This window comes from Phoxinus phoxinus, assembly GCF_949152265.1.
Source record: "Phoxinus phoxinus genome assembly, chromosome: 3".
NCBI lineage: Eukaryota > Metazoa > Chordata > Actinopteri > Cypriniformes > Leuciscidae > Phoxinus > Phoxinus phoxinus.
Window position 1 is genome coordinate 26,188,000 of NC_136878.1, and position 144,179 is coordinate 26,332,178.

Here is a 144,179-nt window from a genome sequence, read left to right on the forward strand (position 1 = left end):
AACATATTATTGCTAATATGTTAGCAAATTAGTATGTTACACCGTAAATGCAAACATGGTATTTAATTTTAAATTTATATCAAGCAATCCATACTAAATGAAAAAAATAAGTTAACACTAAGCTTGGTTATTAAGTTACATGAACATAAAAAAACGTGTTATTGGTACTATTTGATTTTTACTATTTGATTTAGTACTACACACTTAAAATAAACAAGCTTTTATAACTCACTAATCTTAAGATTACTAAGCTTAATTTTTTTGAGGCAACGAGTTTGCATACTTTTTTTAAGTAAGGTCAACTAATTACATTTTACAGTGTTCAAATGAACAGGCATTTTTTCTTTCAAGGCATTCAAAAATATTTTGTTGCATTCATATATTGACCCTTTTGTTCAAGCTTCATCAGTGGTATTTCTCAAAGGACTGATGAGATTTCACAAGAGAAAGCAATACATTTTAAGGAATGAATTTTTTTTTTTGTTCTGGCCATGGACTGGGTGTGGGATATTAAACAACAGTATGATAACTTCAGATCATAAACTATTATAACAGCCACTTACAAGTATGTCAGGTTTAACATACTAAAATTAATAATATATGATTTTTATGCCATATTTAACAAAGGTCAAGTCTTCGGATGTCAAAAAGAATGTTATATTTCTCACATGGGTCAAGGTTTGGCTGGTTAGCACAGTCCAGTTAGCCCCTGCTGGCAGATGCTGTAACTACTCCATCTGTCTGCAAAAGGGATCTTTCTCCTTCATTGAAAAGTAGACATGTTTTGTGATAAAAATATTTTATCATAAGTATACTAGTCACTAATTTTGTTGCTCAAGTGATTGGATTTAAAAAAATCCCGTATCCTTTACTAGACGAGCAGCCGCGCTATGTGATAAAGAATGTTTATGTTAACGGACAGCTTTTATCTCCCTGAATTTTACAAGATTATTTCACAAATCACTACAAATGGTCATTCACTTTCCTGCACAGACACACACTGTACTGATATCTAAGAATCACTCCAGCAACTACAACATGTGTTATGGCAGAGGCACTGAATAATGGATTCCTCTTGAAAACACTTGAACACCATGATTACAGGAAACCTTTGCATTTCTGAAGAAAAAAAAGAAAAAAGCATTCCATCAAAGTGTGCTGAAAATAGATCTGCTTCGCCTGTGTTAAGACTAGGACAATGTAACAAGATGTGAGAAAGGAAAATGTCAGGGTTCTGCCCTGGCAGCTTTGTCTGCCTTGTCTTCGTTTCATGTCTCTATGTTTGTGGTGTGCTTGAACGTATGGCCAGAGCCCATCTACGGAGAGCCTAGCCACTCCCTATTAAGTCCTATTGTACCGAATTTTGGTTGTAGTTCCACCAGAGTTCCACTGGGGGCGATCACCCGAGTGAAAAATGAGTCTATGGAGCTAGACGGCTAAATTTGTCTCTTTCACCCGATTGCCGTTGAGAAATCTCAGAATTTATTGTAGGTTTTGCAAGTTCAACATGGGTTATAGGTCGAAAGTTGAATGAACGAGTACTTATGTCCTTTCGATTTCTTACAGGTTGAGTTGTTGTTGCTCATAACACGCTAGCATTCTGCTAATGAACACTGATTGGTCAGTGAAGGACTGGTTACGACCAGAGATACCGCTTGATGGCATCATGGCATCCGAAGCGGGACCAGAATGTCTTAGCAGAAACTCTTCTAGCACGTGTATTTACCTGTGTCAGCTGTGTTGTCGATGCCTCGAGAGAAAAGAAAGTGCAGAGCGTGAAAGCACCAAAGTGACTGAAGGATTGCCGTAAAGCAGTATCTCTGGTCGTACGATGTGTATGACGTCATTGACATTTTAAAAGACTTTTTAAAGCAAATAAGTGACTCTAAACACCCAGCAATGTGTAATTTCTTTGCATCTCCTTTCAAATACAACATTCAAATTACTAGACAAAAAATTATATCATGAGAAAAGTGGATTTTGAGGGGTATAGCTCCATAGACCTCCATTCATTCTGCACTCGTCCTGTGAGCGCCCTCATATGGAACCAGAGTGGAACTGCAACCAGTTCAGAAGCCGGAAGTTTACTGAGAGTGGCAGTTCTCCCCATATTAGACATTCTCTGGTATGGCTTTGTCTTTGTTTATGTTGGCCATGTGCTCCTCTTTTCCTGCCTCCTTGTTTCCCTGTACCACGCCCTGGTTGAGTCCTCGTTTGTCTGAGTGTTGTCACCTGTTCCTCGTGTTCTCTGCTCCCTTTATATGTGTTCTCTTGCCCTCACGGTTTGCCAGTTTGTTGTCATTGAGTGTGTGGTTCTACCTGTTATTTATTGCTCATGGTTCCAGTTGTGGATACTGCTCTGTCTTGTGTTTGTTGTGTTCCAGCCCTGCAAGCTGGCTGCTTTCTCTCTCTACCAATCAGCGAGACCGGTGCAGTGACTGATCGTGCCCTGTGAGTCCATCTACGTGTGCGGTGTTATCCTGTCTGGCTCTTGCTGTATCCATTGGCCTTGTGCTGCACATCTACCTCAGAACACCAGTGTGTTCACCTTGGGCTGGTCTTAACTGCCACCCTCAGCTTGCCTGTCATTGTGCTTTGTTCCCTGCCTACTGTTTGGACTGTTATCACCTACTCACCCACAATCTCTCGTCTTGTCAACTGTCTTTCAATAAACCCCTTATCACTCATTTCTGCATTTTGAGTCCTCCCTCATAGATCCGAAACAGAAAAGCATTACAATAGCAGTTTAAGATTTTGAGCTGTAGTGTGTTTGTATACAGACAGGTGCATTATCTTCTCTGTTTAAGGGTATTTGCTTAGTCAGCAGGTTCAGCCTCGTAGTCTGTAGTCTGATTAAGAAGCATTCAAGGAATTTTTCCATTGCCAGATGTGAGGTCAAAGAATGACTTTGTATCAGCTGGGATTTCATGGTTCTTTGAGGTGTGTTTGAACTCATACTGTACTCCAATAGACATTAAGTCATGACTTCTGGTTCATATTGATGGTAATTGAAGGGTGTCTGGTGAGAAACATTTAGAAGAATCTTAAAGGAACAGTTCAGCCAAAAAAGAAATCCATCAGTTGTTTCACTCATGAAAGAAATCCATACAGGTTTGTAATGAAATGAGAGTGAGTAAATTAAAACAGATTTGTCATTTTTGAGGGAACAATCCCTTAGCATTCAAATTTCTGGAGGAGTTGTTTAGATGGACTAGCACTGGAAAAATGTTGTGTGTGTGAGACACCTGTTGTGATGAGCAGCAAAGGAAGTGAGTTGTGTTTGCTTTGGCTACATGACCTGTGTTCACATAGTGTCTCTGCAGTCTGGGATCATTTGCACACACTCTCTTGGAGATCTATGAGGAATTTCAGACCACAGCTATGATAGTCGATTGGTCCACTGAATGGACACAAGCTCACGGAAAACAGATCCACACTGTTGATTATGAATTTTAGATACTAAATTACAAGAGCAAAATATGTCCTGCGATTAAAGTCGGTCTACCCAGAATGGACCACTTGCAAGTTGTATGAGAGGCACTATAGTGGTAAACACAGAGACTATTTCATTTAATAAATTTTCTTTTTAATTGGTCAATATGTATCAATCTAAATAAGTTACAATTATTCTGAGTGTTTGCAAAGCCTTGTAAATATACTTATCAGATAAAACAAGATGACAAGGCAGATATACTGTTTACAAAAATGATTCTGTATATTTCACACAAGACACAATGTTAAAATCAACACTAAGAAAAATGAAACCTCTACAAAAATATCAATAAATAACATCACATCTTATGTTGATACATTTACTTACATCAGTAAACAATTGCCATCATACCAAGCCTGAATAAAACCCTATATTTTTTGACGAGCACACCATAGAGGTGGTTTTAAATGTGACATTTCACATTTACATCTCATCCTCATTACTGAATAATCACAAAAGTTAAAAAATATTATTTATAATATGCTATTAAACTGATAGATTATTGATAACCACCTCCTGATAAAGACAATCTAAAGACAAAGTAAAAAAATGTACATGTGCAATATAAACTGAACATAGCTTTTCAAAATCTTTCTTTGATAGGTAGACCGGCTTCTGTTGTGTATGCAACAAAATCATGTTGTGACATATCTATATATCTATTACATAACTTTCTCACAACCTCCTTTTTTATCTTTTTTAAACCAAACGAATTGCTTGCCTCTGCAGTTCACCTTAACAGATGAAGAATCAGGCATGATTTGAGCAGAATCATCTCTTCTTTGAAACTATTTCCAGCATTCTAAAAGTGTTTTGTTTAACAATAAAAAGTGGGCTGTACAAAACGACTGACACAAAAATGGAATGGTGGAGGAGGTCTATTGTAGACTTTTTTGCTGTTATTAAAGCATTAAAGCATGACAAGTTTCAAAAGCAGACGTTAGCCCTATTTTAAACATCTTGACATGAATGGACATAGTTTAGATTGGTTAAGTTTTACAACAGTCGGTTTTATCAATTGAATCTTGAAGCCAAAACCGTGAACACCCATCAGACAACATTTGGTTATGAAGCACTCAGCAGCATGTATGATACTGTACATGGCAGTGTAAATCAAGATATGAGTTGAAATTATATTTGATTATTATAATTAGTGGGACTAAAACCTATTGTAGAAAATCAGAATTTATAATCATAAATAAACAGTTCAGTGTTTCAGTTTCAGCATGCAGCCAAATTTGATATATTGAGCTTGTTGAGATACGTGTTGACAGAGAGGCACATCATTTTAAAGTTCACATCAGTTTTTTATTCATCAGTGCCTCCTAACCAAGTCTACAAAAAAGAAAGAATGGATGTTTATCAGTGTGTTCTACGGGACATTCTCTAATCGAAGAAGAGGAAGGTAAAGTGATGCAGAGATCACTGGGGAGAGTGTTAGGTTTTAAGTAAGCTTAAGTTCTGAGTTTCACTCTAACAGTCCTCAATATCTCATAACCGTTTCTCCCCACCGACCCAGCAGCTGACAGGACTTAAGTCAGCCCACTCTTTTCTACAAAACTGACAGGCTTCTACAGGGAAAAACGGGAAAAAGTTTTTTCAGGGAAAAAAGGTCTGTAGCTAAATTAAAAAAAAATACCCTTTTTCTTTCAGAGTCAAGAAGCCTTGCGAGCACTTCTCCTACAAAAATTCTACTTTCCTGAGTTTACGAATTGAAGAGCAAGAAAAAATTACAAGGAAAAAACACTACAGCATATCTATAAATATTTCTGGGTTCCAAGGATGGTGTTTGATGAGCCAACAGACCCATTTGAGATGCACTTTCCCCGAATTCGAACACCCCAGCAGTCGACTTACGACTGCAGACTACGCTGCAGAGAAGTTAGATCTGATGGAGTCTTCCCGCAACTGACGGTGTTTTCCAATGTCACACTCTTCTCGAGGTGTTCTCCGTTCAATGGTTATCCTGTAATTCTTCCTGAGGAGCGATAAAGAACAATATCATGAATGTAGATGTCAAGTATTAGCAGTACTACTATTATCTTAATAAACATTTGTGCACTTATAGTTCCCTATTGATACAGTTCACTCGTATTGCATTGCTAGACGCTTTGGGAAAACTCCTTTTTCTCTGAATACTGAAGCCTTATTGAATCACGCAGGGAAACTGCGTGAACCTATGGCTCTGCATCCCAGGCGGGGCTACCCGTCTATAAGCGGGAAATCTGACATAGGGTCTCATAATAATTCTCCTTTAGCGACAAAGATTTTCTCCTCGCTGGACGCAGAGACAAAAGAAGAAGCCTTCTCACCGTCGAACGAGCCTAATTCGCCTTTGGCTAAGCCACGCCCTAGAATGTAGATTGACCAATCACAGCGCAGCCAAGAACGAGCTCCGACAGAGGCTCCGACACTTTTTCACGGCGCTCCATTGACTTCAACGCAGGCGTCTCATATTTTTGGTCTCGGCAGGCTATTACGTCGTCGTTTTATAAAAAATATGGTTAAACGTTGTGCCTGGGGCATTTGTAACACAGATACGCGTTTCCCAGAGAGGTTGGAAGGGGGTGTCCGTTTTTTCCCCTTCCCAAAACCGAAGTTAAATACTGACAAGTGTCGTCTTTGGATTAAACTGTGTGGACGTCCTCTCAGTCAGCGAAACCCCTCAAGGATCAACAAGCTCACTTTTGTGCTCTAAGATACATTTAGCTTTTAACCTTACTGTGAAGTTATACTAGTTAGACAGTTTTATGCTGGTTTAGGTCATGATTTCGGTTCTCTGCCCTAATTGTTGATACGCGAGCACACGCTGCTAATAAATACATCTTTATAAGTTACTCGCGTAGTCCGTTTGCTTTGTAAATAATAACGATTATAGAAGTGAATAGAGACCTACCCAGCTTTGCATGACAGTGTTTCTCCTGATATTGTTAGTCACAGCCTCCGTCTCGATTAGGATATGCTGTGGTTCATTGTTTGACTGTGACCTTTAAGTTATGCTTTTGCCTCTATTTGGATGCCTTGTTGTTGCTTGCGTTTCACCGTTTGTCTTGAATAAAGCCTTCAAACGCACACTGCAGACACTTTTGCCTACTTCTATCGGACACTTTATTTGCTGCTTTATAAAAGTTTGATAAAATTTCAGCAGGAAGAGCTGTCACAGCATAAGCCATGTTGATACCAAACCAGAGCCCAGATGAAGTTGTCGGAGGTAGCAACAGTAACTAAGGGGGGCGGGGCTTAGCCAAAGGTGAATTGACTGTTTGGCTGACTGATTTAGCGTTCTCCCCTGTGGCTATCTGGCGATTACTATAAGAGTAAATTTCCTTGCAATGTTGCTGCAAATGCCACGCCATAAGCCATAAATGCTTCTGACGAGCAAAGGGAGTGTGTTGCCTGTCTGGGGTACCTAGCTTTTTTTTTTTTTTTTTTCAGAGAGTGGCTCCGCCTCTTGCACTCTCCTGTTCTCTTCCTCCCAGCAACCTCGGAGAAAGAAACAGTCGGCCACGAGTGAGCTCACGTCAGCGCAGATCCCGCATGCCTCACTTTCTGCATCCACTGCCTCTTCTGGCGCGAGTGACCTGGTCTCGTTTGGGGAATCTGAAGTGGATCTCCCAGATGACAGCATGTCACTGGCGGCTTCTATCACGGAGGATTGTTCTGGCTCAGAGGATGACTCCCCCCCCCTGCCGTCTAGAGATCCGAACGGGGCTCTGCTCTCCACACCATGGTGGTCCTCCAGTTCTTTCAGGCTAAACTCTTCAGATCCATTGACGAGTCTGGCCTCGACCGTGCTGCATTTCGAGAGCTGCAAGACGACCGCCCAGGCTATTGGCAGCGCCATGGCCAGCTTAGTGGTGTTGGAACGCCACTTATGGTTGAACTTAACAGAGATTAAGGATGCAGACAAGGCTGCTTTTCTCGTCTCTTCGGCCCTGCGGTGGATTGTTTCACAAAGTACTTCACCGCAGCACAGAAGTCGTCGCAGGCAATGCACCACTTCCTGCCCAAGCACTCCAGCTCTGCAGCTGCTTCAATTCGCCAGAGAAGCGTGCTGACTAAGCAGCCTGCGAAGCCTGTGCCTTCGACCACTCAGCTCAAGCCCGAGCCTGAGCCTCGACAGCGTTCCCGCTCCTCCAAGCGCTACCCCTAAGCACGAGGGGCCCTGTCAAACAATAACGCTGAATTCTGAGCCCCAGAAGCCGCCCTGATTCTCCAGGAAGGAAGAGGAGAGCCTAGAGTTAGTGTCTAGAGCCTAGAGGAGAGCCTAGAGAGCCTCCCTCCAAAAAAAAGTTCACACTTACATACAATTAGAGGGAGTAAAGTTTTGAGGGTGTTTGAGGCGATGTGTTCGTTGCAAGTATTGGGACCATTCATGTTTACGCACCCACACAACTGACCGCTGTTATAGCGAACAAAATAAAAAACAAACATTCAAAAAGAGAGCCCTTTTCCCAATACCACGGGCGTCAGTCCCCGTCCCAGTACAGCGGCCTGTCACCTGAACTACTTCAGTCCCTAGCTACCCGGGCAAGGCTTGGGAAGCCATCCCCGGAGTGTCAGGATAGGTTCTGAACATAATCAAACGTGGTTAATCACTCAATTTGCTCACAAATTCTCACAGACGCCACAGGTCACCATGTCTTAGTCCACTCGAACAACATGGCTGTGGTCTCCTACATAAACCATCAAGGTAGACTCAGATCGAACTTAGTTGTTCGTTTTCTGAGGGGGGCCAAAAGGCTGAACCCGCTTCATCCCCTTACTTTTCCAACATGTGACCTGTCTATGGTCCTTAGGGACCTCAGGGGCCATCCCTTCAAGCCACTCCAGTTGGCTGAGCTGCGGCCCCTTTCACTAAAGACCGCCCTCTTGCTATCCTTAGCATCGGTCAAGAGTGGGTGACTTGCAAGCGCCATATGTTCTTGCAGTTTCACTGCACAGCCATTGGTGTGTGCAGTTTTACTGCATGATTCAATTAGACTTCAGTATTAGAGAAAAATTCGTTTTCTCAAAGTGTCTTGTGACGCAATACTCGTTCCCGTTATCTCAGGGAACCGAGGTTATGTTAGTATCAGAGTACGTTTTGGGCAGATGGTTCTAAAACATAATAATAATAACATGATAATAAAACTGAGATTTAAAGACAATTTTCAGATAATTATTTCATTATAATTGAAATGAAAATCAAGTTTTTAACGTTGTTTATATGTCTATGTGGTATTTTTTTATATGATTTAAGACAAACTATGCGCAAAATCATAAGTCAACACCATTGCTGAGTATTTTCTCCTTAAAACTGCAGTGAATTAAAGACAGTCTCAAAAACGCAGCTTTTATAATCGCCGGTGTTCCTTACGACACAAACTACCTTGTAACCAATCACGTCAACGTGCTTTAACATATCATTAACTATGCTCTGAACCAGGGGAGTCTCAAGAGAAGCCAGGTTATCCCGGTATATTTTTCTGTTGATATAAAAAATACTGTACATTTAGCAATATAGCAGGTGAATTATGTATATGATGTATTTTACAGTGTTATGATGAACTATATGCCTTTCTCCACTGACGTTCTAAGTTGTTCAAAGTATTTGTAAGGATTTTTAGAAGGCAGACTGAGACGGCGAACGGGAACATGGATTGTGCAACACATTTTTAGCCGTTTAATAACGTAGTCAAGCAAAAGTACCGTTATGGTTTCGACATTGTAGAGAGCGATACATAAAACGCATTACCATTCTGATAGACCAACTTTGTAGACGACCGTGTATAGTTCACTCTTCCACTTCTTCTAAATCAGTTTCTGGTTCAAAGATATATGGCTGAATTAAACCAGTATTTCCACTTGCCATTGTGTAGCGTTTACTACAGTAAAGTTGACCAAATGGATCTCTGAGCTGGTGTGGATTACCTGGAGGTGGGGACTAATTTGCATATTCATGGGTGTAGAGTTAGATTTATTTTTTTCAGAGGATTTTTTTCATTTTTTATGTGTCATTTTGGTGAACAAAGATGAGTTTTAAGGCATACAATGACTACAGGGGGACTTTAATACATTGACCTATTTTATGAAAATATATATATATATATTTTTGGTGTTTACCTAAAAAAGTAGAATGCCATGAGGAGAGCTGTTCCCAGAATTCCCCCTACTATTAGCCCAGTCACTGCCGATACACCTAGTCCACCTGCTTAGAAAAGAAAATGAAACCATTTATAAGGAAAGCTGCATATACATTATAATAATAAATATATGACATATGTGCATATCATGCTGTTACAAAAAAGTGTCAGTCTTTAAGAAGTAGAGGTATTTACATGATGATTCAATGTGTTTTGGGGGTGGAGGCTCTGGTGCTGTTCGCAAGGAGAACCATTCCCTCTTAAAGCCTGGCATGGGTTTGAAAGTTCCATTGGTGCCAAAGTTCATTATAGTCTAAAGGCATAAAAAGACATATCTTTCCTTACTTCAGACATAATTCTGGCACAAACATGCAAATTAGTTTGAAATTATTGAATTTTACTTGCTGTCCTGACTTTTTTGGTCAAATAAAGCAGAAATGATTACATGCGCATACCTCGTGCGTTCCTGCATCTGGGTCTGTCATCCTGACGATAGAGAAATCCCCATTTCGGTCACCATTGGCATCTAGAGACACCTGGCCAGCAATGCCTGTATAATGGAATGCAAGGAATGAGAAAATTAATTAGTTTAAAAAGTCCAACATTCCAAGGAAAACACCAGCAAGAATCGGCAAATTCCGGGTGGGCAATACAACAGGAAATCTCATCCGCCTCCTGCCATTTTTGTTGGCTTTAACTGCAGAAATGGTAATTTCATCTGTACATCTGTGTTCCTGAATTCTTGAGATGTTTAAAATATTATTTAATTTAACAGGAAAACATGACCCTGTTCCTGATGATTCTGGCAGAGCAAAACATTGTTATTTCACGTTTAGTTGTCTTGCTGTGGTCATTGAGACAGGTCTGGGGCGCAGACATGTCTGAGCACATATTTTGTAAAGGAAGTTTAATGAATTACAGTGGCAAGAATACTGGCGAACCCTCTGTTCGCAACTACAATAATGGGAATCAAATGTGGTGAATAATAATAATGGGAATAAAATGGGTCAGTGTTCAGATTCCACTGTTCTTTTTGCACAAAATATGCATTACTATTTTCTTAATAATAAGCTTAGAGTGTAAAATATAATTTAATAGGATGTTGATTTGTTAAAGGACAAAAGTGTTTCCAACCCACTAACCAATGTATTTGTTTTCTTGAAAATTGCTATACACTATCGTTAAAAAAATAGGGTTTGATACGATTTTTTTATGTTTTTGAAAGAAGTCTCTTATGCTCACCAAGACTGCATGAATTTGAAATACAGTGAAAAGCAGTAATATTGTGAAATATTATAACAATTTAAAATAACTCTTTTCTTTTTTAATACATTTTAAAATGTAATTCAATTTTTAGCACCCATTAAGGCCCGTTAACACTATGGATGATAACTAAAACGATACAATAACAATAAAGTAATAACAATAATAATAAAAATCATTATAAATGTAAAAGAATAGAAGAGTCCATGCCACAACTATAATGATAATGGCAAAGATGAACAATATCATTAGAATCACTTTCAGAACAGGTTTTTTTTCACCTAATGAACAATAAATGCCCGATTGGTTGTCAATGTTTTTAAAGTGGAAGACGACAAAACTGCATTGCTTAGAATAAACAGAACAATATCATGCGTTGGTGTGGACGCCAATATAGTTATTGTTATATTTATAGTTATCGCTCTTTGTGTGAACGGCCCTTTACTCCAGTCTTCAGTGTCACATGATCCTTCAGAAATTATTTTTAATATGCTGATTTGGTGCTCAAGAAACATTTCTTTGTGGAAACCGTAAAAAAAAAACAATTAGGATTATTTGATGAACAGAAAGTTTAAAAGAAAAGCATTTACTACTGTCAATACTGACCAAATTAATGCATCCTTTCTGAATAAAAGCATTAATTTCTTTAAAACATAAAAACTTACTGACTCCAAACTTTTAAATTAAAGTGTGTACAGTGTATTGGTCCATTGATAGTAAATAGGTTAAAGTGGTCAAAAGATGTCATTACTTATGCCATTAACATAATTTGTATAATTTAAATAAACAGGTAATTGATCATACTACAAACTGAGTGTGCATATTGTTATCATGTTATATTGCTTCAAATCCCTTCCTTGCAAGTAATGTTTATTTTCTCATGTAAACATCCTTTTCTGACACCGTCTGGCTAGTGCAAGGTTTCACTTGATTGAGTTTGCTGCCACTGTTTACCTTTCTGTCGCTGAACTTTAACACAAAATTGAACCAGTCAATTCTCACACTTCTGAGTATATATTTGCATTTCAGAACTACAGCTGCCGATTAATTTTGGTTATAAAATGCAAATGTCTGCCACAGTCCAGTATCCATAGTACTTTTGCTGCAAAAAGCACAGCATTTTATCCCCCTAATTACCTTCAAATGTTCTGTTCCACATGCTGTGTGTGATTTGCCGTCCATCCTTTTTCGTCAGACCGTTACTCATCACATCACGCAAGGCAAATGCATACAGAAGCAAAGCATCATGGAACCCCTCCATAAACATATTGACCTGCAATGCAATAAAAGAGCAAGGTCTGAGGAACACTAGACGAAGACAGCAATTTTTTTTATCAAAATGATGTTTGCTTCTGAGAGACACCTCTATTCATCAACGAAAAAGGTCAATATCCAGGTTAACCCTTCATTAGCATATTAGAGTAAGAAATAGAGAAGTGATAAAAATGTTTATATCTATCCCCAAACCCCTAAATCCTCTGCAGGGTTGCGGGGATGCAGGGTGCCTATCCCAGCGTTTCAGGCCACAGGCGGGGGACACCCTGGACGAATGGCCAGTCCATCACAGGGCTCACACATTTACACTCTCTTTTATATGAATTGTATTTTGCATTTTAATATCTAGTTATTAATAAGATGTATTTTTAACGTCTTTGTCTTTATTAAAATAGAGTAAACAGAGTGGGGGACGCGATCAGGAAAGGACAACTCGAACTTGGGTGTTAGAGTGCTGCCCACGAGGCTATTGGCTACAACAATATTTTATTATTCAAATAGAACATAGTATTTTTCATAAAAAAAAATAATAAATCTAAATACATAATGAAATGTTTTTTTAATGGTTTTAAGTAAATTAAGATAATAAATTTCATGATTAAATTGCTAAAAAAAATTAATACATTGGCTTTGTGGATTATTACAGTACACATGCATTTATTTTTCACATTTCGTCAGTCTTTTATTTAATATTCGGCCCTCTATATTGTATTTACATAGAATTATAAGACATTAGTAGACAAATATGATAAAGCAAAGGTTATCATGAGAGAATCCAAGAGCAGCTCATTTATCAATTTCATATTTTAGTTAACCTGCACATGAATGAACAACTGCATGCAGTCTTCTAACATCAAGAGTGAAAAAGATGGAAAGTATCCATAACAGCACTGTCTTGTTCAATGAAATGTTAACCAATTAAAAAATAATTAGGGCTACCCAGCCGCCATGAATACTGAAAAGCACGTACTAGTAGATGCTCATGTTTTGATATGGATTAATGGTCCGTTCCTGCCACAGAGCCGCATGCTGCATGTGCGCAGCCCAAGGCAAACAATAGTAAAACCTGGGGCTTAGTCAGTCTGCAGCCCGGGGGAGATTCGATATCCGGCTGCCAAGATTACTGTATATTTACATTCACCCTCAACTGCCTAATAAGAGTGAAACAGCAGGAAAAGCTGATATAGTCATATCAATGTTTATATACATATTCATTTTTGGAAGCGTGAACAGAGGTGAAATCTCCAAGCATTCAGAGCATAACAAACCCTGCCGTGTTTTCATACAGAGCACAGCTTGTGATTTAGCAACAAAATGTATCGGACAAAACATTCCTCATGCAAAAAATGTCATGCTTTCTCATTGCGAAACAAACCCTGCTGATATTTAAGATCAGGCACTATTGCTAACAGTTTGTGTAAAACTGATGCCATCTCAGTTCAAGAATGTGATATGAAAGAGATATAGAAGAGATTTTGATTAAATTTCTATTATTCTAACTAAGATGTTAAAGGAGAGGTCTCAAGGCCTGTCACCCGGAGGCCTGTTGAGATTTGTGGTTTTCTATCTCAGTTTGCAGCATCTTTAAATGATAAAGTGATTTCTTACAAAAAAAAATATTTTTGATTTATTCAAAAATAAATAAATCCACTGTAAGGTTTTTCCCCTTTTTTATTGGCCCAACTGCAGTGATTAAACCCAAACAAGATCTGCATCATTAGAGTGAATGTAACTCATCCTCAGGGCTCACTGGACTCACTGTTTTACCCATAAGCCTGTTTCTGTTTATTTGGGCTGATTAACTTCAGGCTCTGGCATGAAAAGGTGCAACCGCATGTCAGTTTCCTCACCCTGGTGAAAACATTACCCAGTGGAGTCTCACTGTCACTACCAGGTATGCTGCAATGACAGAAAGGCCAGAACAGAACTTCTAAGACACCATATATGGAGAAACAAATATGAAAAATGAAAGAAAAAATATAGATAAATGACCCAATGGGAAATTATGTTAATTTATTTTTAGTTTACTTTATTTAATAATTTCCGCAATAATCTGTTAAACATATTAATTCTTTCATTTATTTATATCTGTATGTAATATTTGATTTAACTTATTTTCATATTTTTAATTCTTCATAATGGAATGCAGTGAGAAAATGAAAGACAATCAACTGTTCAGACATCATCTATTTTGTATGTTAAGAACTTGTAGTCATTTAGAATTCAGTCGCTGCAGAATGACTTTTTCTCGTTGATTGAAGACCACTCGAAACCTTACATGATGAAGCCTTTCATATGATTATATGTTCTGTGATGACCTGTTGTGAAAACCTTCACAGAAATATAAAGATCTTATTCTTTATCCATGTACCACAATTAAATTGTAATGCACTGCTTAAAGCAACAGGTGAGGCAGCAAAAGTTGTTTAGTTCTCTTATTATACTGGAGGAAGAAAATCCAGAAACAATATAAATTAAATAAATACATGCAGAAATTAATTATTCAATTAGTAAATTAATGAAAATGCGATAAGTATATTCAATTCAAAAATACATTTCATCTCATTGATCTCATGTATTCTTTTTTTTCCCATTTCATGTATGTATTTTTTAACATGTCTTAATTTATATATTTTAATAATTAGTCCTCCATAGCTCCCCTTTCTTTCAGATCAAACATTCCTTGAGCATTATTTTGCATGAATTAGATAAAGTAAAGGCTGTCATGAGAGAATTATATTGGTCGTTATCGCAGGTCTGTTCTGTAAACAGTAGGCATGTTTCCATTACAGATTTGCGCAAATCTTTTGTGATTTTTTTCTAAATGTCGTCAAAAAACGATTGTGAAATGACGGCGTTCCCATTAACCGACGTTATGCGACTAAAACTTAATTTTTTCCTCTCGCGATAAGTCATTCCAAAAATCATGGCAACGGACGTTGGTAGGTTTATGTATATCCCAGCCACTACACTGGCCATTTTTATTGCACTGGCCATTATTATTAATCGAAGGAGACGTACAGTATGTGTGTTATCCAAGCAGCGGCTGGTGTTTCTAGGTGTTTCTTCCTCATATCTGCTTCAAGGTCTTGATTTTGGCATTTCTATGAGGTTTAGAATCCAGTATTCCAGTAATCCTTTACGAATTTCATAAAGATTTCTGTCTCGTATTATGTCCAAACATACCGCGTCATCTACGTCAGCCAGGTGACCTGTAAATGCGCAAAAACTGTTTCCATTGCAGTTTTGCTAAATATTTATTTTTCAAATTGCCTGAAAAACTACCACATGTGAGCGTGAAAACTTGTTTGCGATAAATGGTTGCGATAAAGAGTTTTTGCAAAATTGACATGTTTCCATCGGGCGCATTTTCAATTTCAATTTGCACAATTTGAAGGGTAATGGAAACGTGGCTAGTGGCAGCCTCCGCTGTTGATCAAATGGAAAAGATTAAAGCGGAATGAACTGCCTATAATAACTTCCTTTGTTTGTCTCAGTTTAACCAATCGGCCACAGTGTGTTCAGATCCTGTGAGATGAATTTAGGGACCCTTAATGGTCAGCAAAGCGGTTGACTGCATATCTTGTTCTAGATAAGAGTTGTTAAGAAGGAAAGGAAAGAAGCAATCATGGGTGGCCTTCAATTCATATGCAGTCTAGTGTATTGAGTTTGATCATCTCTAATGAATGCGCCTAGTTGCTTCACTGATCCTGTTTTGAAGCAGTTTGACTCAAGTACAGACATTAATATATCTTAGAGTCAGTCGCCAAGCATTAAAACATCATTACTGGAATTTGACCTTAAATTGCTTGACTACAAATCACCTGATTTAAAAAGCTGTGGATGGATTATACACACCTGAGAGGATAGGTATTTTATAAATGCTAAATCTGTGCAAAAAGAATTTCTAGAGATTTTTTGAGCCTCAATGGTTTTGTCATGCTGGAACTTGATAATCTACAGTGACGCACGAAATTAGATGAAAATAAGTAACCTGAGGGCCAACAGATGAAAACTATTACTAAGTAAGATAAAATACATGTCAGTCTGACCAAATTCATGATGTTTCTCAACTAGAAACAGTTAATGATGCTGAAGAATGTTGCCTGTTTTTAAGATCATTTTAAAACCTTTTCTTCTGAGAGTATTTAGCAAGTGGAAAACATGGAAGAAACTTTGGAGAAATCCAATCAAGCACATAAAATACATTATACGGAATACATAAAACATGTTCCTATTGACTGTGGTAATCCAACACACCCACCTACTGGTCATCAGTGCATAAAAATACTTTGCATTTTTCACAGACTCAGTCATTTTAGTCACTAAGGACATATGGTTGACAGCACCTTTGGATCAAAAACAGCACTTTTTAAATATCCATATTTCACGAATATTTTAAAGGTCTTACTTTGTAGCTGGATTATACAGCCGAGCTTCTAGAATGTTAACAGTGGAAACTGTCATTTATCCAGCAGATTTATGTTATGCATATGGGGGGCTCTTTGCAAATGAGTATGGCTGCATTTCCTGGCAGCTAGTATGAATTGCTTAAATCTGTGCAGATGCTCATAAGAACACCACTCACTGTAAGCCAATTCCAAAAAAATGTATCACCTTCCTTAATGAATAAAGTGAGCATTCTTCATCCAGCTCATTAATTCAGCATGAACACCGCCGTCAGAAAAAACTGAGCAGATACAAGCGGTAGCTACAAGCAAAGGGCCAAGTTTGTGAAACATCACATAAGCCTGTGCTTCTGTCAGGTAAGGCTTCTCTGGGAAGTGTATTCATACAGTGAAATAATTGTGCTTGGCACACTGAAGTCTTGACATTCATTTTTGGAACGAGAATGGGCTTTGTCTGAATACATTTCTATATGGTAGTGGTCCTCCACAAAGGTCCAGCTCAAATCTTGTATGGCTCCAATTGATACAGCAATTGAGCCAGTCAGAAGTGTCAGGGCCCCCACTGAGGTTATTAACCTTGGCACTTCGATTCGTCCACAGTTATTTATTTCAGAAAGACAGTTTCCACTGTCTTTCTTAGAAAACTCTGATGGCTTTTCAAAGGAAGCTGACATGATGGGGACAAAGAGCCAGAACAAAATATGGGGCCTTTATGGAACGCCAAGTCACTCCATTCAAAAGCACCTTTAGTGTGAATGCACTGTATTCTGACTTTAAACTGTGTGAATAAAAGAATCAGCAGCTCTCTGAATATTGCAGGCCACAAAATGGATGGAATTGCAGAAAAGAGAAAAATTTGATTGATTGACTGACAGGCTGACTGAATGACTGGCTGATTTGCTTGTATATTGTTAACAGTGGACAAAAGGATGGTGTGTTTTAAAATAGCCAAGAAGATTATATACACACATATACATATATCTATATATATACACAAATTAAATATATAACTTTTTTTAAAATAATTAACTTTATGTAAAAATAGAAAGTTAAAATAAAAGGTGACACGTGAATAAAATATCCAATATGAACAGATAAAAAAGAAGCAAAGAACTTTCGATCTTATATTTGGCTTTTGAATACGAAAGTATTCAATATATATTTTAAACATTATCGTTTCAAAGACTCACGTACAGCACTGCAGTCTTCACAAACAGGGATGCCCGACTCCTGTTGTGACTTTTTCATTTCCATGGAGAAGACTTCAAACTCTGGCTTAGTGGACCTAAGCAATGTTACAGTGTTGAGAAAGCTATAGGCAGCCTTGGCCTCATTGTCAAATTTGTCTCCTCTCCTCCAGGATCCATCCCCTGTGAAATAATGTTGTGTTTTTATTGTAATAAATTCATGTTCACATGAACATATTGCAAGATTTGCAATAGAAAAGTATGTCTTTCAGGATAAGGGCATTATACAAGCGTGTTTTGCCTGTGTCTGCTGATAAAACCTCAATGACAATGGGTAAAATATCTACCCTGTTACTTTTTCTGAAACAAAGGGGCTTTTAGATATGCACAGGAACATCAGTGGAACATCCTGGACCTGCACACCAGACAATATCCAGGCACTATTGTGTTGAGCCAAATATCTCTTGAATGTAATCTCTGTGAAGCAGAAGACCTGCAGATAGCTTTATTGTGCTACAGGGTCATAGCACTATCTTGTCTGACTATGGTTCATCGTGGGAATAGAGATAAGCTCTGAACAACCATGAATACAGCTTTACCATAGGAAGAGGAGTTAAAGAGCTCGATGTTGAAGAAGATGTGGCTGTCGCTGGTTAATTTTCGTCGATGAAATCCCAGCATGAGCTCTCGTATTTTGTCCGCCTTGGCACACATAATCACCACTGCAAAACAACAAGGAACAGAGTGTTATTTGCCATTCAAAACAACATTCTAGATGGTGGCTACCATCGCCACCTGGGTTATGTGTATACAGTAATGTCAAAAGGCATTTATGTCTAGGTTGGGGAGCCAAGAAAATAATAAACCAAATATAATAACGCGACTGAATGATTTCATTGCGTTCGGTTCTCGCACGTGTCTAATGATAACGTCGGTACACAGACCTAAAACACTCTGAAAGTGTTCCCTGCCTAACTATTCAGCACGAAACATACAGAACGAACAACTCTTCTGAGCAGGTTCTTTTTGGTGATTATAAAACAGAGCACGACCTGTGAAGTCGATTCCAGAGCAAAAGACTGGTTCTTTTTAATGAATCTGACTCACATACTCACATTTACAACTGATACAATGTTAAGGCTTGTGAGACCTAAATCAATTACTGACTGGTTGTTAAAAATGATAAACGTAAGGAAAATGATGATTCCAGTTTTGGTGCATATAGTATTATATTATTTATGGCAGAGAAAATAAAGCACTGTGTCCTCATAAGAGTTTTACAGACCATGAATCCGACATGCACATTAAGGCACTGTATTATCGTCTTGATCCTGAGAACACGTTCAGTGTCGTTCATTTAAGATTAATTATGACCTTCTTGCTACTAGCCAGCTTTACAAGAACATGTGGCATTGATTCAATTATGTAAGCACAAGCCTTTAAGTATCATAGAATAGCTTATTTTTGACCTGGTCTTACAGAAAACAGTCTCAGGTATGAAATATATTCCCATGGAGCAAGGAGGTCAAAAATAAATAAACAAACAAGCAAGCAAACAGAGTTTAAAATAATAATAATAATAATAATCGCAAAGTGTCCCATAAATAGGAAGATTCAGAGGATTGGAACTTTCCCCACAGCTCAGTCAGTGTAATGCGCTGCTTGAAATATCCTCAGCCGAGTGGGACAAACTTCACCTCAGTATTCCTGCACTATAGCACCCTTTAATTACAGAGCGCACAGCACACTACAGGCCCTGTGTTGGCTTTCCAGCGATTCCATGGGGTACAGCTCCAGCCAGCAATATTTCAAAAATCTGGATTTTTCCCACTGACACTAGTTACAAATGAGCTGAGGAATGCAACGGGGCAACACATGGCACACTTACCGTTGGTTGTGCCACATTTAATGCACCTGGGGGTCTATATAGACGCATAGTGTGAACGTGCACATGGAAATAATATCGCTTTGCAAACTTGTGCTATATCGCTACATAGTATAAGGGTTTACTGTCTTGCCCCTCTGTCCAACTTTGGCAGCAAGGCACATAATGCAAAATAAGCAGGGCTATAATGACATATGTCTGGCTTAGTAAATTCACTCCCGGAGGACCACTCAGGCAAATTGTGCTTCTGTGCTCACGTCATTCACTGTCAAAACATTGCAACACCGTATTCCATCCTCAATGAAATGTTATCTTCTGACATTTAGAATCGGTGAGGGGGTCTCACAAAATAGAGATTCATATACGTTTAGCTTAGACATCCCTGGTGAAAAAAATATATATGCTAAGTATACTAATTTAGTATACTTTAAGTGTGTTAATGATTAGCTAACTAGAAGTGTGCTATTTTGAAACAACTAATTTTGTACTAAGTATATTTTAGTTGAAATTAAATTGTATAGTAAAGCATAACTAAGTGTATAGTGTACTTTTGTGTGCTAAATTTACAGTATTTAAATAAAGTACTGTAAATTTAAATTTAAATTTACAGTACTTTAAGTACTGTATATGCCTGTGTAGGGACTAATTACATTCTTGATTAGTGATATTAAAGTGTACTTTATTTGTGTTACAAGTACATTACAAATTCATTATGAGTGTCTTCAAAAAATACAAGCACTATACCATAAGTGGCTTTATATATATATTGTTTTAATTTTGGTGTTTTTGCCTCTTATTAGGATAGGACAGTAGCTAGACAGGAAGTGTGGTGGGAGGGAGAGGGGGGGTTGGATATGGAAAGGACCACAAGCTGAGACCTGGAACACGGGTCGCCCGAAGCACAACAGCGCTACATTTCGGCGCACATGTCGGCGCATTTGAGTAAAAAGTATATGCTCAGTAATACCTTTGGCTTATTCCAAATACTTAAAATTGCTCACTTTGTCTTCAATAACAAATGTACACTAATAAACAAATAATACTTAGCTATACTTTGTAAAAAAAAAAAATACTATTGTATACTATAATATATTTTGAAAGTATACTTTCAATGCATTGACCACTTATAATGACCATTTCCAGCACACAGTTAAAATATACCTAAAATATATATATTTTTTAATAAAGTGCACATAAATATGCTTTTAAAAAATGAACAGAATTTTCACTTCAAGTATATTTTTAGAAAATACTAAAGTATTCTAAAGTGTGTTAAAAGTTGTATTGTGAAAATAGGTAAAAGCATGATGTTAATATACTTTTAATACATTTAAAGATAGTACCATTTTTTGTTAGTATATTTGCAATGTATTGAAAACTATTGAAAAGGGGAATATATTTCAAATACAATAAAGTATTATTTTTCACTAGGGGATATGTTAAAAAAGTAGTATTTATAATAGGGATTACATCTACTACATCTTTTATATGTTAGAAATTCAACAGCTAGGTGTCGTTTCCGTGTCCAAACACTCAATCAGATGCCAAAAGCAAACAGCAAATGGTGCTAATATAAACTCATGGTGTGCTGTGATACCACTGAAAAAATCATAATCCTAACCTTTATCTCCATATGGAAATCTCAGATGGCCATGATTCATCTTTTATGAATCGTTAAAATATTGGTGTTTGGGACACTGTGAGCCCATAGACTGTATTGTACACCTTGTGTTTTTAAAACTAGTAGAGGCTTGGACCCGAAAACTGTATATCTTATGACATGACTTAACAAGTGGATTGTTACCAATGTTGACACTCATCTTTCAATTATACCCGATTTGTACCTGATATTGAGCACAAAACACTCCCACTCCACAGTTTAAAAAAAAAAACAGGTGCTATTTTTTTCTTTTTTTTATCAGCACTCATGTGCAGGCTGGGCCATATGTCATTAAAGTTCTGTATTTTATAACATTTGCCTCAACTGTGCAAACCGACAGACCACAGCATCGTGCAACAGGTTCAAAACTGCATAGCGAAGACTGACAACAAAAACAAGGGCATTGCAATGGCCAATGAATCAAATCAGGCGTCACGGGCGCTGGAGAATTTCCCAATGACGTCCTTTAAAGATGACTGCAGGCAAGCAAAAAAAAAAATTGGCAACCTGTACTGGATTGTTATTATGAGAAACTGTGTGAAAGAGTAGATACTGATGAATGCTGTTATTATAAGGAGCCACATAAATCAACTTGCTTACATGCTTGTGTCACTGACTACTGAACACAGTTGCAGTCTGCATTTTGAAGTTAAAATGATATTTAACAAAAAGGAAAAAAAACAAGCAAACTCATGATGTAATTTATTATTTTGACACCCAGATACATTTAAGCATATTTGCCATCTGCACTGTATCAGTACTCACTACTACAGTACTTACACCACTGCAGCCTTTTATGAGCAAACAATGAAGCATCTACCATGCCTGGAATACTAATTTCAATGCCAGCAATCTACCTCATGGAACAGGCTGCATCATTTAGCATTCAAATATATGCTAATTTATACAGTGGCTATGTCAGAAATTGATGGTAATGTAAACACAAACTTTTATGCTGGTTATAGCCAACTATCTGGTCACTTGCCACAAAACTTTCAAAAATATATCTTTTTTTTAACGTGATGTTCCCTTCTTGAAACAGACCAATTCTGGTAGATTTTATTTTGGAAAAATGGCTGCTTTAGTACTATCAAAAGCTCCTTAAAAAAGCATATTGAACTGGTACTCTATGGCTGTGTTCTCAACTGGTGGGTCACAGGTCTGTTTTGGTAGCAATGCTAAATCCGAATAATACAATGCAACTAATCAGATAATCATGCATAATTACGATAGATAGCCAAATAAATAGGCTTACCAGTTTTTTAAAAGGGAGAAGAAAAGATTCCTATATCTTTTGATGTATTTGGGCCCAATAACAACTGTCACTTGGCAGAGGGCAGACGCTGACATTAACAGGCAGTGCTGTCACTTAAAGTCGTAATGTTACGGAAGTAGCGACAGATCTTTTCTTCAGTATTCTGATGGACATCTGAGAGAAAAAGATTACGGTAAAGGAAAAACAATATAACGGGGACTTGGATCTATCCATCAGCTGTTGATTGGATTGAGGCTAATCTGAATACGATTTTACAGTCGAGTGTAAGAAAAGGAGCGGAGATTAAGAAGACTAAATGATTGACCTTCGTCACAATAGTGATGATTCCTGTGGACAGGTTGCTTGAAATACCCACATCCTCATCAAAAAAAAAAAAAAAAAAAAAACTGTGCATACTGTAGTTGAAAAACTTTTGGCCATACTGCTTGCTTAATGTAAACAATATACAAATGGTAGAATTTCTCATAAAATACTCTTACTTTTGCAGAGAAATTACACCTTGGAGTGTATTCTGTGATATAATTGTGCAGTTCAATGTTATCCTTCAGAAGACACTTGAAACAGATGTCAAATTTTGACTTGAGTGTTTGGGTGGTGGCCTAAAAAATGCATCCCATCACTGAGATTCCACATTCAAATCTGCATGGCCCGTGATGGACAGATCAAAGGAAGTATATGTCATTATACGAGGAGCATTCCATTCTTGTACATTTATAGCTGCTGTGAGGGATCGCAACATGTTGAGGACCTCTAGCTGCTGTGAACTGGTAGAAAAAGGAAAGAATTATAAAAGGCCTCAAGAGCTGTTACCCTGTCATTGTTAGTGTCAAAACAGCCCCAAGACAGCATTAACCTCTTACCCCGTTTCAGTCATTCCAAACTGACATTTTCAGAATTGGTGGAACATTCCTTTAATTACCATGGTGTTCACGCAATATGCAATATTAGCTTAAGAAACGTAAGATGTTCATTTCAACGCACAGACAACGAAAGAAAAGGAAAGAAAGTGATACAGGGCCCTTGTATTGAGGTATATGTGTATATTTTCTAAAATCGACAACATCCTTGCTAGGAATGTGAGAAATGCACTGTTTATGAAACAGGATCAGTAAGGAGGTGCACAGTCAGACTTTCTGTGAAACGCCACAGATTTGGAGCAGACGGATATGATGTTTGAAAGAAGGATAACAGAAGGATAACTGCAGACAGTTCATAGTTTTCACAGCAGGCATTTCTTTTAGCGCCACAATGTATCCAACACCAATAGTAGCAGAGTGAGCTCCAGGGAGAGTGTATCCTCACTAGTTATTGAGAATCAGCCAGGCAGACAGCGCATGACTTTACCCGCCATGAGAAAAGCTGTTAAAAAGTGCTTGAGGATGTCTAGGCGAGTGCTAAAGCCTACAATTGCTCACCAAAATTCCTACAGCTCTTGCTCAGTGTTGACCACCTGTCAAAATTCTGATCATTTTTTCCACAGGCTTTCTTATGGACTGCAACTGACCTCTTACCTATCTTTATAGACGGGGAGCTTGAGGAGATCAGGAAAGGATCAAAACAGCCCTAGTTAGGAAAATATCTGCATTTGACACGTTTGTGTGTTCTATATTGCTCTGTTCTATATTGGTCTGTTGCGACATGCTCCAGTTTGGGATTGCTGTTAGGATTACTAATGCATTATCATTTGGTATTATACAACACTTCCGGAAAAACTATGTTCCAGTTTAAACTAAAAGAGACTTAATAGCATAAGTAAATGTGTTGACCGAGGGCAATACTTTGCAAATCCACCCTTTTGACCTGCGAAAAGAAGTGAGTCACAAATAACTGCTGAGAACAGCCACTGGTGAAGAAAAAAATCTAACTGCACAGAATTTTCAGCATTTTTTTTTTCAAGCTAATATTAGCTTCGTTTTCTAAACATTTTGTATGTTACGTTACAAACCCCTACAGTACAAACCACTTAAGTACCCCCTTTTTCATCACCAAATCTGAAATGTCTCCCTTTTACATCATGTTATACTGAAATTACTTCATTTGCAGTCTTATAGGCTATTTAGTATGTGGATAACTACCACTTGTGGTGTAGTCTAATAGTTAAGATCTAGTATAGTAATTGAAAGGTGTCTCTCCTGCAAGTCTCTTCGGAGACCTTCGCTTGTTTAGAGTAATTCAAAAGTATCAGGCTCAAACCCAGCAAGTTGCCATCCATTCCACTTGTGCAAATTATCCCCTTCTGGCAAGAAACTTCTCCAGGGGATTGTGCTTTTAACAAATGTGTAAGACACTTTTGGCATCTATGGCAAGCCGTTTTATTCCTTAAAACTATTTATCAGTAGGCTAGTACTTGTAAAGGCGGAGTACATAGGCTACTATGGTATAGAAGAAAACAAAACTAGCAGCTAATGAATAGTTAAAAGTAAAATAGAAATAGGCAGCAGCGACAATTGGAATAGCTATAGGCAACATACTAGTCTGAAGTGAATAGCCTAGCCTACTACTTAATTTCGGAACCCCATGCAATTCAACATACTAGTATCTATAAGTATTAAAATCAGAAATGTACTTGTAGCTAATGAAAAAGTGTACAGAAACAAAATAGATATGAATTCGTCTTGAGGATGTTAAAACGGCTTGCGTAAAGCATTTAGTAATTGACGGACAAGTGAACGAATACCTTCGCTCCCGTAGGTGGACGAGATGATCCCGTCGGTGTCTACTCTCTCCTCGTGCGAGTTCAACACAGCGAGATCTGTGACGATGTGGTATTCTGAAAGCACTGTAAAAACACCCTCCATCGTAAAGAAACAGTTTCTCTCTTCTTTATCATCTTCGTAAATCAAATATGCCGTTCTCCAAGTGAAATCTTTGAATATCGCCAGAAACGTCTCAGCCATTTTCAGGTAAGTTGGTGCGATTCGTGTGAGATGCGAGAACTCGCTGTTCTTCTCCCTGAAGCCGGTGGCCAGAGCACCTGCTGAGATCACCGGGATGTTCCAGTGGGATGCAACTCTCATCACCGGTGCGGCCGCGTACTCGCACACCGGACCGAGGACCAGGTCGGGACGCTCTTCTTTCTGCTTGTCCACGAGCGCGAAGAGCGCGTCCCCCCCGCACCCGGAGTTCTCATAGCGCACATTGAATTTCAAGCCTCCAAACAGTTCTGATCCGTTGAGGGTTTTTCTCGCGAACTCAATAGCCGGAAAAACTCTCTGGTAAGAGAACAAGTATGTGTTGTTGTCAGGCAACAGGACCATCACGTCGATGTTGTCATTCAGTGCACTTGTCCTGCCAGGCATCATGAGTACTACCCAAATGGACAGACATAGTGATATGAAACATGACATCTTTGACACCAATGCACGAACTTTTTTTTCTTTTTGCAAAGAGACTACGCTTTTTAAAGTTTTTTTTCCTACCAAGTAGATTGCTATTTAAATTAAGACGTATCCTTAATTTAACTTAAGTATGGCAAAGTCCCACTCTTTCTGTTTATAAGTGAGTTATGTCTCTTCTGCAAGTCTCTCCAGAGCCCCTCTCTCTTCCCCTGTTTGGAGTCTTCTTTGAGTCTCTGTCTAACTCTCCGCTTGCCTGTGTAATTACTCTTGTTAGGATGTGTGAAGTGTGCGGCTCGGCTGGTCACCACACACGCTGCAGTCTAGGAGGAATTTTCAAGCATCCTTTCATTATTATTCCTGCGTCATCGCTGTGCAGTCCGCCCCCTCCTTAAAGCTACAGTGTCGCAATTCATGACAGCCCACAACCTCAGTCTGGATTTAATGATCAAGGTACAGTGTGCTGTAAAAGTTAAGCCATACCAAAAAAAAAAAAAAGTCATTAACCTAACAATAAAATCGGATGCTTAATCAGTAGGCTAATAAAAGGCACAGAATAGCCCGGTTTCACAGACAGGGCTTAGATTAAGCCCGGATTAGGCCTTAGTTTAATTAGGACATTTAAGCAGTTTTTATAAACCTGCCTTAGAAAAAAAAACATTACTGGTGTGCATCTTGAGACAAAACAATGGCACTGATATATTTTAATATAGTGCAAGTTGTTTTCAGTTAAAACATCTCAATACGCCATTTTAGTTTAGCACTACGGTTAAGCCTGGTCTGTGAAAAAGGGGGAATAAGTTTTAGTAATAATTGATGGGCTCCCCTTTTTTAGTCCCAGTTAGAAATCTAGCCGGAACAGTTTGCACAGTTGTAATCAATCAAGTGCTGATTGTTGTAGCCGGCATACAGTAATCTAGTAATTAATGTTGCATTATAGTGAAAAGACATAAATTCAAAATCATATACTTCATGGCATCAATAACATAGGCTATACTTGCTACTGCATTTGGGTTAAAGAAGGAACACAATGTTCCATATTATCTGTATGTGGACTGTGACATTCACTGGGAATAGTGAATGAGTTAACGATTTTGAGACCAAATGGTTCCCCCAAGATATTTTTTCTTGGTTAATCTATAATTTTATGGTGAAATAAAACTTGTTTGTTTATTAGCTAACACTTTACCAACTTTTTACGGTATGTTTGAGCTGAAGCTGACCTGCTTATCATGTCAAATGTTCTTAATAAAAACTTCTGACTAGTGTTAGCAGATAGCTCATCAAAGTTGTGATGTAAAACTTTTTTTTAGAATTTACTCCAAATGATGGTATTTGTCCATGTAAGATATTTACAAACTAATTGAAATAATTTAAATCGTGAAGTCATTAAATAAACATTAAATCCTCAATCAATAATCTTCTCATCTCATGTTTTATATGGCATGTCAGATTTTTGATAGCCGACTGTTCTCTATGCAAACGTTTAAGCTTTATTCAACTGTTTAAGCACTATAATAGTGACATCTAGTGGTAGAATTAGAGCATCACATCACAGATTTGACAATAATTTGCAGGTTTTTGAAAATGGATGTAATGTAGTTTGAAATATTATTATATGTATAGCATATAATGTATATGTATATTATACTACTATTGCTCCAATATCTGTATAATACTTAGAATGATGTATAATAATGCAACAAATGTAAATTTAACGGTAAGACTCAGAAAAAGAGCAAGCACATTTCAGAATAAGAAGGCCTTATAGCAGGACAGATTTAGCAGCAGATTAAAAATGACTCAGCCAAACTCTCTAGATGAAATCTGAAATTTCTTATTCACGTCACTGCTAAATGGTGCGCTGAGTCTGTGGCTTCAGTCAATGACTGTTCTGAATCCCAGCTCCTTGTCCCCATAGGTATTACACATTCTGGCTGAATAAACCAAATGGATATAAAGATACCAGCAACTAAAAGATCCATTCAGAGAACTGCAGTGAAGTACGTCCCTGTAATTAGCTAATGGCCAAAGTACAACGACAGTCCTGGCAGACCTAGCTAGCACTCCCACATAAATATCAGACTCCCTGTTTCCTGAGATGCAATATGCTGAGAGTGTCTTTTATTCTGTGGTCCAGGGTGTAGTTCCCCCATGGGATTGCTATGGTTACTGAATCACAAAATTGTTCCAAAAATGTTCCATAGCCATTAAAACTTGGATAATTATGTTTATGTTCTATATTTTTGCAATTCCACATGCTACTTGTGTAAGTCATCCTAAAGTCTTACATTTTCAGATTTGTATCTCTTTTTTCCCCCTAAGAAAATGTATTATTTTTCTGTAATTCCTGGAATAGACCCATGCTTGTTTTGAGTTTTGCTAATCTAATCGATGAGTTTATGACTCTCTTAAATGTATTAAAGTGCTCACGTAATTGAAGCCATCTGTCAGTGCGAGTAAAAGGGCTGTGTTCTGCATTAATCCTGATCATGCTAGATTAATGTCTCCAGCTCAAGGCCGGCAAAGTCACGGTTTCCAATAGCCAACGGATGTCATGCATGAAGTGCCACCTCATTCCTCGCTTTCTAGAGGTAACTTTAAACTTTGAGTGGATGGGTTGTGGTTTTTCCTCACACTTCCTTTTAATTTGTTAATGTTTTTTGAACCATGTGCAAACTGCATTTGCGTAATTTACCGTGGTGTAAAAACATGTTTGCCACTTGCTTCCTGTATAAAGCCTCTTGAAACATTGAAAGTCTTCAACTGCTACTTAATTTTAGACAAAAAGAACCTGAATAAATAAAACATTATTGAAAAGTATTCAATTCTTTAAATGTAAGGTTATCTCTAAAGTTAACAGACACTGTACGTAAGTGTACTTGCTCTGTTGTTAAATTAGTTCAGTATAAAAATCATTTACTTTGACTAACCATCAGTTAATTTGCGAGCAGAAACCATCAGAAAGTGCATTATGACACTTTCAAAGAAAAAAAACTTTAAGAAAATCTAAGGTCATAACTACAAATCCATAATCAGGATGATAACTAGTCTCCAAATTAATAATAGTGGCTCTTTGTCCAGCTAGGTGTCCAGTCTCATGAAAAAGTGATCTAAACCAACTCTTGTCTTAGCTATTGATTATTATAAATTCATCTCATCTCATTTTAATACACATAAGTGTGTGTGTGTCTTTCTAATCAGTTCTGCGGACTTGTTGCTGAACTAGATGTGTTTTTGAGAGACACCTACTGGCTGTTTCACTCAAAGGCATCCAAGGAAACAGCATTTTTCAAGGTGCGCTCAGTAGTTTTTTTCTCATTAAACATTTGCACATAAATAAATCAAGTCAAGTTTATTTATTTACAGTGCTGGGTAGTAACTGATTACATGTAATCTGGATTATATAATCACATTTCAAAAATGAAGTACTAATTATTATTTTGTTTTAAAATACTCGTAATCAGACTAGTTACTTTTTATTAATTGCATTACATATTATTCACACAATGGCAGCAAATCATTCATAATTTATTGATTATATATATATGAATTATATATTGTCAAGTTGATATAACAACTTATATTATTATAAGTTGTTATATCAACTATTATTACATGGCCACAAAGCATTTGACCACTGGATTAACAGAAATCATTTCACTTTTTGTTTTCTCAGCATTGGATATAAAATCAACTCCTGATGAACACATTAATATACACAGAGGAGCTGAGCAAAATAAACTAATTTGGCCTATACACAAGGGATGTATGCAAACCTACACACACACACGCACCTTAAGGACAGGTTTAATTACTAACATTTGATTTATTTTAATATAGCCTTGACTGCATTTCCCAACACACCATAGTGCAATAATGCTGTCTTTCAAAGCATTACCTCACTGTGTTAAGACACTGATAAATACATAAACAGTTTTAAATAAGATTCTACAGTGGTCATTAGTCACAAGGGGGAGAATACCGTTATTAATCAAATGCACCCACAGAGAGGGCAGGAGATGTAATAATGGCTAGCCTTCCTTTTCAACCCAGACATTTCAACACAATGACATCAATACTGTTTAATTAAAAGTTTGTTCCAGACATTTGCAGATGTACCCACATACATAGGTATGTATGATAGTTGTGTTATTGGCACATATTATTGGACGTAGCATTAAAGCAATATGTAAAAATGTTTGCCGCTAAGGGGCGCTAACCTCTTACAATAACAAAGGCGTAGGTTTATGACGCAGTGACGAGCTGAATGATGGGACTTGCTGTCAAGCTGATGGATCTAATAATATTAATGGTTGAGTGAAAACATTCATGTTTTTTTAACATTACAGTGAAATGAATCAGGTCGCTATTGCTAATAATAGACACATATCACACGCGAGTCCCGCGGATATAAAGGAAAAAGAAAAACTACACGCAAGTGCTGAATTACTCACACAGGTCAGTTTATTAGATGAATTAAACTTGTGAGGTAACGCAGCGCTGTTTCACTTGGTCTAATGTTACATATCATACTAAACAGCATTTGAGTGTGTTGAAAGTTATGTTTCTATGTGTTAGTTCGTTTGCTATATGAAACTAGCAGCTTACTAGTAACAATTAAGCTAGATCAACATTAGAATAACATACAGATCATATTCTAACATTCCATCATGTTGAACTATATAACATTGATTTGTTTTATGTACATTTGCTCACCTGTCTAATAAAGTATGTGAAAGAGCAGCGTTCCTGTCAAGTCGTGACTCGTGAAGCTCTGTCAAGTCCAAGTTTGTCACAAACGTGGAGCTCTCGGCATCTCGAAAACGCCACGCCGTTATTGAGCCTCGTTTTAGTTCTCCTTTTTTGTTCCAAAGTCTGCTTGCCATGGTCCATAATGTTTGAACGAAATAAGAGCAGCATGCCGCTAAACGTTACGCACTACGCAGTTGTCCACGTCTGTCACCATGGTTACGTCATGGCCATGGCAGTACGAGTATAGACAGTATATAAGATGGACACAGCGACCCCATAGGTTTCAACAGAGAAAAGTGAAGCCAATTAGAAGCACTCACTTCCTGATGACTGCGTACTGTGACGTGAGCAACCTGTCTGACAGTTGTAAGTCTTCTAGTAGCTGTGCCGAGAGAAATCTGAATCATTCTCTTACGAATCTCTCAGAAACGGAGAGCGTGAGTATTAGCTGTCCATGAGCTAGCAGCAGGATCAACTTTATGACTCTCTATGGGCTTCTCCCTTGACTTTATGCCTCCACGTCCCTCCGATTGCTTGCGAGCTTCTCCGATTGTCTATATGGTAATTTCTCGACTGTGCGACAGAGAGTCGAGCCTATTTTTTACAAAAACTGCTTCTACGGGGCCATAACGTAAGATACAAGGTAATGGAGCCTTTTATAAATTGTCGTGTTTCTTTAGAAATAAATAATGGACAAATGGAGTCTTTAAACGCCTCAGATGTAAAGTTATTCGCTGTCAAAGTGACGCCAAAATGAATGGGAGTCAGTGGAATGCAGGAGATGGTCTGCTAATCAATGGCGGCCCCTGGGGAAGCTTCGGTTTCCGGCTGATGGATTACCCCCTTGAGTACGAGCGGAAACCGAGGATAGCACGGATATTGCGTCATTGACAGGCGACATTTTTTTTCCGGGACGGACCATTATTTAAAATTGGAGACTTTTGGGATATTGTAAGTAGGCCTACACAACTGCAGGAAATACATCACACTATGCAAGTGATTTTTGGATATTTTATTACACAATTCTTACATATTGTACCTTAAATATTGTAAGGAGGAAAACACTGAAACTGATTTGATCAACAATATTTCAAAAACTTATGAATAAAATAATTAATGAATGTGTTCATTATCATATAGGTAAATCATGTAGTCTGATAAGATTAATTTTTTTTTATGTGATTCATCGATACTCATTGCATTCAATGCAAAATAATAATTGGAATGGTTTAGAAAAAGTAAGACCCACAATAATTCTCATAATCATCTGCTGTTCCATTTGTTTACTTATGCAGGTCTTGGTCAACATGTTGACTTCCTCTCATGTTTATGTATATCATTAAACAGCTGTTGCTTATAATCTCTAAACAGGTAGATGTATCTATTGTAATATTTCAGGAACAGTCTTTCATTTGTATGGTGGTTTAATGCAAATTGGTTACACTTCATACTTGTTACAGCATAATACATTTAAGCATTGTAATATTAATGAACAACATGTACTATAGGATTAGAGTAAGTACACTGTAAAAAAAATCCTCTAGAAATTAAACTTACAGTAAAAAATACTGTATTAATGTACATTACCATTTAACTTGCTGTAAATGTATTTATATTTTTTTTCTGTAAAACATACAATAATTGTATGGTCTTTTCTCCAGTAATATATTTTAATACAATAAAAAAATATATAAATTTATACTGTAAAATTCCCTGTAATTCGTTGTCCACTTTTTCTATTTACTGTGAAACTGTACAAATGATAAATTACTGTATTTCAACAGGTCTCAGTACATAACAATAAAAAGAAGCAATGACAACTGTGTAACTTTTCTTCATTTTTTATTTATTTATTTTTATTAGGTACACCTGTTCAACTGCTCATTAATGCAAATATATAATTAGCCAATCACATGTCAGCAACTCAGTGCATTTAGGCATGTTTACATGGTCAAGATGATCTGCTGAAGTTCAAACTGAGCCTCAGAATGGGGAAGAAAGGTGATTTAAGTGAGCGTGGCATGGTTGTTGGTGCCAGATGGGCTGGTCTGTATTTCAGAAACTACTGATCTACTGGGATTTTCACGCACAACCATCTCTAGGGTTTACAGAGAATGGCCTGAAAAAGAGAAAATATCCAGTGAGTGGCAGTTCTCTGTGAAAAAGTGCCTTGTAATAATGCCAGAGGTCAGAGAATGGCTAGGCTGGTTTGAGCTGATAGAAAGGCAAAAGTAGTTCAAATAACGCACAACACGTCAAACCTTGAAGGAGATGGGATACAGCAGCAGAAGACCACACCGGGTGCCACTCCTGTCAGCTATGAACTGTGAACTGAGGCTACAATCAGCACGGACTTACCAAAATTTGACGACTGTTGTTACCTGGGAAAAGTTGCCTGGTCTGATGAGTCTCAATTTCTGCTGTGACCTTCAGATAGCAGTGGTAGCGCTAGGCCAGGACTTGCTGGTGCTATATCCCCACCAGAAACAGCCCCCCAAAGGATTTCCAAATGATTTTCTTGTTTGTTTTTTCATTGCAGCGAATTAAGTCTAGTTTCATGTTAGTGTCACGTGAACCGCCACAGCGTACACATAGTCTGCTCCGGTCCAGAGGCATGATAGCCCAGAGCAGATCGTACGCTTGAGTCTGCACAGAGCAGAAAATGTGTCGGACCCATTTGAATTTGCTATTTTAAAGCAATATTGAGGAGATTAGGATAAACGGTTAGAGGTTAGGAGGAAAATGCGGCTTTACGGTCAATGGCTCTGGCCGAGCTGTGATAAAAATGAAACACTATTGGCTATGTTTAAAAAAGGGAGGAGCTGTTCGATATGTCCCGCACTGTCTTCCTGTTTCAGTGGAAATTACGTAAACGCATTGAAAAATGGTGCGTGTTTCAAGACACTTCAGTGGGCCTTTAATCACATAAATGTCAACTTTAAAAAAAAAATCTGAAGTTGTTCAACCCCTTCTAGCTAGATCGCCTAGATGTGCCTAATAAACTGACTGGTGAGTGTATTTAGCAGGTTTTTAGCTGCAAAGATTAGTTTTCATACATGTTGAAATGTTCTTTTAAAAACGTTTTAGTTTTGTAGAGTTTTAACGTTTCAACTAGGCCTAATGCCACATCCACATCACCCCTGTTATCTCTGCCACAATGTATGTGCCTAAACTTATACTTTTAAAATACCTAAACTAGTTGTCTGTCAAGTACATGGCTTGCTGTGTTTCTAAAGCTTGCTGGATTCTACATTAATCCAGATAGATTTGAAAGCGGAGTTTATTTCAAAACGCTCTCCGTCCACACTATAGTGTTTTCCAAAAGCTTATCATCCACACTGAAAAGTCTGAAAACGCTAAATTCACCTTACAGTGCATGCGCAATCCCTCATTAAAGATCACTGAGATGATACAGACAGAACAAGACATAATCAAGTTATCATAGAATGTAAAAACGCAATTCTTCTAGTAAAATAGTTTTATTTAGCAAAATATCTCACCATTCACTGATGCGTCCAGGTAGCACTCACTCACCATTATCCTAATTTTTAAATCTTATTGCGGACACTCATTTTAGGTGACGTTTGATCAACTCATTGACCACAGTACATTGAAATTAAACATAACCAGAAATAAGTGAGACGTACCGTTTCCAAACGGAAGTGTGTAATGAAGCTCAGGGCAAGTGGTCCATTGCTTATTTCCCCCTTCCATAAGTGGAGCGTGTGTAAGCCTGGAGAAGGCCTTCCCCTGGCCACGGGTCAAAAACATGGACAACACCCCTTCGCTCAATGGCTCTCTTCCATTGGTGAGAAGTGAAGCTGCCAGTGTACCGATATGGCGCTGACATCTTGGGACCTGAGTCTGCGCAGTAGCGATCTCGGGATCTGAGTCTGCGCAGTAGTGAGCAGGAAGTAAAGCGGCAAAATCAAGGCCACGTCCTCACTCTAGCAGAATCAATCGCAAGCACACACTCCTGCACTTTTTAAAATTAATTATAAAAATGTATATTAAATTTAAAGCTCCAATCTCCTCAGTCCTCCGAAGATCCCGAAAAAAAAGTCTGTTGGTGCTTCAGTGACTACTTCGCTCAGAGAGAACCTGTCAATCACAGCTGTCAATCATGATGACGTCACACCACTGCATCAAATAACTAGTCTACTAAGTTGTTTTAAAAACAAACACTTGAATTTACAATAAATGACAAAAAAAACATCTTTGGAAATAAAGATATTTGAAGTGTAATTTAATTGTTTAGTTGGTCTCACGCATAGGTCTCACGTGCCAACATGATCGAGACGCTTTGTCACTTTTCAGGTCTTGTGCGGAACAAAAATGCACCAGCACATTTAAACTAAATCTAGTAATAAAGTGAAAATTAAAATGAGTGTCGATTGCGGGCTTGCGGCATTAAATTTACATCTGCTTGTTGCATCCTACTTTTTGCGTGTTTTACACGGTTTACAGCGTTGCGCACTATAACCATTCACAGACGATATGTTGAGATGCAATGGCCAATCAGAGGCATTAAGATAATCGCTGAAACACCGGAGTTTTGTTCAGTGCGCGAGCTGAACTCTAAATTCTGACTGAATTCTGCACTCTTGCGAATACTCCCATCATAAAAAGATTGTGCTCTTGAGAGCATCGAAACTAATATAAATAGGTTTTTCTATTTACAACGTATTTTTTGCAGCGTTTAGCGATATAGCCAATCACAAACATATCTGATGATTTCTATAACGTAGGCTAATGGCCAATCAGACGTGTTTAAAGGGTTAGTTCACCCAAAAATGAAAATAATGTCATTAATGACTCACCCTCATGTCGTTCTAAGCCCGTAAGACCTCCGTTCATCTTCGGAACACAGTTTAAGATATTTTAGATTTAGTCCGAGAGATTTCTGTCCCTCCATTGAAGCTGTATATACAGTATACTGTCCATGTCCATAAAGGTAATATAAACATCATCAAAGTAGTCCATGTGACATCAGTGGGTTAGTTAGAAGTTTTTGAAGCATCGAAAATACTTTTTGGTCCAAAAATAACACAAAATAAGACTTTATTCAGCATTGTATTCTCTCCCGGGTCTGTTGTGAATCTGCGTTCAGGACTCCGCAGTGACGCTGCTGACGTAAGACGCTGATGACGTGTTATCTGGTGCGCCCGAGCTTCGTTTACAGTCTGAGGGAGACGCACGCTATATTCAAGCTATTCTACATTGTTTGCGTGGATATCATTTTTTAATGGTGCGTAAATGTGCATGTCGCGGATGAGACACTTTTACAGCGTGCGTCTCCCTCAGTCTATAAATGAAGCTCGGGCGCACCAGATAACACGTCATCAGCGTCTTACGTCAGCAGCGTAACTGTGAAGGATTGACAACAGACCCGGGAGAGAATACAATGCTGAATAAAGTCTTATTTTGTGTTATTTTTGGACCAAAAAGTATTTTTGATGCTTCAAAAACTTCTAACTAACCCACTGATGTCACATGGACTACTTTGATGATGTTTATATTACCTTTATGGACATGGACAGTATACTGTATACAGCTTCAATGGAGGGACAGAAATCTCTCGGACTAAATCTAAAATATCTTAAACTGTGTTCCGAAGATGAACGGAGGTCTTACGGGCTTAGAACGACATGAGGGTGAGTAATGACATTATTTTCATTTTTGGGTGAACTAACCCTTTAAGTTAGAATCCCCTCAGCACTCAAAACGCCAGAGTTTTTGTACAATGCTGAGATCTGCACACTCAAATCCTCTCGTTATAGTTCAACTTGTTACAAAACGTGTATAGGGCCTACATTATGTAGGCTACATACGATATTCATTTTATTGTCAGCTTAATCGAGTTCGTGATGAATTAAGGTGACAGCTTAGTGATGGAGCGCTTATATGTTTTATTATGACTTTTTCACGATACCTCGAGTACCTTTTATAATTAATAATACATTTTATAAAACGGTTATCACAACTACAAATATTAAAGCCAAAATACAAAGGCCACTTTCATTATGTAAAATCACTAAAAGCGCTCCTTCCGCAGGAAAAAAAATAGTCCCTGATCGTGAACAGCAACAGAAGTTACATTATTTCGACGCTAGATGGCGGCAAAGACTGTCTTTATGAGTGAGTCAGCAAGACTTTTGGCTTCACGCAGAGCCCGTCTACGGAGAGCCGGTTGTAGTTCCACCAGAGTTCCACTGGGGGCGATCACCCCCGAGTGCAAAATGAATGGGAGTCTATGGGGCTAGACGGCTAAATTTGTCCCTTTCAGCCGATTGCCGTTGAGAAATCTCAGATTTGATTGTAGGTTTGGCAAGTTCAACATGGGTTATAGGTCGAAAATTGAATGAACGAGTACTTATGTCCTTTCGATTTCTTACAGGTTGAGTTGTTGTTGCCCATAACACGCTAGCATTCTGCTAATGAACGCTGATTGGTCAGTGAAGGACTGGTTACGACCAGAGATACCGCTTGATGGCATCATGGCATCCGAAGCGGGAACAGAATGTATTCTAGCAGAAACTCTTCTAGCACGTGTGTTTACCTGTGTCCGCTGTGCTGGCGATGCCTCGAGAGAAAATAAAGTGCAGAGCGCGAAAGCACCACAGTGACTGAAGGATTGCCGTAAAGCAGTATCTCTGGTCGTACGATGTGTATGACGTCATTGACATTTTGAAAGACTTTTTAAAGCAAATAAGTGACTCTAAAAAATCTAACACCCAGCAATGTGCAATTTCTTTGCATCTCCTTTCGAATACAACATTCAAATTACTAGACAAAAAATTATATCTTGAGAAAAGTGGATTTTGAGGGGTATAGCTCCATAGACCTCCATTCATTCTGCACTCGTCCTGTGAGCGCCCTCATATGGAATCAGAGTGGAACTGCAACCAGTCAGAAGCCGGAAGTGTAGCGAGAGTGAACCTTATCCCCTTATTAGACATTCTCTGCTTCACGTCTAATTCTCTGGTCTAATATGGGGAGAACCATAGACATGTATAAAGGCTAGATGGCGACACAGCTGACTCCGCCTTGAGCCATCTAGCCTTTATACATGTCTATGGGGAGAACCATAGACAGTATGGGAGAACAGGGAAAACAGTACCGCCACTCTCAGTAAACTTCCGGCTTCTGAACTGGTTGCAGTTCCACTCTGATTCCATATGAGGGCGCTCACAGGACGAGTGCAGAACGAATGGACGTCTATGGAGCTATTGGCTAGTTGCACGTGGCCGCCATGTTGGATTTCCGAACAGCGAGTGTGCGGTTAGACACTTCCGGTTTTGCATTACGCCCGGTGCAGGGAGCCGGAGAAAGCCGAAAATTATCTCTTATAGTTGTTGATAGAATCAATTTTATCACTTAAAATACTACTAAGATCCAAATTACTATAACACGAGCCAATGGCAATTAAATGCATGGACGCATAGTCAGATTAATGAATGAAATATAACTGTTCACGAACAGAAGAGTATTGGACTCATGCTGCATACACAATGACAATTATGCCATCTGTAAATATAGTTAAAACTACGATTAGAGTTGTTAAATAAAATACCACGTGAACATTCACACGTTGCCTTGTGATAGGCTACAATTTATCTCCATAAATACTATTTTCTCAATTCTGCGCATATATTTTCACTTACTTACATCAATTGCTCGATCAATATTATCATCACATATTAAAAATTTTTAACTGTAGGTACCACAAACAATTTAATATAAGTTTGTGTAAATTTTACACGTAGTAAACTACTGTATGTGCTGCTTACCAGACAGACAACTTAATGATTTATGAAACCGTACGCTCTTTACTCATCTGACTTCCACAAAATAAATGCAGTAATAGAAAGCATAGAAACGCACAGGTGAAATACACTGAAAATTATATGCATTTAAAAATGTGGTCGGGTTGAAGTCATCCCTCCGGATCTTCTGCATCCACTCAGCCCGTACCGCAGCGTCAGCGGGGAATGCATGAAAGCTGACTTTGTTGTAACGTGACGAAACGGTACATATATAAGAACACACAACAATGAAGTGCTGAGGCTGTCACCCTCTTGAATCCTAAAAACACTCATTGTGAAAAATCATCTCTCTGGTAAAGGAACTCGGTCGCTGTTGTCTCTCGCTCTCGCTGTCAGATCACCGGAAGTTTTCACCGGAAGTACTGGCCCGCACACTCAGGGTTCGAACGTCAACGGTCGCCATATTGTGCACGGAGCGAATACCCCTCAAAATCCACTTTTCTCAGGATATAATTTTTTGTCTGGTAATTTGTTGTATTCTAAAGGAGATGCAAAGAAATTACACATTGCTGGGTGTTAGATTTTTTAGAGTCACTTATTTGCTTAAAAAAGTATTTTAAAATGTCAATGACGTCATACTGCTTTACGGCAATCCTTCAGTCACTGTGGTGCTTTCGCGCTCTGCACTTTCTTTTCTCTCGAGGCATCGACAACACAGCTGACACAGGTAAACACACGTGCTAGAAGAGTTTCTGCTAGAAGACATTCTGGTCCCGCTTCGGATGCCACGATGCCATCAAGCGGTATCTCTGGTCGTAACCAGTCCTTCACTGACCAATCAGCGTTCATTAGCAGAATGCTAGCGTGTTATGGGCAACAACAACTCAACCTGTAAGAAATCGAAAGGACATAAGTACTCGTTCATTCAACTTTCGACCTATAACCCATGTTGAACTTGCAAAACCTACAATCAAATCTGAGATTTCTCAAGGGCAATCGGGTGAAAGAGACAAATTTATTCATTTTGCATTCGGGTGATCGCCCCCAGTGAAACTCTGGTGGAACTACAACCAAAATTCGGTACAATAGGACTTAATAGGGAGTGGCTAGGCTCGCCGTAGACGGGCTCTGCTTTTATATTGAAAGGACTGAAACTTGTGGACACTGAAGCGAGACGCAACTGACAAATGTCAGGGCACGGGAAAACCCCTTAACGTTAACTGGTAAAAGGACAAGATATCGCAGGGGCATTCAAACGATTTGTTTATTACGAATAGGACTGAACTTAAGGAAAATGCTATATCTACTGTGTAATGCAGGTAACGTTAACGTTACACTCAGATTTTCAAATCTGATTTTCACTGAAGTCAAACCAAGGTCAGATAGGGTAGAATTTGTTCAGATGAAAATGTGATGTAGCCTATTCTGTACGTCTTTTGAGAATTTCTGAACTTGCTTTACAGTTTTTTTTTTTTTTGCATATTTTTGAGCCGAAGACTAATGCATGGAAATTATTACTTTGCATATGGCACATTCATGACTTAAATTCTGAATATAGTCATGATTTTGTTGTAGAAGTGAATAAGCTACACTGATGTAATTTTGTTATTGCTGCTATTTTTTGCTCTCAATCACACCATTGTGCTTTATCTGTTGAGCCAGCCAATGTATTAGTGTTATTGAATTCACTCAGTTGCTATCTTGGAGCTGATGCAAAGCACAAACACTTTCATGTTTTCATTAGCTAAGTGTTTCTGAGGATGAGTGCCATGAAAAATAATCTGACAGCTAGTTTTATGCAAGTCATTTTACAGCTGAAACTGGATCATGACAAATGTCATTATAATAAATAGTATTAGCATTGTGGTACACTACATTCATCCTGTTTTAAAATTTGGCATTCATTTCTTACTAAAGTATAAGGAACATAGCTCAGTAATGGCTCTTAAATTATAGTATTGTTTTGATGTATTTACAGATCATGAACAGCAGGTGGCGATGTTAATCAAATTTTTCACACCATTAACAGGCAACATTTATGGTCATTTTGTTCATTTTAATCCACTTAGACGTTTATCTCACATTGTTGGAACAGAGCTTATGTTTACATAACCTTGACAAAGGTAACCTCAGTTTGATAGTCTAGGTTTTGCATTAGATAAAGTTCATTAAAGTGAATTGCATTAGATATTTGGCATGTGTCCCAAATACTGTATCTTTTTTTTATTAGTTATAATAGAAAAGTCTCACTTTTGTTCTAAGATATGCACACATTATAATTTATTGATTGTGTAAAGTGTGTGATTTCAATCCTGTCATTGAGAAATTTCTCTGAGCACAGTTCACTGTGTCAAACATATTAACCATCTTTCTAGCCTAATCAGTGTCAGTTCAAGACCTTAGCCTTGCATTAACTTGAATGGATTGTAACCGTGGAATGATTATCAATTTTGCTCAACAGTTCGAGGGCATAAAGCAACACAGGATTCTTGCAGGAGTTATTGGGGTCAAAAGATAATGGGATATTTCATCATAATCAGAGAGCAGTGGGGTCATGGGAGAAATTACCTGCTGTTCAGTGCTATCTGGACTTATTCAGACATCAAATGTATGACAGTCAAACATTGTTTATCCATCTCTCTCTCTCTCTCTCTCTCTCTCTCTCTCTCTCTCTCTCTCTCTCTCTCTCTCTCTCTATCTATATCTCTTACAGCCATGATTAGATGATACTGCAAAGGCTTTGGTTTCATTACCACAAAATTGTTTAAAACCCTAAAAACTGCGGTAATGACTAATGTAGGCCTACTTTTCTGAAATTATATGGAATTCAATTGTAAGTCTGTTTATCGGTTCATATAATTACAAATCTTGGATAATTGCAGGGCGAATGGCAATTATATGTTCTGCAGTCAGAGGGTGTATTTACAGAAGACTAACACTCGATATTTATCAGCAAGTCTGTCTAGATGCTGGTGTAATGCAACCGATTGACTTTTATTCTGTATGATGAATGAACATTGGCTGCATTTTACATTAATGATAAAATAGTTGCATTTAATTCACTGCCTAAATTGCACATCTTAAAATCAAATCTGGGATTTTAGTATTTTCAGTGATCTCTTATTTCATTGCCTTATTTAAAATAAAATACGTTTAATATTATACAAATACACATTTTCAACAAACGTAAAGTATTTGACCAGTTTCCAAAAGTCTTTCGCTACTCTTGTTCAGAAACGCATAAATATGTAGAAATGTATGCGCGCATATGTTTTGAAGAACATCTTGTGAGTGAGATCATACTATAATTATTGCTATACTTCATCATTTACGTTTCAAAGCGCAAACCATCTTCGACCTTTGAATAGCTCTTTCTACGGTATTCTACACTTTCAGCTCTCAAAGTCGGAGTATTCGTGTTAAACTGTTAAAGCGTTCAATTAGTTTCAAGTGAAGTTGAAAGTGTAGTATTTGAAGAGAAGCGCGCGCAGGAAGCTGCTCAGCTGTATTTCTGTTGGCTGAGTGCAGACCCTGCCCTGATTGCCTTATATCCATGTCTATTGACGTGTAGTGAGCAGATGGAGGCAGAGGGACTGATCTGATCTCTAGTCCTCAGAGGTCATTCTCGCTACAGTTACAGCCACTTGTTGCCAAATCGCTCAGAGACCGCGAGCGCGTCGCGAAACCGCTTTCAGAAAGAGCTATTTCTTTGCTTTCACGACACAGATCTAGATGTTGAGACGGGAATACAACCACTTCTGACTTTGTTTGGGGGAAAAAGGTCACTTTTTAGCATATTCGTCGCATTTGACGGGAGAAGCATGGTTGACAACACAAGCATAGCAACTAAATCTGCACTGGTAAGCACGCGCTTTTGCTCCTCGGGTAGAGTTGTTTACTCGGTACATTAATTTAAATATTGTATTTCGATCTTCAGTGCACTTATAAACTGTTTATAGACTACCGCATGTTCTGTTACTTTACACAGCCCTTCGACCTATAGCTACTGTACCATTAATAGCAATAGGCTATGCATTGTCATATTTCTGTCATTGAATAGTCCGAGGTCGTTTTTTGCACATCGCATCAGAAATGTGACATTGCTTCATTGATGCTGACCGTCATGTTTGTGTAGTTGATCTTGTTAGTGGAATAATTTCCATAGGAAACCACGATTCTTGCCTAACCCAGTACATGCAAAGTTATTTTATCCTGAACTGCTGCACTGATTTGATCGGTAATGTCATCTGAACATAAAAATGAGCCCACTAAATTGAAAAGTTGAATTTCTGCATTAAATTAAGTTAAGCGGTGGCGAAGTTACCTGCAGTGATGAGTTCAGTTTTTCCAACTAGCCTACTTTAATTGCTAATGATGAAAAACTAGTAAAAAAAAATAAAAAATTACGGGGACAAGTTATGGATGGAAACAAAGTTCGGACATTGATAAGAATATTTTTACAATGTGCATCAGTCATTTTTTTATATAAAAAAATAGGCCTACAGTGTTTTGCTTTTTTATGCTAGCCTACTACCGGTAGGCTAGTAGACAGCTGTTTAGTAAAATATGCATGACTTTCAACTAAAGTTTCGACATGCCTTTAAATACATTTGGACATATTTAAAGAACATCTTCTAAACCTATACAATGTAAATGTAATTTCCGTGATCAACCTGTCTGGGCACATAATTTGGCGCCACTAGCTTAACAGCTAAACAACCTAAAATACTTTAGGTAAATAAAGTAAAAACTAGTTTTTGTGGATTATAGTTTTTGTAACTATAGTTCTGATATGGAAAAACTACAATAAAATTATACATCATGTTTTTACGTTATTGTACCGCCTGAAACTGATTGACAGTGTGTGAACTAGCCAGTTGTAGGCTATCTGTTCGTTACAGCCTTTTTTTTTTTTTTTGATGATAGGTGAAAATACGTGCTCCAACTAACTTAAAATGTAACTTTTATACCGGTACTTACTAAAAACGCCAACTAGCCTACGTGTATGAAAAATGTGTAGCCAACTTTACTCCCCCTCCCCCCACCCCCAACATAATATTTTGCCATTTTTTGCTGGGGCCTCAAGTCTTAATTAATGGGGGTCTGACTCCACTAAACCCCCATAATTCGCACCATGCTTCCAGCAAAATTTTAACTTTTGCATTGTATTGCCCACAGCAAGCCGCTTTCTCGTCGGCGAGCACTCTTCCTCTGCTGGTCAGCTCCTCCAGCGCCCACAGTCAGTCGAGCGGCGGCGGCGGGATGAAGCTGGAGGCGGTCATGGAGAACCTGCAGCGACAGCAAGCGGCTCGACTCGCCCTGGAGGAGAAGATCCGCCAAGCCGAAAAAGAGAAAGACATCAGGTCTATGGTGGAGTCGCAGATTCATCAACAAGCTCTGGCTTTCCGCCACTATCAAGCAGCTGTCAGGGGAGCGTTCGCTGCGGGAGCTCCGAACTCGAGCTCCGGCCACCCAAACGAGCGCACAGCCGACTCCGACATCGATGATGATGAAGATGATGATGCTGACCTAGACTTGGACCGCGGGATGGATGATGAAGAGCGCGACTTGGATGAAGATGACAGTATGAACGAGGGTGGAGGGGATGAAGATTTGGAAGGACCCCTAGCTCACTACCCACCGCGCCATGCTGTTTATCCCGGTGCGGGGCAGTCTCCAAAAAGTACCCCGATACATCTATCCAGAATCCAACCTCCCTATCCATGTCCAGGACAGGCTGAATCACCGAGTGGTTTGGCACCACAAGCACAATCGCAGCACCACGAATGGACTTATGAGGAACAGTTCAAACAGGTATGTCCATGAGTGAGATTATAGAAATGCACTTTAATAACCATTGAATGTGCACTCTGGTGAACTGTGTGGTGATTACTAATGTGGAAAGTTTAAAAGCATGAAGTGAGATTGGGTTCAGTCCTGTGTGAAACTACTTGCTGAAGTCCCAGTATCTTTCATAACTAAACAGCTAGTCGTCATCATAAACAAAAAAACTGAATTTTCCAGGGGAAATGACATGGCAGTGCTAGAATTTAATGCTTGATCTTAATGTAAACTATACGGTTCGGACTCTTGATTCATGCATTGACATTATATATTGAGAATATCAGGTTTAATTCATCATCACCATAGGCAAACAGCCTGCACTATACATTTTCCTCACTTTTAAATTTAATCACTGCATTACATTTTTTAAGTAAAATCAAACTTACTGCAGTAATAGGTTTATAGTACATTACACTTTGGACTACTTTGGATTTAGAAAGATGAATTGCCTAAATACTTGCTTAAAATATTTAAATAATCACCATTTCATAATTTAGGTCTAAAAGTGTTTTTGCAGAGTAGGCTACATAAAGAACAAATGTGTTGTTGTTAGATTTGCTGTTGATGTGTATGAGTACTAGTGTGGCTTCAATTGGTTTTGATTGTTTTAAAACAGATTTTTGTATTGCGACTGGATGTTTAATTATTCTAAGTCAGCTAGAACAACTGTAAATTGAGGATTATGTGCGAGTGAGAATGTTTCTGAGTTATGCTGCATCAGTTTAGTTCCACTGTATTCTCAGGGGATAATTTAGAGTGATACACTGAGAGTGAGGCTCTTAAGCAAACACAGATCTATACGGAACGAGCCTGGATGGACTTGTCATTCCTTATTTATGATAGATCATTCAGAGACCTGGCCAAATGAGACATGCACATTAGCGGCTGCATTAGTGTAAGCACTGGCTTAACGTAAGGGATACAATGCAGTTTGAATAAATACATCTGCTTTGATTGACATTGATGAAATTGAGGAAAATTGTGCATCAAAAGTATCTCAAACAAATTCAACAGAAGACATTTAAACTGCAGTTGTCATTTTAATGTAAATAGATAGCTTGGTTTTAATTTATATTAATTTATATTATATTAATTTAATTGATCATGTAAGGTTAATACCAACCAACCACAATCTTTCCTTAAAATAAAATAAAAATCTACTGAGGACAGTGTTACAACAATTAATGTTGTTTTGCAGAAGTCTAGGGCATGCATTTTGTAATCGCTATTTGCACAATTATCAAGTGAAATGCAGAAACAATGAAAGGATGCCGATGGCATTTGGCAGACTGACTGGAGCCAACGTACTGCCTGTTTTCAACACTTAAAAAAAAAACATCTAAATGCTATAAAGGTCTTCTTGAAATAAGAATGGCTGTTTTGGGGAATGTAAAAATAGACTGAAGCATTAAACTTGTGTTACCAAATTCCTGGTGTCTGTGTTTACGAAAGTATTGAAATTGTTCTGTACAATATATATTTCTTAATTAAAACTAAACCCAAAGATCTAATTAACTCAATTATGAAAACTAAATATAAGGTCTTGAAAAAAGCTATATGCGTAACATTGTTTGCATTATGTCATAACTTAATTTCTCTTTTAGTTCAGCGTAAGATGGATATGTGTAGCAATTCTATTTGCACTGGTATTACAAATCCACAGTCATCCAACAAAGGAAAACAGAATAGATAGGAAAGAGAGCCAGACAGGGAAGGATCGGAAGAGACCAAGTTAGACCGGTTGCCATATGGCCGTTTATTGTCAAAAAAACAGTGAGGGAAGAGGGGGGAAAAAAGCAAGTAGTTGCGTAGAGTTTTGGCAGGAATGCAGGAAACTAGACCTGGTGGCATTCCAACCTGGCTCCCTCCCAATAATGCTGGGATATCCCTCTCAGGCTGCGTATGGGTCGGCTCAAAGCCAAGCCATTACGAAATAGGAACAAACTGCATACTTCATCACAGTCTAGCCAGACAAACATTTGTGTGTGTGTGTCCACAGAGAATCACATTCTGTTGTGCACTTAAATATGTATTGCTTTTACTTGAACTTATTTAGTGTTTGTTAGATGCATGCACATGCATTAAAACACACAAGTTTCCTTTGCTTTGCACAAATGTCATTACTTTCTGCAGCACTGTTTTCTGAAACTGATTTTTTTTTACTTAAAACATTCCAAAAATCTTTACTGTCACTTTTTATCAATTTAATGCTTCTCGCTGAATAAAAGTATTAATTTCTTTGAAAAACCACACTGACATCAGACTTCCGAATGATAGTGTATGTTTTATCAAACTGGTTCCACTTTATCAGCAGGCTCTATATCTCAACCTATTTGAAGCACATATCAAATGCTCACTAAAGGTACAGAGTGTACTTTTCCCCTCAGCAAATATCACTCTTTTGATTACTCAGTCCGACCTCCACTTTGGTTTCGGGGCGTATGTTTGATCCCCCCTCACCCTACCCCCCATCCCTCTCTGCCATGTTTTGCAAACATGAAAAAAACTCACATAATGGCTTTTTCCCATAACAAGGATTTTACAGGACCATAGAGGGGGCTGGGCAGGGCTGAACGGGGTGGAGGAAACCCAGCACTGGTGTTTGGTTTCACTATAAGCTTGTGGAAAAGGAGGTTTCTCTTTCCTTCTTCAGTCTGCTTTAGTGAAATTAGTCTAATGGAATTTTTTTTATATATATATATATATAATTATATTTTTTTAGCCTCAGAGGATATTAGCACTCTGAACTCTGTTTGTTCTAAGGCTCAGAAGAGACATATCAACTGTTTCAGTCTCTAGAAGTAATGGTTTGAAACCTGTGTAAATTCAAAATTATCTGTTTGCATTTTATAATTGCTGTTCCAAGCAGATTATCGAGTATCGAGGCAGCCAGCTGTGACCTAATTTACTCAAACACTCACGATTAAGCAAAACATCTCTTGGAGAAAATAGGAAATGAGGCAATTGTGAAATCATTGAAAGGAAGACAACGTCTCTTTCCCTAAACCCCCCCAGCCAGGAAGGCGAAGTAGTCTTTGTGGTTAAACAAACTTTGTCAGTGGGCAGGGGTTTAAAGATATGCACCTCTTTGTTTCGCTGGATACTTTTGTGAAGAGGGAAAAAAAGACTTGGAAGTGAGAGACAGAGGCTATATGCGCCCAAAACAACCTTAACCCATGAGCCTCTGCGGATAGTCTGCTGATATATTTAAATGGCCAGTCCTAAAGTCTTCTCAAGTAACACTTCAATTCAAGCCCATTAATACCATCATAAAAATGTTTGGAGGCCTTCTTTGAAATCGACACACACACACACACACACACACACACACACACACACACACACACACACACACACACAGTAACTCCGGTGTCAACACAAGACATTCCTTGACTTTACAGGCCTGCTCCACCCCTACGGTATCCCCTTCTGTTTGATTGCTCTGCTCTGCTTTGCTCATATGTTTTGGGGTCCTGAGAGCCATTAAGTGCCCCAGCATGAAGTCTCAAGCTAAAACACATGCACGGAGCTAATTCTCCATATGGCACAGAGGTTGTGATTTTTACCTAGCAGCACTATCGTTAGCCTTCTGTGGTATGAGCTAGCCCAGGCCTTCCGACAGCTGTGGCAGGTTCATTTTGGACGTGTGCTGTCAGTGGAAATATCGAATAGAATTCCAGTCGTTTCAGTTTTAAATCGCCTTATAAATAAGAGCCTCCTTTAGCTGTGTCCAATTGGTGGGTTGTTATAAAATCCCTGTTGGCATGTCATCAGCTGCCAGAATTGAAGAGAGCTGATAAGCCTGCTCTGAACATGAACCATTCTGAACATTGAGAACTGGTCACAGGCCCACAGCTAGAGCTATATCATCTTGCTCACTGACTATAATAACAAAAACAGTGTCACGTCAAAGTGAGAGCGTTCCACTTTAATCCTGTGTTTGCTACTGTTGCGGTCATCAAACCCTGTTAGTGAATGTACTACATGCATCTTTTTGAGTATATCTTGAGCAAGAGGCTGATAAATAAATATGCAAATGGGTCTTTTTTAATTTAATGCTTTTTTTATAATTAAAAAGGTTATATTTTCATTGGTGTAACCTATTGTATTCAGTAGAAATGCACAATATATTAGTATCATACCAGTTTTAATATTACATTTTTAGCTTGGATATAGATTCATTTACTCAATCCAAGCCATTGTAGACCACATGGTATCATTTAGACATGAATTGTGTATGTTTTCTTTATTTTTACATTTAGATTACCCTATGTAATCTTTACCCTATGTAAATGTAATCTTCAGCAAATCTCAAAATAAATACTGTATAATTTACTTATAGCACTTATAGCCTATTGTTTTTATGCCTAAATTCGCTTGTAAAACTATTCATTGTATTACTAGTATGTTTTATTGTTATTTTTATATAATATATTATATCATTTTGTATTGAATATTGGCCATAACAGTGTTTCCCACAGGAATTTGTGAGACTGGTGGGTGTACCTCAGTCCCTCTAGGGGGGTCCAGGGCCAAGGAAGAAAACGTTGTACATTTTAAAGTTAAATTCATCAATCTGGTGCACTTTGGGAGTTCAAAATTAGGAGCTTCAACCCATGTTCAGTGTGCAAATTGAACAAAGGAAAAAGACGGTGAATTGACTTGTACCTGAAATTTAAAGGGGACTCAGCCCTCTTTTTAGTTGTGATAGAGTCTACATTAATTTAACACTGGTGTTTTAGAAAGCTAAACAATTAGAATATAATAATGATAATAATAATAATAATTTTTAGATTATTATTATTCCCATGACAGCCATATATTTTAAAACAAATGCACTGTAAAATAAATGGATATTTCATAAGTATATTATTAATTTACTTTACACTACATTAGAATAATTACACTACATTTGTCCTAATTTCTACACTTGCAACTGCAAGAGATAACCATAGGGCTTTTATTTTGAAGGAAACTGCAGTTGAGCTTTTATGTTGGTGGAAAACTGCAGTTTCTGTGAAAATAGGTTAACAAACACTTCTCATTACAAATTTAGTGAAATGCTGTAATCATCTGCCCATAAAAATGTTAGAAATTATGTGAAAGCGTAACTGATGCCTGTTGCGTTCCCAATTTCACGCTAAACTCACAGCACACTCAGAGATGGAGTTCACTGCATTTATCCATTGTAAACTGAGCCGTTCGGTGAGTGGTGGTCGAACGAGATTGTTTTTTTGATGGCCGATCAATATATATATATATATATACACACACACACTTTATATAAATTTGAACATTTTAATTAGGGCTGCACGATTAATCACAATTTCCATGTAATCGCACTTAAATCGAGATGGCTTATCGCGATTTTGAAATCGCAAAGGCTGCGATTATTTTGAATGCGCAGCTTGTCATTGATGTACGGCTCTGTAAACGCTGCTCCATCTGAAAGCACTGTGAGTTTGAATCACGTATAACGTGCATTTAAAAAAGCAACTTCTACTCTCTACTTCTGTGGCGGGGACGGGGTATATTTGTCATGTCTGCACGAGAGCGGCACTGACAAGCTGCGCATAAAATAATCGCAGCCTTTTCCAAATCGCGTGCTGTTTCAGTGCGATTAGTTGTGCAGCCATAATTTTAATTAATATTTAATAAAGTAGAAATAAATCATTTGAAAATTTATAAAAAAAATATTCATTTCTAAATTAAACAAAACAATTCACTTCACACGGACTGTGGCTGTGCATATTTGCTGAATGCTGACGGTAAATGAGAAAGTGTAATAGTGTTTGCCTTTCTGTTACTAATAATAAAAAAGCATATGCTTTAATACTTTTTCGTATACAGTTTACTTTCTTTGTTCATCAGTTCCTCTATCTAGTAACGTATTAGACAAAACTGTTAAACGTAGATCATATAGACTAATAAAGATGGGGTGCTGCCATTCTCAGAAGTCCCGTTTCCAATACATCGGCCAATCAGGAAAAACGTATCGACCAATGCTGAAATTTAAAAAATGCCAAATATCGGCAGATAATTCGGCCTTGGCAATATATCGGTTGACCACTAGTTCTGAGATGTGGAAAACACTTGATCGCGAGCTGATCGCATAAACAAAGTGAGCGCATTGCTTTGAAACATGCAGCTCAAACAGACTTGGTTAAGTTGTAGCTTTTTACAATTTGATAAGGTTATTAGCCATATTGTGCTTCCGATTTTAGTTAGTTTGACATATACTTTGCCAAAGCTATGGTGCAAACCACAACGTTAAAGAACTTTTATTTTATAAAGAGAAGTTTAAATATATTTTTGGTTCATTATAAAACTGGCGGGACAGATTAGACTGGCGGACCGCCACACTCTAGTTAATGAATGGTAAACACTGCATAACATAATAATGATCAGCTTATCTGTATTTGTATCTGTACAGGGAGATGGATTTGTTTAACTTGCCTTTTTAATGTAGATGTCACTTTTTAATTACAGGAAACTTGGCCTTTCTTGTGTAGCTTGCAAAAGTCATAGGGCAATGAACAAACTCAGCGAATACTAATATGGTGTGGTTATAAGAAGTGACACCTTCTCCGAGCAAGAGTATACTCTGTTTTGCGCAAAAGTGTGTTATACACTTGTGTTACAAGTGTGTTACATTACCCTATTAATGGTCTCCATAGCTTTTTTAACACTAGCTTTTGCCCTTAATCTGAAGAATGAAGTGTGATTTCAAGCAGTTGTAGAACACGTGGCATCATTTGGACACACAATTTACAGTGCATGTGCCCTGCGTGGTTTCCTGTATGCTCGAGTCAAGCGATCAGAGGTAGCCCATGTGAATTGTGAAATATTCTAGTAATAATATGTTTTTGTTATCCTTTTTATCAGTTCTAGATCAGGGAAATACTGATAAGTACACCTAGCTTCATTAAGTCTGAGAAACCTTCAATCACTGTTGTCTAAAACATGGGAATATCATTGCTCATTTATACGTAGTACTTGTGAGTCATTGTGGATTGATTTTGCAATACACTTTGCGATCATGGTTGCCAGGCATAGTCTATGCAAACATTATGTCCAGGATATAAACAAAACGTTCTGTTCACTTCGAATACATAATCTATATACAGTACCTGAGCCAGTAGAAACATTCACAGATTGTCCAGTAGATAACTTTTGACATGCTTGAATATGGTGCAGTAATTGAGCGGAGGTTTTTTATTTTATTTCATGTTGAGTGCAGCAATGTCATATGATCATTAGACATACATGTGATATATTGTTTTAAGGTCATTTACTGCACACTCTGTGCAAGGTTCATCATACATTTTTCTTGGTACTTGAAGTAAATGAGCTATTAATGGACATACAGAGCTGTTTTACCTTCAGTTCAAGAGTAATGGTCAGTAAAGGAATGCCTAATCTTTTGCAGTGTGTTTAGGCTAAGCTGGAGCTCAGCAGTAAAACACTTTTAGGTCATATTGCTTTTGGCTTTGCATTTTGGTTTTTGGTGCAAAAGTGTTTTCATTTCTCCTTGTGTCAGTATCAGTAAGACACATGCAGTGCAGTGAGTATTAGATGGCAGCAGGCAGCAGCTGAGGTCTCATGTCATCAGTCTCGGCCCATATGGCCTCACGTGTCAGCGTTCATTAAGGTGAAGAGTTGTAATGAAAGATAGGAAGGAATCAAGCATTGAGTGTCTTAGGCTTATGGTCAGAATCAGATACTCTCTTTACAGGATTAGCTTCTTCAGCACATCCCCCCATCCTAATGATCCCTCACAAAACACACACACACACACACACTCACATTTTTGTGTGTGTGTGTGTTTATATGAGTTTATTAATGTCTGATTGGTTTGGTCGAGCATTTACACATGTCCATACAGTACACATTGTGTTCTAATGAGGTGTGATGCAACAAGTGTCCAGTGACAAGCAATTTGTCTGACCACACTGTGCACAAAACGGCTGCATGATGTAACAGTCACATCCAGAAGATGCGTTTAATGCTAGGGATGTGCAAAACTGACTAGTTGGTGGCTTGCCTGAAGGACTATTTGTGTAATCTGTCTTAAGGGAATGCTGTATAATTTTGCCATCTTCCCGATACTTGCAATGAGAAGCGGTTATCCACCTTTTTCCTGACGAGCCTATTGCGTTTTGAATTATGGGTGCCGGAGGCACTTCCCGTTTTGAAAACTTCTACTCAAAAAGACTGAAACAAATAATTTCAAATAATAAGGTTGCGCTACAAATAAACTTTATTAGCCAGTTTGACTGAATGAGGTGTACAATTTCCGTTTTATTTTCAGACATCAGAAGAATAACGTAACGCTTGGTATTTTTTTAATGTGATGTGGTATCACAAGAATATCTGTGGCAAGAGCTCTTTTCAGTCGCCGCATTCTTTTCCTCCTGATTATTTTCTTTTTTTCCCTTTGTATTCCTGTTTAATAGTATGACAAAAGACAACATATACTGCACATTTGTGGTCTGCTCTCCCGATTTAATTTACGATATATCACACATGAATGATTAACTGTAATTTACTAAGAATCCCTCAAATCTCCCAAAATCCTCACGTCTCATTCCAGGTTAGTTTTTACACGGATGCTTTAAAATTTAATTGTTTCTCCCCTTTTCATTTCTAATCCCTATTAGCAGTGTTTACTGGAAAGTTTCTACACAGCAGGTAAATAGAATATTGTTCATGTTTGATTATTATTACTCAAGTCAATTCTAAAGTTAATAAACATTTTTGATCAAGACAACGCATGTTACATAATGTAGACAAATATTACTACAGTGAAATTTAACCCATCCGTAATATTCTTGCGGAACGAATCAAGCTTTTGGGGTTATTTATGGTCTGTATTAGTTATGTTAATGCTTTTACACTTTTAAGTTTCCTTTTAATGTTCAATGGTTGAAGGGTGAGTGAGTAGAAAAATGTCACTTCATTGCACCCAGTTGTTATAAAAAAGCTTATTATTGCATTCATAGATTGTTTACAGTTACTCCCATAATTTGCACAAAGCGTCATGGGGTGTATGAAAAAATTGGATAAACCGTTTGTAGTCAACAAAAGCTTTAAGGGTTCCTGCTGAATAAAAGTTTGATAGTTTAATGTTTGGAAATTAAGAAATTAAGACTGTCATAAATATTAGTATATAGTATTTTTTTATTGTACAGGGAAATATATAAATAGTTTAATTATGTTCAATATTTTATTTAGTAAAAATAATAATAATTTTATAGTCAAATTGATATGTAATCACAACATTTTTGGTCAAATTGTGCATCCCTACGAATTTGTGTTTTCAAAAATATTGATATTTCGATATGTATCGATACTGAAATATCTGAAATGGTCCCAATACCCCTTTTCTGCATTATTGATACACCGATACCAGCTGCGTGTTCTCACACTCTCTTCTCTCCGACGGCGAATAACACACACCTGCCTCCTTATCTCATTCGCTCCAATTGAATAGTGCTTGTTTTGCGAATAATTTTAGTAATTCCCGCAGGTTTCACTTTCACACCAAGAAAACGATACCACAGAAACCGGAAATTCTCGGCCAGCAGCATGTGTCCAAATTTCAATCTTAATCGTTCTATTTTCATCAGAAACGATCTGAAACCAGGGCTTTACTTGTAAAATACCGAACCTGTCCTTTAAAGTCACAGCAGTCTAATATTCCTGCTGCTGTCTTACATTTTAATCAAAGAAGAAAATGTAAAAAGACAAATCAATCCATGCTCTTGTAACTAATTGTAAGCATTAATCTGTATTTCATTTTTACAATGAAGACTATCTAGTGTCATTTTTACATTTGATACTGGACTTTTTACTAATCAGTGTTTCTTATATGATTACTAGCCTACAGTTATACCCACCTGAAAAATTATTTAATTTGTCTCTTTATTCTAATCTTTTTATTTGTACTATCGTTTGCAATTTGTTAATTTGTTCTTATTGTATTACTGACTGTTTACTTGTCTCTTTTTTTTGTAAATTTAGTTCAGTTTCAAGTAAAGCATCCCTGTGCTGTGTGTAAGCTATAGTGACAAAATGACCAAAATGATGAGAATAATAAACTAAATGAATTCTACTGAACTTTTTTTTTGTTCGTTACTATTGTGCTTCACACCTGAATAGGACGTGGTGTCAGATGTGTCGTCTTTAAATTTGCTGGAATCATCATTGTATATTTAATTATAATAACTGATGATTGTGCTCTTTAAGCTGAATAGCATTTTGAACCAAATCGATCAAGTCTATTTGACATCTTTGTGTTAGTTTTGTCTGTTTATGTAAACTGTTAGTGTAATGCTAGTAGTAACACCCTTTTCCTCAGCAGTTGAATCATTTATAAGATGGAGGGTAATCTCAGCCTAACCCATTCAGTCTGATTCAGCGACACATGGGGCTAAAGATCACATGTAACATTAGTAAATTAGCTTGTTGCTTAATCCCACAGGAGATTTTTGGATAATGGAGCACAGGCGGCAGGTTTTGGGGTTGAAAAAAAAATTGAAGGAAAAACGTGAATAGACAGGGAGAAGTATGTAAGGGTAAAATGGGGATGGAAAGAAAAATGAAAGGGCTGTTGTCTGAGGATATTAATGCAAATATAAAATTGTATGGCTAATCCAACTCACTTGCCTGTTAGTACAATGTCTGCTACTAAAGCAACTAACACCAGAATGTTTTGTGTTGTGACCTTTACTTTGTTTAAAACAAATGCCGTCTTTCATTGCTGGCTTCATTAGCATGAGTCAAATGTAGTTCTTTGTACGTCTCTCAGCCCGTGATTTCAGTTTTGCCCTTGACATGTGTTCAGTCAGGCCAAGGCAGCGGGCCAGGAAGGAAGCTGAAAGATTCGAGTGTTGCTTTCGGTGGCGGTGGCTCTTCTTCTCTGATTCAGGAGGTCAGTAATCACCCCCACCCCCCATTCCTCATCTCTCCATTCAAATTGCACGCACACCCCCTTTTACTGGCCTCAGGCCTCTCTGTAACAACCCCTCCAACCAAACAGTAGTGGCAATCTGTTTCGATTATAGTGTTAAAGACAAAGACCATTTTTCTGAGCAGTCAGATGAAACGATAGTGTGCAATCTTTGTACAAACTCTCCCAAGTTATTTAAAGGAACAGTTCACTCAAAAAATAATTTTTTTGGTGTGGGTTTGCACCCCATTGGCTTTTTTCAAATTTTTCAAGATATCTTTTTTTTTTTTATGTTGCATAAAATAAATAGAGTCATATAGATATGGGACAATATAAGGGTGAGTCAATTATGAATGAATGTTCATATTTGGGTGAACTATCCCTTTAAATGTTTTAAGAGGTAGATGTAGAACACATACACTTTTTATTTAAACCCTATGAAACCACTTAATGTAACCTGATTCATTTATTTGAAGAAAGAATTAATTCAGCAGCAAAGCATCAACAAGCCACTTGAGACAAAGTAATGTCTGTCCTAACTACAAAGTGTGATACTATCAAGGTCCAATTTAATCCAGTGCTGAATTCATGAATAAGTGCTACTCAACTGACCGGCCAGTGCCCTACATAGTTCACAACCCACATGCGGCATAGAAGGCCTGCTTTGTTTTTAATGGTCAGCAATGAATTCAAGGGTCAATTAGAGCCTGAATTCCACAGGCATGTGATACAACATTCCCCACCTTCATGAAAGAAACCTCAATTACAGCAGACGCTTTAATGCAGAAGACAGCTCTGTTTTAAAGCCATTGATCATTTCACTCATTTAACAAGAGCCATTTCAGTACTATTGCCATGGATGTCATTGACTTCCACGCCTCCGTGCTAAAAGATTCGCAGGTCAGTAAAAGAAACCTCTGCTTGCTGGTGCCATGGCAGTGAAAAAACGGGGAACAATTAATAGTTGAAACAGCATCAGATGCCTCTGGATCCTAGGGATTGTTTGTTTTACAAAATTTGCCCTGCACCCAATTCCTTTCCTGTTGCTGTAAAGATGATTTATCAGGTCTGAAGGGAACTATGAAATATTTGAAATGAAAACAAGCTTGTGTTGTGTTTTACTCATAGGGTTTGTGTTTTTTCCATCTGGTTCTGTTGTTAAAGAAGGCCGAAACCTATAATATTTTCACATTTTAAAATTAAAAGCAACAGTAAACACTTACAGGAGGGGGGAGGGGGGGGGGGGTGACAGAGAAATGTGGTTTGTGAAGAAATGGGAAGAAACATAACGTGGGTATTTTTAAATTCGTCTCGAATGCCTGGAGTGTTTTGATGAGGTTTAAGAAGTCCAGTAAATTCTATTTTCAATTTCTAGTAGTTTTTGAGATGTACATGTTATTGTAGTGTAGTTTTCTAATGGTCTTTAAAGAACATATAGCTTGGTATCACTAAATGCAGGTTGTCAGTGATTTATTCAATACACAAGGTGAATATTAATTTATAAACAGTGAGATGCATTTATCACTATATAAATATACGGCGTCATAGAAAACACATCTGAATTCAAGAAATATTCATATTTTCTAGCGTCAAAGACTAAGTTACTCCAGCCGGAAATCAAGGAACACAAATGGATTGTAACGAAATTATGTTTTTTTGCTGCCTTTTATTTGAATTACGGTAACAACAAACTGTTGAACCAATCCAATTCCAGCTGTCAGCAGAGCAAAAAGAAAGTGGACTCTGAGCTTCAGTGCACAATAAAGTAAAGAGCAGGGGCTGCTTTTGTCCTTGCCATTTGTGGAAGATTTCAATATTGTGTAAGAGCATCGGGATCCTCTGATAGTGACTATTGAATGTTTGTAGCGCATGTGTACCAATTACACTTCATTTTCTGTTTCATTCTATTCGGAACTCGGTTCCATTTTATCAGCACTTCCGCAGAGGAAGGGACAGCTTAAAATGGGCTTCTTGCTAAGGGTGCTCCAATTGATCAGCTAAGGGTCGCTATCAGCCGATAATCGCTTCTAATCACTCGATCGCGATCTCTCAATTTGCCGATCTCAGAAACCAATCTCAGGCTGATGACGCAAAAAGACGCATACTTGCCGTGAGAGGTACGGCAAAGCCTACATGACATGCTTGCAGCGGTGCCGTCGCAGTCTCTATCCGGCACTTGTTAAATAATTATAATGTTGAAGGTGAGGTTCAATTCATACATCTTTATTAAATAACTTTTGACAAATTAGTCATTTGAAAACTTTCTCTAAGACATAATTTCCCAAACAGCACGAGCGAATCTGTGCTCTCTCTCTCAAAATGTGCAAATGTCTTCACATCGCATCTCCACTATAAGTGTAACGCTGATCCAGAGATGAGGAAGATGAAGGTAGGTTTCAAGAATAACAGGGTTTATTTAACAAGAAACTCCCAACAATATAAAACCGTGTGCTGTCCACAAATAACAACCGACAATGAACTGAGGCTCCAAAGGAACTTAAGTAGTGATATAAACAAGGTTCATAAGGAGGCACAGCTGAACTAAGAGAACTAATCATATCAGTAACCATGACAACTCATGTGTGGTGGGAAACTAAATTAAGGAAACACATGTGACTGAAAATAACAGACTAAAAGTCCATGAAAGTGAAACTAACTAAACAGAACCGTGACAATAAGCGTAGCGTGCTTAAACCAGTCGTGTTCGCTCTCTAAAACACTCGCACAAAGCGCACACACTTAAAGCAGTCTCAAAAACAGCTCGCCAGTATCAAATTAATGCACTAATGGTCAAATAAACACAAAGGTACAAAATTACTGTCTTGGGGAGTGTAGGGTGCTGCCCCTTTAAGGACGTTGTTCTGTGTGCACATGTGATCGCCTAGGTAGAAAAAAAAGAACTGAACTGAACCGAACTGTGAGAAAGCCATGTTGATGCTCATGCCGATTTTCTAATATTCTATAACAATTCAGATAAAACCTTAATAGTCTAAACTATATATTCCCAGCGTGGTGAGTAACATTTTGTTGTTATAAGTGTATTGATAAAACTATGAAGATCGCTATTTGCGATTAGCGCCTAAACGCCTAATGCTATATTAGTTTGTTTATTATATTTGGTTTGATATTTATAGTTTAAATTTCCTATTGAAATATTCATGCAATATATGTTGTATTTGTTTGTTAATTAGAGTTTATACGTGTTGTAATAGCCTACAGAGACTGTTTTATAGAAATCTGTATTGACAGTTGTATCACACATATGTGATAGTTTCATGCTAATATATCACATGTGATATTTGCTGTACCGGATATCTTTGATTTATAAGTATATACTTTAGTTTAATGTTTATCATCTAAGCAGATGTTATGTTTTGTAGAAATTTATTGGGAGAAGTGAAAATTACTAATTGTGAATTGTTTGTGTTTACAGTTTGACCGCGCACATACACAATACTTCTAACTACAACTAAATTGCAACAAAAAAAACGTAATGTGTATATTGTGAGTTCTGCACAAGAGGAATAAAGAAAACCAAAAACAAGATTCAAATTAATGTTATCATTTTATGGGTAACAGGGAGTATCCTCGTAAACACAGTCGGTTATGTCTTTAGTGAACGTAAACAGTTGAGAAAGAAAACGCATATTTAACAGTATATTGGATCCGTGCATAAACTTTGTGCATAAAAAAGCGGCAGAAGCCTAATAAACCTGCTACTGTCTGTGTTATTAATGTTAATCAAACAATAAAAGATAAAGAGAAAAATCACTCACTGCTCTTGACTGAAGAACTTTCGTAACTTCAGTTGTAATGATTATTATGTATTTAATTTATTCAGGGAAGACTATTCAGTGTTATTTTACATTGTATTCTTTATTCAATTTCTGTAGTATTTCTTATGTGAACACAACTGTTAGGCCTACCTGAAAAAAACTTAAAGCACTGTATTTTTATTTTGTATCTTTATTCTATTTAATTTATTTGTGTTACTGCTTGTAATTTGTTTACTTGCCTTTTTTGTAAATCCAATTTAAAGTTTGAAATCAGGCTTGTACTGTATGTTTGCTTATGTGCAACAACATTGACCCATTGTAAAAACAAAAATGCATTGTGTGACCAAACATTTAGGTGACATAATTATTATTATTATTATTTTTTTTATTTTTTTTGGAAAAAGTCTAAAAAAAATACTGATTGGAGCATTTCAAAAAAATAATGCTATATGATAAAAAGAAGGCTTCAAATAGACTCCATGATTGTTATCGGTGATCGGTATCAGTCGATACTGCTTCCTGTGATCGGTGATTGGCCCCAACAATCCTGATTGGAGCACCCTTACTTCTTGCATAGGATGCTGATTGCATGCAGATTTGATATTTTGCTATATTTTTTTGCATAAATTATTACTGCATAAAATGATTATGTAGGATTAATAATTTAAAAAAAAATTTGAATGTATTTTCTTCTTCAAATTTTAGTGTTTGTTAGCTTACACTTTTTTTCTCCCTCTATTTGTTTCACAGGTGAGAATTGTTTTCTTAAAATAGTATCTATTATCCAGCTAGTATCTAACTTATATACACGTGAGCACAATTGGATTAATAGAGCTTAAAGTCATATCCGTGTAATACTCTCATTTCTGGTCCCTTCCTCCCTCAAAGTGGTACGGGGAAGCAATCAGTCAATTCTGATTGAAGTCCTCACTAAATCAATAGAAACCAGATATATCTCTTAATGCCATAGATCCACAGCTGACCTAGAGAGCTGTACATCCTCACTTTGGTTTGTCCGGCCTATCTCTAACCAAATAGACATCTCTAACCAACAGAGCAAGTGTCTGTCAACTTGTTTATACGGTGAAAAAGCAGTAAAAGTTGTGCTGCTGATATCACAGATAATGTAAGATGATTTTTCTTATACTAATAAAAGTGCAGCCATGCATAATTTTTGTGTATTGATGAAGCTGTTGGGGTCGAAACTTGTCCAATCATGATTGGCTGCTTTTTAACAGTGTGGTCAATGTTATCAACCAAGGACATTATCCACTTCTCCGAGGATGAGGTCTAATGAAGTTAAATAGAATTTTGACAAGATAATGGATTTGTTTTCCTTCCTTGATTCCATTCTCCCCCTCAGCGCTCATGATAAACTGTGTAGAAAAGAAGTAAGAGGGAAACGGATTATTCAAGGCTGCTCACAAGGGGGATGAAAGATCAATAACGAACCCTTTTGACAAAAAAGAAACATCCAGTGAAGACCTCTATAATTTGGGTTTGAGTTAGATCTTAGGCACAGGAACTGAATTCTTCTTAGCTCGTGCGCTAGATCTGGCCTCTCCGTAGGGGGTGATCGCTGACCAATAAAAATTTACAGCACATAGCAGAGAGGAAGTAGCTTGTACAGCGACCTTGCTACACAATTACGTGGCGGGGCACACTACCTTTTAAAAGTTTGGGGTTAGAACGATTTTTTCACGTTTTTAAAAGAAGTCTCATGTTCACCAAGGCTGCATTTATTTGATTTAAAATATATAGTAAAAACAGCAATATTGTAAATTATCTATATTGTCAGACCATGTTTTATTATTAATATCAAGTCAGAACTGTGGCACTTCCAAATCAAGAAAAAAAAATGTTACTGTCACTTTAAGATGGCTCCCAGAGAAACATGATCCTCTCTAATCAGCATTTGCCTCTGTGAAATCTAGCATAAGCTTGCTGACTCTTCGTTTCTGTTTAGCATAAGCAGAATCTGATGACCTTTGACCTATTTGTAGACCTCACCCCCTCTCATCGCCATAAAACTAGGCTTGCTGTGCATAGATTCCTCACTCGGTCATTGATCATTAAGGAGATCAAAGGGTTAGTGAAATCAGCCGTGGCACACACTATCCCGTAAGGCGATTGGTAGAACTAACCTCTCGTTCTTAAAACCTGTGCGATAGTGTGGCATTTGTCTAATTTGAAATATATGGAGTAAATTAAATGGATCCGCATTTCTTAGGAAGGTGTGATGTCTATCGTTGGCGTGTTGTGTGTGTAGATGTGTGTATATATAGTGCTCACCTTTCACCCCTCATCACTCACCGCTCAACTGTGTCTCCACATAGCTTCAGTGTGTATTTCTGACAAGCTCATGTTTGTTCCACTTCTTTGTCGATTGCAGGAGAAATGTGCCGGATTCCTCAGAGCTGACCACGACTCATATTCCCTCTCTTCAATAATTCAGAGCTAGTGCCGTAAAGTTGTTACTTAAAGGCCTCTTCTGTCAGTGTCATTTTGTTGGCTTATACGTTGCGGTCCTGCTGTGTATCATCTGCTTAGACAAATGTTTTATGATAAACAGTAAATTTGACAGGCCAATGCTGTTCCCCAGATCATTTCCAGATGGTCTTTACAAGGAGAAGTGAGCGTGACAAGGATTCTAAAGACATAGTTAAGATTATAACAAGTAAATGCATTGATAACATTTCAGCTACTATGTAGTGCTTTAAACTACTACTATATACTGTATATACTCTAGCGTTCAAAAGATTGAGGTCAGTAGGATTTTTTTTTGTTAACGCTTTTATTTAGCAAACATGCATTAAAGTATTCAAAAGTGACATTAAAGGCTTTTGTTACAAAATTATTTCTATTTTTTTTTATTGTTCTTTTTAACTTTTTATTAATCAAAAACAAAATCCTAAAAAACTTTTTTTTAAACGTACCGGGTACCGACCCCAAACATTTAAATGGTGTATAAGTGATGTAAGGGAACTTTCGATGCTTGATGGGTGTTAGCAATGTCTTCAAATAAGAACTATGGTTAATTACACTTCTTCTTTTTGCCTGAATAAGAAATGCTAAAGAAGTTGTGATAATATTGGTTTTAACACTAAATATTTCAGTTAGTCTGTGGTATCATGATTCCACTGATATCAGCATATTTACAATAAGAGAAATGGTTTTGGTTAGCATTACATTTAGAACATTCAGACCTATTAGATGAACAACACGGATAGGATTATTTTTTTACCAAAACACTAAACAAGAAAACTTGAGTTGTGTTTGAAGGTATAATTTGTGGTGATATCTTCACCATCTGCTTTTGCAATTCTAGTTTGACCCCCTCCTCTGGCAGGAAATGGCATCCCCCACTGATGATGTGGCACTTTGAGTCATAAATTGAATAGCTTGGACCCCCCTCCCATTCCCCACTCCTGTTTCTCCATCCCTTCATAGTCCCCTTCCTCTCTCTCTTCTCTCTCTCTCTCTCTCTCTCTCTCTCTCAGGACAGACCTTTTTTCTTTAATTATTTATCCATCTTAGTTGTATGGCAATAATTTGTTACAAAAGAGCCCAGTGGATGTGTTGGTTTAAGCCCCGCCCCCTCGGCCGTATGCTGTGATGTGACAGTGCAATGCTCCCTTTGTGATCGGTGACAGGTGAAGGGAATTGATGAGATGAAGCTAGCGATTTCCTTCCATTTAAAGACTTGCTCCATATGTCCATTGATTTATGGTGTGCTTCGTGATCATCTGTTATATAAATTAGGTTATTATAATGAAGTTAAACTATTGCAGATGCAGGTTAAGTACAGATTTAGAAACTAGATAGCAATTAGATGAGTTGTGTGCCTTTCTGATAGAGCTTATAGAATGATGGAATACACCTAAAGGGATAGTTCACCCAAAAATTTCAATCACCTTACCCTCATGTCATTCTAAACCTGTATGACTTCTTTCTTCTATAGGAAACAAAAGAACATATTTTAAACATGCCAGTGTTTTTTGGGGTTTTTAAAAAAATATATATACTGGAAGTCAGTGAGATCCAATGTTGTTTGTACTTGTTCTTTAGAATATCTTCATTTGTGTTCCACTTAAAAAAGAAAAATACAGGTTTGGAATGACATGAGAGTGAATCAATGGTGATATAATTTTCATTTTCAGGTGAACTATCACTGTAAAAAAGAAAAAAAGACTTCACATAACAAGTCAGAATTACTTTTAGATGTCATGATCACATGTCAGCACAGTATATATACCGTACTCAGGAAATTTGCATTGATAAAAAATTAGTTTGCGTTTTTTTAAAGGGTAGCCCAGTATGTATGCTTTAAATTAAAGTTGCTGGTTAACAAATTATACTTTCAAATTATTTTCGGATTTTGTATGATACAAAATGAGGAGTAGTCATTTTTAGACTAGACATGTAGACACAGTCATGTGCCTCATCATCTTTTACTCTACTGGCGTTGTGTTAACGTCAGCATTATTGTATGAATTGCAGAGCTTGCGATGAACACACACACAAACGCACTGCCACCAGTCACACAGTTGACCCACTTATAAGGTCTGCTAAATGAAACAAGACGTGACTGAGGGATATTCGCTGTATCCTACATGAAAAATGTGTCTGTCGGAGCTGACAATACAAGTACTAAGGACAGAAATGAAACTCCAAATCCTTTAAACCAAACAAACAGGTTATTAGAAGGTTAGATGGCTCATAATGTAGAACTGGCTTAGGTTTGTTACCTCTGGCTCTGTGTGTAGTATCTACATGTAATGCTAATACCGCTAATGTCATTGATGTTGGATTGGTTTGGCTAATGTAATGTGGTCTGCTTTAGCATTTGGTCAATAAAGATGGCTCTGTGTGGTATGGTAGCCATCTTGAGCCTGGCTGTCAAAGACCATAAAAGGTTAGCTCACACAGGAGCTGCACTGTTGATATGACAGAGCCCCCTTGCCTTCAGTGCGCCACAAGCTGTGGGAAACACCAGCCCCTCCTGACACACTCATACATACACAAAACACACACACTTTCTCTCTCCCTGTACTACACACACACACAAACACACCAAATCTTATAACACAGAGCAGTCAACACAAGCTCATCCATCACAGATCTATTCAGGGCTCCGGCTCCCTCTTTGTTCGCGAGGGTTGGCCGCAGCCCAACTTTACTCTGGGTGAAAGTGATATGAACTTAGTGCTGGTGGTCTCGGGTAATAAATTCGACAGATGCAGTGATGCTACTGCTCGTTGGTACTTGTAAGCACCCAGTATCACTGGACTGGATATCAACATCATTCAGTTTCCCAGAGTACGAGGGCAAATGAAAGTTGACGTATGACGGTTGACAGATGACGTAACCAAAATAAAAGATTGATATAACTTGCTAGTCCTGCCCCTCCGTTGATTCAGAGCATGTAGTGCTGGCTAAAACAACATCCCCTGCATTGCTTTAGTACTACAATACTAGTGAAAATTATTGTCGTATCCAGTGTTCATTGTTGAGAACTTGAGCAAGGATGCATTACATTTAAATGTTTTTTACATTGTTACAAAAAATATATATTTCAAATATATGCTGTTCTTTCTGTTTATCTAAGAGTCTTGAAGAAAATGCATCACTGTTTCCACAAAAAATATTACGAACCACAACTGTTTTCAATATTGATAGTAATACAGCATATTAGATATGATTTCTGAAGGATCATGTGGAATAATGGCTGCTGAAAATTCAGCTTTGCCATCACAGGATTAAATGCGGCCTTGGTGAGCTTAAGTGACTTCTTTTAAAAAACATTAGAAAATCTTGACCCCCAACTTTTTTTCTTTCTTTTTTTTTGGAATGTGTAATCCAAAGACATATTGTAATATGTAATGTATTTGATGTCCTTGTTTGTTTGGAGTTTTAGATCTCTACTAGAACCACCAACCTCATATTGTTCTTTCAGTTATACACATATATATATATATATATATATATATATATATATATATATATATATTATACAGTTTCTCAAACAAATTGTTTAAAAAAGATAATTATATGTGCTTATAATAATAATAAAGTAATTATAATAATAAAATAATAAAGCTAATAATAAAGTTAAAAAAATGGGGGGGATTGATATTAGTACTTCTCTAAGAAATAAATGTAAATAGTAATCTCAACTATTCATGTCATAAAACAATTACCGTTTCAACCAAGTAAACATAAACATCACATACAGCACAGTTAGTTTTGATTGTTAATGTTAGCTCCAATTGAAGTCTCATGCAGAGCCATTTTTGATCTTTTGAACATGTATCCATGAGTCTGGAATCTGGATTTCTTAGTTTTACTGCTTGGTCGTGCTGTTTTGCATTATTTATTTGTACAGAAAGAACAGTTTCCAACTGCCTCACATTGGTTACCTATGATTTATTCACATAGCTTTATATTGGTTTAAAGGCGGATATGTGCATTTCCATCGGCAAGGTTTGAGTTATACTACCATTTTGATTAACTGTTCATGGACCCAAGTGTATTAGAGCCATATGGCACTCATGAAGAGCACATTTAATGACTAATCCACTCTGAGTGCTGAATTTAGAAATCAGTTCCTGCTAATAATCTACAGATCTCAGAGAGATATTGTTTCATTAATGGGTTTTAACGACCACAGTTCCTTGTTAAGATTAAGAATTATATTTTTACAGCGATAAAATGTCAAGTATTCAGTAGCATTAGAACAAATGGGGTTTTTACATATTTGAGAAGCCCTAAATCTAATTTAAACCTGGAACAAACAGATAATTGTAAGATTTTTAAGTTTATTTTAGATTTTTGGCTTCCCTGTAATACTTATTAAATAGTGCTCCCCATCTGTATGTACATTCTGCAATAAGCTAATTTTCCACTATCGGAACTTGAATCTTTATTTAGGGGGTTTCTCAGCAAATATTTGTATATATTATTTATTTAATTAATCTTTTTTTTTTCGATTATCTGCCCTTGTTTTATGATCAACCGTAAAATGACATTCGTGTTCAACAGTAAACAAATGTGACATGAACAATGTCAACCAGTGAACATTTACGTACTCTTGTCCTACACCTCTATATCGATCTCTGGCCTTAAGTAGTGTCCAACAGAGAGGTGAGATAACTGTAATTCCATGCTCCTGTTCTTTTCTGGCTGTTATCTCAGTCAGTCCTCTTCAATAGTGTCATGTTTGCTCAGCTTCTCCAAAAGCAGCTGCAGCTGCCGTTGAATGAAGAAGCCATCCGTCATAATGGGGGAAATAAAGCAGGCTCATGTGCCGAGAGTCTCTGTCATCCCCCCCTCCCACCCTTCAATCCCCCTCTTTTTCCAAGGTCTGCGTCACACAACACTTTCTCTGACCTCTTTCCATACTGTTTGTTCACACGCGTGGCCTGCTGACTTTTCTGGCAGCGTTTACTTGGCCTGGCTCCAGCTGGCTGACGGTGCTGCAGCAGCATGCAGACAATCTCTTACAGATGTCTGGAGACATGGAGTAGGATTCAAGCTTTAGAAATGAAATGAGGAAACCAAGAATGGAGAGGAAGCAAACAAAGCACCCAGCAAATTTCTTTTTGTGTGTAAATATTTGTATGAAAATAAAAAGATTTAACAACTGAGACATAAACTAAACAAGTTTCACCAACATTTAATGAACAGAAATGTAATGAGTCTGAACAAGGGTCTGAACACTTTGAATACAGTGCATCTCAACCTCATGGACTGAGCCAGATTTGACAGGTTTTGCTGAGAGATGTTACTCCATTATTCCACCAAGGCACTTGCAAGGTTTCAAACACGTCTGAGGGGACACAAGGAAAATCAGCTGTCCTTCCTGTCTCCCTGTAGCACCGTCTTAAACGCCTTACATTACGGACATTGCGGTTTATTGCTCTGTCCACATCTGCAGTCCTCATGTCACGCTGCAGCAGGACTATGGCATGTTCACGGAGGTGATCGGGGAGCCTGGGCATCTTTCTCCTGGTGTATTTCTGAGTCAGTAGAAAGGTCTCTTCAGTGTCCTAAGTTATTGGAACTGTGACTTTAATTGTCTACCGCCTGTAAACTGTTAGTGTCTTAAGGACTTTTCCACAGGTGCATGTGCAATATTGTTTATGGTTCATTGAAAAACAACGGAAGCCATTGTTTAAACCCTTTCCAATGAAGATCTGTACAACTTATATGGAGTTTACAAAATTTTCTTTAAAATACAGTATCCTGAAAATCGTGTCTTTAAAAAAAAAAAAAATTTTGCTGAGTTTGTTATATCCAACTTTATCTGCATAGACTATTATTCACATAAAGCAATGTACACTGCAAAGCCAATCTCAACTCCCTAATTTTTTACATTTTGTTTCAAGGTGGATATATAAGTCCAACTGTCAACTTTATCCATTTATATACAGTAAACTCGCAGTCGCATATGGTAAAATATATTTTATAGCATATCTCAAACGCTTGATTGCTTGTAATGTCCCAAAATGTAAGCAATATTATAGCTCAGCTCTAATCTGCTAAATGCTACCATAAGGCATGAAGATTTTAAGATATTATAAACATTAACATCATGATTTTCTTTAAATACATAAAAAAGCTGCTTTTAAACAATGTGTATTGTTAAAAGCGCTATACAAATAAATTTGACTTGACTTGCCTTGAAATTTGACTGAGTAAACATAGACGAAAAGTCATACTATGGGTCAAGTTATTTTTTTATTCAGAACAGTAGTTTGTTTAGGTGTCAGTAAGTTATTTATTTATTCTTTTGAAAGAAAATTATTTTGTTTATTCAGTAAGGACTTGTAGGCCTATATTTTTATGCTACAAACGATTCTATTTCAAATAAATGCTGTTGTACTTTCTATTTATAAAAGAACCCTGAACAAAAATCTTGGTTTCCACAAAACATATCTCAATTTGATCTCTAAAATTTAAGTTATGATTCGTTACTGAAATATATCCCCTCCAGCTGTTAACCGTTTTGACCAGATTATTGAGTCAATGATTTCAGTTTGATTTGTTATAGTGAGTCATTCAGGTAACAACATGAGGGTGAGTAAATAATGATTTTTGGTTAACTGTCCCTCAGTTAAATTCTAGTATCTAGCAGTATTCTTGTCCTTACATTCCCCCCACCCTTTTTTGCTTTGTCTGCTTGCTTTTGCCATCTCCTGTATCTTTTTTAGTCTTCTATTTCTTTCCTCTGCCTTCTCTGTTCCTGTCCCCGTGTAGCTGCTTAGCACGAGAGGGAAGGGTCTGGCTGACAGATTGAAGGGACGAACGGGGTCAGGGGGGTTAAATTGAACAAATCTGCCCATTGACGTCCTGTCTCCTCCACCCTCCACTAATATCATTATTCCCGGGTGTCAGGGGGCGAGCGGACATGTCGCTAAGGCTGACAGCACAGAGGCGAGGGCAGCCACTTACCACAGTAGACCTCCCACTATGGCAGGCTCCTTTTGTCGAAGGACCTGTCAGCAGAGGCAGAAAAAGAAAAACATTGAGTCCTCTGTGTTCATCTGAGTAAATACATGCAGAGACACACGGGGTTGGAGGGTTATGGATTGCTGGTCTTTGTCTTTACTAGAAGCAAGTGAAGAGGGGCGCTATGAAGGCGTGGCTTGGGAATGTTTATCATTTCAAAGTTCAGTTTTTTGTGAAATATTTGGACTTTCCCTCTGCCTTTTTTTTTGGGCTAGTATAGTATTCAGTGTAGTTGAAGCATGCAAACAAATCAAAGATCACACACAGATCTAAATAGATGCTAACAAAGCAGCTTTGCGCAAAAATGCAGAGTATAAAAACCAAAGTAAAACTTATCACTAATATCGAATTTAAACAGCATTTTAAGAAAAATGTATCAGAAATCAAAATTCAAAATTACGTTTTTATCACGTAACTTGAAGACAACCATTTTGTGACCTGACAAGTCAAGTTGTTTGTTTTTGGATTTGCTTTTGGTGTTTTGTGATTTGTTTGCATGCCTGTCAGTTTGCATTCCTGCTTCACAGATTTGTTTGTCTGCTTTTAGATTTGGTTGAGTTTTCTGATATGTTTGCATGCTTTGAACATCTCAGGTATATACTAGTAAGAACCGGATCACTGGTACAGGATTACGGCGTAGAAAAGCCCTGCACATTTTCTTAATTACGACTCTGACATTTATTGGATTCACACACAAATGTTAAGGCCCCAACAGCACAGGTCTTAAAGTCACTCTTGAGGCCCTTAAATGGGATGCTGTCTTTTTATAATCTAATTCTACACTGGACTAGCAGGATTTATTTTTGTGTTTTGCTCCATGTTCAACTTTTTGCAACCCATTGAATCGTTATTAAAATGTTTCTAGTAGGGCTGGGCTAAAAATACCAGTTTATCGGTTTTAATCGATTCTCATTTTGATGAACCGATATCGATTCTTTAATCCTGAGAATCAATCTTTTAGTCTATGCTGTTTTCAGTTGATGATTGAACAAAACTATGTAGCACGCCTCCCATCCAATAAAGCACAATAACTTTTGTGCTTTGTTACTTCTGATATGAAACAAAGTCTCAGCTTTCAAATTCTGTCGATTTTATTATGAAAATCAAGCAATAAATAAATATATCTAAATGTACTTAACCTGTTCCTCCATATTCGGCATGTTTTTACAACAGCCACCATGTACATGTGAACATTCTTATGTGTTGTTAAAATGCACATAGCCTATCCAAATCAGTTCATTTGAACTTTTAATATATAGTAAATATTATAAACACCTTAATACAGTGAATAATCCACTTCCGATCATATTTTGTTTTCTTGCAAACAGCAGTTGCTTGTGAATTGTGCTCTATCTTTGTACTTCTGAAGAAGTGGTCTGCACAAAATGTTTGGTTGGCGGTAGCAGAAGTTGGGCTTATGACACCATCTAAACCACAGGGTAACACAGAAGAAAAGTGGACTTCTTTAGCCTTTAGATTCCAGAAGTTTCAGTGTCAGGCCCTCAATGGGATGCAGTTAAATGACCGTTCAATTTGTTGTTCTTCCCTCGCTTTACTCCAACCTGCATTGCTCTGCCAACTTTTGTGTTACAAATGAGCCGGTAACTCACCTTTTGCCATGGTGGAGCATCAAAGACCAAGACCTAATTATCTGGTCTCCATCTCCAGGGCTTTGAGTGCTCTTTTGGGAGAGGGGAGGCCTCCCATTCCATTCCTGTCTTTTATTGTGTTCTAATAAGGAGCAGTGAGAGCGTGTTCAAACAAGCAGGCTGAAGAGCCAGACAGGGAGGAAGACCTGAGTGTTTCTGTGTTTCGAGTGGAACCTTCCAAGGTGTTTGGGTATCATTTAAAACTTCAGAAAGCTTTTTACAATGTGAGATGTAACTTTCATTTTTCATAGGCACTATGAATTTTAAAGCCGCAACCTTACAATCTCCCGTCATCTTTACTAGATCCAGACATCGTTTTTTAACACAAGGTCTGAGCGAGGTGGGTCAGAGTGCCTGACATTTTGCAGCCAACATCATAAGTCTTCATTAAAGAAGGGAATTACATTGAGTTTTACCAAAAAAGAGTCCAACCGTAAACATCAAAGCCATGAAATAAAAACCACTGGTAGCCATCAGTCTGATTGGATTCCTTCTTTCTCCAAACCGACACACACACACACACACACACACACACACACACAAAAACATCCCCCGTTTGCACCTCCAGACTAGACACCTCCATTATCACTGCTAAGTTAAGTATTCACTGAGAAGCAATCAAGCATGTGGGACATGTTTATGGTTGTAGCAGGCAGCATTTGACTCGCCTGTGTGTGGGTGTGGTTCCTGGAGAATTGGGAAAACTGACCAAATCTCTGGTCTGGATTGTTGTTCTGGGCTTTTATAGCAGTGCAATTAGCCACAGTCTCATCCTGTAGCCTCAGTTTACATCCTCCATTTGGAGTTGTTCCCATTCATGTGAATGAGGCTTAGATTTCATTTGAGAAATGTCTGTTGACTTTTTCTAAGAAAAGTCTGTTGTGCTTTCCTGAACTTAAGTGTGTTAATCTTTAATGCAATGAGCATTTCTCTCAGATGTATAGTAAATATGTATATTATTTTCTCTTTAGACAGCTGATTGTCTTTTCCATCTGGCTAATTTCCACCCTAAACTTCTATATTATGTACACACAGAGCTCAGTCTGTTCTCGAGAAGCCCATAATATTATGTGTATTGTGATAACAGAATTGCTTTAATTATTATAGAGGCAAGCACGGTGTGTTGGTGCTTTGGTTTCGGAACTTCGTACTAGCTGCTTTTTGCAATCTAACATAGCCGATGTGGTACTAGACTGAAGTAAATTACTGTTGCTCACATTCCAACGCTGACAGAAGCATATTGACTGGTTTCCATCCTCTGCACAGCCACAGAAGACATTATCTAGGCTGCTGATAAGGAATTCGTATGTCCAGCTTTTCCTGTGTAGACATGAATGGTAAATAGTTTAAAAGCACAGAGCATTGATCATAAACCACAAAGTTAAAGCATTCCCAACCATAGTAATGAATACAATCCTTTACCAGCTGATTTGTGATTGTGTTGGATGGAGACTTTTTTTCACAATAAATACAAAAATAAACTTGAATGCACAATAAACAAATCATTGTTTATCAGTTAACCTCGGTTGAATTGCACCTTGTTTGGAAAAAGGTAAACATCTTAGTTGTATAGGGCCATATGAAATTATTATTATTATTATTTTTTTATTTTTTTATTTCCCCCCAAAATTCCATGTTGTCCTGTTTAATTGTTTCTGTTTTTAATGGTTTAAATTTAATTTAATAATCCAAAAAGTTTGTTGCATTAATTGAATAATTTGTTAAAGTTTAAACAATAATAGTGCCTGAAGGCTGTCTGAGAGTTCTTTTTGTCAAAATGCCCATCTTTGCAAGTATCCGTGTAAACACTGTCATTTATGTGAATGTAAAAAGACAAAGTTTAGAAGGAATAGTATATTGGATCCGTGCATTTAGTCTTAAAGTGACAGCAGCCTAATATACCTGATGTTATATTGAACAACAAAAGAGAGAAAATCTCTCACTGCTCTTGATGAATCACTTTTGTAACTTAAATATGAATAAATGTATATTTAATTTACACGGTAAATTGACTCCACTGACTGTTTAATTGTATTCAGTAAGTTTGAGAGTTTTTTTTACTTAGGCTACTATTAGTTATTTGTGATATTGAAATTAGTGACAAGAATTATGACATTTAATGGTATTTAAAAAAATAATATCATAAAAACCTTATTTAAATAAAAAATAACTATATATATATATATATACCGTTATCGTGGAACAAAACTACGCATATTGTGATACAAGATTTTAGTTATATCGCCCACCCCAAAAATGTATCATCAAAAATTATGTCAATCAAACGAATACATAAAGCTTTAATAATTTAATCTTTTAAAATGTAATCTATTGAAATTTGAATGATTCCTTTAATTTTTCCTTGTGTAGCAGACTAAAATACACCACATATTCTCACAGAGACATGCAGAACATGCAGAAGACTTCATATTTAAATAGCAATCTTTGCAGTTTAATATTCACAAACACTAGTGCATATTACAATTTTTATTACATGTACTTTCTTTTTTATTTATTCTTTTTTTATTTTTTTTATTAGAGACACATGACTTGTGTTTTTTGGGTTAAAGTGATGTAATAATAATAATTTACTCAGACCTTTGTCCTGAAATACTTCAGCTATTCATTCTTTTGGATTAATTTGTCATTTCAGTTTGTTTTTTCCTTTGAAATCTGCTCCTGTCACAGAAAATGAACATTAATATGTATGTTAAGGTCATGCAGAGTTTCCTTTTGATAAAATTGTTAGGTGACAGGCTAAGAAAAAAGCCCTGTTTCTTATCAGGCAATGATGCATGTAAGGCTTTCCAGAGAACAGTATGTATTATGAGAACCGATTGTGATGAGGTGAGGCATGTTTTATAATGATGTGATTCTCTATAAAGTCATTATGAAGCTCAAACCTGTCACAGAAATGAACAAAACACCATGGAGCTTTATTGTCCTTGCTGCTCTGCTGCATTTTTCATGTATGAAATGTTCTTTCATTGTGATGGTGTATTGCTGTTCTTATTGTTATTAATAATTGCATTTTGAAGACTTAGATTACTCAATCCAACTGAAGCAAGACATTGTCCCTGATATTTTTGGTTAGCATTAAAATCAGAAAAAAAGTGACTTTCTATTTTTTATTCAAAGGCCTGATTCACAAAGCAGGGGGACTTAATTGTTGTGTTAGGCCAGTAGTATCAAATGAAAGACATTCTGCTTGTCTCTGCCTACATTTACATGTATTCAGTGCATAATATGATGAAAGTCCACTCATTTATGGTCAGCTAGGTTAATATTTGAGTATAAATAGTTGGTGTTATTACGTGAAGCAGAGGTCAGTGTGTACTTCAGATAAAGATAAAGTTTTTTTTTAGGTTTAATGGTCTGTATGAGGCACATGAATGAATATTTTATCACAGCACATTAAACCACCCTCTGAATTTAGGAGTTAAACCATTAGACAATTTAAAGCTGACTGCTAAAGCAATGGCCCCACTCACACTCAATGGGCTGTTGACTTTTATACCGGGCTGGAGGGGATAAAATAACTTTGTAATGTAAGCGTGTAAACTTTAAAAGCATTGAATTCTCTTTTTCTGAAAATGTATAAAAAAAAATAGTGCATTTCACAATACACTTTTTATTCCAATAATCTGAGTTGCATGAGTCCTGACAGAGCTACCCTGTGAACCCTTAAAAAAAAGATAAAGGTAAGCGGCAGGCTGAATGAATGCTTTAGCTGTGCTGTCATGTTACTGGCCTCAAAAACACATGTATGTACAGAAAGCGGAAGGCTTTGATGTCACTAATAATGCCTAGAGTCACTGGGTTTAAACAGCAGCAAATGATCTTTGATGGCCTATAGGCTCTCATTAGTAAAAACTTAATTAAAACATTAGTGGAGCAGAACATATTTGCTCTGGGAACATGTTTTAATAGAGTGTGTGCAATTTAGGGTGATTCAGTGCTTTACAAGTGGCTAACTATTGTTTTTGTAAATACAATATTGCATATGGAACAGCTGTATCCAGCAGTATAAATGATGACAGGCATTGACACAAAAACAAGATTGTGATTATGGAATCAGAGTGTAGGGTTGCAATCACACAATTTGGATATGCGTTATTCCAGTTATTCTATTCGACAAGGCCAATATTTCTTTTAGACATATTATAGAGGGTTTTTTGCTCATTAAACATAGAAACTAAACTCCGTAGTTTTGTGAACAGGGGCCCAATGCAGGGATTTGCAGGCCATTGAACTTTGTCTTCATTGGTGCTCTGCCCCACTAGTATTTATATTATATGAAAGGGGCCCAGTTGAAGTGTTTCAGAGTTAAAATATAGACATATGACGTGTTACATCTCTCCAATGGGGGATGGGTGGTTTTTCAGGCTCCTGCAGTTGTATATGGTAAAAACATGCTCATTGTCATTTTGTTAACCTCTTCCTTTTTTTAGAACTGTAGAATTGAGGTGTTTGAATATTATAGACATATCTAATTGAGTTGAGACCTAGAAAGTTTTAGGATTAAACATGAAAAATAAATAATAAAGTAATGATCTGTTACACAAACTTGTCATTAGTAAAAGGCAGACATACCAAATACTGAGACACTGGAATTCATGTTCAGTTAAAAAAAATGTTATGTTTAAAATATAGAGGTATATCAATTATTATATAAATTTAATAATAATGTTTCTGTTTAAGTTTCACATGGTGGTCTTTGTACGTTGTGCAAAAGACACAAAATGTTCATACAGCTGAAGGACAGAAAAGTCATGTGTTAATGAATAAAACCTGTCATTGATCGTGTTATCGTTCATGTGATAACAGCAATCAAAAATTGTCTAGCTGTTAACACTTATTGAAAGAAAAATGCCAATTTGGTCATAACTGCTGCTCCCTTATCAACTGAACCATGTGATGTAGCCATAGTTGCAATGACACTTTCTTACCCACTTCTTCATTTTGCAACCGTTATTTATAATTACCGCTATCATGGTTTCACATGACTGTAATGCTTGTCAACATAAATGTTGAACATATCACAGCGGTTTCTCACTTTATCCTCTCAGTTGCTGCTATATACTGTAAGGAGACTGAGTAATCAAACAGGATGACCACACACAGACTAAAGTGTTTCTCTCAACGCATGCACGAAAACAAATGATCTTTTCCGAGGCACATTGCCGTGCCACTATTCTGTCCATGAGAATTAAGACTGAGAATAAATAATTAGGACTGTTAACAAGGGGCCTTAATAAAGCATGAAGAATGACTGCATTAATGCAGGTTCCTTCATTATGTTTTAGATTTTTTTAGAAAAGCTTTAAGAAGTGCTGTACATGCCCAGAAAATGCTAAAAGATGAAGGATCTTTAATGTTAGGTCAAAAACGTGTTTTAACATTCTCAGTGTTCTTGGAAAGCAATTACTACTAACTATGCATTTTCCACACTTGTCCAGACATCACATGCTTTTCATTTAGTGTTAACCTTTTTCTTTTGTCCCAACACATTCATTCAGGACAGGAAGCATTTCAGGGGGAAACAGAATTAGCTGAGGACATTAAGCACAGCCTGCATTCTTTACAGGCAGCTAGCGTGAAACAACATCACAATATCAAATGCTTAATTGTTGATTCTCGAACACTTATTAACATTTTAATTCGGTCAGGGTGTTCTTTGTGCCTGCTCAGGTTAGTCATTCAGAGGAACTGGCTATAATTTAGCATGTGGTTTAGGTTCTAGTTGGTTGTGTCTTTTGTGTGTTTATGAAAAGATATGGTGATATGGTCTCCTTAAAGTCTTATTATAATTGAAAATAGTGATTAATGTTCACAAATGCTCCTTTGTTTTAGCTTCTTCGGTAAATCTAATGAACCGGAATTGGAGTGAAAGGTTCTAGTCATTTATAATGTTTAACTGCATTGTACTGTCCCGAATTGATGCAGTACAATTGTTATAGTGATTTTAGTGTCACTTTACATTAAGGATGCACAACATATCGATATTGGATATTTAATTGTACATTCTCATTTTCTATATTTTAACATTTAGATTGCCTTGGCTGCTGCCTAACGCTCACTTAGCTCTATATTAAAATATATGTTTTATAATATTTTAAAGTCATATTTGATACAAGTAATTTACTAACACTGTTAAATGTAGTCTTCTTTTGCCAATCTTAAAATTAATATCGATTTTTCACATTGAAAAAAAAAAAGAAAAGAAAAAAAGGTATTCTATGATTTAATAATATTATATAAAGTATTATAAAAGAGTAATACGCCATTTATCAGGCCATATTTAGATTTATTAAACAATGTATGTTTTAAATTCAGAGAGACTTTAAGCAAACTGCTTCTTTTTTTTTATAGTAAAACCACAATTCATGCATCTGAGCCTGTGACAGAGCACAGAACCCATAACATACAGTGAGGGGGAGGGGGAGGGGGCTCATTTGAATCAGACCTGACCCCTGTGCATCAGCAAAACTGAAATATGGAGCAGCTTCCATGCAGCCGGGGAACGAAAGCCCTCATTGTTTGGGCCATTGAGTGCTTCTGCTGAGGTTGCATTTGCACTATTCTGTGGATGTGGCCTCGTTCTGCCATTTGTGTTGTATGCAATGATTAAACATTTGCCTGCTTCGTTAGTCCTGCGTTCGGCATGCATTATTGACCTGAGCTAGAAGGAGCTCTCTCCTGCCGTACAGTGAAACTGAATAGCTAGCATGTTAGCATTACAAACTTTCAAAAGTTACAAATGTATAAGTAGGGAATTCAATTTGTTTTACTTGATCCAACAATAAAGTGTGAAGTTAAATAGGAAAGGATTCGGGGTTTGGTTATAACGATCACACCTGTTTTTGCTGCTAGCGGGGCTCTGGGTATTAGCTCTATTTTTAATGACAGTGCTGGACATTCCAGTTTTCATGTGGGGATAATTAGAGACATGGCCTTGGGCTTGGAGGGTAAACATCACACAATTACAACAGGATGGAGGAGGGGCCCCAGTCACTGGACGAAAGAAATGATGAGGGACAGAAAATTTTAATGACGGGATGGTGTGGGAAACGGCCAAAGAGAATCAAGATCCTATGAGCTTACGCTAACTGCCAAACTCCGAAATGAAAGCTTATGTATATGTCCAGACAAACAGACACTGTTACTCAGAACAGAACTGAATGTTCTGTTAAGTTCCCTATAGCTGTAGCAATGTTCATATCAGTTGTAGGATCGGATTCTAAATGTGCTCGGTGGCAAAATTGCACACAGGCATTCTCAACATTGTTTTCTGAGGCTGTCACTGGACAGAGATCAGGGCGTGGCCTATTCGTGTCAGCCGATCATACTGTGTCTCTTCCCTTCCATTGATTCTCATGTAGATCATCAAACTAACTTTGTTTTCTTCTCTCTCTCTCTCTCTCTCTCTCTCTCTCTCTCTCTCTCTCTCTCTCTCTCTCTCTCTCTCTTTTTGGGGGGGGGTTTAGTTGTCAGTATCAATTGTATCATGTAAATGGTGGAAGTCAGTGTTTGAATTACTGGGTCGAGAAGGGTCCGCCCAACTCACATCTCATTATTATTATTAAACTATATTCCCACATAATGTGATGAATTATATTAATTTGTGTCATTTATCCGCTGTATTTATAACACTTTATAAGAATGTTATATTAATATAGCATTAATGTACATTGATTTGTTTTGTGTGAACTGGGAGGGGAATCAGTTTAGTAGTTCAGTAAGTGTGTGCGTGTGTAGCTTTGTTTAAACATAAATTCAAGCAAAATAATTACTTTACAACAATAATAAAAATAAAAAAAATTAAAAAAGTAAAATAAATACATTTAATAAATCGAATTACCGGTAATCAAAATATATTTTTCAAGATTCTGTGGTAGACTAGACCAATATTTTGGCTTGTAATTTGTGTGACATCTTTACTCACACAGATGCAGATAGCAGGAAGACTCCTTGCATCCTCATTACTGTTTATTGCATAAATCATGCCTGACCCTTGTCTTGGCTCAAACACAGGTGAAGGCCAGAGATGTAGCTTCTCTTCCTCTCCTGTCATGTCTGCATTAGAGATCACGGTACTCCCCCATAACACACACACACACAACTAGCCCTTTATTTCCCATGAAGACCTTGAAGACCATGATGGCAGGCAGATGACATTATTATCACTACAGAGCCCGCTTCCCCTCAGCTTCAGAATAAAACAAAGCCCTCGTCTCTCACAAGACTGTGCTGAGTCTATTTTTCCATAAATTAATGATTGGGGGAGGCGATCAATATATCAATGGTACAGTCTTTATGTCAGCAGCCTCTCTTTGCGTTTATGCTGTGTGGGTCATCGCTACAGCATAATGATGCAATTATTGATTAGCATTTAAAGGCAAATCCATATGATATATTTTCTCATGGCCTGTTTTCGGTCTATTTTCCCAACTAGTACTGGATACATACTATACATTTGATCATCAGCATGGCTTTTGTTGTAAGTGTTTTTGAAAAATGGTTTGTGTTTCAGCCATGTGGTACATTATACCACAAAAACTTTAATATTTATGACAACAAAATTTATATATAGTTATAATTATATGTAGTCATCTATAATTAAAAAAACATAATGGCATGTTTTTTTAGCTTGACTGTGGTGATGGTTTTGTAATTGTTAATGTTGTTAAAAATGGCAAATGATTAGTGATCATATGGTTTTAATTATCTGCATTTAATGTTGGTATCTCTGAAATTTTCATTCATGAGTCATCCACTTAATGTTTTTGTTTTTTTCGCCAGGTGGTGTAGTTTTGTTTGTCATTGTATTATCTTTCTGGTGTAGTCCCAACCCCTGATTGGTAATTTATCATCGGATTGCCTGATGCGTTATGAGCCATTTAATCTGAAAACATGACTCCTACACACATTTCTTTTTCATGTAAAGAAACTATTTGGGTGTGGGCGCCATCCATCAAACACACGCCCAACACATTTGTCACATTAATTGTACTCAAAAGGCGCTCTTTTGAGCCCATTTATGGGGACACATTGAATAGTTGAATTAACCCAGTGTTGAATTAAATGCCTAGAAGCTTGCTTATCTATCAAGATTAGATGTCCCATTTTTGTAGGTAATGGGAGACAGGTGGAATGTTATGTTGTAAAACCTGGTTTCATAAGAGCTTATGATATGTTAGTGTGGGTCGTAATTAATTCTGAGGGAGCGGCGAGAAATGACATGTGAAAGAGGTCTCATACAGGTCTCATCAGGAAAAAAACATCATATAGTATATATCTCATGATAAAAGATTGACAGCAATAATAAGATGATTTGGCCAAATGATTTTGTGTGACTAAATCTGTATTATACAGGACCAGAGGGCATGTGGCTTTGAAGAAGCAAAGATGAAGGGGAAGCTGGTAATAATAGGGCTGAGTCATTGTATAACAACTAAAGGCGACACTAGAAAAGAAATAACGAATGAGTAGGAGAGGTCGGTAGACTACTCTAACCTTCCACCTTTCCAGACACAGAGCTCACACACCCCTTTCATACATGTGCGTTTAAACGGAAAGCTCTTTTGTACACTTGCAAGTTTTTTCCTTCATTGAAATAATAATTTGGCGGCTGCCAAAATGAATCTTTGTCCCGTCAAAGGCCGTTCTGCAGTACTGGTACGTTTGCACTCTGTGAAGAGCGTCAAAGGTTTCTATTTACAACACGTTTTTGCAGCTTTGAGCTTTGTAACCAATCACAGACATATATGTTAAGTGTGTGAACATAATGGCCAATCAGATGTGTTTAAGTGAGACAGAATCCATTCAACACTGCCCAGAATGGCAGAGTTTTTGTTCGGCGCGATTCCTGCACACTTGCGAATCCTTTGATTATAACCAACAAAGTATAAACACAATGTTGGAGGTTTTTCTTATGTTGTTCACTGAGTTAGGGTCACATGATTCATTCGCATCAAGATGTAGAGACAATGTAGAGGTGTCATAGGTTCAGGTATTCTCAATTTGGCTAAAGCCCGATATAGGCCTACTTCAAGTAAAATCGAAGAATTGGTGGGACGTTATTTCGAACAAAATTAGGCCAAACAAAGTTGGAGTTCATTTTAGGAGTTCAAAACAGCTTGCCAAAGTGAACTTTCTGGAAAAGTTCAGTCTGACTGGTAAATGCCTTTGAACTACCATTGATCCATGGTGATTATGTAATAGATAGGTGTACGTTAACGCTGTCAGTTTTGGGGATTGACAACCGCATTTACTTACAGGTGTGAGTCTTGAAATGTCCTGTTCACACAGCAAATTATAGTTACGTCTTGAATACTGTCTGTATGAACGTTCAACAGGAGTATTCTCTTACCAGAAGCCATAGCTACAGTAATATCACGGCAGCATCCATAAAACTGAAATGTTTTCACATGGCAAAAGTCCAATCGAGCCGCAAGTTAAAATTTCCATTAACCGACAGCAGCTTTAATATCTGGGTGGAGAGCGTAGCATTTGAGTTGTGCATAGAACACAAGACTGACGGGATCCGCTCTGGTGGAGCTCATATCAGCTCATATCTCTGTCGCTGCAAAGCTTTTTACCTAAAGTAAAACCACTATGCAACCATGAACTGCGCTCTACACATCATGTTGACTGAAGGTGTATTCCATTCGACTGTAAGTGGACTGCGAAGTTAAAGATGGCGTGACTTTTCTATTTGTCTTTTTAAAAAAAGGCTATACATTTTTTTTTATCGATACCGAACTATATGAAAAATTATATTGTGATAATTTTTTTGCTATATCGCACAGCCCTACGAAAACCTGTGACACACGGTGCATGTGTTTGTGCAGCACAGAGCCTCTCTCTTGCACTGTGTGACTTGACAGACAGACAACTAGTTGTCCAGTCCGGTTCAGTTCACACAGCGCAAGGAATGCGGTTGTGAGTCCTGAAAATGTACTGGTGTGAGTTCGGTAATAGAATACAGTCATCACTCCCGTAAATAACTGAAATGTGTATGAACGTATGAAAGACCCAAGTACACTGACAACCAAATTCTGTTGCTGTGTGAACATGGCCAGAGGCTACGCCTTCTTCTCAAGTCCGTTTCTTTTGTTCTGACTGTCGAGGTCAGACACGAGTAAAAACATGAACACACTGGAGAGTTGCTTTAGAGTAGAAATTGAACTGAAAGAGACACTGACACAACAAGAAATCTATTGTATAAAGTGTTATATTAATAAACTTGATGTCACGTGACTGGAGTGCTGAATTGCAGTTTAGTCAAACATATCCACATCAGAAGCTTTCTTAACCTCTGTTTTTATCTTTTTATTTTTTTATTGAACACGTCACTCTCAGCAGTGTGGACGGCATCGGGATATTGGCTAACAGTATATTACTGCTTTGGGTACTACTTTATACCCAAATGTCAAAACATTTACTCAAATCAATGAACAGCACTAATAAAGCCCCAGTCTTACAGATCATTAACTAAAAAAAAGGGTTTAGTTTTAGGGTTTAGTTACCCTTTAATAATGTATTTTTAGAATGCTTCGTTTCCAATAACTGCTTCATTTTAACACCATTTTGTAAAACAGGCATGTGCACTCTGATGTAAACAATCCCAGCATGGATGAGAAGCATGGTGGCACTTACAGAAAGGCATAAATAACAGTTACCCCTTTAAAAATAACAGGCTATGTATGCGGTGTTAAAAGCTTTAGCAATTTTCGTAATGAGAAAATCTGATAGCGTCACATGCCTCTGCTCAAGTGACAGATACATAGAGCTGGATAATATATAATACATAAGTTGATAAATACTTTCATGTGATTGTAGTATAAACACATTTCAATACATGTTATATATATATTAAAGAATCAGTTGAGGAATCAACAGGAGTTTTGATAGGAAGATTGACTGTCATGAAGAGATAGATAGATAGATAGATAGATAGATAGATAGAAAGAAAGAAAGAAAGAAAGAAAGAAAGAAAGAAAGAAAGAAAGAAAGAAAGAAAGAAAGAGAAAGAAAGAAAGAAAGAAAGAAAGAAAGAAAGAAAGAAAGAAAGAAAGAAAGAAAGAAAGAAAGATGGATAGATCATTTAACTTTACTGTAAAAAACAAACAAACTATAACCTTGGTTGTGTAAAGTGGATGTGTCATCATAATTTCTAGATGTCTCTTATCTGATAAACTTTGGCAAATCCAGTGATTAGTTCTTCCTCAAGAAAGCAAATATTGTATCAGTCCAGTACCTTGTAAATGCGTCCTGGATAAAATATCTGTGTGCATGAAGACAGTCAATCAGATTAGAGTTTGCCAGATCATGCAAGCTTTCAAGTTTTGTGTGTGATATTCATAAGATGCTCACTGGACCGTCTGCGGCTGAGACTAGTATACAGTAGATACGCCACTCCCACAACAGCATACCGAAACATATGTATATTTCACTTATTCACAACATCAGACAGAGAGAAGCGCCACAAAAGACCTGTGACACTTTGATTGTGATGTTTCTACAATTTCAAAAGCATTTTTTATTGCTTTATATAGTTAATCAGTAATCAAGAATGCAATGTACAGTTTGGGTACATTCAGATTTTATTCTGTATAATAAAGCTTTATCAGTTGCTCCTCAGTCATCACTATAGTGTTTATGACTCTTTCACTTTTAATAGTTTTAAGAAAAAGGCAACAATCACCCCTGTATGATACTGTATGTGTAAGCTGATAAATCCATTATGTAGCGCCTGCCGTAACGTTCTCTGTACATCCTCCCAAAGGTCAGGTTTGAAGCCACTGTCTGTAATCCGGGACCAGCATACTGCCATAAGGAAATACAAACCTTTGAAAGATGGCTACATGCTTTTACATTAAATTATTGATGGAAAACACACATACAGAAAATGTCCTGGTCAGATTATGTATAATTCATGGGGCTCTGCTTGAGTGACTGAAGATTTGCTGTGTTTTTCACTTGTAATTAAAGAGCGAAATGTGAGTGCTGAGCAGTTTTCAGCCTAATCCCTTAATTGCACTATGGGGATTTGCCATTAAAGTGTCTTAAATTCTGTCAGACAGCCGACATTCTCTTTCTTTTTTCTTTTTTTCTTATCCCTACATGAGATCAATCTGTGGCACTCTAGCACAGTGAATTTCATTAATGTCAAAGGTAAAATTATCAGAAGAAGATGTGAGGAAATAACAGTTGCAAAGACTGAAAAAGGGTCTTATTCAGATACCTTTTTACATCTGATCATCTCTGTGGAACTTGAGGTTGGGCAGAGTAGCTTCAGACGTCTTTTGCAATCTCATGGACAAAGCGTTAGTCCGCAAATCACACAGTAAAACAAAATGGTGAAAGAAAATGGTAAGAAGTTAATGGACCATCCCCACATTCTCTTGATGAAAGCAGAAGTGACGGTTGATTTCTGAGCCAGGATTGCATTATATGACGGCTACTGTACTGTACTATTTAAACATAGCAGAGCTACTGTATCCAAAGTGCTGAACAAAGTAAAGAAAAAAGAAAAAAAATCAAACAGTAATTAGCTTCCGGCCAAACGAACATATGAATTCGACTTAAGTGTAAAGCACAACTTATGCAGGTAATGCGGACGTACTGTTGATATTCGCGCTACGCCATGACGCACTACGCTACTTCCGACACAAGGAGACTGCGTATGGCCGTTTGGTCGGAAGCTAGATTTTACTTTGTAGCGTGAATATTTTTCTTACCCAAACTCATGGCATTATAAAGCTCAGAAGCGTCAGGGTGTTTATTAATATAACTCCGATTGTATTCGTCTGAAAGAAGAAAGTCATATACACCTATAGGATGGTTTGACGGTCAGTAAATCATGGGCTAATTTTCACTTTATATGTAAAATAATGACATGCATTTTAATGACATCATAATAATAATAATTATTGTTGTTTTTGTAATTATTACCTATAATTTTTATTCTAATTATTCAATGTTTTAATATTTTTTATATATTTATTATAATAGAATAATAATCCACCATAATGTTTAGGTAAGGTTTATTTGATATAAATTTTATTTGAGTGCAGTAAGTGACCTGGATAATTAATAGGCGGCCCAAAAAATAACCACTTTTCCATACAGTGTGACAAAAAAGTGATTTCGATCTTGCAATTATTGAAAATGTAGCTTGTTACTTAAAAAGCTACACTTTTGAAAATTACCTAAAATATTGTCATGATATTCAGTTTAGTGGTTATTTTATTTTTTATTTTAGCCTGTAATACATACAACCTTGTAAAATATTTAATAAATACAGTATGTGATGACATTATACATTTTAATTTCAAGTCAAGTCCAACAAATCAGTTTCGTACACAAGTACACCATGACAATCTGATTTAGTCTGGGCAAAGGTCCATGCTCATCACAGAAGGGCCTTTCTCACACCTCCCACGTGGGAGTTAAAGAGGCATCCTGCACTGGCCCTGTAAAATAACACTTAGCTCTGCCAGTACATGCTCAACTCACTGCCACTTAATCCAGTCCGTCAGCTCAAGTACCCGATCAAATGCCATTAGGAGGAACTCCATCAAGGAAAGACAAAGATCAGCTCTTCATATTAGCTTACACATCTCATTATGTCAGCTGAGTGTGCGTGTGTGTGCGTGCGTGTGTGTGCGTGCGTGTGTGTGTGCGTGTGTGTGTGTGTGTGTGTGTGTGTGTGTGTGTGTGTGTGTGTGTGTGTGTGTGTGTGTGTGTGTGTGTGTGTGTGTGTGTGTGTGTGTGTGTGTGTGTGTGTGTGTGTGTGTGTGTGTGTGTGTGTGTGTGTGTGTGTGTGTGTGTGTGTGTGTGTGTGTGTGTGTGTGTGTGTGTGTGTGTGTGTGTGTGTGTGTGTGTGTGTAATGGAATGAAAGCAGCACTGGCAGTCGGCCAGTTTGGACCAGTGCCAGCGTGACCAGTTGTGTTGTTCTCTAATTAACTCCTGCTCCCTTGCGCCTGTGCTTCTCACACACTCACATTCAAACACACAGAGCCACACTAAGCCCAGCAGTTTCCTAGGAGCTCCGGCACCCAGTGCACACACACACACACACACACACACACTATCAGTGCCACACACAACGAGGGAGCTTCTTGTGATCGATTCTATTGTCATGGGATTTTTTTTTTTTTTTTTCAGTATTGATGCTTGTTAATTAGTGGTTTGTTGTTAGCACAGATGGTGATTGTTACCTTCAAAATTATATATTCCACTAACTTTTTGTTCTTAATCTCCAGTTACGGACAGTGGTCTCTAATTAATAAATATATATATATATATATATATATATATATATATATATATATATATATATATATATAAACAGCAATTATGTACTTTTACTCTTGGTTTAAGCTTACATTAGGCATATTGTAGGTCATTATCACAAAATATACCCTCACAGGGTGATCCATTTATTTTGCGGTAATGACCAATATACTGTATATTATAAATGTTTTTATTAAGCTGTTTACCAAATGAATAAATAAATGGACATGAAACATTGATTTTAATTAGTTTTTTAGTGAGAATAAAGAGACTGCAGAGTGCTTTGAGAGCCATGAAGTGTTTTGCCAGCGTACTGGTTCTCAGCCAGGGGCCACAAGATGAATCAAAATTATTCAAAAGAAAAAGGAAGCAGCAAAATAAGCTGAAACTACTGAAAATCAAGATTCTTATTATAATTCACCCCCTCAATAAGAATCGTTTTAAAAGTGTAATTCCTATAACTGGCAAAGTCATATAAATTGATAAAATCGTGTAACTATTTAGCCGTTTTTAAACATTTTATGAATACACATTTTTATAGTTATGCCAAGTTGAAAAATATTTTATCAGGTAGAAATTGTAATATTTTACTTTACAAAAAATGTTGACAACAGAATGCCACGATTGACTAATCAGAATTGGGTATTTGTGAGAGCTCATGGAAAGATCATAATAAAAATATGTTTAAAAGGGCACTAATATTTACACCTAAAGTTATTTTACTTTTACCTTTATTTTTCCCTTACATCTGTGCTGCTAGCCGAACTTTTGAATGAGCACGCCCATGAGTATAACACAGAGTGAGTGTGTATTATTTGCAGTGTCACAGAGGTCACGAGGTATAGAAGTAAAAGCATTTCCAAACTTTTAGGTCAACAGTCAGTCTCTCTGCTGAGCTTCCAGGTTTTAGTATGACATGTAACAGCTCTAGACTGCCTGAAGCTCCATTTTAACTGGGTTCAAAGTCATATCCCAGCTCCCCCTTCATTGCTTTTGTCAAAATGAGCGGTGTGTGTGTGTGTGTTCAGTCACAAAGAATGTCACCCTGTCACCAGCCAACGTACCTGATATAAGGATTGTGAAACTTGTCTCTCTTGGACATTAATTGTACAACACAATATTTTTTTTTCCTACTCTGGGAGTCAGTGTCCTTGATTTGCTGGACCCCTCAATGTCAGTCAGGAGAGGTCTGGTTTTGTCCTGAGAGCCCTGGTAACAATGTCTTGGTAGAAGCTGAACATTTCAGTTGCGTGTGATCATTTATTGTGTTGTCAAGAGCTCCCTCTACTGAAATCCCGGCGAGATACTTCTTTCAGCAATAACACTTAAAGAAGAGTGATATACTGAGATCAAGATTAAAAGCATATTTTACTTTGTATGTCCTGCTTTTGATGAGTTGTGCAAATAAATGCAATGATAAATCAATGGCATATTTTGATTGTAATTCATCCATATTTTGTTGGTCCATACATGTTGAACCGGTAGTTGCTGAAGGTTGAGTCAGGGTGTGATCACAGAGTGTAACAGCAGCCTCGGGGGCTTGACACTATAAGCAGCTTGTGTCATTCGAAACTACAAGGAATCATTGAGGCGCTTTATAATGATCACACACATGTGCTCAGCAACTGAGTAGATCAGTAAGGAACGACAGAATGGCTTATGAATGACATAGACATGTGACTTGTGCGCAGATAGTGAGGGAGGTTTAAATCAATGAACAGTTAATTAGGTATATTTATAATTTTTATAATTTAATTAAGACATTATGTCATTAGCACAATAAATGCATTTGGAAAGTGAATTATTTGGATTGTCTCCCATTGTCCCTTTGCACTCCCTTTGTTTAAAACCTGTTTATCAAATTCTCCAGCATGGTTTGAGAATATCTGCTATTAGAGATAGTGGAGAATCTTTAATATTTCTGATTCATTTTATAATTTACGTCATAAATTAGATTTTAAATCTCAGCTCACCAGTGCAGTCACAGGCTTTTGGACAACACTGTATGTAATTTAACAAAATAGATTATGCCGTATAATCAGTGATTTCAAATTCATATAAATCATGTCACACCAAAATATAGATTAACGTGAGTCTTGTGAGACTACATGCATCAGTGCTCTGCATTCCTGCAGTCATGATGCTGGGAATAGACCTAATATTACCGTAATGGACCACTCAAAGGTGAAGCAGTGCTCTAATGTATTTTCCATCTGTTAATATTTAATGCAACATTGTAGACGTCATTAATTACCCCTTTGCTGGTCACCCTAGCTTAGCGATGGCCTCTGAAAGTGACAGTGTCACAATTACATCACCTCAATCTTAATGAATCTCTAATTTACTGTTATAGCTCCTGGCACCTCAAGTGAAGAGGGCAGAGTGCTGGATAGATAAAAGTGAGCAATGTATTTAAGATGTGGACAAATTCACCTGGTATTGTTTAAAAATGAGAAATGCTATTTTAAAATGTTTTGATAAAATATCTCAAACCAATTTGGGTTTTGGAATGTATATTTTCCCTTGAATGATTTATCCCAGAATGTTTTCTTGTCTTACTTGCGCAACATCTGCGTTTAAATCTGCATACTTTAAGAGAAGCCGAATTCTCATGTTACACGTTCTGTGCCTGTTTCGTTAGGGTTTACATTATGTCGCTCAACAACCTGCCACACAGTTGATCTACACAAACCGATTAAACCCACAGATATGGACAACCGCTGAACAGATTCAAATGTCACCTTGCCATACATCTTAAAATTATGAAGCACATAGATTTTGACATATCAGGTGCAGGTCACTTGACAGGCTTTACTGCATTTTAGAGCTTCATTCATGCGATTTTCTTTGTTTGCTTGTCGTATTTCGATCAGAACATGTTTTATTCGTGCTGCAGGTTTGGAAATGTCACATATGGGTAAAAGCCTGTTGTGTCGTATTCACACGGTAAACCCACTGTACCTTTTTCCGAGGCATTGATTGCATTGGTCCTTTAATATTGGTGACAGCTAATACACTCCTAAATGATCGGTTATTATCTCCGGGGCCTTGTTCCATGTGCCCCGCTGTTTCCAAAGGTCATCCCTCTGTCTTCCTGTATCGACCTGCCCGCCTGTTAACGTGGCCTAAGACTTATTGAAAGTGAAGGTTGAGGAACATATTTCCATCAGGTTGCAGTCTTCTCCTTCACGAGATGGCTTTTAAAAGGCTCTTTTGAGCATGTCCATTCAGAGAGCGGGGACAGGATGAGAAAACATAATGGATATGCCAATAAATTGAAAAGCGCCCTTAAAATGCATGTGGTTTCCCACTGGTGTGGATGTATTAGCATCCAGCCTTAATATAATGCATTTAACGATAGATGGGGTGTCTTGTATATGCTTCACAGTTTAAAACTTCATAACTGTAATAACTCAAAGCAAAATCATCACAATACTAAAAAAAGCATCTTTTTCATTTCACAGCTATACGAACTGGACGATGATGAGAAAAGGAAGGAGTTTCTTGACGATCTCTTCAGTTTCATGCAAAAAAGAGGTGAGTCTTGTTATGTACAGCTATTCAGATCACGAATGGCAGAAGCACACACCCCTTCACACCCACATTGCAAAACCACATGTTGCCTTTAGATGATAAGGCTCACATATGGTAATTATAGGACTTGCGGGTGATATTTTAGCCATATTCCAGGTACAATTGTATTCACCGATCTTCATAGCAAAGCAAATAACAAAACAAGCTTATAAATATAAGGTTTTCAGTATTTTTAAAAGAATTAATATAACAAGGATCTCATTTCATAAGAGCAATTGGAAAAAGTAGGTTTGATATAATTGTGTGCCACCTGTGTTTGGGAACAAAGCATCATAAATGTCCAAGCACCCATCTGCAGTCTTGCCAACAATAGAAATGCAGGGTTTATTGTTTTGGTAAAGGCTGAGAATGTGTAGATACTATTGTGATAGGCTTTTTCAGGTTTCCTGCTTGAACCGTCCATTTCTCTGAAGTGTTGCTGCCACTGTGGCGTGTCTCTGCCCCTGATGCTATCTGAAACAACGGCTTCTGCTGTTTGTTTTATAATTACTCTCAGATTATGTGAAAACATCCCTGAGGGGATGACCTTGCCACAGTGGGGAAGGCAGCATCCTGGCATTATGTTAGCCGCCATAGCATAATGAATCTTTTTTTGCTTTATTGAGGAGGGAGCTACATCATCGGAGACGTTTTTTCCCACCGATCAGTCTCCGATATTTTATAGAGGAAATAGAGGCATTAATGGCCCTGCATAATATGAGGAAGTTTGCAGCCTTTGAAGACTTTCCAAGACAGGACAGAGCTATTTTAAGTACACAGGACCGTCTTTGTTGTAATATGTTACAAAACTTCTGTTTTGCTAATATGGTGTATATTCACTGTCATTTTGGTTAACGTCCAAGTTGATTTTGTTTCCGTAAACTTGTTACACTTTTGTAGTATCTATGTGAGCAAACAATGCATTCAATTATTTTCATAATACAATCAAATATGAAGATGATATATTTCTAAATAAAATAAAATATAATAATAAATATATAATATATGCTAAATTAGACATTTTTTGTAATATTTCAGAATATTACTGTTTTTACTGCATTTTTGATTACATAAATGCAGCCTGGAGAGTATAAGAGTAAAACAGTAAAAATCGTAACTGCCCCAAAAATTTTGAATGGTAGTGTAAACAAAGTAATACATCAGCTTCCAAATAGAATAGAATATGTAATATATAATTCTGTTCTTCAGAGGATTTTCCTCCTTTTAGTTTTCATTTAAGTTTATCTGTTCACTTTGATTTATTGTACATTAAAAGCCATAGCTGTAATATAACATATACAGCCAATATCACACCACTTTTGTTTGAAATGTACTTGAGTATGATTGAATGAAAAGTTGTATTATGAACTTGTCAGGCGCAGTGGTCTGCAAGACAAACAGAAAATGCAGCAGCTTGTTTTCTGAGAATTTTTTTTTTTTAGCAAGAAACACTCTTAATCCATGAACAATGACAGATGTGCTTTTCTAACAGTTGTGACTGTGGCTTCCTTACACATTACACTAGAGGTACTTAGCAGGATCTCAATAAAATCCTTGCAGATTTTCTGTAATATTATTATTACTGAATAGCTCACAACATTGTGACGGCTGGCTATTCAGAGCTCACTTCATGCTTTTGTCCATATGCACTCCATACAGTATTAGTGCTATGATGATGTTGTTGTTGTTGTTGTTGTTGTTGTTGTTGTTACAAGTTTTGCATCCACGAAGGGGAGATATCCAGCAATGTACAATGAAAATGTACAGTATTGGATTACTTACATTATTAATAATAAATGAATATATTATATATTTATTCATAATTTAATTAATTAATTTGATAAATGTTGTTTCCCTTTTCAAAAAGATGCCACATTAAAATAAATAGAGAAAAAAAAAAAAATAGCATAATAAGCCTTTTTCAAGAATAAGGTCAAGTTTTGAAAAGGTAAAAAGTCAAATGAAATTGCAATCATAGCATTACTAATTATAATCTATTATAATTAGTTACTCTTGTTACTTTTGTCTTTTTTAATCAGTCAAACATACTGTGTTTGAGAGCAAAAATAATTATATTGTATTTAAAAAAAAAATATTGCAAACAAAAAGTTTTCTTAAAGCTGTTTTAATTACAAAAATAAAGTAATTAATAGCAAACCTCTTTGCAGTTCAAGTACATTTTTGTTTGCCTTTGTGCCGTTTTCATCACACACGCACAAATTTGCTCTCTGTTCTGCTGTCATTGTTTGTGACTCTAAAACCTTTGCTTGCAGGTTGAAATGTTTTGAATTCAAGTGAAGCTGCACTTCAGTGGGTGGTATTTAAGCACCCAGAATGAAAGGTCACTCTCCCTTGGCGCAATAATAGTCTTCATTATTCATTAGTCTTCATTGTAAAAATTAAATACATATTAATGCTTACCATTAAAGTTACAAAATATATTCAGTCAAGAGCAGAGAGTGATTTTCTTTGTCTTTTGTTCTTTTATTAACATGACAGGAATATTAGGCTGCTGTCACTTTAAGAGTTTGTGCACGGATCCAATACACTGTTACACATCATGCGTTTTTTCTCAACTATTTACTTTCCAAAACGTAAACTGTGTTTAACTTAATACTTGCCAAGATGGCCATTTTGACAATGTTGTGTGTATTTGACTTTTTAAGAACGAAACATTTCAAGACTCACTCCTTGCTGTCAATCCCAAACAGCGACTATGAATGGAGCCATCATGGACATTTGTATTACTGATAGATACCTTTTAATTCTTTGCACTTAGTTTTTATTGTAAAAAAAAAAAAAAAATTGAAATATTAATGGCAGAAGTTACGGTTATTATTTATTGTTTGGGGAAGTAAAGGATTAATCGACTGATCAGAAAATAATTTTTATTAATCTTAAAAATAATCAATAGATTTATTCAACTAATCGTTAAAAAAAAATTGTTAGATTAATCAATCATCAAAATAATAGTTAGTTAGTATTATACACAGTAAATCTTTTCTGAAGCTTTCCATACCAGTTACAGTTTCCATACCAGTTTTTTGTAGTATACTTTGTTTATACATCATGTGTGGCCATTTTTGACTAGTCAAACTATCTTTGCAACAGATTTTCTTGTTTTAGCAGAACTCCACCTTGGTGGTTTAGTTTAAAGTTTGAGGCAGTTACAGGTCACAGGATATCTGATGTATTTTTCCTGAGAGGCGACAGATGACAGAGAGGATTGAGTTGTCATTTAACTCTTGTCTCATCTGTTTGAATTTGTGATGACAGGAATGCAGGCCAGGTTTTATCGCGGTTCATGCTGTTGTTATTGCGCCATGGGCTAATCCATCTGAGACAGCCAACGAGGAGTCACCCAGTCTAGTGATGCCATCACATAAAAATGCCTGAATGCAGCGAAGTGAAGCTCTTCCCGTCAGCTCAGGCATGAGATCAAATATAATTAAATCTGCCTCTGCTGCCTGTTCTTATGCTTGATGTCTAAATCTGTATTGATCCGTATAGAACACCTAATGCACTCATCAAGGGTTCACTTACTTTAATACAGATTGGTAAAACAACTCTTTTTAATGCTCCTGGGGTATTTTAAACAAACTTTCATTTAACTATCAGTTCATGTTTTCTATGTTTGACACTTTAATCTTAAAAAACTAAATCTGCCCTATTGTTTTAGAATAAAGCTTTTTTATGTTATGGATCTGCCTATTATAAATGAATCTTTCAGCACATTATCCAGGTTACCTGCTGTACTTGTTTTACTGTTGTGTAGTCCATCAGGTCTCCATGGTGTTAAATGACCGAGTTTGCTGTTTTATCACACTGACAGCATGAATAGAATGGGAACTCCCATTTAACATTCTCCATATTACATTGTCACTCATTATGGTGATTTTGTGAACGACAGTTGGAGCTGTTTGTTAACTGAGATGAGACCATTGTGACAGAGATTCACGATACATGTTCAGTCAGTAGATGGGTATCTGGGGCTTATGAGGCTGAAGTATAGAAACAGATTGTGCCTCTGCAAATCTACACCTACCGCTCTAAACATAGATGTTACATATGGATATATGTTATTTTTGGCAATCAAAAAGTCAAAGTCACAGTAGTACTATGGGATATTTTGTCAGTGACTGTGGTTAAATTCATCATATCTGATTGTACACGTTGTTGTCATAGGTCCATTTTCCTTCGCTCGGAAGCTTCAAATTTCTGTGTGAGCTTCAACAGTGACCGGTGATAATTTGATAATCCTGAGTGTACTTCTTTGTACTAGAGCAAAATCGCTTGCTCCTGTGAAAATGTCAAATATGCTGCCCCCACTGAGATGGGTGTTCATAGCAGCACATCGTTAGTGGTTTTTCTTGTTTGAAATTTGGTAGGGATCATATTACAAGCGACATACTGCATATTATAAATGACATTTCAAGACATATTTGGATTGAATAAGATTAATGGCATGTTGCAATTTGAGACGATAACACAAACAGCTAATATCACATTACAGCTCTTATTAAAAGCTGCACTTGCTGAGAGTGTTTTCCCGACTTTCCTGAACTTCATGATCGCAGCTCTTTGACACGTTAACAACAGGTTTCCTGGCGAATACTATCTGTATTACTGACATTCTGTAATCCGGCAGGTTTTGTTGTGATTAAGATTTTGCCTTTTACTTTAGGTTTTTTGATTCCGCCTGGGGGTTCACAAATAATAGTACTAGTGATAATAGTAATGCAGGAAGTTGATTATATGGTGATAGAAATGTCTTAATAAATAAAAAACATAAATATATACAATATATTTTATATATAAATAAAATGTATATAAAAATGGACACTTGTATTAATTTAATTAAACATATTTTTTTCAAAATAGTAACATCTGTAGACATGCATGTCTAAAATTCATTATATTTATTGATATATTTGAATAACTAAAAATATCAGGGCGTACAATAAATAATTAAGGTCTTAAGGTTTCAGCTGATAAAAAGGATTTGAACCTCTGCTTTAGGGCTCTCTCTTTTTGTATTTGGCAATGGCCAGTGTAATGCTTTTGCCAACATTTAGTTATGCATTTTGGCTTCATGACTATTAAAATATTTGGTCAAATAATGTATGGTAACATTTCAATCTACTGCTTATTATTATTATTTATTGTAATAATGTTTTAATAATTGTAATGCCATTTTTATTTTACTATTATCACTAAAGGTTTTCAAAACTTGAGTTTTTTGTGCAACTTATTGCTAGATGTTCTTAAGGGAACATCTGTGTAAATTAATTTTGTTGTCGTCAGTTCTCTCTTACATTTACATATTAACTGAATGTCTGTAAAGCGATCAATAGCCTGATTTTTTTTGTGTGTTTGACATGAGCAAGACGAATGACCGCATGCAAACGATCCACCTGCCGTTATTTTGGTAGGTAAATTTTAGCAGTACAGTATAATAGAGGAAAGGTCAATGATCAGTGATACCAAGTTCATATTTAGATCTTTGACAAGTATTGGTTACTGTGCAATCTGAGCTTCAACCTAGCAAAGATTTCAGAATGCAAGTAGGACACGCGTCTTAAATGTATTTTGACGTGCAGTGTGAATAATGTCGTATTTGTTGTGCACATATCTAAAATGCAAGAATTTTGAGTTGTAACATTTATTAAAAACAGTTTCTGGTTCTAGCAAATCTTAAAGTGATAGTTCACACCAAAATGAAAAATCTATCATCATTTACCTTCATGTTGTTAGAGCTATCATAATTAAGAAAATTTAATTTAAGTAGTTCAAATTACCCTGAAAAGTAATCCAAATTAGTATATAATATTTGTCCCAAAATATGTCCCAGCCCAAATATAAATAAAAAAAGTAATGGTTCAGAAAGAAGAATCCTGAAAAAAAAATGTCAGTTTCCACAAAAATATTACGCGCCACAACATTGAGAATAAAAAAAAAAAGACTCCTGAAGAATCATGTAAGATGGAAATAACGATTGCTGAAAATCCAGCTTTGCCATCATAAGTTTAAATTGCATTCTGAAATTTAAATACAAAACATTTGAAATTGTAATAATATTTCACAATATTACTGTTTTTCTTGTTAGAGAGACTTTTGGATAGTTGCAAATGCAAAATGTTTCCAAAGCAAAAGATTTCCCTCCCAGAAAGAAGTTCCACGTCAGTTCAGTCACAGGATCAAGTAACAGCTTGACGATAGTAAGAAAATGAAAACTGTGGTTGAAATCTTCTCAGCTTCACTATGTGTCCGGAACACATTAAAAACGAATGCACGAAAGGTTCTCCCCCGCTGTGAGTGAATTCGTACCAGGACTGTTGTCCCCTGTAGGCCTGGCCTGAGACCAGAGGTCATTGGCCTTCCCAGTGTCCCCCGGACCTTGCCATCATCAATCATAACCTGTCAAATACGAATCGTTTGTCGCAAGCCCCTGTGTGTACTGAGATGGCCGTATCTTTTTTCACATCAAAATGGCTGCCTCTATTTCACAGCTCAACACAAACAGTCCTGTGTTTAACTCCGCTCATGGAAGAATGTAGATGATATTCCCTGCTCCCCCAGAGAGCTTTATATAGAGAGAAGTATTTATGACCAGCTGTTTAAGACCTGTAAATGAAACGTGTACTGCAAATTATACCTCTGTCAAAATGAAGATATCATGTGATTCCAGAAGTTTTCAGAAACAGACTCTTGTTTTATGGTGCTGCTATGAAACCCCTATTTGTTTGACACTAGCTCTACTGTGGTTGTCTCATTATATGAAGAGAAATGAGATTTAAACAACTGATGTAAATCACTTAATTGTATCCTTTTCTTTTAAGTTGCCTTGATGGCTTCTAAAGAATAAATACATCCATGGTGGAAGAGACTTGGAGTGATGGGCTCATTTACGACCCCTGATCTTTAAGCAATAGGAACAATGCGAGTGTTATTGCCCATTGTAAACTGATAAATTCCCACTTTGATTCATGATTCCCACAGGGAGGCAACAATAAATTGATCACATCTTAGGGCAGCATCAGCACTTTCTTTTGAATAAATCAATATTTGACGCTTTCATAATTACCTGAAATACTAATGAAGAGAATGAAAGGCCATCAGCGGCCTTGAAGAACAAGTCTTTTAGGGCGTTTTCACACTGGGCACGTTTGCTGCGGTCCGGGGCCAATTGTTCCCAGCGCCCCCCGCAGTGTTGGTCTGCTTTTACACTTGACTCAACTTGATTCTATTGAACCCTGGTGTATTTGCTTTCATCTTGCGTCATTACAAACATGTACTCCGCATAATAGAAAACAGAACATGGTCAATATATTTTGTTTGTTATTAATTTGGTGCTATTATACGCAGCAGAGTAAATGACACTTGGAGTAAATCCAAGTATTACTTTGCTGAATCTTTAGAGGAGACGGCGGATTGCCATTCAGTTGCTGCCCGATTGCACTCGCTATACGCGAATACACTGCAAGCTCACTCTCGCTCGTATCCAAGGTAAATCATCAACACCATCATCCCTTATACAGTATGTGTTTTATTGAACTAAATACATTGGCTAAAACGCATGCACAGGTTACTTGTGCAAACCCGAGTCCATGTTGCTTTCACATTCACGCGAATCGCGGCACAGTTCAAGAGCAACCGAACACAGACCACCTCCTTTAGGTAGCTCGGGTTCGGTACCTCGGTGCTCACCCGGGTCCGCATGACAGCTTTCACATTTGCAATTTTTCATGCGAACCGTGCCCCGTTTCAAACTGAACTGCCTGTGTGAAAGCACCCTCAGTTTCACTCGTATTTTCAGCTCTAATTTCCCTGGAAGGAAGTCAGGCTGATAACACTCTCAAAGCAGTGAAAGCACAACCCTGAAGTGTGTGGAAATGCCATTCTGCTTAGATAATCTAGAATGAAAATATACATTTTGATTCTTACTATTAACTACAATGGGCCAATTTTGTTTTTTTTGTTTTTTACACTTATACTCCATTTTTAACCTAGGTAGATTTTTATTATTATTCTTACTATAAGAAAATGGAAAGAATATAGGCAAAACTTTAATCGGCCTCTTAGCCTTTATAGACAGTGATGTGAAGTATGTTAACCCATACTCGTAATTTGTCCTCTGCATTTAACCCATCCAAGTTAGTGTACACACATTAGGAGCAGTGAGTAGTGAACACACACACACACTGCAAACCGTGAAGTGTTTCTTAAATGTCACTTTGGATAAAAGCATCTGCCAAATGAATAAATGTAATGTAAAGCAACCTGTTCATGAGAAACACATCATAGAGGACTTACTCAAGCTTGTTGGTCAGTGCAATTTGCCTGTTTTATACACCTGGATAAAGATTTTTTTTCTAGAGTTGTGTTTACAAATTAGCCCTTCATTTCATGCTTCGGAAGAGCATGCAATCGCAGACACGTTGTCCTTCCATTATCTGGCTGAAGTGAATGATGAAAACGCAGACTGCTGATGAAGGCAGCCACATAGATGATTGGCCCCAACACTGGCTTATTCCCTTCAGCACATTTTCAATTAAACCTTTTTAGCCAGTGAGCAATTAACAGTAGGCAGCTATGTGAGCTCGGCAAAACGTGTTTCTCTGCACTCCATAATCACTCATTGTCATAATGATGCATGAGCAGATCAAATTGTTAGGGATGACAAAAGCTTGTACTGGCCTTTATTCACTGCATCTTATTCAGGGGACCAGAGGAGATGAATACATCACCTCGGAAATCGAGCGCTCGTAAATCTTGTTTTAAAGACGCTTATCCAGGTTTAGATTCAGTCCAAAGGTGGCTTTTGTATAGACAGGTTTTATTTATTGCTCTAGCCTTATTTCGTTTGGCCTTTTGTGCATGGGAATAAATAATTATTTGTGCATTATTGTGTTTGGTTACACTTTATTTTAACGTGTCATTGTTACAGTGTAATTATATATTTAAGTACTGAATAATAATAATTAACTACATGTACTTACTATAGGGTTAGGGTAGGATTAGGGTTTGGTTGAGGGTTAGTTGCATGTAGTTATGCATAATTTACTGTTATTACTAAGTATATGTAACACATGTAACAAGGACACTGTTACCTTGTGTTTTAACTCCGTACATATATACACATAGTAGTGGCCAAAAGTGATGACCGACGGGGATATTACCCTACAAGTTCAATTAAACCATCAAAATATAAGGTGTGTGTTAAATTGGGATGAAGAACACACTAAACTTGGTTGAGGTTTTAAACAGGCAAACTAAGCTTATCATGAAATCTGGGTTTTATTCTACTAAATTAATAAAAATGGGTCATAGGCTACTTTAGTTTAGGGTCCAATTCTCACTATTAACTACGACATTTGCCTCAAACTCCTAATTACTTCTTATTAATAGTTAGTAAGGTGGTTCTTAAGTTTAGGTATTGGTAGGATTAAGGGATAAAGAATATGGTCATGCAGGATTAATATGTGCTTTATAAGTACTAATAAACTAACAGTCTCACCCCAAAACGTCACATACTGACGGGTCTTAACCATACGTCAACATACGACGAAAAGGGTACCCCTATAACGTCCATGTGTGACGATTCGGGTATGGTTGGGTTTAGGTATGCGTTAGGGTACCGCTAGGAGGCGCTGCTGGTGCGCTTATGTCTGCGTCTCATACTGACGTTATAGGGGTACCCTTTTCGTCGTATGTTGACGTATGGTCAAGACCCGTCAGTATATGACGTTTTGGGGTGAGACCGGGTTGAATAAACAGCCAATATCCTAGTCATATGCAAGCTTATAACCAACTAGTTAATTGTGAGAATTGGCCTTTGGACCCTAAACTAAAGTGTTACCAAAAAATGGAAATAAAGAATGTATATGTATGTGTGTGTGTATATATATAGTATACTAGAGATGCACTGATTTATCGTCCAATAATTGGCCGATAAAAGCAATTATTTTCAAAATCAGCCATTAAAAACAGCCGATGATCAGGGCCGATAATATCCTGTCAATCAAAAGGGGGTGGAAAAAACGTGTCAGACTGCAACTCATACTGTGTGTGAAGAAAATGTAGTGTTGAATTTAGTTAACAGCACAATAATGCATTAACAGTTAAAAAACAACAACAACATAAAATAGGCTCTATTTGACCCGTAGGTCAAGCCAGTTTTGCCAGGTCCCCATTTTTTCCCTTGACCAAACATTATTTGTAGGGCGTCTCCTATCGAATAATCACGAAGAGCTTTGTGCTTTGTTACTTGTGATAAGAAACAAATTCTCGGCTTTCAAATTCTGTCCATTTTCTCACAAAATTCAATCAATAAATGCCATTTTGACACTCAATGTGACGTAACGGATCGCTGTAGCCGTCTCAGTTCAAGCGGCAGCACGAGTCATCTCTTCCACTTTAATACAAGTTAAAGCATGAAAAAACATGTTTGAACATCAAAAGATATGTTGATACAGTACAACTTACCGAAACGGCGCGAGAACGGTGGCGTGATCACGTCCGCGAGGGGCTGCTGGCTTATACTTTTATTTGTTTATTAAAATCTTTAAATGTTCGCTTATGATGGTTGTGATGGTTATTGTGTTAGAAATCACATTTTCAATCTTCACAAACAGATCCTCCATACTCGCTTGCAGTGCGAGATGAAACTGGAGGTTCCTTACAATTGCACATATCATGATCCCACACTTTGGAAGTTCATTTAAATGAGTGATTTTAAAATAGCTCACTTCTTTGACTGGCCCAGTGCTAAACATTCTCCATTTGACCTGTCTCGCGGTGCATTGAAGTAATTCTGCAGACATTCAAATCCAGCAAACGAGCAATAGCTTATCTAATGTCAATTGACCAGATTTAGCCATTTTGATACTATCCTCATTGGTTGCAGAGGACAGCTCTTTCCTCTTGGCCATTTTCACTAAAACCCACACAATAATGTCTAATGATATAGTGAACGCCAGCCACAGTGATTGATTGAATTATAGGGAGGGAATAATGAGTACAAACAAAATTTGTCTGCACAATTCTGCATGTTTCATTGTGTTATCACAAATGAAACAATTGAAAGCAGAAGAGCGTATATTAGTTTTACACTCTTAGCACAACTATGCAATAAGCTTAAAAAAGCATTAATACATTGTAATATGTTTGAATAAAGGCAAAAGACATACATTTTTACATTTTTATGTGTATATACAAAATGTCACTTGCAAAAAGTTGAGTCGACGTCGACTAGTCACTGACGTCATTCATAAAAACACGAGATGGGACTGCTTTGCAACATGCCACAATTTGCAATTTATTAGCAGAAAATGATACAGATGCTGACAGACAGCTCATTATATGTTGGAACTTAACGGTAACAATGCAACAATAACTCCCTTTTTAGAGCAAAAAAAAAATGCATTGATGCATTATGTTGGCATAACAATGCCATTTACACAAGATAGGCTGTAAGCTTACTCACTGTCACAGTCCTGCTCATTCACAGTTTTTACTTTCCGATCATGGTTTGCATGTTTAGTAAAGTTTCTAAGTGACCGTTCGCCAAGACCTGCTCCCTTTAGTTACTGTTGCTATGTCCGACGCAGTGAAATATACATCGCGGAGCAGAGAGGACACTGACTTGGAGCAAGTTACTTTTGATATTAAACAAAGTCTCAACTTTCATATTTGGTCATTTTATAAAGAAATTTAAACAATAAATACCGTTTTGTGGCTCTTTAATGTGTCTGACAGATCGCTGTAGAGCCTCAGTTAAAGCTGCTCATGAACTGATCATCTCTTCCTTCTATTAATTTATAGCATCAAATAAGCATGAATGAACATAAGGAGCAATGATTGTTGTTTTAACCGTGGAAAGGCATCAGTATACTCCATTTTTCAAGTTCAAATCCTCCAACGTTAATCTACTAACTCTCCTGACTGCTTTGTCGGACAGAAATGGCGGATGGCGGATTATGATTTATCAGATCGCCTGTCAATCAAACTCCCTGCAAAGGGTCAATTGACTGCTGTCGAGATGATTTGCATTCCTCACCTAACGTTAGCGGATGCCTTTTCAGATGAGTGTGCATTGCACCTGTACTTTTGTTGTACTTCAGGACAGACTTACTTTGCAAGTGACATTTTTACAAGCTTCATCTTTAGTGAAGTATTTCCACACACTTGATGGTGACAATCATAGTGTCACGTGATCAACGCGACTAGTCGGCGTCAAGCTTAGTCGACGTCGACTAATCAACTGGTCGGTTCAACCCCTACTTGCAACAGATAAAGGGATATAGTGGATATAGATAGTGTTCTGTGCCAAGATTAATATTATTTCAATTAATTATTGTTATATGTCATATTCTATTAATATTCATACATTTCTGTGTGACTTTAAAGACCTTTTCTTTATTTTTTCTGTACAATAGAAAATGTTGGTATTGTGTTGAATCCTTATTAGAAGGACTTCTGCTCTAAACAATTATTTATTTATTTTTTTCAAATCAAGACCCTTGATACTTACTTTTACTTCAGTGACTTGTGTGGTCAGTTTGAGGAGAAGTTAGAAACATCAATCGATTTGTTTTAGACATTTGTGCTACTTTAGATCTAATGCCAGCATTGTCTCAGAGAGAAGGCAGATAAATCTTTAGTTTTAATAGTGTCTCTTAGTTCACATGCCAGAGAGGCAAAATGAAGCCGTAATTACAAGTCTTAATTGATGTGTTTTTACCTTGATAGACCATAGCTCTGCTCTCCTTGCTCTTTTCAGACTGTGGCTTGGCTTGCTGTTGTTTGCTCTATATTTCTCTGCGTATTGATTGCTATTATGGCAAATCCAATGGGCACAATAGAACTCTATCAGCAAAATACAGGTTAATTATCTTGAGGTCAGGCGGTCTCAGATGCACACAAAGGGCTTATCCTCTTCACACATTACAACCTAACATTAAATCGTGAGCACAAATTATCACCAAGGTTTTTTTTTTCATTCAGCAAATGAACTGGCAATTGGAAGGAGAGCAGTGTTAAAGCATCGACATCTGAGAGTTTAGATGTTTGGCAACTTTTGTTCTTTTTAAAAAAAAGCCATTTGCTCTTTATTGTCAAAATGATTATCTCCGGGGCTTTATGGTACTTTTTAAATCATGGTAAATTTTTTTTTTTTAGTTGATTATATGGTGTGAAATATTTTTTACTAATTGAGATTGCACTCGTTATATACACATATAAACACACTCGTTCTACAAATAAGAAGCCATGGAAGCCAGAATCTTTCTTTCCACTGGTGGTGAAACAGTGCAGACCTTTGACTGAAGGCAAAAAGTGATATTTTTGCTAAGTGGAGTGGGAAGCTGTCGGACGTTTTACTTATGCCTGACTGATTGGCCTTATAAGCGGCCGAGAGGCTCGTCAATGAGCTTGAGTTAATGGCATTGATTGTGGATATTGTGCTTTTTTCCCCGGCTCCTGCAGGGACTCCAGTGAATCGGATTCCTATCATGGCGAAGCAGGTGTTGGATCTCTACACTCTCTACAAGCTTGTCACCGAAAAAGGCGGCTTAGTGGAAGTCATCAATAAGAAAATATGGCGCGAGATTACCAAAGGCCTAAACCTCCCTACCTCCATCACCAGCGCGGCTTTCACCCTCCGAACACAGTGAGTGAGATAACTTCAGACGAGAACAACTTGTTGATAACTGCCAGTTGATTCTTGTCTATCTTGTCCAATTTAATTATCTGCTTTTAAAAAAGAGAGAGTGAAGACGGTGTATTTTACAGTGTTTGGTAAAAGTAAGAAAGAGGTTTTTACAAAGATGTCGCCTACATTTGTTCAGCAAAATTGAGATCCATCAAGTAAACAATGATGCTGTGTAAGCATTGCACTTTCTTGAATCAGCACAATGTGAGTTTATTAAAGACTAGGGCTCGCTATTTAACTTCAAATGCGGCTTTCATGGTGGAAGAATCTAAAAACACAAAACATTTTCCATGTTTAAAAATATGTCAGACTCCGAAGTCAAGAATGCATACTGTGTGAACAACCCACACCCCTGTGTGAAGAAGACACATTGACACACTTGATTGCAAAATGGATTATTGTAGACAATATATTGATTTCTAAAGCTGCTTTTTGTTTATCCAATGGTTTCCTCATCTAACACAATATATAACACAAATGTATTTAAACTATATTCATTTTGGGGAGTTTCTAGATATATTGATACACACTACCATTCAAAAATCTGGGGAATGTAAGATGTATTAATGCTTCTGAAAGAAGTATCTTATGTTCACTAAGCCTGCATTTATTTCAATATAGTAAAAACAGTAATATTGTTAAATATTATTACAATTTAAAATAACCATTTTCTCTGATAAAATGTATTTAAAATGTAATTTGTTCCTGTGGTGGCAAAGCTACATTTTCAGCATCATTCTTCAGTTTCACATGATCCTTTAGGAAACATGTCTATTATGCTGATTGGGTGTTTAAGAAACATTTATTTTTTCTTATAAATGTTGAAAACAGTTATGCTGCTTAATATTTTTGTGGAAAAACGTTTTCAGAGGAAGAAAAAAAGAACAGCATTTATTAGAATCTGTGGAACAAAGTATTTACTGTCATTTTTTTATTAATTTAATGTATCCTTGCTAAATAAAAGTATTAATTTCTTCTTAAAAATATCTTATTGACCCCAAACTTTTGAATAGTAGTCTATATGAGTATTGTATTTAATTTGATTACATTTTTAGACACCAATAAAGAGTTAAACTTTTCCCAAAGTTTACATTTAAATTAATTTGACTTTTGACTCAATTTACACTTTAATAAAACATCATGTTGTCGTATGCGTGTAGGAAATATAGTACTAGTTCTGTTTCTACTTTCTATGTAAATCCTTGACCTGCTTGAGGAACACATGAACTTGTTTGAGCATGTCCACTCTCAGCACTGTCATTTAACACAATTACATTACGCTCAATTACATCCAGTAGACCTGTAGGCTGTCATAAGAAGACACACAATCATTATTCAGTTGATCATGAGCCTATTTAAAAAATGCTCTTCATGTAGTCGACCGTTGAACCAACATCTCTCATCTAGGTCATGTAAATAGAGGAATGCAGGAAATCTAGATTTCACAGCACTGTTGAGAGCAAGAATGTGCACTCACTCACTACATTATGGTGTAATCCCCCCCCCCCCCCCCTTTATTTTCAAAAATGTAAATGACAGTAAATATATAATAGGGTGACTATTAAAACAATAGATATACTGTTCGAAATGAAGACAGAACTGTTCTGTTTCTGTCAGCTGTTAGTGGAACATACAGTTAATGTGATGAACTACACCTTTGGTCACTCTGCTAATACACCTGTGCATAGCAGTGGGAACATATTTGATCAGGGGGGTCCTGGGGCTTTATGTTGCGGGGTAGTGCCACGGTGGGGGATTTAAAATAAAATCCTAATAGTAAACCGGCCAAATAACACTCACAGATGAACATATAAATGAGGACAGAGTTTTATGAGATTGCTTGGAACTCATGATTAAATAAATGTTAAAAAACACTGTATATTTCACTACTCGGCGGCAGCACAAAATCATGCATCTTACCTTTTGATACTCAAATGTTGTTTGGTGCTTAGGAGTAATGCAGATGAATTCTTTAATCAAGACCTCTATATTAAGTTTTCCAATGATATCTGGGTGAACATGCATAAGTGTAAGATGAGTTCTGCTCTGTAACTATAACCTGCAGATTCCGATTTTTTTAAAATAATAACCAGTAAAATAACACTGGTTAGTTTTCATTGTAAAAATTAAATACAGATTAATGCTTACAATGAGTTACACAAGATATTCAGTCAAGAGCAGAGAGTGAATTTTTATTTATTTATTATTATTAACATGACAGACAGCAGCAGGAATATTAGGCTGCTGTCGCTTTAAGAGTTTATGCACAGATCCAATATACTGTTACACATCATCCGTTATCTTTCTCAACTAATTATGTTTCAAAACTGCAAAACAAAAATACAAGCACTATTTAATTGGAGCAAGTGAGTGAGAGGAGATGTGTGTGTATGTCACTTTGTCGTCGGAGAGAAGAGAGCGAGAATGCGCAGCTGACGTTATTGCCTGTGCCGCTGGCAACAAAATGGACCAGCTCAGAATCGGTAAGATGTGAGACTGACTGGCCGGTCACCGGTCGAGGCCAATCATGCGGAAAAACGTCAGATTCCGGTCCCTGGCCTGTCGATCGGTGCATCTAATACAATGACGTTCATATATTTTTCAATGTGATTTAGGCGTCCAAAACACTCTTTATTAGAGGTGGTAATCTTTAGGCATCTCGTGATCCGTTTCCAAAATTATTACTGATCTAATTTTTTTTATTATTATTATTATTAGTTTACCGACTTTAAATCTTAAATGTATTTGTCCACGATTACCCTTGTAATTCAACCTTTTCGACACAGACATTCACATAGTGCCATCGCGCATCTGCGGTTAAATTCTCCCACCACTACTGTTTATTAGCTGTTGTATCATTGTGATTAGGTTGTACATCACAGAACGCGTTTCATGTTCTGTCTTTTGTTCTCTACAGGTATATGAAGTACCTCTATCCTTATGAATGTGAAAAGCGGGGACTGAGCTCTCCCGGGGAGCTTCAGGCAGCTATCGACAGCAATCGTCGTGAAGGGCGGAGACAGAGTTATGGCTCCACCCTCTTCAACTACTCGCCTGTGGGCACCCCCACACTGCTGTCTTCCCCCAAACTCCAGATGCCCCACATCAGCATGCCCAGCATGCCCAACGGCGGGCACATGACTCAGACCTCTGTTATCAAGAATGGTATGTGTTTGTGCTTGTATTTCCGTTTTGCACAGCATACTTCTGTTACTACTTAAAAGTTTTTTTTCTGTTCAAATACTTTAATATTAAGATTACATTTTATGTATTTTTAACAAAACAGCTGAACATACATTATTTTCCTCCCTTGCACAATAATTATTTGCTGTGTCAATAAAATAATACAAAGTAATAAAAAAAAATTATTGAATTATGTATAATCTAACCATTATAAAAAGTAATAGTATTATATTAATTGTGGATTTTTCAAAAGAAAGAGAAAGAAAAATGGTATTCCTCATCAGGAAATTGAATGTTATTGCAGACCATCTAAATTACAACCTAGACCCTCCAAAGGAGAAGTCATCTCTCTTACACAATAACAGTGCCACTTCTTACTCACGCTTATTCCACGCTGTGGCTTGAATGGTCATCAGAGCAGACAGGAAACAGCTTGCAGGACTTCCTCTTGCCCACTCTGCCAGTTTCCGCATCACACCAGCAGGAGCAATGAAACACAAAGAGACATGGGCTACTTCATGATTCAGTGATGTGCCCATATGGAAAAGGACAAGTCACGCAACTCTTTGAGGATCAAAGACCCTTACAAATCTGATAGTATTTATAGTGTTTACAAAGCAGCTTTAAATAGATCTCAGTGCTTACTGCATGACTTGAGTCATACTCATACTTCCCTGTCGGGATGTTATTTCTAAATCTTAATGTGTAGAATAAAAAGCTCTATTCAGATTGAGCAACTTCATTTCCAGTTGCAAAACCGTTTTACATTAAAAAAAATAATTATAGAATCAGTTTTAAAGTATTAGGTTTATAGTATCAAAATTAATGTCAGATATCCCTTTAGAACCTGAAGCTAAAATAGGTGATTTTCTGATTTGACTATAAAATTCTAAAACAATGTGCTATCTTCTTTTTCTGAAAAAAAGATGGCTTTCAATAAATTACAGTTATTGGCCATTACCGTGTGTGGTGAGTTTGTAAATAGAATTTGAATAGAAAAAAATAAAAATAAACGTGAATACTTCTGGAGGGAAAATCACGAACGAAAGAAACGAACACTTTAAAGTTGAAAAATGAACTATAATACATATATTCAAGTCTTTTTTGTGACACTGGGTTGCACAGTTTTCATTTAGGAGACTTTTTTTTCATACACGCACACATATACAAATGCATACATACATATACACATACTCGTGCACACACCACATGCTAAGATGCGTGAAAGAGTAATGGCCATCCGCCTCCCAAGTTTCATCAAAAATCATCCCAATCGCCTCTTCTGCTGTCTACCACTTCATTCACCATGTTTTTGTTCATTTCTTTTATTATTTTATGCAATCCAAAACACTCTAATCTTCCAAACTTCGTATCTCTCTGTTCAAATCCTTCCTTCCCGCTCTGCCAGAAAGCTGCTGTCATGTGAGCAGAAAATCACATGTTGTCTGCTGTCAGGGGCAATTTCAATTGTTTTGATAGTGCAAACGGTTGAAGAGTTACGGTAAAATGAATACAGCTTGCTGGTATGTGTCGGCGACGACACAGCCAGTTTAAAAGGGTTCAATATAAAAATAATAAAATGCACTACCATACAAAATAAAACAGTTGGGGTCAGTAACATTCACGGGTGTAAAGATATTCAAAACGAACCAAAAAAACGAGATACACCTCCCACCGTACGCACCCCGTGCAGTAATGCCTTAGCAGACTAACATCTACCTGTGAAATAATGGTAATTGTTTAAAGGAGTTGCTACTTTCCCCCAGATTTACAGTGGGGGGGGGAAACAATTATTTGATCCCCTGCTGATTTTGTAAGTTCGCCTACTTACAAAGACATGAAGGGTCTATATTTTTTATGGTAGGTTTATTTTAACGGATAAAGACAGAATATCATTATCAACCAAAAAATCCAGAAAAAACACATTATAAAGGTTATACATTTATTTGCATTTTAGTGAATGAAATAAGAATTTGATCACCAAGCAAAACATGCCTTAGTACTTGATGGAGAAACCTTTGTTGGCAAGCACAGAGGTAAGACGTTTCTTGTAGTTGGTCACCAGGTTTGCACACATCTCAGGAGGGATTTTGGTCCACTCCTCTTTACAGATACTCTCAAAATCCTTAAGGTTTCTTTGTCGCTTGGCAACTCAATGTTTCAGCTCCCTCCACAGATTTCCTATAGGATTACGGTCTGGAGACTCCAAGACCTTAATGTGCTTCTTCTTGAGCCACTCCTTTGTTGCCTTGGCGGTTGGGGTGGAACGGTATGTATTCGTATTGAACCGAATCGGTACGGGTGTCACGGTTCGGTGCATGAATTTACACGGAGAATACACGGTATAAAAATAAATAAAACTCGCGTGCAAATTAATTAATGTAATGCGGAACTACTTTTAGATACGCGGGTTATTTAGGCACACCTAATCTGTAGCCCTGCCTCCGCAGTGAGCCTCCGCTGACCGCGCGCGCGCGCGCCTCCACAAATGGACGAGGCATTTATACTTCGCGCTCGCCGGTGTACTATTCTTTGAAACGACAGGGTGCGACTCGGTGTCCTCTCTAGCCATCAGGAATCAGCGGTGAGATGTAAGGTACACTCGTTAATGTTTATTTTAGTACAACAACACGTTAGTACACCAAAACCACACTACAAAAGAATCGTGTAAAGCAGTAAACCAGATTAATCCTTGTGACATTAGAAAAAAAAATGGACATGAGAACGTAACCTACAACTAAATTAACGTTATCTTACATCATTTCTAAACATTTTTATTTAGTTTTGTGAACCTTTTTATTAAACATGGCCATTTATTTTTATTTAAAGGGCTTATGTCTGCTATTGTAGGCTCATTCTGTTAAAGGGGTCATGACATGAGAAACCAAATTTGCCTTGATCTTTTGGTATATAAGAGGTCTTTGTACCATTAAAACGTCCTGCAAGTTTCATAGCTTAAGACGTCCTCCCCATTATAAACGAATCATTTATTTAATCAAGCTCTAAATACAGCTCGTTCTGGATCCATGGTAAGAAGTGACGTCACGGTACGAAGTGACGTACCAGCGTTTGCATATAGACCGCCTCCAGCACAAGACAACTACGCTTAAAGCGCAAGACAACTACGCTCACTTCGTATCGTTGTCGCGCCCGCGCGCCGCGCGCCTCACAAGTGTTCAGTCGACGGACAAGCGAGTGGGTCTGTGTACAGGGAAATTACGACGCCGCAGATGTGCTGTTCCTGGCTGTGGACAAACTACATCTTTGAATACGCTGCGAAAGATCCAGTTGTCAGGGAAAAATGGATGCACTTTATTTTTTGCGGACGTCTCAGTCACGGCAGTGTTAGTTTAAGCGTTTGTTCTATACATTTTAAGGATGACTGTTTTGAGCTTTGCCAGAAAACTGTTGCTCAAAGATAAGTCCGTGCCGTCTATTCTGGGCTCAACAACGACGACGCAAACTGTAAGTAATGTATTTAAAACTTTAAACTACTTTTTAAATACGCTGAAAGATCCAGACGTCAGGGAAAAATGGATGCACTTTATTTTTTGCGGACGTCCCAGTCACGGCAGTGTTCTATACATTTGAAGGATGACTGTTTTGAGGAAAAAATCCTAATATGATGCTTGGCTTTGCCAGAAAACTGTTGCTCAAAGATAAGTCCGTGCCGACTATGGGCTCAATAACGACGACGCAAACTTACTTTTTACCATGGCTAATAAACACATTCGTATAAGAGAATCTTGAAAATATGTCGCCTGTCTAGAACGTTAGGCCTACATGTGATAGAAAATTAAAAATGTTGCCTTTATCAATGCTGCATCTTCAAAGATGGCCTGTCTGTGCATGCATTTTTGTCCGTGGTACACCCTATCATTTCATTGGAATTAGTTAAATAATGTTAAACTGTTAGCAAATGAAGCTATAGGATAATTATGCAACAATAATCCGTTTTCAAGTGTCTCGGGTTAATTTTTTTTTATTAATTCAAAATAGTTTCACTTTCCATGTGGACACGGGCTGATCCAGTCTTCGTTGTTGTGGTGATGGTTAATTTTCCTCTGATTCCGGCTCAAACATAATAAGGTTTTATCATTGCAAGAGCCATCGCTTCGCATGCATCACCCGCTATTAAACAGTTACGCCGAATCCGCACAGGTTCTGGCTGGGGGCGTTAATAATTGATGCATAGGCACTGACGTTAGCCAATCATAACAGTGGGCGTTAACACTGAACTCTTAAAGGGGAAACACCCCCAAAACAGACTGTTTGAATCAGAGGATGAGAAACAGGGTGGGAAAAGGTCATAAATCACTACATTTTAAAAGTTTTTTGTAAAAAAAACTATAGTAATACTATAATTGCACCTAAGGGAACATAATAATAAAATAAAAAAAACCATGTCATGACCCCTTTAATGTAAGCAACTAATACCATGACTTCTGTGTACCGGTCCACCCCTACTTGGCGATATGTTTTGGGTTATTGTCATGCTGGAGGACCCATCCACGACCCATCTTCAGTGTTCTGGCTGAAGGAAGGAGGTTCTCGTCCAAGATTTGATGGTAAATTGGCCCCGTCCATCGGCCCCTCAATACAGTAAAGTCTTAGCAGAGAAACAGCCCCAGAGCGTAATGTTTCCACCTCCATGCTTGACTGTAGGGATGGTGTTCTTGGGGTCATAGTCGAGTTGAGTTGATGCCAAAGAGCTCATTTTTTGTCTCATCTGACCACAGCACTTCCTCCCAAGACTTCTCTGAATCATTAGATCTTTATTGGAAAACTTCAGACGGGCTTCTGCATGTGCCCTCTTGAGCAGGAGGACCTTGCGGATGCTGTAGGATTTCAATCCATTGCAGCGTAGTGCGTTACTAATGGTTTGGGACTTTGGTCCCAACTGCCTTGAGATCATTAACAAACTCCTCTCTTGTAGTTCTGGCCTGATCCCTCACCTTTCTCTTGATCATCCTTACCTCATGAGGCAAGATCTTGCATGGAGTTACAGACCGAGGGCGATTGCTTTTTCATTTCGTATTTCTTCCATTTCTGAATAATCACACCAACAAAAGTCTCCTTCTCACCGAGCTTCTTGCTGATGGTCTTGTAGCCCATTCCAGCCTTGTGCAGGTCTACAATCTTGTCCCTGACGTCCTTTGATAGCTCTTTGGTCTTGCCCATGGTGGTGGAGAGGTTGGAATGGAAGATACAGATTCTGAGGACAGGTGTCCACTGACATTAGGACATCAGGAGTACTTTCTTAAAGTGACAGGACTAATCTGTGTTTCACATTGGCACATAACCAATCGGTGGGAGGCAGAATTCTGAGTGGTTGATAGGGGATCAAATACAAATCGATCTAATGCTAGTCAACTTACAACCTTTATATAATGTGTTTTTCTGGATGTTTTGTTTAATATTCTGTCTCTATACATCAAAATAAACCTACCATAAAAAGTATAGACCCGTAATTTCTTTGTAAGTGGGCGAACTTACACAATCAGCAGGGGATCAAAAAATTATTTCCCCCACTAGGTGGTCCACTATTTTTGGTTTGCTGTTAAAGTGTTTCGCCACCTGAAAATATTTGAGAAGTACTTTTAGTTGCATATACAAAGACTTCATGATGCTATCTTGCCCCACAGAGGACTCAATGCTGTCCAGCTGCCTGACTAACAGGGTGGGCATCCCTGTGTCTTTGGCCAGCCACCACAGTGCGGCCCAGGCTGCAGCGGCTCAGGCTGCCGCTGCAGCAGCTGTACAGGCGGCCGCGTTGGAGCAGCTACGGGAGAAGCTGGAGTCTGGAGAGCCACCGGAGAAGAAAGTGATGCTCATGGCAGAGGAGCAGCAGAGGATAATGCAGCATGCATTGCAGCAGAATCTGTTCGCCATGGCAACCCAGCTACCCATGAACATCAAACTGAACAACAGAGGTGGGTGCAAGGAATGCAAAGATGGTTCTCACATATTTTTGTCCTGTATGTTTTTACAAAAAATCTCTTTATTTTTATTTAGTGTCAAAACAAGTAAGACGCAAACTTGTGTGTAAATATAATATAAATGGCAGTAAAGTGAAGTGTTTCCCTAGAGTGACCCATAAAATCCTGTGGACTGAGTCAATAGTGAGACGAGAGAGGGCATTATGGGTCAAATAATGTAGATTAGGGCAGAGGAGTTTATTTACTCTAGACTGAGTAAGGATCACAAATAACCAACAGCAGCTGGAAAAGCCCTTGGGTTTGACTGCCACACATAGCATGACGAAACATGAACCTTTCAATTTTCCCTTACCAAACTGAGGTAGTTAATGAATAACACTTTATTGGTGAATAATTTATGAATGACAAATTTTTATTTTATTTATTTATGGCACTAAGATAAGGGTCACCTATGAGAGAGGATTGAGGCATTCTCAAAACAATACTGAAGGAATTTATGACAAACATTTTATTTATGAATAATTGTTTATGAATGACACATTTTATTTTGTTTCATGACACTATGATAAGGTGTCTCTTGTGTCAAAGAGAATGATAAGAGTTTGAGACTTTCTCTAAAAACAAACATCTATTTAATTAGGTGTGAATAAATGGTAAAACTTAACTGATGAAGAAAAGTGATTTCTGTCGGGCCGTTTGTCTGATGTTAATGATTTCAGTGCACCTTCATCACTTAATGACAGTGTGTCATGATTGCAGGCTGGTCATGATGAGTAATGTTTTGTTGTCTTCTACGTGACTGTTACTCTTATACCCCCCACAAAACCAAGAGCCGTTATATGGTGGGACAATGTAGCATAGTTCTGTAATGCTGAGCAGGACTTTCACACAGAAATACTATGCAATTTCAAGATTATATTAAATGTTATTTTGTGTAACCTGCACACAAGTATTCAAAGTAATGACAGAGTAAAAACTGAAAGTCCTGACAGATGCTAACTTTTTGGAAATAGGAATCCCCATGTGTGATTTATCCCTTTTTTGACTCAAAAAATGAATCTAATGGTCTGCTATTTAAAGGGAATAGTTCATACAAAAATGAAAATTATGTCATTTACTCAACCACATGTTGTTTCAAACCCATAAGACTTTAGTTCATCTTCAGAGCACAGATGCTCTATATTTTTCTTTCTCTCCACTGATAGTCTATTCACTTAATGCGTCAAACCGTTTGTAAAGAGATTGTAAAATAAATCCATGTGAATCGGTCGGCTTAATCCAAGAATTATGTAGAGAAATTACTCTAAGATTTTAATTAAGTATCTTTATTTGTGTTTTGATGGTGAACAAAAATCTTATGACTTTGGAACGAGGGTGAGTAAATGTTGTGAGTGTTCATTTTAGGGAGAATCATCCTTTTAATATATTTCTCTTGAATACTTTGTGTGTAATGTTTGATCGCAGTGAAGAAATGTTTATGGCACAGACATTCTGTGCAGTTCCCTATCTAGAGAAGTGAAAGCCCCATCTTTTTGACAGTTATCACCTCCCTCCCCCCCCTTAAACTCTTTTAATAAACCCCTCCTTATCCTGTCACTCATGAGTTATCACCGATAGTTGGTGGCACGCTTCTCTTGCTTCTTGTGTTCCTTTTATAAATGCTCATATTGAGTTTTTCTCTTCCTCGCTCTCTGGCTCCTCTCTTGACAGATGATAGACAAGAGACTGCATTGAACCTGTCTACCAACGGCATTAGCAGCATCAACATGTCAATAGAAATAAATGGGGTTGTCTACACAGGTAAATAGAGCGCCGTTTGCTGATGTAATTGCAGGCAGGAAATTCAATAAGTTATAGCAGCACCCCCTCGCTTAGTCCTCCACACAATTTGATGTCTTTGCTATAAAATCCATCGTAATGAAGTGGCAAGTCCAATAGAGTTAAAAAAGTTAAATATCTTAAAATTGGGCCTGGGCGCCAGGAGGTCGATGGAGCTTATTGTCTTTCGTGCCCGAGAGAAAGGCCCTCCGCCTTAGCTAGATACAGTGCTTGTGCCTGATGTGCGAGAGACAGTAATTACCAGAAGATGGCTCATAAGCTTGCTGGGAAACAGTTCAGGAGATCAAGTTGAAGTGGAATCCTTTTTTTTCACTGAAGGTTTGTTCCCTGTAATGATGTACAGCCCTTGAACATACAGATAAATAAAAAAAATTGGGCTAAAAATGTAACCAATTAACATGTAAAAATTATAATGTATATATTTTTTAATCCTGCTGTCGTGGTGCATAACACTGACCAAAGATGTGACGTTTACATAGGCCTGTGTGAACAGCACGTTAGTCTACTTCGGACAGATTGACAAACTCAGTTAGAAAAGCAGAATGCCAGTGACAAGTTTATGTTCAGAGGCATAAAAATCATATATTGAACCCGCTTTTTATAATGTCTATTCCATAATTTACTTGCCTGCCATAATAATATCTAAAATTATCTTAGTTTGCTCTCAGAACATATTGATATATGCAATTAAGTGATCAATTTGATTTACATAGCATAAATTCATGTAGCATACCATGTCATTTATTTAAATAAAGTGTTTCATTAATTGTTCTCATCTCTTTTCAATATCTTAGCTTTTCTTTAGTGAGCATCTGCAAAAAAAATTTCATTTGGATTTAAACAAAAAATTAGATACTTCAATATACATAGTATTGTGCTAATTAAAAAAAAAAATACCCACAAAAATATAGAAACAGATTGAGCAAGGGGGTGTTGTCCTTTCAGAATGATAGACCACAAACAAATAAAATGTTTTATATGAATGTTTTTTCAGTTATACATGTAGTTTCTATTATTGCATGAATTATTAGTAATAATTTATAATATCTATCACATAATGATAAATATATTTTTTAATGCATTTTAAAAACAATAACACATTGATCCAGTAAGTTGACTGCTGATGTTGTGTTGTGTAAGGGTGGTTTTGGTGTTTATATTCCTTGAATCTAACTAGAACTAAATATTTGTCTGCTGACTCCAGGGGTCTTGTTTGCCCGTAAGCCAGCCATTGGTTTCATGCCAGGCAGCCAGCGAGTCCATCACCAACACAGCTCTCAGGGAAAGAGCAGCAGCCCAGGGCTCAGCACCCAGATGCAGCCGTCCTCCTCTTCCTCCTCCACCGCCTCCTCACACGGACCAGCCACCTCCCCTTGAGCCCACGACACCGCTCTCACTCAACTCTCCCCCGACGTCAGATAAGGCAGGGTCTTTAGGTCATACTGTTGGGCCAGTTTTTTCTGTCTCCTTCAATGTACAATGTACACTTTTTACTGTTTTTCTAACCCTCCCCCTGCAATCAGGACAAGGAGTGTCCATCACCGAAAAAAACTTCCATTAAAATTCAAGGCTGAGCACCTACAGCTGATAGCCGCACATTTGAAATGTGTTACATTTACATATGCAGCAAGTTGCAGCTTGTAATTTTGTTCTTCTGAGGACGTGTTATTCATTGTGGAGTGACTAAAACGTATTGCGTGACAATGCCATGAACACAAGGAGCGGTGTGACGCTCGAGGGGATGGGATGTTCCTCAGACTGAGCGCTGGCCTGCTTGAATGTTGCATCAAAGCAAGATTCTTCACTTTCCTACACAGACCCTTCATTCTTGGCACAGGAGTCCTTCATCTTTACTCGTTGCATTCTTGAATTAAACAGCAAGAGCTATTATCAGCTATTACCAAAGAGAATAAGAGCAACCTATTAGATTAATGCCGTTTTATCACAACCATCACACATATCAAATGCCATTGCAAACTATCAGAAAAAAATCAAAAAAGCAATGGAAAGTCATCATAATGAATTCAATCAAGCTGAAATATGAATATCTTGATTTTAAGCAAAGCACATCCCATTTAACTTGAATACAAATTGTCAGGGAGAAAAGTGATTTACTGTATCACTGCTTAAATTTATGTTAGGAAAGAAAAAACATAATTGTATCCATCTACACCATCTGTAAAAGACAGAGAATCATGAATGCTTTGGCGTATGTGGAAGATCAGCCATGTATAGCTTGATATTGAAGAAAGCAGACAGGATTAAGTCTACTTTATTCTCTCATGACTGGTTTTGGCCTGTGGCCGTGGCGAAATATATTCTATTGATTAGTGAGTTATTTGGGGAACACTTGTCGACAATGTTTAATGATTTTCCACCACCTCAGCTTGGGTTTTACAGCAAAGTGTTTTAAGTGTTCATTAAATGGTTTAGTAGACGGGAAAACGGGTCACACTGGTTAATACAGGTTTTAGAAGTCGGGGGTCGAACGATATTGTGACGTGTGACTGTGAGCTGAACGTTGATCATAAACAAATGTTTGAGTACTTAAACCAGAAAAGAGAGGCTCTTGAGAAGATGATGATGTGCCGTGAACAGGCTGAATGCGGCTCATCTTAGGCATCAGTTCATGAGGTGGGATCTCTGTTGTGAATAGAATCCAATTTTCATCAAGTTTTCAACAATGCACTTGCATTTGAGAGTTCACCTCTCGTCCTTTATTCCGTTCTCTCTTTTTTTTTGCTCACACTTTTTTTAAATTTCTTTTTCTTCTCTTTTCTGTTGATAAGGAAATGGGAGGATTTTATTGTGTCATTTTATTTAGAGCTCAGTAGACAATTTCAAGTTGTATTTATTATTACTTTTATTCTCTTCCTTTCATGTTTAATCTTGGGCTGTTTCAGTGCTTTTAGCAACATCACATTTATTTAAAGAAAAAAAGTCATATTACAGCCTAATACCTCACAAATCCTGCAAACCTGTACACAGATAATAGATTATGAAAACAAGATATACCTCATTTATTTCATTTCTATTATTTTTATTGTGAAGCCACTTGAAAATTGATGTTTTTTTTTTTTCAACAAATCACTGGATTTTTTTTCTTTTCTATTTTGTATTGTTTTACCAAAGAAGGGAAATATATAATGAACACACATCTACCTCATTTGTTATAGACTGTGCCAACAACATATTCACAGCAGCCAGTTTTTAATCATAGCCTTTCTGGTCCAAATTCGCTTTTGCCTGCGTGGATTGTGCTGCAAAACCAGAGGCTGGACCACACTGGGCTCAACACAGCGTCATTTGCTTTGCTTGTCCGTTTATGTCAGTGGCATTTTTTACGCACGGAGGGAAATAAAAATACCAGAAGGATTCTATTTTACGTATACAACTGCTCAAATCGATTCAATATTGATCTGATCGAGGTTCTTCTTTATAGTATGAATAGATGTTTGAATTAGATTTGAAAACATTTTATTAAAAAAATATCTTAAGTTAAGCTGCAACTTTAGCATTTAATTAAGTGTTTTAGCTCACGGTTTGCAGCAGTTCCATTGATGCCAGTGTTTTGAGTCATCGTTTCTGTTCACAACATAATGTGGCTTTAAAAAATATATAACCTAATCTAAATCAAAACTAACTAACTAAAAAATTTTTTAAAAAAAATCCCATTATTTTCTTTCACACTCTCTTTATTTGAATGTGGAGACATGCTCAGAACATGACTTATTTTTACAAATACCAAAGATGTGACAATGTTGTTGGGTTGACAATTTCCAACAAATACTGTCATTCCAAACTTTTAATCTCAAACAGCAGAGAAATGGTTTCATTTGATCCTGCTGCAGCAAAACTTGATTTTATCCACTTGGATCAAAATGTTCTCTAACAAAAAAAGCCAAGCTGTATATTCAATTAGTCTCAGTGCACAAATGGCAATCTAAGAATGTAATAGCAGTTTCCAGACTTTTAGCACAACGATTAATGAAAACCTGACCATCATTTTGTTGTTGTATAGGTGCAAGGATTAATGGAAATATATAGTCTATATTTATGTGGAATTACAGAGGGCACAATCAATGCACAATTGTCTGATTCCTGTTGTTCGATGTAATTTACCTCTTGATCAGCGTATGAAGAGACTGCTCTTATTTCTAGAGCAAATCCTGGACGAACTCTGGAGTGCTTGCTGACTGTGAAGCAAAAACATGAATCAGAGTGATTCCATAACCAAAGCTTTTACGAAACCACGCTCACAGGCTTACTGATGACGAGCATTTGTTCATAAAATGACTATCATTTTAATAAAGGTTAAGAAAAAATTATTCACTCATGTGCTTAAAGAATAACATGTTGTTTACCTTGTTTAGCTATGTCAACGATGCTATGCTGGTAGATTTTAGATCCTATTATACGCTGTGTATGAAGCTTATTTTCCTTTTATTCACTTTGGATAAATCCAGTGCATTATGGGAAAGCTGGATTGTGGTGCTCAGGGGTTAAAAAAAAAGAAGAAAAAAAACTGGTGAAAGATTTTTTTTGTTTTGTTTGTTTGTTTTGCCATTGACTTGTAGCATAATTAGAAATAAAGTACTGCTTTCCACTTTAATGTCCAGTTGAGTTTTTCTTATAATTGGTGTAATTATTAGTCTTATTGGAAAAAAAAGTCTAATATTTGTTTAATATTTAATATCGGTCTTACGTTTTTTTAGAAGGAAACAAAGCTGAACATAAAAACGCAGGAGGAAACACCGGATGCCTATTTTCACTGCCGTTCAAAAGTCTGGAGTCAGAAAAGATTGTTTTTTAAAGTCTCTTATGCTAACAAAGGCTGCATTTATTTGATAAAAAAAAATACAGTCAAATCAGTAATATTGTGAAATATTATTACAATTAAAAAATAACTATTGTCTTTGCATATATTTTAAAATGTATTTATTCCTGTGATGCAAAGCTGAATTTTCAGCATCATTACTCGTCTTCTTCAGTGTCACATGATCCTATAGAAATTATTCTAATATGCTGATTTGCTGCTCAAAAAACATTTCTTATTATCAATGTTGAAAACTGCTGTTAGGTTTTCTTGATTCTTTTATGAATAAAGTTCAAAACAACGGCAGTTTGAAATATTTTTGTAATATTATGAATGTCTTTACTGAATGTCTATTGATCAATTTAATTTGTCCTCGCTGAATAAAAATATTCATTTCTTTTAAAAGAATCCTACTGAGCCCAAACTTTTAAACAGTACTGATGTTGGCAGATACTTTTATCTAAAGCTAATGTCAAATGATTTTAACATGAACTTGACAAAATCCACACTTTTAAGATTAAGTTTAAGATTGGAATCCTAATGATAGCTTACTTAATAGTTGATCAGCCCATGTTTACTGACAAATCATTGTGTTAAAAAGTTGTCCACACAAAAGGCAAAATGAGCAACAAGTGTTTATTAATCGACAAGATGTATATAGCGCAAGACGGCCTTCAATCTCATTATCTTCATATTAAAACATAATGAGATTGAGTGGAAACAGCAGATGGTCCTGAATTTAAAAGAACAGCTGCTCTGCATTATAGAGCGAATATCAGCAATTCGTTTCCACAGTAACCACAAAGAACCAATGGAAAAAGGCCGGGACAGAAAAAAAAGTTGACTCGGCTGGACAAAGGTCAAAATCCCGCACTGCAAACGCAGGCAATTAAACTAATGATGCCAGGGGTGTGTGCAGCATTAAGCAGCTAAAATGGAGTAAAGATCGCTTCATTAAGACCCAAGAACCTGATGTAATTAGGAGTAGGGCCAAGATTAGTGTCTGTCAATGGTTTTTCCTGGGATTTGCAGGTAATAGAGTTATCATTGAGGCTCAAGGAGTGTTACATTACACTTCGGAATAAACAAAAACAAATTAGCAGCATCGTCCAATAATGGGTTATCTTGTCAGGGCCTGACAGAAATCCATGCCCTATAACACAGTGTTAATTTTATGCATCACTGACAAGCACCTTCACAATCAATGGAGGTACTATAAAGTCAGGGAGACCATCAATTCAAGTTCAGGACAGGTAGACGAAGAGTTTTGTGAGGCCAATGTATAATGGAGCCAAAAGTATTGTTTGTTAAATTCCATTTTTTACTTTAAAAACAATAAAATGCATTAAAGTCTCAATCCATATAACAATTACAGCAGAGTGCCATTGTAAAATATGTCAGTGCACAACAGTAATGTTTTTTCAACAGTAAAGGCACGTTGATGTTTATAAAACTATAATGTCCTAATTTAACTAAAGCCTTCTCCTAGCATAATCTAAGTCATGTCTGTGAAACCAGGCCATGTACTTTCTCTTGTTAAACTTTAAGTTGCATTAAAAAGTAAAAAGTGATCGGTTGATTTAACTTAATCAAAAAGTGAGGAAACACGTTGCCTTAAAATTATTAAGTAAATCAACTTCATGCGTAATTGAAAAAATTAAGTTATGTGAACTTGACTACTTGCCATACTTGTTCATATAACTTACTTTTTTCAATTACGCATGAAGGGCCCTATTTTAACAATCTGAAACGCAAGCATCAAACGCGAAACGCAAGTAACTTTGTGGGCGGACGCAAATCTAAAATGGGTTGGTCTGAAGTAGCATATTCATAGGTGTGGTTTGGGCTTAACGTGCAATAAACCAATCAGAGCGTCATCTCATATTCCCTTTAAGAGCAGGCGGCGGATTGCTATTATAACATGATGGTGAAGGTGATTTCGCAGTCTTCAGAATTTTGTTTCCTGGTGCTTTACAGACAACCCACTTTGTCAGATGTCCTTATCCTCTGTTTCTTGCCACTATTGATCAAACAGGTTTGATCCGTCATTACTAATTAGCCTATTTTTTCACATCTTCATGGACACCACAATGATTTCTCTCGTGTGGTAATATTTTTCCTTGTAATTATGTGTGGTTTGCGAAAATGGAAACTGCTGTGTCTGTGTAGATGAGAGAAGCAAAGTGTAAGCGCGTTGTGCACACGCTACATTATGGCCAAGCATGCGCCCTTAAAATAGCATCTGAATAACGCGCCACTGACTTATAGGTTTTTCCTGGTCTGTTGCAGAATTGTTTTCTCAAACTGCAAAATAGCACAAGGGAACGTTTGCGCCGGAACACGCCTCCTCTTTTCGTAGAACCGTCAGTTCATCGGGAGCGCAAGTTCATTCCCTAATTTACCGACGTGCGTCTGTGGAGGGAAAAGTCCGCTGTGCGTCGGGTGCAAAATAGGAATGATACATGCGTCGGCGTACAAAGTCATTTGCGCTGGGTGCAAGATAGGGCCCGAAGTTTATTAATCATTTTAAGGCAACTGGTTTCCTCCCTTTTTTTTAAGTTAAGTCAACTAATCACTTTTTACTCTGTAGGAAAATTCCACTTAAAAGCAGTAAAGATGGATCGATCTGATATTTATCCTTTAATTTCAAAAGGCCAGTCATGTCTTAGACTGTTATCAGAGATGTTCTTCTTTATTTCTGTTTTTTATATTTAGACCAGTATTACTGACGGGCATTAAACTGGTCATGTGTCCAAGAGGTTAGATTACCCTGCCTTGGGTCATCTGAGAACATCTAATCCGACTGCATATTACCTGTTGTCTAATTTAATTTTAGTGCCTGAACTTCTGTTCCAGCAAGAGAATAATGTCAGTCAATAAGATTAATTATGAATATGATGATTTGTCATTCATGGACAGCACAGTGATGTTTATTATCAGGTGTAATTGATCACTATCTTATTCTAGGCTTCCTGATTAAGGAAAGGGAAAACTCACCCACCTAAATCAAATGAAGCCACATTATTATGTTGTGGGTTGTTTTCACTCATCTTACACACTGGCTGATGAGCCATAAGAGAAACAACAACAAATATGCTGTTTTCATCCACTGCTGTCCTGGTGACCATTGATTCAGCGGTGAACTTTGACCTCAGGAGCAGGATTCCTCACTAGAATCACCTCATGGCTGTCAGAGATGATTAGCTCAGCTGATCTAAGAGCACTGGCTTTGGGCTGCCAATACCAATTAACCACAGCATACCAGCGATGGTATCATGTTCGGAATACTGATTAATTAGCTTCCAACTTTGTGATTTCATAAAAGAAAAACTTTATCCACTTTTTTTTCTTTGAGGGAAGACTCGAACAATAGTGACTACATATCTGTCATCATTGTTATTATGACTGGCATAATTGGCTTCTGTATTTTTATCTGCATGAGTGAACTGGTAATAGTAAATGAATAACTTCTATATCATTTGAAACATTCACCAATGATCTCAAGACATTTGAAAGATTTTTTTCTGAAGTTCATTAAGTTATGTGAGATCATGTCTACTTCCATAAAGAACATTTAACATCCATGGAACCTTTCCATTGCACAAAAGTGGTTCTTTAGTGTAAAAATGTTGGCTAGTAGAAGCCGAATTTGCCTGTTGATAACAGACCCACTACAGATCGTCCGGTGAGAGACTTTTACAAGAGATGATCAGGTATTCGGGAATAACCCTTGTCACCACAACTCAGTACACTGAATAAATTCTGTTTTGAATGTGTGTGTGTGTGGTCTTTTTACAGGCACGCACACAACTTTAGCAAATATAAACGCTACAGTAGGCCTATAGCTTGCATCCGTCCACTTTCCCGATCGGTCAGACTCCGTTCAGTGGGCGGGAGCACTGACCTGCATGTCTTTTCCGCGGCGCTGATTGGCCCGCTGGACGGATGCTGTGACAAATGTGTCAATTTTGGCATATAGCAAAGGAAACTAAGACACTTAAATATATGTGGCCTTTTTTACATTTAGATAACATTTATTAAAATAGTCTTCACACTAAGGAGAAATGGTTCTTTAAAAACTGGTCACTGAACAGTTCTTTGGGGAACCACAAATGGCTATTTTAAAGGGATCGTTCACACTAAAATGAAAATTAAGTCAACACCATTTACTCACCCTGGTGTTGTTCTAATTCCGTATGCCCTTCTTTCTATTATAGACCACAAAAGGAGAATTTTTTTTTTTTGTTAATGTCCTGCTCGCACTCGTCCATATAATAGCAGTGAATGGTGACCAGCATCAAGCTTTTTCAAAAAAAGTATGCATTTAACAAAAATCCTGACGTTTCATATCAAATACCCCCAGAACACTTGGAATATAACATGTCACATCGTGGGATCATTCTGTGATAGTTTTGTATCTTTTTTAAAAAGCTTGATACTGGTTGCCCTTCACATGATATGGATGAGTGTGAGCAGGACTTTTTTTTTTTTTAATTCTCCCTTTGTGGTCCATAAAAGAAAAAAGTACATACGGCATTAGAACAACAGGGTGAGTAATTTATGACTTCATTTTCTTTTTAGGTGAACTATCCCATCAAGAGTATAAACGGGATTGTCGTCCTTTATGTGCACCAGACCAGTTTTATCAAGGATTTCTGAGAATCGTATTCATTTCTTTTTACATATCAATGGCATTGTACCTTAAAGACAAAAACCTTCAGGCAAAGTGATATTTTGTATCAGTGTTTTGCTGATCCTGGATCAGATGGCTTGTATCTTTTGTCAGGTTTGCCTAAGGGTGTGGTAAGATGAAAGATGAAGATGAAATTTATTGGGCTACTCAAAGGCTCAAAGGGAGTGTCGCTTCAAAAGCAACCTGAGAGGAACGATCCATTATGTGCGAATATACTAAAAACCTCAGAGGTTGTATGGAAATTAGCATATTAATGTACGGTAACTTATTTATTTAAATACTTATCAAATGAATTTAAAAAAATAACACCTTCGCACATCTATGTCTATTTTACAATTAACTTCCAGTTCCATTTCTGTAGCATTATATATTTTTAATCGGTTTGTAAAACAGTCCAGTTTGCATTTGATGATTTCTTTTTAAATGTGGGAATTTTAAATGGTGAACAACAAACATCAGATTTCACATTAGACTTGCTATTTCCATTTGTGTGAAACAATTCAGATGATTTTTCCTCATCTGATAGACCTTTTCAACTAGGAAGAACATAGATTGGATGTCCATCTCTTTGTTCGTTGACATAGTGAGAATGAAAGATAATGGGGGAAGGGTTGTGCATTCCTTTTATTAAGAAGGGACTCGTCAGGCACTAATGCATTGTGATGGGATTATTTTCCTCAGTTATATAGGTCACGGTCCATGACCTGCCTTATAAAATTGACCATGTGATGGTCAGGGAGGTACTTAAAAAGCCATCAGAAATATTCTCATGTGAAAGGAAATGGTAGTTTTGCCACAAAACCACTAGTTGCCATAGGGATAAAAGCTATGGAAACTGGATATGTAGTCAATACACAAATCATCTATTGATTACCATAGTTCCACTGATAATAGTCTATAGTGGATTTTACTGACCAAACATCACTCAACCGAATGCTTTCTGCCAGTAAAAAATCCCCAGGTCTATTTTTTTTTTTATCATATAAAATGATATATGACAGTTCCCTGGTTCTGTATTTTCTGGTTTATAAAAAAAGAAAAAGAAACAAAAAAATAAATTAGCAGTGTAAAATGGCAGCATTGATATTTTCAGTTAATCGTTGGCATGTTTGGCACAATTTATCAGGGTTACAACAACCGCAGCTCAGCAAAATAACAAAAGACTTTTCATGGCTTATTGAGAAAGTCAGTGGCTGTTTAGAGTAGCCCAAACATTATCTTGAAACAAAGAGAAAAATCTGTTGATGTTGTCAATGTGATATTTGTATGTATAGTTCTGCTTTCCATTTTGTGTCATCAGGATAGTCACGCTTCACATCAGAAGCCAATGACTATCACGCTGTTTCTGGATGCCAAATCAACAGAGATAAATCACTGAATAGCCTACTATGTAACGTCTTTTTTGTATGTCTGCTTGTAAAACTAGGTGTTCGAATCCTACCGAGCCAGCACTGCACCTGCCTTTGTGAAGATAATATGAAACATTTAGAATGCAAATTCACCAAAACACACAAAGCAGAGCTAAAGCTATGTCGCACAATGATGAATGTGCTGCCACTAACATGCTGAATCCCAACAAACACAGCTGGCCCACGCTAGTACTTTGCTTATTTTTTCTGTTTTGCCTTACAAATGCAGTCCTGTGCAATATTACTGCCCCATTACTGCATTACAAAAGAGCCACTTTAATGGTGGTTTTATTACCAGTCCTTTTGGGCTTCCAGCAGATGATGTCATGGAATGCATCATATAACATCATTTAACAGTTTACATGGATAGTTCTTCTCACAGCGTTCCACTTATATGGAACACCAGTTCATCAAATATTTTCGCAGCTCCGATAGCGGATCATTTTTTTTGCCACATAACTTTTGTCAGAGACTGTATCTGAAATCAATGACTGTCTGAGTAGGTACTACATGTGAATTTGAACTTAGCAACTGTTAAAAAAAAGTATGTTCTATATAGCATGAATATGGGTATACGCATGAATTTCGGATGTACTACATCCTGTTACTGTCAAGTGACTTACCAGTGTCAATTGCGTCGTTACACTGCCATTCACAAATCCTCTCCTGTGGCCTCATGGAATAGTATTAGTAACATGTGCATTGAATGCACACTTCAGAATCTCTGTGAAAGTAGGTCATCCGTGTACTTGTTGCTTGTATTTATGAATTTGGACATAATACTCTTTTGGCGTACTGTTTTTCGCATATAGTAGGAAAGTATTCCGTTTCGTACGCAGTGCAAATATTTTCTATCTAGCGCAATAGCATAAGTATCTGTCACGGATCTGCCAGGCTCTCACACCTGCCAATCACAGCGCACTCCTTCACCAGAATACTTTTCACGCACACCTGTACCTCGTCTGCACCTTCATCAAGCCAGCCATAAATGCACACACCTCGTCTCAGCTGATTGTCTGGTCTCGTCTGATCCAACGAAGTGGACTACTTACCTGATCTCCAGCAATATTCTCCTTTTGTAATCTCCATTCATTCTCAATCATTCTCCAGCATCTTCATCTCCCTCGAGTCTTCTGTGTACACCTGCAAGTAACCATACCAGCAAACTGACCCATCCAGTCGAGGTGTGTGTGTTCCATCAGCTACCAGTCTTCCCATCCATGATCTGCTGAACCTGTAAGACATGATATATCCACATTACCAAGTTATTCTCTGCTTCTAAAGTATCTCTGAACTGCCTAATTACCTAATATCACCAATCTGCTCAGTTGCTGTCAATAAAGCTCTTCTTTGACTGTTTATATCTGTGACTGAATCTACTCCTTTTGTCACACTGTTTTTCGCCTACTATATAGTAGGGAAGTATGCAATTTCAGATGCAGCCTTTGTTTTGGTTGTGCTTTTGGCTTTGCTCCTCTGTATGGATGAATGTTTTAAAGGCACCAGTGTACACATCAGTGGTGGGCCGTCAGGGCCAGCAAGGCCTTCTCTGCTGGCCTAAACATTATCAGAATCACTGACTTGAACTTTAATATATATATATTATGAATGAGTATTACATGATTCCCAATAGTCCATTCTCGTAATGTCATAGCTTTTCTCTTGGTTGCGCTGCTTCCAGTAGTGTATGTTTATTTAAGCGCTTTTATCCAATCATATTTCAGCCATCATGTGTTGCCAGGGTCAAATATATCTGCCTCGAGGCCTTCAGAATCGATAGTGCGGGCGCCTGTAGCTTAAAATGAATGGCAATGAAACTGTTGCTTTAACCAATCAGATAATCAGTCAGATTTAATCAGCCAATCAGATTTCGAGTTGAATGCACCGGGGCCATCTAGCAGGCATACAATAACGTAAGCATTTTCACGCCCTTTGATTGGATGGTCAGAGCGTGTACTATTATTACTGGTAGTCAGAGATAGCTAACCGCATCAGTAGCGAACTGTGTAAACTAAAATATATTCCTGTAGATTTAATAGTTTTTCAACCCACAAATTAATGTTTCTTTCCTTCCTCGACCACTAGCAGGCTCAAACCTACCGGAAAAAATCCCTTATTCAGCTTTATTCAGCTTACGCAGAGCACGGATCTCGATCGATCTGTCCGGGTAAAAACAGAACTGACTGCAATGTCAAGTTATGCCAGGACTGATTTTGAAGCCAAAAGTCGCGCTGATCTCATTGATATCGTTCAAAAATCTGTATGAGAGCTTGTGTCGGCTGTAACGTTACACATCATCATGTTTTGCGGTGTTTTCCCGGTTTACTGCTTCTGTCGAGTGGACACTCGCAGCACTAAAGCCAATTAAAACTTATGCCAGAAATACGACGGGACAGACTCGACTTACAGCACTTTATAGCCTCGATGGCAATAGAAAAGGTTGCTGGGACTGAAACGCACAGACAACCTGTACATCCAAGTAATTTAAGTCTTTTTGAGGAAAGAAATTAGAATGGATTTTGTATTAAAAAAATAGGCAGTAGTTTTGGTGAGTATAATGCATTTTTTTGCCCCCGTTTTTGTCCGTGCATAATATTTTCTTCCTAATTTTTCTTGTAAATTTATGATCGAAGCAACTTCTTTTTTCAAACATTAATACTATTGTAACCATTGAAAGACAAGACAAGGGAGTTTCCTTTTCTGAATTTATAATCAGAACGCAAGAACCACTGTAGCCTACACTTTAAAGCCGAACGCACTCGCTCGTTTCTCTCTACCCGGCCTTTCCCGAACTCACCGCATTAACCCTATAACTGCCGGTGCAAAATAAAAACAGGAATTTCACTGTTTTTCGTTATTAATTCAGGTTGGACATCACTGAAGGCCTAGGTGTGAAATGCACGGCCCGCCACTGGTACACATGGATGAAGGACACCTTTTCAAAGCAGATGAATAAATAAGTTTTTGTTTTAAAGCCAGTGATTTGCCATATCTTTTTCTTGTTAGTTGTGAGAACAAAATTTCAGCTTCAAGCTACCCACAGCAGGAGCTATTTCTTCGTGTACGAAAATAACATGAAACTGGTGAGTCGTATTTATGCAATTTTCTGCAAAATCGTTCCCTACAACTCTATAATATGTAATTATTTTAGATTTATCAAAGATAAATTTATCAAGATTTAGATTTTTTTTTAATATATATATATATAAGAACGATGGATTAATAACGTTTTGTTATCTCTCTCAAAAAGTTATATATTGTTGCTTTAATGAATCATACAATTATGTTTTATTGAAAACAATGGGCCCTATTTTAACGATCTGAAACGCAAGTGTCAAAGCGCAAAGCGCAAGTAACTTTGTGGGCGGATCCCGGCGCTGTTGCTATAGAGCTGGTAAGTCCCGCCCCTTCCGTAAAACCCCGCTGGACCTCAAAGTTGAAAAACCGTCAATGCAAGTGAATGGGAGAAAATATGCTGCGTCTGTTTATATTAGAGAATCAAAGTGGATGCGCGTTAACATTATGGCCAAGCACGCGCCCTTAAAATACCATATCACTAACGCGCAACGCGCCACTGTCTTTAGACTGTTTTTTCCCTGGTCAGTGGCGCAATTGCTTTTCTAAAACTGGAAAATAGCACCATGGAAGTTTTGCGCCGAAACACGCCTCCTCTTTGCGCTGAACCGCCCCCGCGAGCGCAAGTTCATTCCCTAATTTACCGACGTGCGTCTGTGGAGGGAAAAGTCCGCTGTACGCGGGTGCAAAATAGGAATGATACATGCGTCGGTGTTCAAAGTCAATTGCGCTGGGTGCAAGATAGGGCCCATTGTCTTTAACATTTTAAACAATATTCAATATTCAGTCCATGTGTCACGATCTGTGTGTTTTAAGGTTGTTTTTATGGACTTTTTGTTTGCATTCATCAGTTACATGTTTCCTTTGTTCCTAGTTTCCCGCCAGTCATTAGTTGTCATGGACACTTATTCTATCATCACAACTGTCGATATGAAGTACCTTATTTTGACACTCTCCACGTCCTCACATAACGTCTGTCTATGCACTTCAAAGTGTGCATTTTCGTTTACTCACGATAATGTCTGCCAGTGTGTTTTTGCAACGTTAATCTCGTCATCTGAAATAGATGCCAGACAAGATTGACTGAACCATAAACACGTTTTGTCACAAAAGCCGGAATTGTCCACTGTCAAGGCATCGCGAGTTCATGTTTTACAGCAGAAACCGACAATCAGAAAACCAGTCAGTATCTGGTGTGACCACCATTTTCCTCACGCAGTGCAACACATCTCCTTTGCATAGTGTTGATCAGGTTGTTGATTGTGGCCTGTTGAATGTTGGTCCACTCCTCTTCAATGGCTGTGTGAAGTTGCTGGATATTGGCAAGACCTGGAACACGCTGTCGTATACGTCGATCCAGAGCATCCCAAACATGCTCAATGGGTGACATGTCCGATGAGTATGCTGGCCATGCAAGAACTAGGATGTTTTCAGCTACCAGGAATTGTGTACACATCCTTGCAACATGGGGCCGTGCATTATCATGCTGCAACATGAGGTGATGGTCGTGGATGAATGGCACAACAATGGGCCTCAGGATCTCGTCACGGTATCTCTGTGCTTTCAAAATGCCATCAATAAAATGCACCTGTCTTCGTTGTCCATAACATACGCCTGCCCATACCATAACCCTACCGCCAACTTGGGCCACTCAATCCACAACGTTGACATCAGCAAACCACTCACCCACAGAACGCCATACATGCTGTCTGCCATCTGCCCTGTACAGTGAAAACTGGGATTCATCCGTGAAGAGAACACCTCTTCAAAGTGCCAGACGCCATCGAATCTGAGCATTTGCCCACTCAAGACGGTTACTTTCGACGATGAACTGCAGTCAGGTTGAGACCCCGATGAGGACGATGAGCATGCAGATGAGCTTCCCTGAGACGGTTTCTGACAGTTTGTGCAGAAATTCTTTGGTTATGCAAACCGATTGTTGCAGCAGCTGTCTAGGTGGCTGGTCTCAGACGATCTTAGAGGTGAAGATGTTGGATGTGGGGGTCCTGGGCTGGTGTGGTTACACGTGGTCTGCGGTTGTGAGGCTGGTTGGATGTACTGCCAAATTCTCTGAAACGCCTTTGGAATAGCTTATAGTAGAGAAATTAACATTCAATTCACGGGCAACAGCTCTGGTGGACATTCCTGCAGTCAGCATGCAATTGCATGCTCCCTCAAAACTTGCAACACCCGTGGCATTGTGCTGTGTGATAAAACTGCACATTTTATAGTGGCCTTTTATTTTGGCCAGCCTAAAGCACACCTGTGCAATAATCATGCTGTTTAATCAGCATCTTGATATGCCACACCTGTGAGGTGGATGGATTATCTCGGATAATCTCGGAAGTGCTCACTAACACAGATTTAGATAGATTTATGAACAATATTTGAGAGAAATAGGCCTTTTGTGTACATAGAAAAAGTCTTAGATCTTTTAGTTCAGCTCATGAAAAATGGGGGCGAAAACAAAAGTATTGCGTTTATAATTTTGTTCGGTGTATTTTGGTTGCATTTGTGAGTTAATAAAAATGTAACTGGTTGTGTTAACTTGGCACATAATATCTAAATATCGATAAATCAATCGATAGAGCCCTGAATCGTAATGCAGAATTTTGAGAGGTATTGGCAAATATCGTATCACTGGCTAAGAGAATCGATATTGTATCGTATCGTGATGATCGTATCGTCACCCCTATTCGTTATGTTGTCATTATAACTGTGTATTTAAGTTCCTCTTTGTGCTCCTTTCAGTTGTCCAGTACTGTTTGTGTGCTGTGTGCTACATGTGGTCTCATTGTTGTTTCAACCCATTGGATTCCCTGAGTTTACTTTATTTAAATAAAAGGACTTATATTTGATCTTCTCTGCCTGTCCCTTTCATCATCAGACTTTCAATGTTACAGAATTTCGGACCTTAAACGAAATGAAGATGGATCTTGCCTTCATTAATGTTACCCCAATGGGGAGCTCTAACAGATCCAATGGGGCAATTTTTGTTTCAGAGAGGTAGAGACCTGGAAGAATATGTGGAGGAATTAATCCGCATCAGCCACCTCACCCATTGCAATGACATTCTACTTAAGGGTTTTGGATTTGACTGAATGGCGAGATCCGGCTGGTGATGCCAAGGGGAAAATCCTGCTGGACGCTGGCCGAACACATAAACTTTGTCCTCTGGGTCAACTAATCTTATTTTACTGCGGGCGAGCTAGAAGAGGATCCTGCCGCCAGGGTCCAGCCCCACTCACCGACCACGCCCACTGCAGATAGGGAGCCGAGCCCATAGCAGACCGAGTGACCCAGCCATTACCCACAATGGACACCATGCCTGAGCCACAGCCCACAACAAAGTCAGTGCCAGCTGCAAAGTCTGTCCAGGAAGAGAAGCCTGAGTACCTGTCTGATAAGTTGTGTGAGCTGGCAGTTATCCATGCCTGTGGAAGTTTTAGTGGAGCTGGAAGAGGAAGAATGGCTAATAGACTGGAATACGGCGGTATTGCTTCCCACCCGTGAACCTTCTGACACTGGTTCCCTCCTGCACTAATGTCTCTTCATCACCATTGGTCCCATCCAGCACAGAATTGTCTTCGGCACCACCATCCCCGTCTATCACCAATTCTGTCTCTGTACTCAACCTTCCTCTCCTGTTTGCTCCACCAAAGCCATTAATTCCCTCGTCCCTGCCTTCTCTGGATTCCTTCAGCCCTTTGGCGGAGCATGTAACCCAGATCTGCCTTGGGGCTCTAAGTCACCAGCTTCACTGTGGCATGGGGATTCCCTGGCTCCGCCTCGTCCCTCCGAATCCTCAGCTCCATCTTGGACCATCAACCAATCGGCTTCGCCCTGGCTCCTCACCCCCTCTGCTCCACCAGCAGCCATATCACCCTCTAGCCCAAGAATGGTTTCCCACTGAAGCTAAGCAGGGCTGAGTCTGGTAAGTACCTGGATGGGAGATCTCTTGGGAAAAAACAGGTTGCTGCTGGAAGAGGTGTTAGTGAGGCCAACAGGGGGTGCTCAGTCTGTGATCTGAATGGGTCCTAACACCCCAGTAGAGTGATGGGGACACTATACTGTCAAAGAGCACCGTCCTTCGGATGAGACGTTAAACCGAGGTCCTGACTCTCTGTGGTCATTAAAAATCCCATGGCACTTTTCGTAAAGAGTAGGGGTGTAACCCCGGTGTCCTGGCCACATTTCCTCCAATGGCCCTTGCCAATCATGGCCTCCTAATAATACCCATCCACTGAATTGGCTCTATCACTCTCTCTCCTCTCCACCTATAGCTGGTGTGTGGTGAGCGCACTGGCGCTGTTGTACTGTGGCTGCCGTCGCATGATTCCAGTGGATGCTGCACACTGGTGGTGGTTGAGGAGAGACCCCGACATGATTGCAATGCACTTTGGATGTACAGTAGTACATATGTAAAGCACTGTATAAATGCCTCATTCATTCATTCATTAATTCACTCACTCGGGACCGTCGTCCCTTCAGCTCCCTCGTCCCACTGGCTCCGTTCCATTCAGTCATTGCTCCACCATTGTCACAGATTTCCGGGCTGTCGGCTGCATTCCATCCCTCGGGCTCCATGGGGGTCCTCACTCACACTGGCATCACCTCAGTCCTCCAACCAACTGGCTCCACCTCGGCCGCTCGTTGCTGGCACTCTGCCTGGGTCTCAAGGTCCAGCAATGTCGCCGGGTTTCTCTGTCAATCAGACGTCGCCTGGGCCTCACCCTTCGTCCATCACTGCCGCCATGGATAACCGCCATCATGGCTGTTTCCTGGGTCTGAAATCTCTTTGGCCGTCCGTACCTCCCTGGATCCTACCACCATCCACTCCTTCATCTGCCCCTTATGGGTTCTCAGTGCCTCACCTGTCCTTCGATCTATCCATCACGGTACGAGGCTGCGCCTTCCCGGTAGGGGGTGTTCTGTCACAATCTGTGTGTTTGGTGTCGTTTTCATGGACTTTTAGTTTGCATTCATCAGTTCCTAGTGTCCTGCCAGTCATCAGTTGTCATGGACACTCATGTTATCATCACACCTTATGTTGTCATTATCACTGTGAATTTAAGTTCCACTTTGTGCTCCTTTCATTTGTCAGGTATTGTTTGTGTGTTATGTGCTACATGCTGTCTTGTTGCTGTTTGAACCCATTGGATTACCGGATTTAACTTAATTTAAAAAGGACTTATATTTGATCTTCTCTACCTCTCCTCTTCATCATCGAACTTACAACATTACACCCTGCTGTATTGTGAATCATGGCTATTTGCATTGTGAATATTATTACACTGCAAGCTCCCTAAATTTTCAGAGGTGTCTGTGTCTGTCCCAAGCCATGTAATTTGGAGGGTTGGGTAAAGACCTGGCGACCTACCCTGGAAAAATCATCACTAAGAAAATTCAAGGACAGTCTCCAGTTGGTTCATAGAATCACCAAAAGTTGTATACCAATGAAATGGTGAATGAATGGTAGCCTACTCTCCCACTAAGCAAACCGTTAGAGTTTGGACTGGTGAAATAACCTACCAATGTTTTGGTAGGATATAATCCTTTCAGTCTAAGCTTTAAGCCATGTTTGTTTTGATTAAAGTTTGTTTTGGTTTTGTTTAAGCTTAACTGGGAGGATAAATGAATGCCTAATAGGCATAAAGAAAATCCTTAATGCATCTGTTGTTAAACATGAGACACTTATGCATCTTATTCAGGGGTGTAATTCCTAAAGCAAGATTACAAGCCACTCTGATCTGTCTAAAATATGTTGTATCTTGTAGATATGCTCTTCCAAGCCCAGACTCCATGTCAGTTAACTTCCTGTGTACCTTTCTTCAAATAGTAATACATGTTTTGTGCTTTTTATATTTGGAATGCATCAGATAAATGCATTACATTAGCTTTTAAGACAAGGTTTGGGATTAGTGATTACGCAGATTTAGGGGCAAAGCTTAATATGATTTGTAGTAAGCCAGTCATTATCCTTTTTTTCTCATGTCAACAGATGGTTTAAATTAATTTTAAGAGTGCTCTGTCTGTCTGATCATTGTACAATTAGATCAACTTAAGTTTTTCTAATTAATTAACGTGTGATGATGCCACACTGTCCAAGATTATGGGGCAAACATACAAATGGTGTTATGTCTGAACTTGAGTCTAAATTACAATTTACTGTTAACCATTGCCCACAGCATGGTGTGTACTTGACAGAATGACCAGAGCAACATTGGGCAGTTCGATTTTCCGTTTGAATAACAATGCTCTGAGAGACAGGTATTTGAAACGGAGAGTCCCAATGGACGAGCACTAAGCGGACTAACAAGCCACTCCAGCACTCTGAACCTCCACACGCTTCCACCGCAGCCCTAACGGTAGCAACTTTGATTTCAACAGTAATTGGGGTCTTGTCTCTGTCTAGTACTGCCAATAACACGAGCTAAGGTTAATAAAGGCTAAGGTGTTTGTGCGCCTCTATGTGTGTTTTTTTCTATGGCAGGTCTTTATGTGTCTGTCTGTATGTGTGAGTGTTTTCTTATGGCAGGTTGTTCAAGTGGGAAAGGCTGGGTAATTAGATGCCATGGGCGCTTTACCTAGGTCATGGACTTCAACACACTTCAACCTCTTCAATCACAAATATATTGGCTAACCTTGTATTGTGAAACAGCACAAAGCAGAGTCATACACAGTTTTCATAAATTGCAAGTTAGATATTAATGATTTACTTCTAATTGTATTTATTCGAATTGCATTACAGCGTCTCATAAAACAGAATATGTAATGTAAAGGTTTATTTGACTCCACAAACAGTTCACTGAGACTAAACAATCATTGCCATCTGATATAGTATTTATTCTTATTTGTTGGTACTTGTATCAAGTTTTGTTTTAATCCAAAATTGTTTTATGTTTGAGCTGTTAGCTACTGAATTTAAAGTAAAGGGTAACAACTGGAAATGTCACTGTGGTGCTAAACAGCCCCAATTGAAAGTTCAAAAATATAATTTAATTTTAAAACCAACATGGCAAATGTATGATTTTAGAAGGATTAATGGATAGCGGTTTGTTTGTTTTTTTGTTTTGTTTTTTGCCTTTATTTCATGCACATACACTTCTCTGGGAAACTGTCCAGATGTATAGTTTTCAATGATGTGGCAATTGAATGAGTCATGTGTAGCTTTAATCTCTTGAGCAGTGATACTGAGGTTAGCCCACTGAGTTGAAAGTTAAAACTGTGAGGCCACCATACTAATCTAAGCATTCTGAAAATTATTTGGAAATTGTTAAAGTCATTCCAAGTTAACAACCCATTTCAGCCATGCAGTTTTAGCTATATCCTCTATAATATCTCAGAAATACCAAAGAGATTTTTTTGGCTTTCTGTCAGCAAATTGTCTTATTTTAGATTAAGTACAGCAGGTATTCAATTGGGTTCTTTTAAATATAAACAATATGGAACATGGATCAAAAGACATTTAGGTTACAATTAATTTTAATCTTAATTTTTGTTAGTAATTATACAATTAATTACTGAGAAATATTAATTCATATCATCTACTTACTATGTACTAATATGTATAGGGTTGCATGTAATTATGCATTAGTTATTAGTTAACTAATGCATAATAAGTACATGCAATATGCGTAACAAGGTCATTGTAAAATAAAGTGTTACCAAAATGTACAGTGGTTCAGACATAAACAAGTGGATTACAACTATTCTGTTTTAAAGGGCAACATACAAGTAAACAAATTAATCTCATAAATATCACCAGTATCATGTCATAAATTTCACAATTTACACTTTGCACTTTAAAGTTAAACTTTCTGCACTACTCATCAGTTAATTTGTTTACTTAAGGAATAAGTTACTTTCTTATGCTGGTCCAGGACCAGCTCTAAGAATCCTAGTTATAGCATTAGAAATAAAACTGATCAGGAACGAAAACCTCTATGATCAACATAACCTGGTAATGGTAGATTTGCTCTGAGCCCCACCTGCTGGACAACAGGCTGCAACTGTCATCCAGAAAATCTGTAGTTCAGTAACAAAGACAGATCCTTCTGAAATTCAGATCCTTTCATTACCTTTAGTTATACATAATTGTAGGCCTATGGCATAACTGTGTTCTTACATTTCTGAACAGGATGGTTGATAAACTTCACCAGCCAATTGTGAAATTGAAAATTGTATCAGAATCTTCAAATAATTGTTGTAATCAATGCAATCTTTCTTTTGTCTTTCATTGATCTTAAAGCCTAATAGTACATCCTATGTAAAAATGTCCAATGATGGAAAATTGTAACACTGACATCTACAAGATTAAATAAACCAAACTTTATATGTTCAAGAACTTTGTGTTCCCTTTTTAGTTTGGCCTAATATTGCAATGAAGCTTGTTAGAAAACACTTCTAAATTAGCCTGTAAAGACCAAGTTGTTGTAAGACCTTTTTTTTGTTGTAAATTATAAAATACATAAATATCATAACAATACAAAAAAATTAGTATGACCCCTTGAACCCAGACTTTGTCACGTGACCCGAATCACCCGACATTCTCCGGACTGGCCAGGATGAGCGGAGCCAGAAAATGGCGGATTTTGAGGAGTTACGGGTAGGCGAAAGTGCAATGATAGCTGGTTACTTCTTTGCGTTTTTCATATTCTGAAGATATTTTGCAGTTACCGTTTTGATATGCTAGTTTACCGTTCGGTTTGCTGCCCATGGGTTAGTTTCTTTATAGTTAATAGAGAGACGTCACATCAGTCCGTTAGACGGATTGTGTTTAGCTTGTTAGCCACCAACCAGCTAACGTACTCTTTTAGCTCTCGAGCTGCTACACAAACATTGAAGAACAGCCTCAAAATGTCACTGCTTTCATTACCATCTTTTACTGCATGAAAACGCTTTATTATAATGCCTAACTGAACTTGACGACTGTTCGCTGCAGGTAAAAAGTTTTTTTTATGTTACAATTTCTCGAATTGTTTTGGTTGGTCTTTTGTTAGCTAACTTAGCTTCCGAGCAATTGACAATGTCTACATGTCCTCACAGGTGTAGTTTGATGTATAACCTGTATTTGCATGGTTGCATGATGTGTAGACCTATGTGTCCTAGTGTTTGTTATGTATAAATGTAAGTGGACGCACGGTTTACATTAAATTGCGAAGTAACTTAGGCTAAACATTAAAGAGGGACACATTGACAATGTTGTTTACAAGCCTAAAGATAAACTTTATTTTTGTCACTGTGACCGTTTCATCACCACATTTGTCTCAAGAGATATTTTTTTTACTGCCATTGTGCATTAACCATCTTTCTAAAATGTAATTTAATGCGTTGTACTTCAGCATGCATGAGCACCAACACAACCCTGCAATAACAAATGTAGACTGTGTGTTGGATACAGGAAAGTTAGACACCTGCTTTTGTGTACTAATTACATTGCCATTATTTGACGTATTCATTTTGTTTTGTAAATTGTTCAGAAATATCCCACATAACTATAAACCCAGCTTTTTTTCAGCAGTTCAGTTAATTTCTCTCTGGATCAAAGTGAACATCTGTATTTTGTCCTTTGTTATGCTCTTGATGTTCATCTAATCTAATGGGTCTTGGAATTATTCTCAACATTTTAGATGCATTTCGATCATTTTTAAAGAAAAAAGGATTAACACATAAGAACAATCAAGCATGGACCATGTAATGACGGGTTAGTTGAGATTTTCTCATTTCTCTGGGGTTTCTGTAATGGGTGTATTTGGGTGGGTTGTCACCTCACTTCACACATAATTCTTAAATTAATTAATTAATCTGCTTTCAAATTACACCTTTTGGTTCTTATTAATATATTACTATTAGGCTATTATTATTAGGCTATAAATTCAAAACATGCCAAACTTATCAGCATGGCACAGCGGGTGTTTCAGCCCATATGCTTTTCCATGTTTGCTATCTCAAAGTCTTTAATGGCTTTTCTGGATTTGTTTTGCAGAATATGGTATCAAGTTTCCGTGTCTCAGAGCTCCAGGTACTGTTAGGTTTTGCTGGAAGGAATAAGAGCGGTCGCAAACATGAACTATTGCTGAGGGCTTTGCATCTATTAAGGAGTGGTTGTGGTCCTGCCGTGCAGAACAAAATAAAGGAACTGTATTGTCGGAGATACCCAAGGACTTTTGATGATCTTCAAGATTTGGCGGCTCTAAAGTCAAGCATTAAATCCTACTTTCACATAGACAGTGGTGCCACAATTGTGAGCTCAGACCTTCCTCTGCAAACCGGCCATTCAGACGACCTGCAGCAGCAGCTGAGCTGCGATTCACCTGTTTTACATGAATTAAAGCCCATGATGAATATGCAGCAGCCCACGTCGCTTATGGCTCCCGTCCACCCGGACGTGCAGATGAAGGCCCTACCGTTTTACGATGTGCTGGATGTTTTGATCAAACCATCAAGTTTAGGTAATTTTATACAAAATGTCTAGATTGTTCCGTGCTTGGTGAAATAAAAAAATAAATGAACTTTTGATTGGAGTGTGGAATACAGCTTTATAGAGGTAAATGCATTGCACATATATAATAATAAATGTATAGCCTTAAGCTTAAATGAAAAATAGTGTTAGAGTTTGTGTAATGGTGTGATTTTAAGATTGTACACTAACATTGAGAAGTTTGGGGTCAATTATTTTTTAAAGAAATTAACTTATTCAGCAAGGATGCATTCAATTGATCTAAACTAAGAGTAAAGACATTTATGCTGCTACAAAGAATTTTTATTTTAAATAAGAAAACGTTTTATTCATCAAAGAATCTTAAAAAATTTACCACGGTTTCCATAGAAATATTAAGCAGCGCAACTGTTTTCAACAGAAAATCATATTTTAATGATTTATGATGGATCATGTGACACTGAAGACTGGAGTAATGATGCTGAAAATTCAGCTTTGTCATCAAAGGAATAAATTGCATTTTAAATATATTTAAAAAAAAATAGCAAAATTTAAAAAAAATGCTGTTTTACTGTATTTGAGCAGCATAATAGACCTCTTCAAAAATCATTGAAGAATCTTACCCACTCCTACCTTTTGAACGGTAGTGTATATGAACTACCGGTAATTGCTGCTATCCCATCAGCTGGGTTGTGCATGATTTCCTCATTGCCTGTGTCTTAGGTTTAAAACTATACATCCTATGACTTGTGTTTTAAAGGGACCCATGCCGTTCAGAGGTTTCATCATGAGAAGTACTTCATATTTGCATTGACTCCACAACAAGTGAGAGAAGTTTGCATTTCTCGGTAAGAACTAAATGACTTAAATGCGACTTAAATAATGTGTCTTTTACTCCTTTTCTGAAATTTATTGGTTTTGTTGTTCTTAACCTTTTGCATAGGGACTTTCTTCCAGGTGGAAGAAGGGACTACATGGTTCAAATTCAGCTGCGGTAAGAACCAACTCAATGTTCTTTTCCTATACTGTCATTTCTATATCAGATTCTGCAGCATATATAAAGATGTTTGTCACCATAATCTCAATTAGGTATGCACAATATGATCGGCACGACATCGGCCGATATGAATTAAGTATGTGATGATGATAACGTGTTGATATGCACCTGCAATAACTCCCGTGTGAAAGGGGTGCTAGCGATACGATCACATCATCAGTGTGGTCATTCTTGAAGTGAACTTTTGCATGTATGTTGATTTATAATATTCACAGTTTTCGATTGCTGCCTTGAATTTGTGAATATGAATACAGAAGGACGCGATACCCGTCAACACACTCTCTACTCTAGCATGTGCAGAAGCCTCCCCTGGTAGAATGTTATATTTATTTATTGGGGGCCCTGTTGTCATACTAATAAAATGAAAAGTAGAATACACAAATAACTTGAAGTTACTTCTGTTTCTGGATAAATAAAGCAATAATCAATGTCATAAATCACAAGCATGAGACTTGTAAATGAAAAATAATTATACACAGTTTAATCTGTAATAAAATTGTATCAGATGGGTGGTGAAAATAGCTTCAAATTTATTTGAAGCTGAAGAGAGCATTACCGGTAACTGAATTCATGCCACCCGCAATCTAGATCATCTACTAATGTTAAATCCAAAAATGGAATATTTAGGTTACAAATGCTTGTTTTTTTACTTTATTATTGTTATTTTCAGAGCTTTTACCGTATTCTTATTATTTTAAAAAGTATTAACATTTATTTATCTTTAACAAGTAACCTTTTGGTAAGGAGACCTCAGAACTCAAAAAACAGAATTAAAAAGGGAAAAATAATTGTATATCGTATCGGCTATCAGCCAAAATCATATATCGTGCATCCTTAATCTCAATTTTAAACTCTTGATGTTCTGTTTTGATTCTAGGTTTTGTCTAGCAGAGACCAGTTGTCCACAAGAGGACAATTATCCAAACAGCCTGTGCATCAAAGTCAATGGAAAGCTCTTTCCCCTCCCTGTATGTAGACCTGTTTCATGTGTTTTCCAAAACTAGTTCTTATAAATGTATATGAATTATAGAAGTCTTGAGGCATTTTAAATGTTTTAACTGTTTCTAACTTATGGTGCTTTTCCACTGCATGGTACGGCGCGGCATGGTTCGGCTCGCTTCGCTTTTCCACTGCGTGGTACTGCTCGGTTCGCTTTAGCTCGGTTTGCTTTTCCACTGCGTGGTACTGCTCGGTTCGCTTTAGCTCGGTTTGCTTTTCCACTGCAGTTAGAACCGCTTCAAAGTGGGTGGCGATTATAGACTGATTATTACAGTTGTGCTACTCCTACTGCCATGACATCATCGTAAAAGTGCTTGCCTTTTTCTTCAAGCAAGTAGTTTAAAAACAGGTGCTACAGCAGTGGCTGTTACTGGATATTTAAATCTAGCGGGTTTGGTGTCTCGTGTCGCAAATACAATGATGCTGGTAGTGACGATTCTGTCTGACCAATCAGTGATCTGCAGTGTTTTCACATCACATTTTAGTATCGGTACGGAACCTCAACAGAGGTGGTACCATTTAAAGCGTGCCGTCCCGAACCGTGCCGTACCGTACCATGCAGTGGAAAAGTGCCATTAGTCACCGTGAAATCAAAATGGACAAATCTTATTTTTTTTTATGAAATATTGCAGTGTTTATTATGATTTATCCATGGCATGTACATCTTTTTTTTTTTTCTTTTTTTTTTTTATCGTATTAGGGAAGAAAAGACTCTCTGAACTTCCATTTCATGCCAACTTTAAGTTAATTAAATAACTAAGTTAATGCAAGTTTAATCTGAGAACATGGTGCAATTTAATAAGGTAACTAAGAGATATTCACCAAATCAAATATTGAATACAATTGTCGTAGTCCACAACCAAAAACAAAAAATAGAGATTAGCTGATAACTGATGAAATGCATAATTTGTTATTTGAACAGGAACATTACTCATAGAAAATTTAAAAGATGACCGTAATACTGTACATCTTATTCAAACAATGTTTTAATGGCTGTTTAAGTGGCATGACGTGAAGGCCAAGCATGGTAACCCATAACCCACCTCTGTGAAATGTATCTATCTAGATACACTTTTGCCTAATATGAGTTTGTGCTCAAGAAACAGTTATTGCTATCAATGGTGAAAACAGATGCGCTGCTTAATATTTTTTTTGAAAACCATGATTTGTTTTCTTTCTTTTAGGGTTCTTTGATTAATTGAAATAAAAAAAATTACTGTCATCCTTGCTGAATAAGTGTTTATTTTTTATTTTTTAAATCTTGCTGAACTCAAACTGTACATTTGTATAATTGCTGATTTGATGTGGTTTTCACACAGGGATATGCACCACCTCCTAAGAATGGTGTAGAGCAGAAAAGACCCGGCAGACCGCTGAACATCACATCGCTGGTTAGGTTGTCATCTGCTGTACCCAATCAGATAGTAGTCACATGGGCACCTGAAATAGGGAAGGTATGTAAAGTGCCAGTACACATTGCCACAGCACTGCTTCAGTCATGTCTTTACGCTAAGCATTGTATGTACTTCCATCTTTTTTTCTGCAGACATACTCCATGTCTGTTTATTTGGTGCGGCAGCTGACCTCCCCACTGTTACTACAGAGATTAAGAATGAAGGGGATCAGAAACCCTGACCACTCCAGAGCATTAAGTAAGGCAGCATTTCCCTCTTTGAGAAAAAAGATACCCATGTAATCTTAATTATAAATATGATCAAATATTGAAATAATGTACTAAATGTACCCTGCCCCCCCCCTTCTTTACTCTTGTAACAGTTAAAGAAAAACTCACGGCAGACCCTGACAGTGAAATCGCCACAACTAGTTTACGAGTCTCACTCATGTGCCCAGTAAGTTACTGCATCTACAAGATCTTAACTGACTCATGTATGTCATTTTAAACAACAGATTTAAGTTTTTGTTTGGTGTTCTGATGTAGTATGGCAAAAAAAAAAAAAAAATTTGTGTGACCAAATAAGTCGTCTTTTTATATAGCTTGGCAAGATGCGCCTTACGGTACCCTGTCGAGCTGTCACCTGTTCCCACCTGCAGTGCTTTGATGCTGCTCTATACCTGCAAATGAATGAGAAGAAGCCCACCTGGATCTGTCCCGTCTGTGACAAAAAAGCCACATATGAGAGTCTGATTATAGATGGGTGAGATTACTTTCACTGTAGCTGAGGTGCCATTTTAAACCACAATCCCTGAATATTTTTGCCTTTATTGAGATAGTAAATATGCATGGAGTAAACTGGGCACTCTCTACTTGTCAGGCTCTTCATGGAAATACTGAATGACTGCACAGATGTTGATGAAATCAAGTTTCAGGAGGATGGGACTTGGTGTCCAATGAGACCAAAGAAGGAGACGTTGAAAGTGTCATCTCCATGTATCCCAAAAATTGATTGTAAGGTTCATTACCGTTTACAAGTGTGTGAGCTTTATCTCTGTGTGCCAGGCTTTAATTGATTGTAAATAGGATTCCCATTTTTGATGCATTTTGAAAGTATTTCATGGCCCCTTAGGTGCTGTCACAGTGAGACAAAGTGCAGTGGTGCCACCTCCAGAAACCAGCAGTACAAAAAAGGCAGACGTAATTGACCTAACACTAGAGAGCTCGTCTGATGATGATGATGACGATGATGATGATGAGGACAGCGATCCTCCTCTGAAAAAGCGCTGTCTCTACATGTCAAAGGCTGAGGAGATGCACAGCAAAGGGTTTGTTCCTTCATTTAATACAAATCAGACCAGGTATTTATGTGTACCTCTTTTATAAGCCTTGCCCTTTTGTGACCATATTTTGAATGAGCCCTGAACTGTACAAAAAAATCCAGAATTGCCCATGGTGATGGTAATACCTAAAAATTAGGGAGTTCAAAAAAATAGTTTTTTAGACCTGGGCACATAATGTTGCTCACATTCTTAAAAAAGAATGGAAATATTATTATGGTAACACTTTACAATAAGGTCTTATTTGTTAACATTAATGTACCGGTATTAACTATTATGAGCTAACAATGAGCAATACATTTGTTACAGTATTTATTAATCTTTGTTAATGTTAGTTAATAGAAATCCAACTGCTCATTGTTTTTTCATGTTAGTTCACAGTGCATTAACTAACATTAACAAATATTAACGTTTCTCTATGATAATGTTGCTTTGTGTTTATTGGTTTTCATATGGTCCTATTTTCATGTGTTAGGGTCTTGACTTATCAGCCATCAACTGTCCGGGTGCCAAATGTCCAGGCGCTGGACACCTCATACCTGACCTCCTCAATAGCAGACTACTCGGTTCCATTCCACCATTCAACCTTATCCACTATTCCCACAGATATGCAAAGTATGCACTTATCCAGTATGCCATCCAATCAAATATGCTTTCATTTATGCTCAAGCTTTTACAGGAATACTAACATGTCATACTACACACATCTTTCCCAAAGGTCTTGATTTATTTTCTCTGATTCAAGGGGACCCCCAGGTATGAGTGAAACATTCTTACAATGAATTAAGATTGCATGCATGCATACAAATTTTTATAGTCTGCACTGCTGTTTACCTCTAGTTTCCTTTATTGTTCTTTCAGCAACATTACAGGGGGCCCATATTCTTAGACAATCTCTCCAGCAGCCTTCAGAGTGCCACCACCAGCGCCAGCCTGGTCTCCTCATCCTCACAGTACGAGACGGCAACCCATAGCAGCAGCTCGAGTCATGAGACCGGTGTGATCACGGGAGGATCTTCAGGCCTATCAGACATTATCTCTCTTGACTGACTCCTGGGTGCATCTTTATTGGCCAGTCACCAAAACAACTACACTCGAGTCAAGTCAGCTAAATGAATAAAAACAATTTTGACATTTGACTATGGACCTCAAGAATCTTGTTTCGACAAGGACCCAGAAGGACTGCTATGAAAATATCTTGAGTGGGTCAGCAACAATACGGTTTTAAAATGCAAACCTGAATTAAGC

General features: G+C 37.6%; 3 protein-coding genes across 14 annotated transcripts in view; 2 read left to right on the forward strand and 1 right to left on the reverse strand.

The window, feature by feature from the left end:
• Nucleotides 1-3,567: 3,567 nt before the first annotated feature.
• On the reverse strand, nucleotides 3,568-26,235 carry npr3 (natriuretic peptide receptor 3). 2 transcript variants are annotated; one of them, XM_079606770.1, is made up of 8 exons: nucleotides 25,251-26,235; nucleotides 18,352-18,474; nucleotides 17,760-17,935; nucleotides 12,019-12,154; nucleotides 10,074-10,168; nucleotides 9,814-9,931; nucleotides 9,599-9,683; nucleotides 3,568-5,471 (listed from the first exon to the last, which is right to left on the reverse strand). In XM_079606770.1, the coding sequence occupies exons 1-8, from the start codon at nucleotides 25,918-25,920 to the stop codon at nucleotides 5,360-5,362; spliced, it is 1,515 nt and encodes a 504-aa protein (XP_079462896.1). In that variant the 5' UTR covers nucleotides 25,921-26,235; the 3' UTR covers nucleotides 3,568-5,359. The 2 variants fall into 2 exon arrangements, with proteins under 2 accessions (XP_079462896.1, XP_079462895.1); XM_079606769.1 differs by having other exon boundaries at nucleotides 9,599-9,686; nucleotides 25,251-26,234.
• Nucleotides 26,236-35,622: 9,387 nt separating this feature from the next.
• arid3c (AT rich interactive domain 3C (BRIGHT-like)) lies at nucleotides 35,623-118,455 on the forward strand. Of its 8 annotated transcripts, none has more exons than XM_079606471.1 (9): nucleotides 35,623-36,317; nucleotides 43,608-44,243; nucleotides 55,120-55,206; nucleotides 88,928-89,000; nucleotides 102,522-102,705; nucleotides 105,665-105,912; nucleotides 111,576-111,863; nucleotides 113,580-113,669; nucleotides 114,913-118,455. In XM_079606471.1, exons 1-9 carry the CDS (start codon nucleotides 36,312-36,314, stop codon nucleotides 115,083-115,085), a joined length of 1,785 nt encoding a protein of 594 aa, XP_079462597.1. In that variant the 5' UTR covers nucleotides 35,623-36,311; the 3' UTR covers nucleotides 115,086-118,455. The 8 variants fall into 8 exon arrangements, with proteins under 8 accessions (XP_079462597.1, XP_079462596.1, XP_079462600.1 ...); XM_079606470.1 differs by lacking the exon at nucleotides 35,623-36,317 and adding an exon at nucleotides 38,957-39,748; XM_079606474.1 differs by lacking the exon at nucleotides 35,623-36,317 and adding an exon at nucleotides 38,957-39,156.
• A 17,763-nt stretch (nucleotides 118,456-136,218) lies between these two features.
• Nucleotides 136,219-144,179, forward strand: part of pias2 (protein inhibitor of activated STAT, 2) — a 9,490-nt gene continuing 1,529 nt past the window's right edge. Inside the window, exons 1-15 of one of the 4 annotated variants that reach the window (XM_079606481.1) lie at nucleotides 136,229-136,309; nucleotides 137,334-137,407; nucleotides 137,690-138,155; nucleotides 138,903-138,990; nucleotides 139,086-139,136; nucleotides 140,077-140,167; nucleotides 141,518-141,652; nucleotides 141,745-141,850; nucleotides 141,975-142,048; nucleotides 142,194-142,354; nucleotides 142,472-142,605; nucleotides 142,724-142,919; nucleotides 143,407-143,546; nucleotides 143,650-143,687; nucleotides 143,793-144,179. The exon at nucleotides 143,793-144,179 is cut by the window's right edge and continues 1,529 nt beyond it. In XM_079606481.1, the coding sequence (XP_079462607.1) occupies nucleotides 137,693-138,155; nucleotides 138,903-138,990; nucleotides 139,086-139,136; nucleotides 140,077-140,167; nucleotides 141,518-141,652; nucleotides 141,745-141,850; nucleotides 141,975-142,048; nucleotides 142,194-142,354; nucleotides 142,472-142,605; nucleotides 142,724-142,919; nucleotides 143,407-143,546; nucleotides 143,650-143,687; nucleotides 143,793-143,981 (1,866 nt within the window). In that variant the 5' untranslated portion in view covers nucleotides 136,229-136,309; nucleotides 137,334-137,407; nucleotides 137,690-137,692 and the 3' untranslated portion in view covers nucleotides 143,982-144,179. Of the gene's footprint in view, nucleotides 136,646-137,333; nucleotides 137,408-137,689; nucleotides 138,156-138,902; nucleotides 138,991-139,085; nucleotides 139,137-140,076; nucleotides 140,168-141,517; nucleotides 141,653-141,744; nucleotides 141,851-141,974; nucleotides 142,049-142,193; nucleotides 142,355-142,471; nucleotides 142,606-142,723; nucleotides 142,920-143,406; nucleotides 143,547-143,649; nucleotides 143,688-143,792 lie in introns of all 4 variants that reach the window. The other 3 variants (XM_079606480.1, XM_079606478.1, XM_079606479.1) reach the window with 3 other exon arrangements.

What these genes read in the sequence shown, in the direction of transcription:
- npr3 (XM_079606769.1), bottom strand. Translation starts at nt 25,920, where the DNA reads ATGTCATGTTTCATATCACTATGTCTGTCCATTTGGGTAGTACTCATG. An exon ending in GTGGAACAGAACATTTGAAG is followed by an intron (nt 10,169 to 12,018) that starts GTAATTAGGGGG and finishes TCCATTATACAG; the next exon opens with GCATTGCTGGCCAGGTGTCT. An exon ending in AAAACACATTGAATCATCAT is followed by an intron (nt 9,687 to 9,813) that starts GTAAATACCTCT and finishes TTCTTTTCTAAG; the next exon opens with CAGGTGGACTAGGTGTATCG.
- arid3c (XM_079606469.1), top strand. Translation starts at nt 42,251, where the DNA reads ATGGTTGACAACACAAGCATAGCAACTAAATCTGCACTG. An exon ending in ATGAGGAACAGTTCAAACAG is followed by an intron (nt 44,244 to 55,119) that starts GTATGTCCATGA and finishes ACATGTGTTCAG; the next exon opens with TCAGGCCAAGGCAGCGGGCC. An exon ending in CTTCTTCTCTGATTCAGGAG is followed by an intron (nt 55,207 to 88,927) that starts GTCAGTAATCAC and finishes TTCATTTCACAG; the next exon opens with CTATACGAACTGGACGATGA.